This window comes from Microcebus murinus, chromosome 16 (genome assembly GCF_040939455.1).
Source record: "Microcebus murinus isolate Inina chromosome 16, M.murinus_Inina_mat1.0, whole genome shotgun sequence".
Lineage (NCBI taxonomy): Eukaryota > Metazoa > Chordata > Mammalia > Primates > Cheirogaleidae > Microcebus > Microcebus murinus.
The window spans coordinates 43,893,815-44,037,993 of NC_134119.1; the positions used below are offsets into that span (position 1 = coordinate 43,893,815).

The 144,179-nt window shown below is 36.6% G+C and overlaps 2 protein-coding genes across 2 annotated transcripts; one reads left to right on the plus strand and one right to left on the minus strand.

The window, feature by feature from the left end:
- The first annotated feature begins 8,298 nt into the window (after positions 1 to 8,298).
- XRN2 (5'-3' exoribonuclease 2) lies at positions 8,299 to 85,590 on the plus strand. The gene is made up of 30 exons (XM_012739218.3): positions 8,299 to 8,475; positions 23,056 to 23,183; positions 23,267 to 23,378; positions 24,971 to 25,082; positions 27,254 to 27,312; positions 27,390 to 27,479; positions 28,298 to 28,370; positions 28,506 to 28,556; positions 29,005 to 29,162; positions 30,520 to 30,594; positions 30,680 to 30,813; positions 30,902 to 30,959; positions 31,043 to 31,150; positions 36,989 to 37,033; positions 38,427 to 38,558; positions 41,870 to 41,988; positions 44,063 to 44,198; positions 46,249 to 46,356; positions 46,445 to 46,534; positions 47,177 to 47,249; positions 51,672 to 51,755; positions 52,906 to 53,003; positions 53,586 to 53,665; positions 54,948 to 55,004; positions 62,877 to 62,945; positions 63,028 to 63,159; positions 65,459 to 65,586; positions 77,865 to 77,928; positions 82,646 to 82,784; positions 85,034 to 85,590. Exons 1-30 carry the CDS (start codon positions 8,401 to 8,403, stop codon positions 85,097 to 85,099), a joined length of 2,853 nt encoding a protein of 950 aa, XP_012594672.1. The 5' UTR covers positions 8,299 to 8,400; the 3' UTR covers positions 85,100 to 85,590.
- Positions 85,591 to 91,186: 5,596 nt separating this feature from the next.
- Positions 91,187 to 93,235, minus strand: NKX2-4 (NK2 homeobox 4). Its single transcript, XM_012739217.3, has 2 exons — positions 92,664 to 93,235; positions 91,187 to 92,358 (listed from the first exon to the last, which is right to left on the minus strand). The coding sequence occupies exons 1-2, from the start codon at positions 93,106 to 93,108 to the stop codon at positions 91,739 to 91,741; spliced, it is 1,065 nt and encodes a 354-aa protein (XP_012594671.2). The 5' UTR covers positions 93,109 to 93,235; the 3' UTR covers positions 91,187 to 91,738.
- Positions 93,236 to 144,179: the final 50,944 nt, after the last annotated feature.

Consider the following 144,179-nt stretch of genomic DNA (forward strand, 5'->3'; position numbering starts at 1 on the left):
AATGTAAATCAGAATAGGTAACATATACATATATGTTTTTATTATGTTATTTTTTAATGTTCACAATTTTATTTTGATAAATGAAAAATCAGAAAAGTCATATCACAGCTGTTGGCTAAAGTTGCTGTGCGCGTTCATCTGTGGCTATCGACTATAGTCGACGCTAGTACCGAAGTGATTAATGTACACTTATTAAGGCCTTAGAAATGCATCTTTCCATTATCTACATTTCTATATTACATTTCTGTACCTATATTTCTGAGCAATGTTCTGAAGCTCAAAGAGGGTAGGACTGCATATAAACAAATATGTTTTGTGTATTTGCTCACCAATGTCATGCTCATTTGTACCTGTGAATTACACTTGGTGATAATGATAATGATTGCAGATTGTTTTAGGAAACAAGGAGCGTTTGCAACAAAATCAAAACTATACATTTGAAAAATTAGCTTTGGATGAGTTCTAGGAGGAGAAACTTGTAGATTCCATTTCTAGCTTTATGTTCTAAGACAGAGGTTCTCAAATGTTTTGGTCTCAGGACTCCTTTATACTCTTAAAAATCATTGAGGACTCCAAGGAGCTTTTGTTTCAGAAGATTTTATCTATCAATATTGACTATGTTAGAAATCAAACCTGAGAAAATTTTAAAATACTAATTCATTGATTCACTTAAAAATAACAATAAGAAACTTATAACATGCAACCATAGGCAATATTTCTGTAAAAATAACTATATTTTCCCAAAGAAAAAAATGAGTGAGAAGATTGGCATTATTTTACATTTTTGGAAATCTTTTCAATGGCTAGCTTGATAGATGACAATTGGATTGTCACATCTGCTTCTGATTCAATCTGTTGTGATACATCATGGCACAGAGACTCTGAAAAATTTCACCATACACTTACGAGACTAAAAAGGGTAATAATATCCTAATATTATTATGAAAATTGTTTTGACCTCATGGATGACCTAAATATCTCTAAGATCTATAGGGTCTCTGGACCACATTTTAAGAGCTACTGCTCTAAGAATTCAATTCAATAAAAATGTTTATTGAGAATCTACTAGACATCCACAAAATAAATAAAGACACATCCCTGCCTCCAAGGCACTCACAGTGTCTCCTTCTACACCTCTTAATTTCCAACCAAATCTTAACAATATTCAGGACTGTCATTCTATTTCCTCCCTGTCATCTTTGATGATTCCATTAGATAAAAAGATCTCTACTTTTTCTACATGTCTGTAGCAATTATTATCTATGCAGTCCACTTGGAATTTTAATGATATGCTGCAGTGGGGGACTTATTGTTGGTCCAACTGTGACTTAATTATTAATATTTCATATTTTGTGATTATATCTTGTTCTTGCTCCCAATGGGCTCTTTGAGGGCAATAACTTATTTTGCTTATGGTGCCCAAAATACATAGCAAAAGTTATGGATCTTAGATATTTAGTTATTTGATTTGCAACTAATGGAGTGTGGCAGAACGATGCCATGTGCTCATCAATCCTATTTCCTTTTCCAATTCTTGAGCACTCAGGAAGACTATATTTCCCAGTTTCCTCTCTGCAGTTGGGCTGGGGCCACGTGACTGGGTTAGGGCCAAGTGGATGTGAATAGAAGTAATATAAGCCACCACCAAGCCTGGCCCTTAAAATGTCCTGTACAGCCCTGCTGTTCTGTCTTCCCTTTTGGTAGTGACCGTGGTGGTCATGTGTTGAGCTGGCAGAAACATAGCATGAAAGCAGCAGGATCCCTGAGTCACCACAGGGAAGACAGCCCTGGAGAGGAGCCTGACACCACCCATGGTAAGCTAATGAGATTTCAGGGATTACTTGTTACTGCAGCAAAGCCTACCTTTTCCTGATGTATTAGAGGCAAGAGAATGTTCACATAGGAATTGGAAATAATGTAAGACATAATACCATGTGCAGATGAGTCAGGGAGTGATCTGGAAGGTGAGAGTGGGCAGCAGCCCTCTTTAAGCAAACAGTGTGGAACACAACAGATAACCATACAATGGCTAATGCTTCCTGTGCTTGCATGTTTGGGACTGTGCTCTGAGCATTGTATCATGGAATCTTCACAGAAACCCTATGAAGTCTATAATCTCCATTTTACAGATAAAGAAACTGAAGCTTAGAGAGGTCAAGCATCTTGCCAATGTATTAGTCAGGGTTCTCCCAAGAAATAAAACCAACAGAAAGTGAGAGAGAGATTTATTTTAAGAAATTGGCTCACAATTATAGAGGCTTGGTGAGTCTAAAATCTGATGTGGTAGGCCAGGCAGGCTGGAGGCCTAAGGAAGAGTAGCATCTGCTGGCAGAATCCACTCTTCTTCGGAGGTAGTCTTTGTTCTACGAAGGCTTTCAATTGATTAGATGAGGCCACCCACATGATGGAGGGTAATTTATTCAAAGTCCACCGATTTAAATGTTAATAACATCCAAAAAGCACCTTCACAGAAATATCTGGGATAATGTTTGAACAAATATCTGGGCACCATGGCCCAACCAAATTGACATACAAATTAACCACCACACCCAAGACCCCAGGACTAGACCCTGAGTGTCTCTGATTCCAAAGCAATAAAGCTCCCTAACAAGCTAAGGCTCATTTTAGATTTGAATTGAGCCCATGTCAGCAAATCCCTCAACTTCAATGGAAGGCAACATCATAAAGATGCGAACTAAAAGAAAATTTTAAGGCTGCCCCCGCCCCGAATGAATGGACCCCCTCTTGGTCAAGGGGATACTCTAAATCTGAGTTGCCAGCCTTGAGAAGAGAGGTCAGACAGGTCTCCTCATGCCTCCCTCCTTTCTTGGAGGATACCCTTTGCAACTCATTAATAGGTCTAAGGCTATACAAGACAAACCTGCAGGTCTTCAATTTACACAGCAAATATATGGCTTGTCTCTGATATCTTACTAGTTGATATCTTAGTCCTTTTTTTGTTGTTATAAAGTAATACTTGAGGCTGGGTAATTTTTCATAAGTGGTTTATTTGGCTTATGGTTCTGCAGGGTGTATAAGAAGCATGGTGCCAGTGTTTGTCTCTGGTGAGGGTCTCAATCTGCTTTCATCCATGATAGAAGGGGAAGAGAAGCTGGCATGTACAGAGATCACATGACAAAGGAGGAGGTGAGAGAAGGGGAAGGTACCAGACTCTTTTTAAACAACCAGCTCTCATGAGAACTAATAGAGTGAGAACTCATTACCATAAGCATAGCACCAAGCCATTCATAAGGGATCTGCCTTCATGACCCAAACATCTCCCACTAGGCTCCACCTCCAACTTTGGGGATCAAATTTCAACACAAAGTTTGGAGGGTCAAATATACACTAGACATAATAGTAAGTGGTTTCTACCCATAGATTTTTATACCTGTGAATCCCAGCTATAGGAGAAAGATCACCATATATCATATTCTGATTCAGAGCATATACAGCTCCTGGAGAACTCTGCCCCAGCCCTGCAGGGTATTACCACATAGCTGGCATTTTAATTTGAGTCTTCAAAAGGCCATTCCACTGTTCTATTGAGCCAGCTGTTTTAGGATGGTAGGGAACATGATAAGACCAATAAATTCTATGAGCATGGATGGACCCACTGCCATACTTCATTGCTGTGAAATGGGTTCCTTTATTAGAAGCAATGCTGTATGGAATACAGCTCTCACAAGAGAGGGTAGATGGTGGTGGATAAAGCATTCTGTAAGTCCATGGCTGGTAGTTTGGCAGAAGCACTTCATGCTGAGAAGGCAAATCCATATCCAAAGTGTCTATTCCATAGGAACAAAAAGGTGCCTCTTTTACAATGGAAGCAGTTCAATGTAATCAACCTGCCACCAGGTAGCTGGCTCATCACTCCAGGGAATGGTGCCATATTGGGGACTCAGTGATGGCCTCTGCTATTGGCAGATTGGGTACTCAGCAGTGGCTATAGCCAGGTCAGCCTTGCTGAGTGGAAGTCTATGTTGCTGAGTCCATGCTTAACCTCTATCCCTGCCACCATGGCCACTTCATTAATGAGACTATTGGACAATGACAGGGGTGGCTAGAGAAAGAGGCTGTTATCCACAGAATGGGTCATCTTATCCAGTTATTAAAATCCTCCTGTGCTGAGGTAACCCTTTTGTGGGGTTGACATGGGACACAAATGTTTACTTTTTCGCCCATTCAGAGAAGTCTAGCCACATGCCTCTTCCCTAGACTTCCTTTTTGCCAATTTTCTAATTGTGTTCCTTCCAAGTCCCTGACCATCCAGCCAAACCACTGGCCACAGCCTATGCATCAGTATATAATTACACATGTAGACATTTCTCCTTCCAATGCAAATGAATAACCAGGTACACTGCACAAAGTTTTGCCCACTGGGAGGCTTTTCCTTCACCACTGTCCTTCAGGGATATCCCAGAAAGGAGTTTTAGTGCTATAGTTCTCTCATTTTAGATGGTGCCTGCATATCATTCAGAACCATCTGTAGACCAGGCCTGAATTTTCTCTTTCACTACAGAAAAGCAAAGTAGGTCTGTCATTTCTAACTTACTGTGGCCTACCTTTCGGTCCATGTGTTAGCTAACCAACCATTGAATTCGAGCCCTTACTCCCGAGCAGCGACATTAAATGCAGAAATTCTGCTCAATGAGCCCTATCAATAAATTCAGCCTGATCCAATTTTATGTTTCTTCCACCTTTATCTCACACTTTTTATATTTATTCCCACACATATTCCCTGGATTTCTGGCTGTATAGATTAGAAAGCTCAAGTAGTTCTTTTGGATCACATTTTCTACCTAACCTTTAGGGACTACTAGGATTTGAGTCTAGTTACAGTTCTAGAAGTCAAGGAGTGATGGGGATGGGTCCTCAGGAAAATCAGCATTGCCTTGCAAGGCAACTGCCTTAGGGAGAGGTCATTACAGATTCCTCAGGCAAGGAAAGTTTAATCCCTAGGCAGGAATGGAGAGGCCACTTCTACTGGGGGTAGAGAGGCTGCTTCTACTGGCAAACAAGACTCATTAGAATTTAGGGGTTCAATATTCCCAGTACCATCAAGATCTTCCCATAGGTCCCCATTCCGACTTTTGCAATCCTATTCTTTTCCAATCAGTGCTCTCACTTGTAGGCACCCTCCAAGGCAAATAATTTGCATTATAATTCAGTCATTTACAGGATGAGATTCTGAGTTTGATTTTCAGCAGTCTCAGCCTGCAGTTATAGGAGATAAGGCAGACATAGAACATCAGACAGGTCACTGATGTTGTACTTGAGCTGGGAATCCCTGAGCTCATCCTTTTCTTTTCCCACTTTGTCCAGCAACATTAGAAGCAACCAGCCAATCCCATTATGCTCATTAGTTTTATAAATATGTTAGAAAGTATCAAACACATGGTCATCAGATCCATGCTTTTTTTTAAGTGTCTGCTTAGGAGTATCTTATGGTGATATTTTGTTATTTCTATTACCTGACCATGCCATGGACTATCACTGCTTTCTTAACTACTGTTAAGTCATTCATCTCTTTAATCATATTAGAGAGTCATTTTCAGAAACTCCAGAATCAATTCAGAAAATTCATCCTTGAGATTCTGTTCCACACCACCCCTAGTACCAGAATCTATAGTTGTCAGGGTTCTCCAGAGAAATAGAATCAACAGGATGTGTATATATAAAGAGACAGAGAGAAAGAAGTCTGTTATAAGGATTTTGAGTCATATATAGAGACTGGCAAATCCAAATCTTCAGTGTGGGCTACAGGTTCAAGACTCAGGAGGGTAGATAAAATCCAAAGGCAGTTGGCTGGAGAATTCCCTATTGGTTGGGAGTCAGTCTTTTTGTTCTGTTCAGGCCTTCAACTGATTAGATCAGGCCCACCAACATTATATAGGGCAATCTGCTTTGCTCTACTGATTAAAAATGTTAATCTCATTCCAAAATGCCCTCACAGAAACAACTAGAATAATGTTTGACCAAATATCTGGGCACTCCATGGTGCAGTCAAGTTGACACATAAAATTAACCATCACAACTACTATTTTAAATATATCAGGTTATTCACAATGAATTTTATAAGGATAAATAACAGGGAAAGGAAGATTTGATAATCCAGAGACAAAAAACTGTAGGCAAAAAAAATTCAAAGATTTTTTTTTCTATGATAATTACAATGTTAATGGGGCTTAACAATGAATTAATATTTATGGACAATCTAATATCTATATATTATATATTTTTCATGTTATTCTTCACATTAGTGTAATCCAGATATCAGCTGAGTGCCTTCCTCTGGCCCCTTGAGATCTAGGCAAAAATGTTTCAAAACCTAAGTTTTCAGCCTACAGAAGTCCAAAGTCTGGTTCATAGTCCTGCTAATTTCCAACGCTAATAAATTCTCTTCACCTCTACTGCTTCTTGAGTTCTGCTACATTGCCCAGCCCTATGGTTCCAGACCACAGTGACCCCAACATAAGACTAATTCTCTTCTTCAATTTCTACAAGAGAAACCCATACCAAGACTGAGTCTAACAGACTTTACTGTACACACTGGGCTGGGGAAGGCGTCACAACATTTAGTCTATAAGCTTCTGCCACCTTTCAAGTTTCTTCTCTTTTCTACCTTTCATCCTCCCCTTTTCTAAGTGCCCCAAACTCCAATTTTTGCAAAGTAATTTCACCACGAAGGTAAGTTAGCTGTGTACTCTCCAAATTTTGTTAGAGGTTTGTTGGGACTTTTTTTCCTTTTAAGGGATAGAAATTTAGCCCTAGCCAGCTTAGGGGCAAAAGGAAATTTTTTTGGCTCTTTGAATCAAAGGACAGACTTCCAACCAAACTGCAGGAAGAGAGAGATTTAGCTAAAACCAGGGACTTACACTTCTCTCATTGCAGTCTGGCAACAAGTCCTAATTCTTATCTTTCAGCTTTCACCTATTTGGGAAGGGCAGTCTTACATTCCTTATTGCTCAAATATAAAAAATGCTGGGTAAGGATTCTGAATGGCTTAATGCAGCCAGCTGCCTATCCTAGCACCAGCTGCCTATAGTGTGTATGTTCCTGTAAGAACACAGCACTTTCCAAGGAACCAATTACTTAATGAAGAGGAAGGGGAAATTTCCAGGTAAAAGCAATTTCACCATAGACATAATACTCTTGAATAGTTTTGGCTACCCTTAAGTAAAATATGGGATAACTACTTCCCTAATTTGCACACCAGCAGTTTAAACCAAGTGTCATTAGACCACAGAGGAGGGGGCAATAAATATTGCCTTCCCGACAGCAGGGAGAAATACTTTCATAGAGGCCTCTTGAGGTGAGCCTTTAGGATTGAGTGTGATTTGTCAAGCTAAGAGGGGATTCCAGGGAGAGAGACTTCCAGGCTTGAGCAAATGGCCATAAATACCTGCTCTTCCAGACTTCTCCTTTCACATGCTGAAAAAAAAAATCCATTTGATGCCATCAGAAAAAAAGGATAAAGTATCATGTTAAAACAAGCACAGATTAAATAATCTTTGCTCGAACTAAAACACAAACTTTGTGAATAAGCCACTTTAAAACACGCTACAATTTGGCTCTTTCATCTACTACACAAGAATCGTAACAGTACCCTCAGAAGGCTCAAGTGATTATTAAATGAGACAATTCCCTAGTCAACGCCCTAGCATATTATAAGCACTCAGTAAACGGAAAATATTAGCAATTATTTTATACTTATAAGTGTAGCCAGAAGGTTGTATTGAATGCTAAATGTCGGCTAGATTCCATTCTGTAAATATTTCAAGTAAGTTTTTATTGCAAACCAGCCGTTGTTCCTGTAAAATACTTTGAAATGCTCCGTTTGATAGTCCGGGTACATTCCATGGCACAAAACCGGGAGAAACTAGGAAATGGAAGTAACAAGTGAGTTCCGATGCTTTGATTCTCTCTAGAGAAACAGGCGAGAAAGGAAGGTAAAATAAGACATAAAACATGGTCTCCCTAATCAGAGATTAAACTGGCAAGACCTCCCCTCGGGGCCTGCAGAGCGCGGGGATTCGTGCCTGGGGAGCCTGAGGACTGGGGAAGACAGCGAAGGCGTCGTCCGGGAGGCCCCGCGGCGCAGAGGCGCTCGGTCTCGTGCTCCAGGTCTGGGACTACAGAGAGCAAGCAGAAGCTTTCACTACTTTTCCCGCGGCCCTACAGTGCCTCCGGCCAACAAACCAGCCAGGCCCTGCCCAGCGGCTCCTTTACCTAGCCGCGCCTCCTACCCAGCTTCCCCGGCGGCGGCGCCATGACATCACTTCCGGTCGTCGGCGCGCACGTGGGAGGAAGTGCCGGTACCAGCGGCCGCCGCTCCTACCTGTCTCTTCGGTTACGCTCTTCCGCTGGCCGGCCATCGCCTCCGGCTGTGCTGCAGCTATGGGAGTCCCGGCGTTTTTCCGCTGGCTCAGTCGCAAGTACCCGTCCATCATTGTCAACTGCGTGGAAGAGAAGGTGAGGAGGCGCCAGGCGGCCGCTACGCTGGGGCCGGGGGCCCCAGCGCGTCTAGGCCGCGGCCCTCGGGGCCAGCCGCCTGCCCCGGGGGAGCCTTGCCGGATCCCTGCCAGTCCCGCGGACAGCCGCAGCCCAACATGCGGTTGGACGCCGGTACTCGGATTCCGAGCCCTGGGGAGCGGCCTGGCCGGGGCGAGGGCTGAGCAGGGTCCACATTCGCGGAAGGCCAGCTCCTCCCTGCCCGCTTTTCCCCAGGACCGGAAGGCCCCGCCCACGGCTTTGTTTCCTCTCGAGACCGCGCATTTTGTGTCTCTGAAGAGGCTCCTAGGACGTTGAGCCATACCTGCCTGATCAGCTGAGTTAACTGATTAGGGATGTGCGGGTGCTGATTCCAGCCTTTAACAGCCTTGTGAAATAATCCTGGCGGCGAGCTTTTTGTTTACCATCCGTGCCTAAAAGGTTTTCTCCTAGCGTGCGACTTCATTTGTTACGCTTGTTGTATCTTATTCTGAAAGCAACATGTTAGAAGGTTCTAAGACGAAAAGGAAGTCTGATAAGTTCTCCCTTCTCTATGTGCCCCTACAGCTGGACAGCATGCTTGTTGAAATCAAGATTATCGGATGCACCTGTTAACAGTGCACTTTTTATTGTTAGTTAACATATAGGTAGACTTTTGGCCATTCTAGAGTTTTATTTTTTATCGTTTCTGTGCTTCCGTCCGAGTTCGATTTTGTACTCTTACTACAATTTCTGGACGGGCAAGGTTCAGGGGCACATCATGCCTCCCTCACGCCCTGGTTTTCGGAGGCAGTACTCGCCTGTCACGGTGAGTTTATTTCCTTTGTGTAGGTTGGTAAGATACTGAATTTTTACTTTCTTGGCTTCTATCCAGTGAGAAATCGAACCTTGTTTTGGTGACATTCTCAGTGTTTCATGTGTTTTTCTCAAAGGGAAACTGCTAAACTGAATATTTCTTTCCTTTATAAAACTTTTCTGTAATTTTATTGAACTTGCTCGTGGATTGTTTTAAAGGCTGAAACATTAAATAGGATTTTTTATTATTGTTATTTTTTATTATTTTATTATTGTGCAGATTCAGTTTATGTACTGTGATTCTGTTTCTGGGCTGTTTTTGTCTTTTTCCTGATGTTGCCTTTCTTTTTTCCACTTTATACTTTTCTCCACCCAGACACTATTTTTCAGTTATTCTGTCAAGTCCTCTTTCTTCTTGGAGACTACTTCTTGGGGTCTTCTTTATTTTTGTTGCAGTTACACCTAGTTATTCTCTAGGCTTGTTGGAAAGCTGCATCCTGAGATTTTTTTAAACAAATTTGTTTCTTCAGTGAGAGTTATTGTTTCCTGAATCATCATCCTTCTTGCCTTCAATCCTTCCTTAGTTTTTATTCTCAGTTGAATTTTTAAGAAATACTTTGTGGAATGTGAGTTTTCTGAGCCATTGTAGGCTCCAAAATATCCCCATTCTGCCATTATATACATGAATGATTATTAGTTAGGCATAGAATTTGAGGTTGAAAATTAGTTTTCCTCAAAACTTTGAAACCATTGGTCTTTTGTATTCTGTCATCTGGTATTGCTGATGACAGTTGAGTGTTAATGTGAATTACTTATTTAACCAGCACTTACGAAGCGCTTACTATGAACCAGGCACTATTTTAAGCACTTTACAGATATTATCTTGTTAGATACTCAAAACAACCACATGACTACTGCTGCTACTACATATTATTATTATTACTATTACTACTACTACTACTACTACAGATAAGAAGACTGAAACACAGAAGGGTTGAGTAACATAGTTAAGGTCACTCAGCTAACAAATGCTGTAGCCAATGTGGAAACCAGAAGGCCATGCTCTTAATTTTTATGCTCTTCTACTGCTTTCTTTCATTTATGTTGATCAGTTTTTCTTTCTGGATTTTTAAAAGATCTTTATCCTTGATAGTGTAAACTTTTCATAGTTACATACCTAGGTATAGATTTTATTTGAAATTTAAAAACATTTTGATCAGAACTTGGTTGACTCTTTGAGTCTAAGTCTTGTGTTCTTCAGTTTTAGGGAATGCTCTTTATTTCTTGGCGTTTTTCTCTTTCGTTTTCAAACTGTGGCTACCGGTCCTCCTAGACTGATTTATTTTTATTTTCTTTTTCCCCATTATTCTTGAGTGTTCTTTCTCCCTCCCACAACCCTTCCTCCTTTTGCAGCTTTATTGAGGAATACTTGACATAAAGTAAACAGCACGTATTTAAAATGCACAGTTTAATACAGTGTACACATCCATGAAACCATCACCACTACCACAACAATGAACATCACCTCCACCTCTAAAACATTCATTCTGTCCCTTTATAATTTCTCTCTACCATCCCCACCTGCCACCCATCCTTTGCCAACCACTGATTTGCTTTCTAACCCTATAGATACATTTTCATTTTCTACAGTTTGATATAAAGGAAATTATGTAATACATATTCATTTTTTTTACCTGGCTCAGTTACTTTTATTCCATGTAATTATTTCAAAATTTATCCAGGTTGTTACATGTATGTATCAATAGTTCATTTCTTTTTTTTGAGACAGAGTCAGAGTCTTGCTCTGTTGCCGGGGCTAGAGTGCTCTGTTGCCTGGGTGTCAGCCTAGCTCACAGCAGCCTCAAACTCTAGCTCAAGCAATCCTTCTGCCTCAGCCTCCCAAGTAGCTGGGACTACAGGCATGTGCCACCATGCCCGGCTAATTTTTTTTTCTATATATTTTTAGTTAGCCAATTAATTCTTTTAATTTTTTTAGTAGAGACGTGGTCTCGCTCTTGCTCTGGCTGGTTTTGAACTCCTGGCCTTGAGCAGTCCGCTCACCTTGGCCTCCCAGAGTGCTAGGATTACAGGCGTGAGCCACCACACCTGGCCCATTTCATTTTATTTTTGGATGGTATTCTAAGTTGTGGATACACTACATTTTGTTTATTTATTCACTTAATTGATGAACATTTGGATTGTTTCCAGCATTTTGGCTGTTACAGAAAACCTTCTATGAACATCTGTGAACAAGTCTTTGTATAGACATATGCTTTCATTTCTTTAGGGAAAAAGACCTAGGAAATGGTTAAATTGTATGGTAGGTGTGTGATTATTTAAAAAGAAAAGCTTACCAGACTGTTTTCCAAATTAGTTATACTATTTTACATTGGCACCAGCAGTGTATAAGAGTTACAGTTCTACTTCCTCACCAACATACTATATGGTTAGTCTTTTTAGTTTTAGATACTTAAATGTAGTGTTACCTTATTGTGGTTTTAACATGTGCACTTGATACAAATGATGTTGAGCGACTTTTCAGGTTCTTATTTGCTATCTGTATATATCATCTTGGGTGAGGCGTCTTTTCAGCTCTTTTGCCCATTTTTATTTTGGGTTGTTTGTCTAATTAAAATGTAGAGTTTATTACATATTCTAGATAGAAGTTCTTAGTTTGATATATCTTTTGCAAATATTTTCTTTTAATCTGTGGCTTGCCGTTTTACTTCTTAATAGTGTCTTAAAGAGCAAACATTTTGAATTTTTAATCAAGTCTGATTTATTTTCTTTCTTTTACATTTGTGCTTTTTGTGTGGTATTTAAAAAATCTTTGCCAAAGCCAAGCTCACTAAGCTCTTCTGTGTTTTCTTAGAGAAGTTTTATATTTTAATTCATCTTATGGTTTCTGTTTTTGGCCTTTTAATATGGTGCATTACATTGGTTTTTAAATGCTAAACCCACCTTACATTCCTTGGATAAACTCCACATGGTCATGTTGTATTATTTTTATGTACTGTTTAATTCAGTTTGCTAAAGTTTTCTTGAGGATTTTTACATCTGTGTTCATGGAAGATATTTGTAGCATCTTTGTAATGTCTTTGTCTAGTTTGGATGTTAGAATAATGTTGGCCTCAGATTGAGTTGCATGCCTTCTTTAGTTTTCTGGAAGAGTTTGTGTAGAATTGCTATTGTTTCTATTTTAAATATTCAGTAGAATATTACCAATGAAGCCATCTGGACCTGGAGTTTTGTGGGGAAGATTTTAAGCTATAAATTCAATCTCTTTAGTAGATATGGAACTACTTGGGTACTTCTCCTTCCTTTTCCCCTTCCCATTTCCTCTCCCTTCCCCTCTCTTCTCTTTTCCTTTTTCTCTCTTACCCAGGCTGAAGTGCAGTGGCGTGATCACAGCTCACTGCAACCTCACTCTTGGGCTCAAGCAGTCTCCCTGCCTCAGCCTCTCAAGTAGCTGGGACTATAGGTGTGCACCACTGTGCACAGCTAATTTCAATTATTTGTAGAGATGGGATCTCACTCTAGCTAAGGCTGGCTTGAACTCCTAGCCTCAAGGGATTCTTCTACCTCTGCCTCCCAGGGTGCTGGGGTTACAGGTGTGAGCCATTGTGCCTGGCTCCCCCTGTTTCTTTTTGGATGAGCTTTTGTAGTTTTATCTTTCACAGATTTTGTCCATTTCATTTAAGTCAAATTTGTTGTCATAAAGTTGCTTATAGTATTTTCTTATTAACTCTTTAATATTGTTAGAATCTGTAGTGATGTCACCTCTGTCATTCCTGATGCTTGTAATTTTGTCTTCTCTCTTTTGTTCCATTATCAGTCTGGCTAGATTGTTCTCAGGTAACTAGCTTTTTGTTTCATAAATGTTCTTTATTTTCCTGTTTTCTATTTCTTTGATTTCTGCTCTTATTTTTATTATTTCACACTTGAAAAGGATGTATATTTTGCTGTTGTTGGGTGTTCTGTAAATGTTATTAAGCTGATTGATAGGATATAGAAGACTTGAACAATACTTTTTTTTCTGTCTCCTTGTCATATCAGTTATAAATACGAGTGTTGAAATCTATTATTTTTGGATTTTTTCAGTTTCTGCTTTCAGTTCTATTGGATTTTGCTGCTTGCATTTTGAAGCTCTTTTATTAGGTACATAAATGCTTAGAATTATTCTCTTTTTGATGAATATATTTCTTTATCATTATGAAAAGACCTTCTTTATCCCTGGTAATATTCTTTACTCTGAAAATCTGCTCTATTTAATATTAAGATAGCCAGTTCTTTTGGCTCATGTTAGTATGGTATATCTTTTTACTTTTAGTCTATTTCCATGTTTATATTTAAAGTGGATTTTCTGTAGGCAGTTGGTTCTTGCCTTTTTATACAGTTTTACAATCTCTGCTCCCCTTTTTATTGTGGCAAAATATGCATAACATAAACTTTGCCATTTTAACTGTTTTTAAGTGTACAATCCAGTGGAACTAAGTACATTCATAATATTGTATAACCGTCATCACTGTCCATTTCCAGAACTTCTTTATCATCTGGAACAAAAACTCTACCTGTTAAACATTAACTCTCTGCCCGCATTCTTCTGTCGTTATGAATTTGCCTATTCTAGGTACCTCATATAAGTGGAATCATTTAATTGTCCTTTCTTGTCTGACCTATTTTAATACTTAGCATGATGTTTTTAGATGTTGTTGCATGTGTCAGAAATTCATTCCTTTTTAAGGCTGAATAATATTCCACAGTATGTATCATGTGTGTTACATTTTGTTTGGATACTTTTGCCTATTGTGAATAATGTTGCTAGGAATATTGTTGTACAAGTATCTCTTTTAGTCTCTGCTTTCAATTCTTTGGGGTATGTACCTACAGGTAGAATCAGTGAATTGGGCCAGTTAGAAGATTTATATTTAAAATGATTATTGATATGGCTAGGTTTAAATCTATCATCTTATTTCTTTTCAGTCTCATCTGTTCTTTGTTTCAGTTTTCCACTGCCTTTTGGATTGAGTACTTTTTTATGACTTCATTTTATTTCTTTTGTTGGCTTATTAACTACTCTTTATTGATTCAACCATCAACTTCTTCATGTCCTTTAACTGCTTGGCTTATACAGTCCCTCCATTTATCAGCCTTCTGACCTTGGGAAGTGACTTAAATGCCTCAATTCTGGAGAGCTGTAGCTTCTTGCACTTGTTAAAATAAAAGCTCTAGATAAATTTAACAGAGTTTAATTGAGCAAACAGTGCACCCATGGGGTAGTCCTCAGAACTAAGAAGAGATTCAGAGAGCTCTGCTCTACAAAGTGGGCAAGCAGCCTTTGTGGACAGGAAACAGAAGTGAGGTATGGAAACACCTCAGTTGGTTAAGTTTGGGCATTCACTTTATTTGAACATAGCCTGATCAGTTGGCAGGCAGCCTGTGATTGGCAGCTTGGCTGCTGTGATTGGCTGAGACTCGGCTTTTTGTTATAAAAGTATACTTCTCTAAGTTAGGCTCTCTGTTTATGTATTAGATTAGGTTGCAGTTGGTTAAGTGAGGTCTCAGTAGAAGGGACATCATCAGGCCAAATTCATTTTAATTTAACATGCCATACTGGACTTCCCCTATAGTCCTCACCTTTTGATCATCTCTGTATGAGTGCTGAAACCAGAAGGCAGGATCCCCTTGTTTGACCTCAGCTGGGAATGTGTGTGTTGGGCAACACAAATTTTTTGCTGCTCTGCATGTCTGTGAATAACTGAAAGTACTGCTAGTATTAATTTAGAGGTTGAAAATACATTGTATAATAGTAAGTAGGTGAGTTCACAAAACGGGATTGGTGAATAATGATCAGCTATAAGTGTACCTCATAGGGTAGTTCTGTGGATTACACATATTAATGCAAGTTAAATTCGTGGAACAGAAGCACTTGATAAATGACAACTATTATGAAAATTTGATTTCAGAATTTTACTTGGTAAATTAATTATTAGTAGTTTATATGTCTGAATAAAAATGGGGATGTTTTTGTGTCTAACTCTTGGTAACACTGCATAGGCAAGAATTGTACTCTTGATATTTTCATGTAAAGAAATGCAGGTTTCCTACACTGCTTCTTTTCTCATTCCCTTCTATTCTGTTTCATTAAGTAGTACTTTTGTGACAGGCGTTGCTCTAAGGGTTAGATAGAATAATAATGAACAAGGGGGACATTGGTCCTTGAACCCTGCTTTGTATCTTCTCCAGTATGATTTTTTTTTTTTTGAGCTGGTTGCTACATTGTTTAAACAGCTTTATTGAGGTATGATTTACACAACATACAATTTACCCTTTAGAGTAGCAGTCCCCAACTTTTTTGGCACTGTGGACTAGTTTCATGGAAGACAATTTTTCCATGGGCGGGGGCAATTCTGTGGTTTTTATTACATTCACAGATGTGTGCAGCCATCACCACAGTCAATTTTAGACCATTTTATTCACCTCAGGAAGAAACCTGTACTCTCTAACTATCATCCCTCTATCTGCTGTCCCCTCTTCTCCCAGTGCTAAGCAACCATTAATTTATTTCTGTCTATATAGATTTTCCTACTTTGGACTTTCCTGTGAGAAGAATCCTATTGTATGTTTCTGGCTGGCTTCTTTCACTTAGCATTGTGCTTTCATGTTGTAGCATGTATCAATACTTTATTATTTTTTTATGATGAAATTGTCATTGTGTGGGTACAGCACATTTTGTTTATCCATTTGTCTGTTGGTGAACATTTGAGTTGTTTTTATCTTCTGGCTATTAAAAATAATGGCTGTTTTAAAAATTCATGTACAAGTTTCTGTGTATACATGTTTTCATTTCTCTTGGGTACATACCTAGGAGTGGTATTGCTGGGTCATATGGTAACTCTGTGTTTAAGCATTTAAGTAACTGCCAAACTCTTCTCCAAAGTGGCTGCACTATTTTATAATACCACCAGCAATGTATAAGGGTTCTAATTTTTCCACATTCTTACAGTAAAGCAAGTTTGCTGTGTACCGGTTACCAACTTGTCTGAGTCTGGTATGACAACACCTGTTTACGATAAGTTATATGAAGAGGTTTTATTATTTACAGATAGGCAGTGAGGAACAACAGAAGCCTAGGCTTTATTGTGAGTCAGTTTCCTAAGGCTCAGGAAAGATGCCTGGGGCAGATGGAGTTACGAGTCTCAGTTGTAAGTCCCACATGCTATTGCAGCTGAGGAACCCCAAAGGCAGCCCAAGGTAGGCAATGTGATTCACTGGGCTAAAGCTTTGGAGCACATGCTTCTTTCAGGGGAGAGAGAAACAAAGCCCAGGCTATTCCAACATGTTCTTCCCTAACTCCAGGTGTTATTCTTACATTCCCTGGGAGAGACAAGAACAAGGCCTGGACACTTTCAGATAGTTCTTTTCTATTTCACGATATTGCATTCCATCACATTCTACAGTTATTCTTAAGAACTACAAGAAAGGATGGAGAACTGAGTTGTTCTAAGGATAGCCAGAGAACTGTCCTGCACTTGCTCACACCTGTTACTGCCTTTTTGGCTTTAGCCATCCTGGTGGGTGTGTGAAGTGGTATCTTACGTGGTTTTTATTTGCATTTTTCTGATAACTAATGATGTTGAACATCTTTGCATGTGCTTATTGGCCACTTGTGTATCTTTTTTAGAGAAATGTCTATTTAGACTTTTTACTTTTTAAATTAGGTTGTCTTTTTATTATTGAATTATAAGAGTTTTTAAATATATTCTGAATATATAAAACCCTTATTAAATATATGATTTGCATATATTTTCTCTCATTCTGTGAGTTATTTTTCCACTTTCTTGATGGTGTCTTTTGATGAATAAAAGTTTTAAATTTTATTTTAGAGACAGGGTTTCACTGTGTCACCCAGGCTGAAGTGCAGTGGTGCCATTGTAGTTCACTGCAGTCTCAAACTCCTGGGCTCAAGAGAGTCTCACCATGTTGTCCAGGCTGGTCTCCAACTCCTGGTCTCAAGTGATTCTCCTGCCTTGGCCTTCCAAAGTGCTGGGATTACAGGCATGAGCCACTATACCCGGCCTTGTAGTGAATTTATTTTATTACTTTTGAACTCTAATATTACCATTTGGTTCTTTTTTTTTTAATAATTTTTATCTCTGTTGATATTTCCTATTTGATATGAATTGTCATCGTATCTTCCTTTACTACTTTAATCATATTTTAATTCTGTGAGCATATTTATAGTGGCTATTTTAAAATCTCTTTCTGTTAAATCCAACATCTGGTCACTCTCACAGGTAGTTTCTGTTGCCAGCTTTTTTCCTACGATGAGTCATACTTTCTTGGCTTGTTTTTGTTTTGTATTGTTTTTTGCATGCTTGGCAATTATTTGTTGCAAACAGGACATTTTAGACAATATATTGTAGCAACTCTGGCTACTGGTCCTCACCCCCCCCAATTCCAGGGCTGCTTATTATGCAGTTGTTTATTTGTTTGTTGACTGACTGGCTAGATTATTTTAATGAAGTGTGTTTCTTCCCTATGTATTATTCCTCTGATGGTTTGAGGGAAGCAGTTTAGAGCATGCCCACAGCTACCCTGAGATGACAGTCATACAGGTAGGGCTCTCGCCCACTTTTTCCCTGAGCACACCCAGCAGTAAAACTCTACCACTTGGTCCCATTGCTTTATTATTTTCACCAGTGCCCTGGTATATAAATTCTTCTACAACTAGTCCAGTGGAATTGGGGCTTCTTCCAGGATTAGTTCTGAGGTTAGTGTTTGGTATTTGTGACAACCCCTGGAAGGGCTTCTCCCAGCTTTCTTATTCCCCAGTTATCTCCTGCAGACTATAATAACTGGCCTATATATAGTCTAGGCTGTATCTTCATTAGATCTGAGAGTCTCCTCTCAATTGATTTTCACCATGGCTTTTCACCGTTCTTGAGAGTGCCTTTAGGTTTAAAACTAAATTGTGTGCTTTTTTCCTTTCTTTTTTTTTGAACAACTAAAGACATGTAATGCCATGCACTTTTGCAAATGAAGTCAGTTCTAAAATTTTCATGGGTTTTCTTGATTAGGTTGCTGTTTGCCCTTAGGACCATTTTCAAGGGCCTGAAATGTTTTTGTTTTTAAAATAATTTTCACCAGTTTCACTGGAGAGCAGATAAGTGAAGCTTCTCACATTGTCATTTTGGAATCAGAGAAATGATTTTTCTCTGAAAATTTCTCTGAAATGATTTTATGTCTTGGAGAATGAGGATCAGTTTCACACATCTTTCATATTTTGTATCCTCTACAGTACTTGCTCTAGTTCTCAGCACAAATTGCTTTGAATACAGTGAAATTGCAATTAATCGGTCTAATGTACTGGTTAAGATACTAGCTCAGAGGTCATGGATTTAAATCCTAGTTCCTGAGCTTGGCAGTAGTGTGACTTTGGAAAAGCCATTTTAACCCCGCTAAACATTTGTGTTCTGCATTGTAGGTGGGATAGTCTAAACCTCACAAGGTGGTTGTGAGGATAGAATGGAATAATCCACATGTAAAAGTCCTTAGGACAGTGCTTGTCTCATTTTAGGTGTTCCATAAATGTTAGAGATAATTATTAGCCCTTGTTCACTAACATTGTACAAAAATGAAGACCTAACACATGTATTACTTGAAAAAAAACCTAATCGCCCACAAGTGTTCAAATGTCCTATTTGGCAACTACATCAAAACTTACAAGTCGAATTTTTAAGCCAAAATACTTTAATTTGAAGTTTTCATTAGCCTTTTGGTTATTTATCCCCAAAATATCACCCATATTTTGTATTTTTCTAGTTCCAAGCTGCTTCAAGGGAAATCCAAAACTGAGTTGTATAGTTTGGTATCTGACTTCCATCAGTGTGATGTTCTTATTACCCTGGAAGCTCAGACGTGATTGATGATTTTTCTAATGTTGCTATTAAATCCTATGTAGGTTTAAATGAAAATGTGTCTACTGACAGTAGTGGTTTCTGCTGACAGTAGTGGTTGATTACAGCAGTGGGTTGGAATGAAATTCATTTTAGGGATTTACTTCAAATCCCATGTAATGTGTTTATACACAGACATCATTGTTTATATATTTGTAATAGCTTTACTTATTTAAATACCTTTTTTGTCTTAATTAGCATTTTCATGCACAAATAGAATAATATCCCAACTGTCTATTGGGGATATGTGTGTCTCTTGCTCTTACCATGAAGTAGAGAGAGGAGTGGGCTTCCTACTAGGCAGAACTACCTTGACTGCCAGCCTTCTGGTAGGGGTGCTTTCTGGTCCCTTGGGGAATTTCTAGTCAGCCAGGGCACTGCACTGTCCTTCTAACCCAAGCTCTTATGTTCTCAGGGGATGCCTGTCTCAAGTTGCCTGGCCCACATGGGACCTGGTGGGGTGAGGGAAGAGGAGAGGGCAAAGGTTGATCCACCTGACTGTTTCTATGAGTGATACTGATGATTCATCCAGAACTGTCCCTTGAGCTCTCTCTCTGGTCAGGAGCCCTCTTGTGTTCATCCACCTTTGGCAGTGTGTCTCCTCTCACATGTTGTAGGTGCTGCACTCCATCTTCAGTCAGAAGTATTGGTTCCAAATACTTCAGGCATCCTTCATGATTTCTTAGCCACAGAAGGTTCTGCTTCTGGTTTTCCATCACAGCAATGCAATTGATTTTGTTTGTTTAGTCTTTTATATGGTCTTGGGGTAGAAAGGGAAGATGCAGTGTGTGCTCATTCTGTCATCTGGGGAATCCAAATGATAATGAAGAGTTATTATTTGAAATAAATTAGTTTTAGAGTTCAGAGTGGTTCTCCTTTTAGCTGCCCTTTGATTAAGGATCTCTCTTTCACCCAACAGTAGACACATTGGTATTGTATTTGACAAGGCTATTGAGGAGTGAGTTCCTTTGTTGATCATCAGAATCTTCTCTTGAAGAAAGGAATTCTAAATTTATATAGAAAATACGTTGAACCCATCTACAGTACTCTTGAGGGGAAAATACTTTTTTTTTTTATTGGGAATGCCTGGAGCTCTTTTTCTCAAAATTAGGACCCACCTATGCTACCTTCCCCAAAGTATATTTTTTTCTAGATAGTTGAAGTAAAAATGCTACACTCAATATGAAGAGCTGCAATATGCCTACTTCTGTGCTAAGCACTAGGGCATATAGCTGCTTTCACTCTACAAAGGCACATATGAGTTGCTATAGCTGAGATCATACGGACAACAAACCTAAAATATTTACTGTCTGCCATTTTATGGGGCACAAGAAATGAGTCTTGATTTTCCTGAGTGTGATGGCTGCATGGTACAGGAAGGTGTGGACTTTGGGGTGTTGGAGAGGTAACCAGATGGAGAGGTAGAGAGCCTCTTGCCTTCATAGAGTTTGTTGTTTTTGTTTGGGGGTTATCAAGTTATCTTCTATAGACCCTCCCCCCACCAAGAATTGACTTCCTGCTTTCCTTGCCACTTACCTCACTATGCACTGCTTCTAGTCAAGCCTCTCTTTGTTGATTCCCAGCATGTATGTGTACAACACTACTACTAATGTCTTCTCTGTTTCATATTAAATTCGTTTTGGTATCCTTTCCCTCCAATTATAAATACAAATTGAATTCCTGTTTCATTCCCTTGCTTTTCACTGTGTTATCATTGTGTATGTATCCATCCATGAATAGTAGCTAATGTTGTTTTATCTATTTCATAACTTTCTACAAGTGGTATGCCATATATGCTCTTTTGCAGCTTGTGTTTTTGGCTCAGGAGTGTATTTGTGACCATCCAGCTCTAGTTCTTTGAGTCTCATTTGTGCATGGCATTCCAGTAAATGGACATACCATAGTTTATTAATCCATTCTCTTCTTGATTGGCTTTTTACCTCCCAGTTAAGTTGATCTTTGATTTTTATTTATTTTTTAATAGCTTTATTGAGATATAATTTATATATCATGAAATTCACCTGCTTCACATGTATAATTCAGTACTTTTTATTATTTTTACAGAGTTGTACAACCATCACCATTATCTAATTTTAGAACATTTGATCACTCCCAAAAGCAATTGGCAGTTACTTCCATCTCCCTCATCCTTTCTCTATCCTCAGCTTGAAGCAACCATTTATCTATTTTCTGAATCTATAGTTTTGTCTGTTTTATTTCGTATAAATGGGATTGTACAGTGTGTGGTCTTTTGCAACTGGCTTCTTTTATTTAGCATAATATTTTTGAGCTACATGATGTAGCATGTATTAATATGTGATGGGCTTTTAAATTGTTTACAGTTTTTACTGTTGCAAGTGATACTTTGTATATGTCTGGGAAACTTATTTTTTAGGTGATTTTTACTATTAATAAATGTAAAAATTGGATCTCACATTCTTAATCTTTTGCTGAAGCTCTGGAAGAAAAAACAAAGGTAATATTATTTATAAAAATAAAATTGAGTACCTCTGGGAGTGAATAAGCCCTCACCTTTTGAAGACCTCACAGTGTAGCTAGATCAGGGTGATAAATTAATTATAAAAGTATGGAAATGCTATAAATGAATAAGCTTAATTCTAAGGAAATGCAGCAGGAGCAGTTAATTTCTTGGGAGATGTTTACAAAGTGTTATAAAGTTTATAAGTGTTATAGTGTGAATGACGTTTGATCTGAGTCTAGACCCTGGAAAATCAGTAAGATTTCAGGAAGTGAGTGTTGGCAGAGAGGAAGAAGAGATTCTGAGAGAAGCAGCGTTATGCAAAGGCATTGAGAGATGAAAGAGCATTTCCCAGGAACTTAGGAGAGATTGAGTGAGCTTCAACACTATTGGGCTTCAGCAGTATTGTGGCAGAACAGGAGACTAGTGAGAGTCCAGGCTCACTGGTCACCACTTGCTGTGGGAATCATTGGAAAAAATTAGGCAAGATTAAGACACAGACATATATATGTTCTACAAAGGGAACTCTGACAGTATAGAGGCTGGTCTGGAGACCAGGGAGTTTCTCTACAAAGGTTGTGATCTTTTAGGTGAGAGATGATAACCTGGTATTGTTCATGGTAGTGATAGTAAAAGGAGATGAAGTGGAGAGGCATTTTTTTAGATTGCATTGGCAGGACTTACTGATGTGGGTGAGGAAGGAAATCAATTTTTTTTTTTTTGAGGCAGAGTCTTGCTTTGTTGCCCAGGCTAGAGTGCCGTGGCATCAGCCTAGCTCACAGCAACCTCAAACTCCTGGGCTCAAGCAATCCTGTTGCCTCAGCCTCCTGAGGAGCTGGGACTACAGGCATGCGCCACCATGCCCGGTTAATTTTTTCTATATATATTAGTTGGCCAATTAATTTCTTTCTATTTATAGTAGAGAACGGGGTCTCGCTCTTGCTCAGACTGGCTTCAAACTCCTGACCTCGAGCAATCCGCCCGCCTCGGCCTCCCAGAGTGCTAGGATTACAGGTGTGAGCCACTGCGTCCAGCTGGAAATGAATTTTAATGTGACTCCCATGATTTCTCACTCGGACAATTGGATGATATCAAAATTTGATAAACATCTCCCACCTTGTCAAATTAACTTGTGATAGAAGCCATCTACTTTGTAAAGATGAAATATCTGCTTCAGTTTGCTTTATGGAATAAGATAACTTATTTTATAATTTAAAGGTTAAAGTGTTTTATTTCCAGTTCAGTGATGAAACACAGGTTCATACTGAGCCTAGGATCTGTCATTTTTAGACCTGAACAATCAAACTATTAATTATCACTTCCTCATAGCCAAAGGAATGCAGTGGTGTAAAGATTCCAGTTGATGCCAGTAAACCTAATCCCAATGATGTGGAGTTTGATAATCTATATTTGGATATGAATGGAATCATCCATCCCTGTACTCATCCTGAAGATAAGTACGTAACCTATTTTTGTCACTGATATCACAAATGACAGAGGAAATACTATGTTATATTACATTGTTTGCTTGTCATTATAGACCAGCACCAAAAAACGAAGATGAAATGATGGTTGCAATTTTTGAGTACATTGACAGACTTTTCAATATTGTAAGACCAAGACGACTTCTCTACATGGCAATAGATGGAGTGGTAAGTGCTAAGATAGTTCACTTAAAAGCTTCCATTTTGGTTTTTGCTGTGTTCCCAGTGTCTAGTTGACAGTGGTGGATTTAAGAATGAAAACTTCATACTTCATTTATTCATTCAAATGTTAGTTAGTGTCTGTTTGGTACCAGGTACTGTGAAATGCTGGGCATATTGGTGACTGCGCTCGTTTTTGAAGGGCTTACCATCAAAGGGAGGGAGATACAAATAAATGTGTGAGTTACTTATACGCTTTATAGGCACTAGATAACACATGCAAAGTGTTGAGGGATGAAGTCAGTGCTACTAAGGGAGTTTGGAGATAGGAGGTGACTTTTGCCGTATTTCTTTAATGATGATGAATAATTGGAGATTGATGGGTGGTGGTGGGGGATGCATGCCCTAAATTTATTTAGCCATTTGCAGTAGATTCTCTTTCTTTTAGGTTTAGTACATCCCCGTGGCTAATGAATGATTTTGAAAATCCAGAGAACTTTGAATCCAAAATTAATTTTTCTGTGAGGTTCTTTTTACTCATTGAAAAATCTCAGCTACCTGATAACTTGCTAAGTTGCAGTTAGACTGGAATAAAGAATAAAGAGAACAGGAATATGTCTTCTTTAGAGCATATTCCAATTTATATTCAGCTAAATTTTAATTTTACTCCAATGTGCCCTTACTACTAGATCAGATATAAAATATGTGCATGTTTGTATGTGTATGTATATGTGCATATGTATACACACATTTTTATGTGTAAATGTAGATCATAGAACTTGGTGCTTGGGAGGGCTACATTAGATGGTCTCATTTTACAGGAAAGGGAACTGTTTAAAGAGAATATAAGATAACTTATATTTACGTATACACAGGATATTCCAGAGTTCTTTCCAACCCCAAAATTCAGTTTAGTAACTTCTAGAATCTTATAGTCTAGTTCACTTTATTCAGGCTTATCCAGTCTTAAATTGCATTTGGTTAGAATGAATTTAAAAGTACTTTTGGTTAAAACATTGCTCCTTCTCTAACTGCTGTGCCTTATTGAAAAGACAGAGTGTTAATTATGAACCTTATTGTGGGAAATACAAAATAGAAGTGCATTGAGGTCCTGCAGGTCAAGAATAAGTACTTTTTCTGTTGCTTTCATGGGACATCATGAATCCCATTTGGAGACCATCCTTCCTTTTTATGTGTAGACATAAGGAAGGTCTTCCTAATCCTGGTTCTATGGTAACCACTCATCAAATGCTTACTGGATCTATAAATAAAGTGAGCATTTTTTTGGGGGGGTTGCTTTGAAGCAGGGGAACTGGCATTAGGCTGTGGGCCTTGCAAGATGAAGTGCTTCATAGGATTTTTGTCCTTTTGACACGTCACTCATTCACCTGATTGAACTTAGCTTTTAGGTTCTTGGTCCATGTTTAAGTTCTCAGAATCTGTTGTCTGTCATGAAACGGTTATTAGGCATATTATTAATACTTAACCTTTCTTCATTTTAACATACTACTTTTATAAGAATGGCTGATTCAAAATAAAGTACAGATTTATTTATGAATATTTTTATTAGTATTATATGAATATGAAATACATGTTTTCAGGCACCACGTGCTAAAATGAACCAGCAACGTTCGAGGCGGTTCAGAGCATCAAAAGAAGGAATGGAGGCAGCAGTCGAAAAGCAGCGAGTTAGGGAAGAAATACTGGCAAAAGGTAAAGAGTATTAAAGTTGGACTTTCAACAGACTGTATACAGCCAGGGAGGGGTAGCCATCTTTCTTTCTTTCTTTCCTTTCTTTCTTTCCTTTCTTTCTTTCTTTTCTTTCTTTTCTTTCTTTTTCTTTTTGAGAGAGTCTCACTCTGTCTCCTGGGCTAGAGTGCCATGGTGTCAGCCTGGCTCGTAGCAAATTCAAACTCCTGGGCTTAAGCAATCTTCCTGCCTCAGCCTCCTGAGTAGCTGGAACTACAGGCATGCGCCACCATGCCTGGCTAATTTTTTTTCTATTTTTACTAGAGACAGGGTCTTGCTCTTGCTTAGCCTGGTTTTGAACTCCTGACCTCAGGTGATCTACCTTGGTCTCCCAGAGTGCTAGGATTATAGGTGTGAGTCACAGTGCCTGGCCACATCTTTTTCTTACAAATAGATGAGATTTTAATTTAATGAGGATCCCAGAATATCCAAGGAAAATGTATGTTCACTGTTGAGGAGAAATAGTTCATGGAATCCTTCATTCGCATTAATAAGTTTGTTTGTTTTCAGACTCTACAGTAAAAGGGAAACTTGGGAATAAAAGGACAGGATGCTGATAGGGAGAGCAGACTGTCAGCCCCTCTCAGGGCGAGTGCAGCTAACTTTTATGTATCTGTAAAATGCTAACAGAAGTATAATAAGAGTGCTTCTTCTCTGTGGGGGCTGTCAGAAAGCTATAGTTCTGTAAACATTTACTTTAAATCAAGGCCGGGCGCGGTGGCTCACACCTGTAATACTAGCACTCTGGGAGGCTGAGGCGGTCGGATTGGGGTCACGGGTTCGAAACCACCCTGAGCAAGAGCCGAGACCCCATCTCTACTATAAATAGAATGAAATTAATTGGCCAACTAATATATATAGAAAAAAATTAGCAGGGCATGGTGGTGCATGCCTGTAGTCCCAGCTACTTGGGAGGCTGAGGCAGCAGGATTGCTTGATCCCAGGAGTTTGAGGTTGCTGTGAGGTAGGCTGACGCCACAACACTCACTACTCTAGCCTGGGTAACAAAGTGAGAACTCTGTCTCAAAAAAAAAAAAAAAAAGTAAATGAGTCTTAGTTTGTTTGCTTATTGCTTCTTGGAAACTCAGAAGTCTGTCTGGGGGAGGCCAGAGGTGATTTAATCCACATTTACAGGCTGTTGCCAAGACACTTACACATTTTGAATACAGGTTGATGGAGCAGACGCTGTGCTCAGGGTTCTCTTAATTTTGGGAGGTTGAGGGTGGGATGCAGTCATTTTGCAGTTCCCCAAAGCCTTGGAATTCGTAGTAGGTACGCAGGTAGGAGTTGACTATGTCTCATAGAGGAGAAAGGTTGGAGGATGCTGATGCCGACTGGGGCAGACTGGTCCTCTTCCACCACATCTGTGTGTGAGGTAGGCTATGGTTTAGCAGGGTGACTTATTTGGTGTTCTGCTGCATAAGATAATATAGTATAGAAAAGCCACAATTTATTGGCTCAAGATAATTGCACTTTGCAGTTGAAAAAAGGATGTCATAATGTGGTCAGCTCAGGCTTGTAATTACAATAAATATTAAGTTATTTTAATTTGCCAGAAGTGTGCAAGTAATAGCTACTTTAGCCACAGCTTGTAATTAAGACTCTAAAACCTGTTTGTATTTAGAATAGAATGTTTTGATTTAAAGGATTCTTTGTTTTTGAAGATATAAGAAAATATATGTTTTCTTGAGAAGCAGCTAATTTGTGATATAGAGGAAAATATAGGATTTCTATATTCCTCTACCTGATAATTTTGTTTCTTATCCTATAAGGGTGTGGTAAACTCAGCATTTTAATTTCATTTTTCTGAGGCACCTTTACCTTAAGAACTGTTATCAAAAATAAAACCCTTAACGTGTATGTGTTGCAGAGGAAGAACTTCATAATAATTTTTATATTTTTATGTAACAGTGTAGTATCTTTTGTGTACCATATCTTGTTTGACAGTCTTATTAAACCTTTATTTAAATTTGAAGGGAGGAATCTTTATATTCCAAAAGGGGAAACATTGTTCCTTGGGTGACAACACTTCTTTCTTTTGTACTTGAACTTTGTTATTGGTGGTGCCTGGCTTAATGTTGAGTAATTGACCTCACTTTTTATGGGGAGAATGAAACATTGCCTCTTTTCTCTAGGTGGCTATCTTCCTCCTGAAGAAATAAAAGAAAGATTTGACAGCAACTGTATTACACCAGTAAGTAGTCTCATACTTTTGCTAGCTATTCCTAACTCTTAAATGATAGGCTAATTTATTTCCTTCTGTCATTTTAGGGAACTGAGTTCATGGACAATCTTGCCAAATGCCTCCGCTATTACATAGCTGATCGTTTAAATAATGACCCTGGGTGGAAAAATTTGACAGTAAGTTTCACATTTTTGTACTTCAGAAAGATTAGGGTAATTATTTGAGGCTCTATTTTGATATGACTGATACTGTGTATCTTCCCCTCTTCGCCCCCTGCCCAAAATGCTAGTTGACTGTCAGAGGAAAGAAAAGCTGCCAGGGTTATTAGAAATGGGATGCCTTGCATGGTCAGGTTTTAGATGGCTGAATTTTCTCTCAAGGCCAATTTTATCCTCTTACCAACACTTGAAAGGCATACGATAGAATTCATAATTTAAATATATATATATATGCATATATATATATATACACACACAAGAAAGTTATTTTTAAATGGAGATTTCCATTAGATCTAAAAATATAGCAAGATCTATATTTATTAGTGAGCCTGCCTTTAAAGAATGTCCATGTTCTAATAAATATTCAAGTAAAATTTAAAGGAACTTTCATGTTTTTAAGCTTGTTTCCCTATTAGCTATGGTAAGTTATATTTAATCTATCTTTTATTGATTATTCTCAGAGCATTTATGGTTTGGTGCTTTGTCCTTGGGTGGTAGTGAAAATAATAGGATCTTGTGAACTGATCAGTTTTTTTCATGGCTAAATCTGACCCAGACATTTTATTCTTTTCCATTCTGTGTAATAAGTTAACCAATAAACTAGTTTTGGTGTTTAACCCACACACCCTTTATTCAGAAAATTTTCCTACTAGAAACACTATCTTAATATTAATAGAATTATCTTAGCTTTTCTTAAGATACTCAGTTCTTTTGATTTTTATGCCTATAGAAAATTGGGGATGAACTGAAAGTGTTAAAAAAACTTTTTTTAATAGGTTATTTTATCTGATGCTAGTGCTCCTGGTGAAGGAGAACATAAAATCATGGATTATATTAGAAGACAAAGAGGTAAACCTTATAAGTATTTTATTACATGGTCTATTAAGAAAACAGATAAGCCATATAGAAAATATTTGGTAAGATGTGATATTCTTGTGGTATGTAATATATTTATATAAAAATGTATATTTCTCCCCTCTTTAGCCCAGCCTAACCATGACCCAAATACTCATCATTGTTTATGTGGAGCAGATGGTAAGTTTCTTCTTTTGGATTAAATTGTAGCAGGTTGCCGAGTTGGGTTGTAGTTATGGATTATTCATGATTGCCTGGAAATTTTAAAATGCTTTGGTTATATTATGTTTGAGAGGGAACTAGTACTGAGTTGTTTAATCTGTGATCAATGATCACTTGTCTTTAATTTTTTTTTTTTTTTACATTTTTCAATCTTTTAATTTAATTGCTCATACCTTTGGAATAGAAAATTTCCCAAGTGTTTAATCCTGAGTGCTAGTCTGTGTTGTATGTCGACATATCTGGAGGACTTCTTGTTGACTGAGAACTGCTAGGAAATTTTAGGCTTTTGGGCATTTGTGTGTGCTCATTTGGGCTTTTCTTTGTGTTGGTGTCTGATAGTACTTTGTTTATGGTAAGGATCCTCTCAAAGTGCTCACTGTTTAGTGTTTTTCTCGTTGATTGATAGCTGATCTCATTATGCTTGGCCTGGCTACACATGAACCCAACTTTACCATTATTAGAGAAGAATTCAAACCAAACAAACCCAAACCATGTGGTCTTTGTAATCAGTTTGGACATGAGGTCAAGGATTGTGAAGGTTTGCCAAGAGAAAAGAAGGGAAAGGTAAGAACTTTGAGATGGTAGTTGCCTCATTTTTTTTTTTTTTTAAATTCTATTATTGTGGTAAAATTTGTAGCTCTAAATGTCCCATTTAAACTATTTTTAAGTGTATAATTAAATAGCATTATGTATATTCAAGTTGCCTCATTTTTAAAATGAATAAAGAAAAAATTATGCCTGATTAGCTTTTTTTTACCTGCTTGCTCTGTTGCCCCTCCCTCACAGAGATGTATCTTTTAAAGCACTTTAAAATAAACCTGCATTCAGAAGCATGCATACACTTGTTTTTCCTGCTCTGTTCTTTTTCTTTTTTGTTTTTGTTTTTATTTTTTCAGACCCGGTGAGCAGTCTCTGTACTTTTTCTAACATGGCCTGTATCTACATCAGGCTTAGCTCTTGTAGATAGGAAGGCCCATTGCATGTGATTTATTTGTAGAAGTTATTTGTTTCAAATGGTTACTCTTCTTAAAAGGAACTACGAGTCAAATTTATTAAAAACTTCTTGATACTTTTAAGTTACTCCCAGCTCCTATGTATTTTCAGGTTCACTTAGGTATATCCAGTCTCTTTTAAAGGTACTTCTGTCTTAAAAGAATATGGTGTTTCTATAAAAGACATTCTTGAATGAAAAAGGTAGATAAAAAATAAAATATGCTACATGATTTCAGATAAACAATACAATAAAGATAATGTACATGTATCTGCACATATATTCAGAGAGAAGAGGCTAGAGCAATATACATTAAAATATTGGTTGGGTGTAGATCAGGATGGGCTTTTGTTTTAATAATATGATGCCTCTTTAAAAGACATTGTTGATAGCAAGCACTAGGGTTAGACTAGCTTGGGTGGTGACAAGTGGAAAAAATATAAGATGGAAATATATGATTTCATATATGTAATACAATAAAGACAGCATACATGTACCTATGCACATAGGTTCATGAAGAAGAGGCTAGAGGCATATACATCAAAATACTAATATGGGCTGGGTATAGGTCAAGAGGCTGGCGAATTATAGACTTCCAGATTTGGCCCATGAGCTAAGGATAGTTTTTACATTTTTAAAGGATTGTAAAAACCAAAATAAAACATGAAAAAATGTTCAACAGAGACTGTATATGTCCCCCAAAGGCTATTTACTTTCTGGTTCTTTGCAGAAAATGTTTGCTGACATATGGGCTAGGTGTGATTGGGTTTAAAATAAAATTTTTATTTTGAAATGATTTGGTGAGTTTTTTCTAGTTAATGCTTACAATTTAGAAATGAACCTTTCTTTAGGAAAAGCATTAAAATTTGCTTGGTTGGAAAAAATTATAGGGTTTAGAATACACTTTAATTTTCATTTCCATTCTTGCAGCATGATGAACTTGCAGATAGTCTTCCTTGTGCAGAAGGAGAGTTTATCTTTATTCGTCTTAATGTTCTTCGTGAGGTATGTAGTAATAACCATTGGACTGGGCACTCTAAAGCAGGGTGCCTTTGATAGCTTTAATGGCAGCCTTCCTTTTTGGTTGTAGTATTTGGAAAGAGAACTTACCATGGCCAGCCTTCCGTTCACATTTGATGTCGAGAGGAGCATTGATGACTGGGTCTTCATGTGCTTTTTTGTGGGAAATGACTTCCTTCCTCACTTGCCATCATTAGAGATTAGGTATGTGTATTTGTGTCGTGTTTCAAAGCCTCCTTGACTTTACAGTGCCCGCTGGTCCTAACGCATAATGTTTGTCTCCTGGTGGCAGGGAAGGTGCAATTGACCGTTTGGTTAACATATACAAAAATGTGGTACACAAAACTGGGGTAAGTTCACTCTTGAATAATTTGAAAACACAAGTATTTGCTTTTATAAGAAGATCATTTTACATGTATTTTATCACTTACAGGGTTACCTTACAGAAAGTGGTTATGTCAATCTGCAAAGAGTACAGATGATCATGTTAGCAGTTGGTGAAGTTGAGGATAGCATTTTTAAAAAGAGAAAGGATGATGAGGTAAAGTGTTTCTATTGCAGTAGCTAAAATTGCTCCTGTCTCTAATAGGCTATGATGATCCTGTGATTGTACTTTAACCTCTTTGAGTGTGTTGTTATATCATTACGGTGTATCAACACTAATGTCGTCATGAGGAGTCAGTGCTTTGATTATTTCATAAAGGTTATGCTGTGTGGAACTATGTATTTCACACTCTTTGAGATGCACTATAACTTTTTTTCCTATCTTCTTAATCTTAGTAGGGTATAAATCCAAATAGCCATCTAATAAATAGGATATGAAAGAGGGTTCCAAGGCTAGAGACCAGGATTGAGCTAGTGGCTACCATGTTGTATAGGCAGGAAGATAAGTTAAGACCTAAGAACTCATATTCCAGGAGTAGAGTGTAGGAATTCTGGGTTGAATTGTATCAGCCAGGACCGAGGGTTGGGAGAATGTAGGATCTGGGGAGGGCTGCACCTCTTAAGTAAGAAATTGAAACATAAAAGAAAGAAATAACAAAGCACTTGAAAATTGTGTGTGATGGGTGAGTGCTTAGGTGAGAAGTCCTGGTTTCTGGCTTAGGGAATTGGGAATTAGGAGTTTTCTGGTGCCATTCCCTAAGGTAGCAAGCACTAGGTATGTAACGGGTTGGGGTGGGGTCTTGGTGGAAATGGAGTTTTCATTTTAGAGAGGTTGAGTTTGAGGGGCTACAAGGACACCTTAGAGGAGAAAAGTCCTTTAAGCAGTTGAGTGAGTGTATGAAAAGCTTGGGGCAGACGTCTTTTGAAAAGAGATTTGAGAACCATTAGCTAATAGGAGGCACTTGAAGCCATGAGTGTGAGCTTGAATTTCCTGGGAACTTGTGTACAGTGAAAGTGCCTCCAGCAGAAAACTAGGGAAGCATGGACATTTAAGGATAAAGAAGAGCTGCTTCTAGCTGTTGGTGCAGCCTGAGGGTCAGAAGTAGTCGGGGCTGGGAGGCTTATTGTGAGGGGTAGCAAGGGAGGCCCACAGTGAGTAAAATGAGATTAGAAACAAAGCTGCTTAGAAAGTGAGGGAAATCCTTTCAGAAACTGATTTTATAAAAAGTAATTGGGTATTTTAAGCAAATAACAGTATAATACTGCTACATTGCATCATGATCTCCCAGCAGATTAAAACATGTCATTGAATCTGACAAGATATTCTGTTTTCCTCAACTTTTGTATACTGAAGCTAGTGATCATCATTTTATGTTACATAGTGAGTTGACTGTAAGTCTTTTTTCCAAAAGCCTTCAGTACTTGGTACTCTTTTTCTACGATGGCAGAAGTTTTCACATGTAAAATTGAAGTTACAGAACTAGCTTTTGGGTGTCAATGTCTACTGAAATGGCTATTTTTAACTAAGTTTTCAGCAATTATGGTGGCTTCACTTGACCTGCTCCCATTTACACCTACCTAACAAACTGTAATATTTAGGTCATTAAATACGAAATGTCCGATTTCGAATCAAAAGTGTAGTTTATTATGTCTCAAACAAGAAGCAATACAATTAATCAAAGTATGTCCCTAACCTGTTGACACAGTTTTGCCGTCATAACAGTAGCTTGTTTATGCTAGCAGTGAATAAGCCTGGAGACTGAGTGGCGATGAAATCACAAAAGTCATTTTCCATAGCTGCTTGGTCCAAAGCCTGGAAGAAGTGGTAGTCGGTTGGTGCAAGGTCTGGTGAACACGGTGGATGACAGAGATTTTCCAAGTCCAGCTTTTGTAGTTTGAGCAGCATTGTTTGTGCAACATGTGGTCTAGCATTGTCTTGCAAGAGGATTGGCTGTCTCTATTGACTGATCTTGGCTGCTTAATCACAAGCATCCTCATCGTTTCATCCAACTGGTTGCAGTAGACATCCACTGTAATCAACTGACCAGGTTTCATGAAGCTGTAGTGGATAATACTAGCGCTGGACCACCAAACAGACACCATTAGCTTTTTTTGATGAATATTCTGTTTTGAATTGTGTTTTGGCACTTTATCCAGCCATTGTGCTGAACACTTGCAATTGTGAAAAAGAATCCATTTTTCATCACATGTAGCAATATGGTGTAGAAATGGTTTACCTTTATATTGTGACAGCAAAGAAAGGCAAGCTTCAAGACAGTTTCTCTTCTAATGCTTGTTTAATTCATGCGGCACCTGTCTTTCCAGCTTCTTTACCTAGCCGATTTGTTTTAGATGGTCCGGTATTGTTGCAACAGTAACGTCAAACCTTGCTGTCAATTCACAGGTAGGCTGAGATGGATTTGCTTCCACTACAGCTTTCAGTTCATCAGTATCCACCTGGGTCTCAGGTTGCCTGTATGGCTCATTTTCAAGATTAAAATCACCAGAACAGAACTTCCCAAACCATCGATGCGCTGTGTGTTCATTAGCCACATCCTGATATTTGAGCTGTCTGCACTGCATTGGTTTTAAGATGGAAGTCATATTGGAAAATAACAGATTTTTGACTTATCCTGGGTTTTGCAAGAATTGCTCTTAAAAAACAATTTGAAAGATAATCACAAGCTAAAATGTGTGTTTGAAACACTGAGGATGTACCTTCACAATAAAAATAAAACTAGAAGTGTCAAGGGGAGATATCAGAGATATCAAGTGTCAAACTTAGTACATAAGGAAGTCGGACATTTCATACTTAATAACCTAATACGTACTACCTCGAGTAAAAACCTTTCTAGAAGTTTTTTTTATGCGACTTTAGCAGTCTCTGTACCATTAAATATTGGTGATAAGTTGGCTATTAGAGGAGGAAGTATGGGATTTTATAGATACCATAGTATTGCAGACTTAATATGGTTTCCAGCTGACCCGGTGGAGAGGGCATTTTAAAGCTTTGAAGCTTTTTTGGTGTCCCTGGAGTCATATGATGTCCTTTAGCATGGTGGGACATCAGGGGAAACTCTAGAAATCCAATATGAAAGTTTCTGGGTCTATGTATTTTCAGATTTTCAAAGGAGCTCATAGCACCAAAAAGATTAGAGAAGAGTAAGGTCCACCCAGGTGGGCCTTCTGTTCTGCTTAAGTGTGACTGCCATACTTAGAAATAGGTATTTAATGGACTAGCAGAACAAATGGTAGAAAAAGAATATAATATTTGTTATTAGAATTGAGCACTTATGCCAGAAATGTGATGCTTTTTTTTAATGAGCTTCACTATTTGCTTTTTATCTTATAAATGTTGTTCATTTGTTCAGCCAATATTTGTTTAGTGTTTTTATGCCAGATAGTGTTCTGAATGCTAGTGATACAGCAACAAACAAACAAAACAGATAAAAATTCCTGCCCTGGCCTGTAATCCTAGCACCCTGGGAGGCCAAGGTGGGCAGATTGTTTGAGCTCAGGAGTTTGAGACCAGCCTGAGAGAGAGCAAGACCCTGTCTCTACTAAAAATACAAAGAAATTAATTGGCCAGCTAAAAATATATAGAAAAAAGTAGCTGGGCATGGTGGCACATGCTTGTAGTCCCAGCTACTCGGGAGGCTGAGGCAGAAGGATTGCTTGAGCCCAGGAGTTTGAGGTTGCTGTGAGCTAGGCTGACACCATGGCACTCTAGCCTGGGCAACAGAGTGAGACTCTGTCTCCAGAAAAAAAAATTCCTGCCCTTACAGAGCTTACATTCTCCTAGGGGAGCTGGACAATAAGTAAAGTAACTAAGTAAGTAAATCTTGTAACCTGTTAGAGAGTGTTAAGTGCCACAAAGAAAACTAAAGTAGGTAAGGAGGCATTTGGGAAGGTGGAGATGGAGTGTTCTAGAAGAGGTGACCAGAGAAGGCCTCACAGACAGATGACTTTGAGTAAAGACCTGAAGGATATGAGGGAGTACGCCATGCAGGGCTGTACAGAAACAGCATTTGAGACAGAAGGAATTACTAGTACCAAGGCTCTGGGGTAGGAGCATACCCAGGATATCCACAGAACAGCAAGGAGCCAGGATGGCAGGGGCCAAGAGTGAAGGAGTAGAAGAGAAAGTCAGAAAGAAGATGGAGAGCCCAGTCTCGTGGGACCCAATACGGTCATTATAAGGACTATAGCTTTTATTCTGCATCAAGATCTGATACATATTCTAAAAGGATCACTACAGCAGCCATGTTGAAACTAACTGTATGGAAGCAAAGGTCAAAGCAGTGAGCTCAATGAGGAGGCTTTTTTGTGATAATCCAAGGGAGCCTGGATGGTGGCCTTAGAGATGATAAGAGATGGTTGGATTCTGAACATATTTTGAAGGCAGAATCAGTGGGATTGGCTAATGGATTATATAGAGGGGCGAAAGAAGGAAAGGTGTCAACAGTAATTCCAGGGCATTTGTCCCAGTGACTGAAAAATGTTCTGAGCAGCCCTCATTAGAAAGACTGTGGTATGTGCAAAGATGAGATGGGGAAATTTCATTTTGGACTTGTTAAGTTTGAGATAGCAAGGTGGAGATGTTGAATGGGCAGAGGCCTGGTTAGGGAGTCATCAGCATGTAGATGGTGTTTAAAGCTGTGAGACTGGCTGATTACTCCTATGGGAGGAGAGAAGTGAAGAGGTCCAAGTGCTGGGCCCAGGGGAGCATAAACATGAAGTGGTTGGGGAGTTGAAGAGTGAAGGCACTTAGCAAGACGGAAGAAGGAGAACCAGGTGAATGTAGAGTTCTGGAAGCCAAGTGGAGAGACTGTAGTGATTCAAGGAGGAAAGAGTCATGGTCAGATAAGGACTGAAAATTGGCTAATGAATTTCATAATCTGTAGGTCATTGGTGATAAAGTTAAGTTTCATTAAAGATGGGGGCAGAGCTTGATTAAAGAAATCAGTAGTTTTCACGTCTTAGGAAGTTTTAAGGTAGTTTGTCACCTGGGTTCCACTTCATAGCAGCAAACTTATGTATCCAAGGTTCAGCTCCTTTCCCAGCAGAAAGCACCAATTTCAGATCTCATTAAGGTATTATGTTGCACTTGACAGGACTGAGTTGAAAGAGATAGAAATGCAACTACTAGAATGACCATCAGTATAATACCTGTTGGCCCCTGTTTTAGACCACAGCAGCAGCCATGGCCACCCTAGCTGTTGTTTCACTTCTTGATACTCAGGGAAACCTGGACTTGGGCATGGGAGGGCTTTGAATGGCCTAGAGTTAGTGGGAAGCAAGTACAACCCAAAATCCTGTCCAGTTGAAACCATAGCTATATGTTGAAAAAGAGTGGAAGGAAAGAATCTATGTGGACTGGACCTGTTCCCGTGAGTTAAATCAGGCCAGAGTAAGCGGTGAATTTCCTTCTTCCTTTTCCTTGGATTGTCTTTTTGGAAGCTGGAGTTGGGGTTAATGTTTGAACAGAGTCCTACTTCTCTCTTTTTCCTGTTATGCCATGCATGAGACAGTCAGGAACTGTCAAGCTCTTTTTATTTAGGTGAGAGTCTCATTAAATTGTCGTGTTGATTTTTGGAAAATCTATCATCTTAGTTATTAACTGTATTTAGCTAAAACTTAAGAATTACTGTTTCCTTATACTTATTTGTATCTTCTCAGTACTGACAGCCTATTTGCTCCAGGATAGAACCAAAGGTTTTTGTAATGGTTCTTGCATTTTCCTGAAATGATGTCAAAAACTATCTGAAAAAATTCAGAGCAATTAAATTGTATTTCAATTCAGTTTCTCTACCAAGCTGAAGTTCTTTTAAGCAACACTTTGAACATACATTCTGTTGCCTAGTTTAATCATGTACCTAGATTTCTGGGATCTTCCTTTATAATTTAAATTGTCTCCCGAATCATTCCTGGTAATGTTTAACTCTGACATTTTTGTGTAATTATTTGACAGAATATGTGGATTTTATACTTTTAGGACAGTTTTAGAAGACGACAGAAAGAAAAAAGAAAGAGAATGAAGGTGAGTTTTAATTAATTTCATGAGATTGGCAATAGCATAAGTTTATAATTTGTGAAGATGATATTCATTATAGAAGCTTTATTCCTTATCCATTCAGAGTTAGGGACATAATATCCACCCAGTTGCCGCTTTACCTGGATAAAGAATACTGGCGTTAATTTTAAAGAAGCTCTTTCAAAGCTCTGGAGTTTGGTGGGAAGGGGGCAGGAGGTGGGAGGCAGGTGGCACTTAGCTCTTTGAATTGTTTATAGCAATCTAGTATTGTTTTTATAATGAAAAGGCAACCCTTTGTATCCTCTTAAAAGTTACTCTGTTTCATTCCTCTGCCGTGGTCAGATTAACTTTCCTCCAACTCCACACTCTAAACTTTGTTGTTTGTCTGCTCCAAAATCACCACTGATTTCTTCATCCCCTCAGAATCCAGTTCTGTCTTAGTTTGGTGTTCAGTGCACACTGTGATCTGGTTGAATGCCAGCTATCCAGCTTATCCCCTGCTGTATTTTATATACACCGTATCCCTGCTGATGCAGTGTTGTCTTCATTTGGTACTGCCAAATGGATTTGGACTTCGCAACTCACTCATATCTTACCTTTTCCACAAGGCCTCCCTTGTTGGTCCATGATTGTCTTAACTCTCCTGCTTCCTGCCTGTGACATTTTTTTTCTTACTTAATTGCGTAATGCTTTATAGTCATTTGACTTCATTGGTTCTTGTTTTTCTTGTCTTCCCTACTGGATTTTCAAACCCGTGGAGTTTAGGGACTATCTTTTATTGTCATGTTTTGTTAGAATTAAATAATTCCAGGAAACAAGGGAGAAAAGTAGAGTTATTTTCTTGTTGCAGGTAGGTTTAAAACTACTTAGATTGGGAGGGGCAAATTTGATTTCTACTTATTTTCTTTCAGTCAATATCTATTTTTTCAGTCAGCCAAGACTATCACCTAACTGGAAACAAAGAGTTAATTTCTAGCAAGGTGAAGAGTAAATAAAAGTTGTATTTCCTAAGTCAAACTTGACTTATTTTTTTTTTTACTTTAATTGTTGTGTTATTTTTATTTGCCTGAAATTGTGTCTTAATTGTTTTCTGAAATTGTAAACAAACGATGGGTTAGCATAATGAGACTTGAATAGATTCTGTGTATCGGGACAGTGTATTTATTGTATATAGTTTTAAGGCAGGGCTATTAAGTATTACTGACTGTTGTTTATAGGGTGTAAGTTACCATCAAATCAAGGTGTTGACAGCCCTGTAATGTTAACAGAAATCCATTTGATCTTTTAGTGAGTTTAGTAGTTAAGTACTTACAGTAAGAACTCTATTCCATTGCCCTCCTTTCTAACTGTATTGTTGTGATTTAATTTTAATTTCTATATTCCTTTCCATTTATGTTAGAGAGATCAACCAGCTTTCACTCCTAGTGGAATATTAACTCCTCATGCCTTGAGTTCAAGAAATTCACCAGGTTCTCACGTAGCCAGTAATCCGAGACATGCAGCCTATGAAATGAGGATGCAGAATAATTCTGTAAGTGGCCTACTTTTATGTGACATTGAATAGTAGTGAAAATCAGATGCCTCTTGCAGGTGTGTGTGTGAATCTTATCACTTAGCCTGGAGTTGTTTTTGTTTTACAGTGTATCAATTTCTTTGCCTTAAAAATTTTTAACTCTGTTAAATTCATCTTTATCAGTATGAAAATATCTAAATCATGTGAAAGAAAAGTACGTGGGATAGTTGATGCACACAAATATCAGTATGAAAATATCTAAATCATGTGAAAGAAAAGTATGTGGGATAGTTGATGCACACAAATATAAAGATACAGCAAAGTGGCTGCAGTGTTTTTGTAATGCATTGCTTCCTTCTCCCCCAAAGAACAGGATGGTGGATGGTGCTAGAAAGCATGTTGGAGACATCCATATGTTTCACAGCTGGAGCAAGAGGGGAGGACAGCTTTTGCTCCCTTATTTACCCTTTCCTCCCAGGGGTCAGTTATAGGCATTTTGCAAAATAGATTTTCCTCAGGCATAACTCGCACTGTCCGATTCAGGCTTCGAATAGATGTGAATAAGTATTTTAAGCCCTCACTATGTAAACTCTGGTTGTTCCCCTACTTGGCGAACTTAGAAACACAGGATGGATTTGCTGTAGTTATATTGATTTGCCTCCATGGTATCCCTCCTTATTTGAACTTTGTAATCCAAATTGCAGAAGCAAATCCAGCAAGGCCGTACTCTGTCCACCACCTTCCTGTTATAGTGGCAACAGATGATGAGCTCTCAAAACACCTGATGTGGCAGTAGCAGGGGCAAGGGAATAGACCGTAAGGTAACAGTAGAGGAAGGAAAGCTATTATGGAAGGTTCAGTATTAGATGTACATTTTTGCTATCCAAGGAAATTGCATAAGCTTGGATATTTAGGGTTTTTTTATTCTAATAGTTTTCCTGTTTTATTGCGGGGCAACCCCATATGTGGAATTTTGCCATACCAGAAGACTGATTCAATTTGTATTCACATAATTCACAGCTAGGTGTTTTAGAGCCTTAGATTTGGAATTTGAAAGATTGAGATTTTGCATCTCCTGAGAGAAGCAGCCTGGGTTTCTGTTGTGTTTTTGTTCCATTTGATTTTGGTTTTCTTGTCTCACTAACAGAGTGGGATGTAGAGGGTCAGGGAAAGGGATTGCAATGAGACATCTGGGGAGAGCAGAAAAAGCTGATGCATATTATTCAAGATTATAGTGACTACAGTCCTTGTAGGGCAGAACTGAGAGTGACTGGTATTCTCAGATGCCCTGCTGATGATAGAATGCTTTTTTCTTATTTTGGGGAGCAGGTAAGTTTAAACTTTGCCAACTGTGGTTGCTTTGAGAAGGGTTCTAGTATTATATTCAGGCTCTGTAGAGCCACAGGACTAGACTGTTGATCAATAAAATTTGCCCTGGGAGTAGGAATGGGGAGATTGGTGATAGGTTGCTTATTTGATCCTGTCTTAACCTCTCTTGACACAATTATTTTTATATAGAATAACATGGAACTGGAGTCTGCATAGTGAGATTTTCACCTAGAATGTTCTGAAGCCAGATTACCTGTTTGTTTAAAGAGAACCATTAAAGTTACGGATTTTTGCCCATTTGTTTTTTTCTGAGTTGTTGGGCTCATTAGTAGTCTCCAGTACTTGTCTACTGATGTCAGTATTGTTAATGTTTTATTAAATAGCTTCTGTTTCCTGGTATATGTGGTTTTGAATTTTGTATTCTAAAATGTAGCTTTATTATATCTGAGGCCATTCTCAGTTTAGTAGAATTTGGTTGCGAACAGCTTTTAAAAAACATTTGCCTGAATGAATTTGTTTGAATCTAGTATATTCAGAAAAGAGTACTTTTGTTGGTAGAGGCAGAGCAACAGAGATTTACCATTAAATGGTGAATGGCTTCTTTTCCTTGAAAGTCTATTATTTTTGTCTTTTAATGATGGAGTTTATGTCTTGTTAGTCAAGAATCAATTTGGGAAAGGTTGCTTTGTACAGTTTGCTTTTTGTAAAATATACAACTTCTCTGGTACTTAGACAATAAGAATATCACCTTTATAATTTAAATGATTAGTAGAGGATTAAAAAAACAATAGTGATGACTTACTACAGGGTTAACCACCATGTGCCAGGCAGGCAGTATGCCAATAATGTTTCACATATGCTGTTTCTTTTAATTCTTGCAATAACTTGTAATGAAGTAGAACATTATCATCCCTATTTTAAGATTAGGCTCATGGAGTAAATTGCCACACAGCCAGTAAAGGTATAACTTGGTATTTCAATGCAGATCTGTCTGACTAAAAATACCTGCCTCATTTTTCAAGTACAACAGTGCCTTCCTATATTTATTTTTATTAGATTTTTAAAAAGTATTGTCTATACATGTTCATGAATAAAATTGACATATATTTTTAAAAGCTTTATGCGAAATATAATTTTTTACTTTTCTTGGCCTGTGGTGTGAACTAATTGCCTTCATGCCATGGATAGTGTAACTAATTATAGTATCATTAAAATAGCCTTCTGAGTTCTCAATATTAAAATAATTCAATTTACTCAAAATAGTTAATCCTGTGAATAACAGAAGGAAAACGTCACTGAAAGTGTTCCTGCCACTTACATTTTGGTGATTTATTCATTTAACTTAAATAACTAAAGTTGCAGAAGATTTTCTTTTAATGTTTTTATTAAATATTAAAATATTTTAGGGTCTGTTATATTAATTGAGTTAGGTACAAAGGGAAGATAATAACTGAATTTAAAGTGACATCCAAGTCTTTGAAATACTGTAATAAAAATCTGCATTTTCCTAAGTTGCTTAATAGAGTTTATTTGTATAGTGAATTTTAAAAGAGAACATATAAAATAATTTAACAGTTACCTGTCAGAGTCTCATTAAACTTGCTTTCTAAAGTGGTTGTACTAGATTGAACAGTACTGTTTAACGGCATTCTCAACAGCATTGACTATTTTATATATTACTGTTATATACATTGTTATTTTTTATGTATTTTTTAATATATGAAATTAAATTTTTCTTCAGAAACATTTTTTACACTACTAATTTTAATTTTTTTGAGTTTAAGCTTAGGAAGTTTGATACTTTATTTCTCTTTTTTGGGGGCGGGTATATGAAGTGGGACAATATCAGTCTCTGTACTTTCTAAATATATTTACCATATCTATTTAATAGCTTTAAAAAAATGTGTTACTGTGAAACATGGTAGGTATTGGTGGTTGGATGTACTTTCTTATGTAAAATGAATAATGAAATCCTTCTGTAATGTCATAATTGTCTACAGAGTCCTTCAATATCACCTAATACAAGTTTCACATCTGATGGTTCCCCATCTCCAATAGGAGGAATTAAGCGAAAAGCAGAAGACAGTGACAGTGAACCTGAGCCAGAGGATAACGTCAGGTGAAGCCAGTTTTTGGTAGCACTTTGTTAGCAAATTGCTGAAATAGATGCGGTCTAATTAATGCTATTTAGCTCAGAGCAGCAGTGCCTTCAGATGCTTGCCTGTGATCTTTTTATCCACCAGTAATTAATGTGGAGGGTTAGAATAGTCAGTAAATTCCAGTGAGATATGTAAGCTATAGCTGTTAAACTTAAGTATCCAGATTAGTATGCGTGCAGGTTTTCATCTTCCAAGCCACTTTTTCCTCTGAGACCAGGCACTAGATGGGCTAGACACGAGGTGTTTAGCTCACACTATGTGATCTGAATGTTACAATTTGGAGATTAAATTTTCAAGCTGCTTAAACCTACAAAGTTCAGTTATACTTGGACACTTAATATAGTTTGCTTTAATCTTCTCAATTGAAAAGGTTTTTCCTCAAAATGAAATATCCAAAAATCATTCTGTTAAGAGACTATATATATATTTTTTAAAAACCACAAACTTAGATACGCACAGTAACAATTGTATTTCATGACAGAGGAGTTTCCCTTTTGCTATATACTTAAAATTTATAATAGGAAACTTTGATTCTGTAGTTGATCCTGAAGTTCACGATCATTATGTAACAAGATTAACAGCCTCTCATGTAATTAAATCCAGATTTCAACCCTGGGCTCCAAATACAAAAGGCAACAATCTCAATAATTGTAGCTCATTAAGAATTCAGGAAAATCATGTATTTCAAAGGTAAAGAAGACAGTAGTTGCCTGCAGCTCATGCTTCCTTTATAGGACATGGAAAGTGTGTGGTTTGTGTTTATGATTGGAAACTTTGTGTAGCTACCATGATCAATACTAGTTTAATAGGTAGCATGATTTTAGTAATTTATTGTTTAGTCCTGGTGCTGAGAATAATCATAGCAGAAATGCTTCTACTAAGAAATGCTTGAGGTCTCTTAGCATTTGTTTCATTTATATTTTCTGTAATATAGTGATATTCCACATTATAGATAGAGGATTCTTCTCCTAATTATTGTTCTATGAATGTGTGTGTTTGTAGGGGGGATTAAAATTGGTATGGTATATTCTGAAACATGACTGCAATTATTTGTGAGATCTGGCACATGTGGAAAAGAGCCCTTAATGGAGAATCATCTTGATGTTCTTGGTCTGTCCTTTAATTTTTTTTAAAGTGTTCTTTGCCTTCTTCATGTTCGTTAAATAAAATGTTTAAATTTTTTAGAGAATGACAAATGAGTACTTAAAAACACATACACTTTGGGTGAAAATGTGGTTCTTCGCATTGTATTTGCAGTGATTAATGACAATTTAGTGGATTATTTGAGTTGCTTCTAGGCTTATCAGAACATATATACATGCATGCGTATATGTGTGTATATAGATATATAGAGATACAGATGTGTATCTCTTCTCTATGTATATCTCTCACCTTTCCTTAAGCCATCAACAGCTTTTAGCTGAAAGAAGGATAAGGTCCAAGCAAAGATAGAGAGAATAGCTGTATACAATTTCTGCCTAGTTTCTACATTATTCTTTTATAAGTGATTTTTCACATTTAAAAATATTAACCTATTCAAGTATGTTTTTAAAGTAATTTAGTTGACTTTCTTTGTATAGTTTGAATATATTTTAACAGACTGAGGAACTTGAACTGTATGAAATATCTTCAGTATTTGACTCTTAATGTAGTTTTAGAATTATACAATAAAATATGTAAAGCAGTATTAAAATTTGAGCAAATCAGTGTTTTGTATCTGTTTTAATAATTTTTTTTAAAAAAGTAGTTTTATAATGGCCTTACCAAAATCACTGTTTGTGTTTTTAATGTTTAACTATCTTTAAGTTGATAATAATGTTTTTAATGTTTAACTGTCTTTAAGTTGATAGTAGTTATCTGAAAGTAGACTTTTTATAAATAATTAAATGGATCTCTGTTAGCACTACTATTTAACTCATTCACATTTCCCCAGATATTAAATTAAATATAAATTGATTTGGGATATAAATTGGTAGACATTCCATTACTCAAAGTGCATTAATTCAACATAAACTGGCTTTGCCTGGTTTTTAGGTTATGGGAAGCTGGTTGGAAGCAGCGGTACTATAAGAACAAATTTGATGTTGATGCAGCTGATGAGAAATTCCGTCGTAAAGTTGTACAGTCTTATGTTGAAGGACTTTGCTGGGTTCTTCGATATTATTACCAGGTACAAAAGAATATTTTTCTCTAACTCTAGAGGTGATCTTTTAGAAAGAGCAATTTCTATAACAATATATATTATTATATATTATATATAATAACAATATATATTATACATATATATGTAATATATATAACAATATATATTATAACAATATATATTATTGAGCTGTATCCTGAAATAAAACCCAGACTTATGTTTAAAGCTTCCTGTTCAGAAATTCATAATATTTGTTCATAAAGACTCTGAAGCTCCTTAGGTATTAATATATAAACAAAGCTATGTTTGTTGTTAAAGGCTTTTTCAGCATCAAATAGTAGAGTTGACTGTACTTTGTCTTTAAAATGATTAAAGTGTTTTTTAATTGGAATTTAAAAATGACTGGATAGGCCGAGCGCAATGGCTCACGCCTGTAATCCTAGCACTCTGGGAGACCGAGGTGGGCGGTTTGCTCGAGGTCAGGAGTTCGAAACCAGCCTGAGCAATAGCGAGACCCCATCTCTACTATAAATAGAAAGAAATTAATTGGCCAACTAATATATATAGAAAAAATTAGCCGGGCATGGTGGCACATGCCTGTAGTCCAGCTGCTCGGGAGGCTGAGGCAGCAGGATTGCTTGAGCCCAGGAGTTTGAGGTTGTAAGATAGGCTGGTGCCATGGCACTCACTCTAGCCTGGGCAACAAAGCGGGACTCTGTCTCAAAAAAAAAAAAAGACTGGATAATTGATAATCACTAAATTACTGAACAAAGGACAAAGCCTAGAAAATACCAATAAGTATTTGAATGATACCATCTTCTCCATAATAGGGTGATGCTACATAAAGTTATTTTTTTAATTTATTTTTAATTATGGGTACGTAATAGTTGTGTACCTTTATGAGGGTATATGTGATGTTTGGTACAGGCATGCAGTGTGAATTAATCAAATCAGGATAATTGGGGTATCCACCACCGAAGGCATTTAACATTTCTTTGTGCCAGGAAAATTCCAGTTCCACTCTTTTAGTTATTTTAAAGTATACCCTAATTTATTGTTGATTCTAGTCACTTTGTTGTGCTGTCAAATATTGTTCATTCTATCTATATATTTGCACCCATTAGCCATCCTCACTTTATCTTTGCTTCTCTGCTACCCTTCCCAGCCTCCGGTGACCATCATTGTATTCTCTGTCTCCATGAGATCATTTGTTTTTAATATTTAAAATTGGAGTACTTTGAATCTGTACCTTTTGGTAACTGAGATGTCAGATTGTTGCAAGATTAGGGAGACATTTTGGGGATTGTATCACTGATAGTTAACATCTGGTTTTGTGCTCAGAGAGCAAACCAAGTTAAGTTTGGTATCACCTGGGGATAGATGGTGTTTGTCAGTAAGAAGAAAGTAACACAATGCACCAAGTATTGACTATAAAATATTTTATTTGCATATTTTACTCCTATCAAGATTTTAATTCACTAGGCATAGAGTGAGAACATGTCAGACATCTCTTTTCTTAGGTATATAACTTGCTTTTGTTTTCTTTTCCATGTGTTTACTCAAATATTTTTATAGTCAAGAGAATGTTATACGAAAATATAATAGTGAATTGTAAAATGAAACTTTCGGCAGTTTTACTGTCAACCATTGTTTAAGTAATGTCATTAACCACCTTCATGCTCAGTAAATGTTAGCTGCCAACTGCTTTTTGTTTTAGTTGATGATGGCAGCTCTAGATTTGGAAAGAACTGTCACCAAATATATTTTAAGGATAAAACTCTTCACCAAATTGTGTTTGTGGACATAAAGGCATTAACTATGTTTATTATATATGCTTTGGAGTATTATTTTAAGCCAAGGAGCCATTGATATGAAATAGAAAGTTCAGATTTAATCAAAATAATTTTTAGGGTTCATGGAAAAAAATCAATATATGGAATATATACCAGAAGTCTTATGTTTTATGAATAGAACATTATAGGGTAATAGTCTAATTTTTATTTCCTTTTTTCATTGTGTCCATCATTAACACAGGTTTTTGTTGTTTTTGTTTTGTTTGTTTTTCTAATGATTCTAGGGCTGTGCTTCCTGGAAGTGGTATTATCCATTCCATTATGCACCATTTGCTTCAGATTTTGAAGGTATTGCAGACATGCCATCTGATTTTGAGAAGGGTACAAAACCGGTAAGCTTAATTATTTGAAGTCATAAAATTTACAGAATTTTAGGTGGTAATAATTTTGGGCCTTTAACATTTTTTTTCTTTCGTGCAGTTTAAACCACTGGAACAACTTATGGGAGTTTTTCCAGCTGCAAGTGGTAACTTTCTACCTCCATCATGGCGGAAGCTCATGAGTGATCCCGTGAGTATTTTGAGTGTGTGGGTAATTGGATTTTTGTCATGTATTTTATTAACTTTATTCACAATCGATTTTGCATCTCATATTTAGAATAGTGAAGCACAGAAACAAAACTTTTGAGTTCTTCTGTATATTTTTCACTACATATTTTTTTTTTTCCTGCTTTCTTTGGCTATCAGTACCCTACCAGAAAATAAAATTCTTGTTTGGGAGTAGTTGTTATAACTGTCATTTTATTCTCAGCTTACTTGTGAGTCTATTTTTATTTGTTCCTGCCATGTATGGTGGCTACCAGAGCTCAGAAGACTGGCTTCCCTAACTTGTTTTGTATGCTAGTTAGAAAGAGTGAGACCCAGCTAGGAGGTTGCTATAGTAAATCAACTCTGCTTGTCTGAGGCCCACAGTTGTCAGTTCTAAAATCCTTATACAGTAATACCTTTTCTATTCATCTTTTAAAATAAAATTCTTAATTTTGTTTTAGTAGACTTGGGATGAATGATCTCGTATCTTAATAATATTTTTTTTAAAAGGAATGCACTTTGTTTCCTCATCAGGCCTGATAACTTGAATGAAAGTCATATTAAATTCTCTATAACAGAGACGTGTGACTTCTGTTTTGATTCTCGACTTTTCTCTCTGATACAGGATTCTAGTATAATTGACTTCTATCCTGAAGATTTTGCTATTGATTTGAATGGGAAGAAATATGCATGGCAAGGTAAAATTTAGACATTATTATAACCTTTTGGTAAAACTGTAAATCAACATGATTTAGGGGATGAAAGAATTCTGTAAACAGTAAATATTTTAAGAATTATATGTAAGGAAGCAGGGAAGAGGAAGAAAAAAAAGAATTATATGTGAAAAATTGATATTTCTTCAGCCAACCTGAGATTAGCAATGATTAATAGTAGTTTTAATAGTAACATGCTGATAAACAGTAAATTGGGTTGAAAAAAGGTGATAATTATATCTTTTGTCTCCTTTATGAGTAATTAATGGGACTTTGTTCTATTCATTCAGTAGCTCATTAACACCTTTTAAGGTTGCTGAGATACAGAACATGATAGTGTCCATGTATGTGGAGATTCACTGTACTCCATGGAAACTTTTGAAAAATATATTAGAAATTTTTATTTAGTTTAAGTAGTTTATATTGATCATTACCTATTATTTTTCATCCCTTCTATTAGCAGATTTTGTAGGAATGGCACTATAAAATTAGTACTAAATTTAAGGTACTATTCACCACCCAACTAATGTGTTGATGATTGAATGTAAAACACAATAAAGAAATCTCACACAATAAGCCAATTGTTGTTTCACACCAAACTCCACTTTCATTAAATCATTTTAACCTTTTCTTCCACCGTATACTTTTCTAGGATAATGAGCAGGTTTGGTAAAATCATGTTTTCACTTTTTCTTGATTATTTGCTGTGGGTGGAATGACCAGTAAAAAGACTCAAAGGGAATCTTGAGGCAAAAGGGCATAAATAATAATTCACAAATTGGAAAATTATTATTTTATGAGGTTTTAGGGTTGATTTTTGTTTCAGGTAGTAGCAGAAATTTTATATTACTATAATTGGAAGTACATTCCATTGATAGGGGTTATAGAATGTTGTGTGCTCTGTGGTCTTACGTTGTTATATGTAAATGGACCGGAGATTTCAAGTTGTTTTTCAGGGTGTTTTGTGGAGGATATTTTGATTAGAGAGGGAAGCAGCATAGGAAAATGGGGGATGGTAAAGTAAAAATAATAAGTAAATTATTTAATAAGGAGATACATTTAGGTGAGTGTCAAATTAATTAAATCCTTGTATGGGTTTATTAAATAAGTAAATAAATATGTAAACATGCAGATGACTTGCCAATTATATCATTGTATTATATATCATTTCTATCACCAACAAGGGAGAGTTATTTTCAGTAAAATTTAACTGTAGGGAAGAAGTAAGGCAATGTACAAATGTTCAGATTTCTCAACATTCATGCCAACATTTGTTGTTTTCTGTTTTATTTATTTTTTTTGTAGTAGCCATCCTAATGGGTGTGAAATGCTCTCTCATTGTGTTTTTGATTTGCATTTCCCTTAATGATTAGTGTGATATTGAGCATATTTTCACATACTTACTGGCCATTTCTATATCTTCTTTGGAGAAATGTCTGCTCAAGTGCTTTCCCTGATTTTGAATTGGGTGATTTGATTTTTTATTGTTGTTATATTGTAAGAGTTCTTCATATGTTCTAGACATTAATCCCTTATTGGATGTATGATTTGCATATGCTTTCTCCCATTCTGTGGGTTATCTTTTCAGTCTGTGATGATGTTCTTTGATGCACAAAAGTTTTTAATTTTTTTTTTTTTTGAGACAGAGTCTCGCTTTGTTGCCCAGGCTAGAGTGAGTGCCGTGGCGTCAGCCTAGCTCACAGCAACCTCAAACTCCTGGGCTCCAGTGATCCTTCTGCCTCAGCCTCCCGAGTAGCTGGGACTACAGGCATGTGCCACCATGCCCGGCTAATTTTTTTTTTTATATATATATCAGTTGGCCAATTAATTTCTTTCTATTTATAGTAGAGACGGGGTCTCGCTCTTGCTCAGGCTGGTTTTGAACTCCTGACCTTGAGCAATCCGCCCGCCTCGGCCTCCCAAGAGCTAGGCTTACAGGCGTGAGCCACAGCGCCCGGCCAAGTTTTTAATTTGAATAAAGACCAGTTTATGTTCTTTTGTTGTTGCCTGTGCCTTTCGTGTCATATCCAAGAAATCATTGCCAAATCCAGTGTCATGAATCTTTCCCCCTATATTTTCTTATAAAAGTTTTATAGTTTTAGCTCTTATATTTAGGTTTGTGATCCATTTTGAGTTAATTTTTGTATGTGGTATAAAGTATGGGTCCAACTTCATTCTTTTGCATGTGGATATTTAGTTTTCCTGGCACCATTTGTTGAAAAGGCCATCCTTTCTCCCATTGAATAGCGTTAGCAATCTTGTTGAAAATTAATGGAGTGTATATATAAGGGTTTATTTCTGGGCTCTCTATTCCATGTTTTAAAATTTTAATTACTATAGCTTTGTAGTAAATTTTAAAGTCGGAAATTTTGAGTCTTCCAACTTTATTCTTCTTCAAGATTGATTTGGCCATTTGGGGTCTCTTAGATTCCATATGAATTTTAAGATGGGTTTAAACTTTGAACTCTAATATTTTATATAAATACTTTTACTTACTAGGCTCAGTAGCAAGAACATACTTTCTTGAGGTAAAATTTAGTACAATTAGGAAATATAGTTATTTCCCCATACATGTTTTTAAAACTTAGTGAAAGTAATTATAATACTTAGTTAAGTTCTTCCCTGGGTTGAGTACAAAACTGTATCTAGGTACTTTTCCAACATTTTCTGAACATGTATACTTATCAACATTATGTATAATTTAATAGTAATATTATTTTTGTAAAATCTGCTTAGTACTATATAGATATATATATAGCATAGTAGTTTCAATTGCTATATAATTTGTATATAAATAGAGAATTTAAGTAATTTGATCAAAGTCACACAGTGGCAGCCAAGATCTAAACCCGGAGAGTCTGATTCTAGAGCTCACAGTTGAAATGACTGTTCACTTGAGTATCACCACTACTTGAGCTACTTCTGGGTGGTTGAGAGGATGAAATGAGATAATACATGTAACATAGTAAATGCTCAGAAAACAGCTGCTTTTTCATTTTTACCATCAGCTCACTCTCTAGCACTGTCTTATCTGGATGTAAGGCATTCCTTTCTACACTGGCCAGTAGGGCTGATTTTATTGCTTAGTAACTTTATTGCTGTCAGTAGCACTGCACATTGCTTACTGATTAGATTTAGCTTCTGTAGTTGATATTATAGGAAATGTTTTGTAGGTTATTTTAGATCTTAAATACAGGAGATAAAAAACAGAAGCTTAAATAAAATTATGTATATTGCCCATGTCCCCCTTTCCCCCTTGAGACAAAGCCTCAAGCATGACCATCCCCCAAACATCTCATTCATTGTATTTGTATATACCCATCCCCTCCTCCCCCCGAATTCAATTTCTTTTTAACAGAAAAAATTAAACATTCCACTGCCAAGGCCAAAGCATCACTTGAGGCCTTGAGTTCAAGATCAGCCTGAGCAACATAGACCCCCATCTCTACAAAAAATAGAAAAATTAGTTGGGTGTGGTGGTGCACGCCTATAGTACCAACTATTAGGGAAGCTGAGCAGGAGGACAACTTGAGCCCAGGAGTTCAAGGTTGCAATGAACTATGATGATGTCACTGTACTCTAGCCCAGGCAACAGTGAGACCCTGTTTCAAAAAAGAAAAAACTTTTTAAAAACTATATATAGCAGAACATATATATACTTCAATAATTTTGTATATTTTCCTAGTAATAGATGTTGTATTAGTGACATGCTGCTTTGAAAATTATGGATAGGGTCCAAATAAAACAATGTCCTTAATTCTGGCATACTCCAGAGGCTCATTTTCAGCCTCAGGTGAACAGACTCTGTTCTGTCTTCTGCCTCCAAGTTTATTTAATCAAGTCTAAAGATTTTTTGTTTATAAATTAATTGGTAGGCTTTAAAATATAAACTGTATTTGTTTAAAATATAAACAATAAACAATATTAACCTATTTATTCTAGTTGAACACAACTGAATATTTTAATTGAATGATCTCATTTTACAAAATAAATGTATTTTACAAAATACTAGAAAGATTACAGGCGTAGCTTGAGCCCCAGGGAGATTAACTGGCTTTCCTGAGGCCATCTTAGTAAGTAAGGTGAGAACATAGACTAATATTCATGTGGCCACTGATTCATATCATTTCATTTAAAAATTTTATCACCACAGAGTTAAGATTCAGAACATATGATTTTCTGTGTGAGCCATTTTAAAGATAGAAAATATGTAGAATTTTTTCTTCTACCACCATGTAGAAAATATTAGCACCTGAGTTTTGGCTAGATGAGACAACAGAGGTTAATTTCAAAATGTTTTCATATCAGCAAGGATGTTCTACTAAAAACATTTATTTGGACGAATGATAAGTTGGAATGTAGGTGATCCTAATAGTTGGGGTGGTTTGTGTGTGTTTGTTTTCCCAGGTGTTGCTCTGTTGCCATTTGTGGATGAGCGAAGGCTGCGAGCTGCCCTAGAAGAGGTATACCCAGACCTCACTCCAGAAGAGAGTAAGAATTTCACTTCCACTTGATCAACATGGATCTGTATAATATAGACTTTACATTTTATAACAAATGTTAACTTTGCTTCTTAATTTATTATCTTTAACTTGAGTTTTACTTAAATGTTTGTTAAATTTTTAAGAAAGCAGCACTTCATGAATATCCTTTGAATTTTTGATTATTATATGACAGTCACACACAAAAGTATTTTTGCCTGTTGGGAAGATTTTTATTCATTTTCTCCCATCTGCCATCTCCCCTTCTGTTCCCCTGCCCCCAAATAATAACAGCTTTACTTGCAAGTTTAGGGTGAAACAAATGCATGTGCCTTAGAGTGCTAATGTGAAATGTTATTTTGCATAAAAAATGGAATTTTGTAATTAATACCAATAGTGGTATTCAGACTGGCAAATTTTAAAACTGGGCTCTATTGAAAAATGTATTTAATGCCAGTATAAGAAGCCTGTAGAAACAATTTCTTTATCAACTATCTTTAGAATAAACTTTGTCATCAGATGATACAATTTGTGTTTCCTCAGGGAATGTTTTTATATTTTTTATACTAAGGAATTGAGTTCTTTATAAATGACCTTGCCTTTTTATCTTGCAGTATATTCAGATATCTTACAGTGATTTTTTATCCTGATAGTGGTTGATCTTTGATACCTATTGTCAAAATATTTTTTCTTCCATAGAGACAAATAATACATTTAGGTCTGTCACTTCTTAAAAATGCAAAAAACAAAACAAAACAAAAAAACAAAAAGCTTTTTAGATTGATATGTAATCGTTGTATATATTTTTGGGACGCATGTGATATTTTAATATCCATATATACTGTATAATGATCAAATCAGGGTAATCGAAATATCCATCACCTGATTTTTCTTCTGTTGGGAACATTATAATTCTTGTCCTCTAGTTATTTTGAAATATACAATAAGTTATTGTTAACTGTAATTTCCCTGGTATGCTGTCAAATATTACAACTTATTCCTTCTGTATACATATCACTTTTAAATTAGTTTTTGTAATTTTATAATTAAGTTTTAAAAACTTAGATGCTTTCCCATGTTTTACTCTCATAAAAATTGGTCTTGCACATATAAAAATTTTTTAATCTATAGATCTTATTCTTTTTTTATTTTCCCCCCAGCCAGAAGAAACAGCCTTGGAGGTGATGTCTTATTTGTGGGGAAACATCATCTACTCCACGACTTCGTTTTAGAGCTGTACCAAACAGGTTCTACAAAGGTATGGAATGCAGTTTGGTTAATTAAGAATGTATTTTTTTACATTGTGCTAAAGTATACATAATGTGAATTTACCATTGTAATCATTTTTAAGTGGCATTAATTATATTCATAGTGTTGTGCAACCATCACCATTATCCATTTCCAGAACTTTTTCATCTTTCCAAACAGAAATTCTGTAGCCTTTAAACAATATTAAACAGTATCTCTTCATTCTGCCCTCTCCCTGGCCTCTGGTAATTTCTCTTCCACTTTCTGTTTCTGTGAATTTGCTTGTCTTGGGTGCTTCATGTAAGTGGAATCATATCATACTTGTCATCTGTATCTGGATTATACTATAGTGTTTTCAGGGTTCATCCATGTTGTAGCATGTGTCAGAATTTTCATTCCTTTTTATGGCTGTTGTTCTACTTGTACATATATACTACATTTTGTTTATTCATTCATCTATTGATGGGCATTTGGGTTGTTTCCACCTTTTGGTTTTTATAAATAATGCTGTGAACATTGGTGTAAAAGTATCTGCTTAAGTCCCCATTTTCCGTTCTTTTGGGTATGTAATCAGGATTGCATTTTTCCACAGCCAGTAGATGTACCACCTGAACTATGTCATGGGATTCAAGGAAAGTTTTCTTTGGATGAAGAAGCCATTCTTCCAGATCAGTAAGTGTTCATTGTATATATTAATAATGGAGGCAACTGGAAGGAAGTTTAGTCAGCATTTTTTACTTATCATCTAAATGTTTATTTTCTAGTAATAGTGAGAAAATTATATTTAAAACAAAACAAAACCCTGCTAAGAAAGGCTTGGATTTATAGTCCAGCTCTCCATATATATATATATATATATATATATATATATAGTAGCTGTGTCACCTTGTGCTCTGGGTGTCCCTGAAACCTTTTCAGAGCATCCAGGAGGTCAAAACTATTTTCATAATAATACTGAGCTGTTATGATATTATTTGGTTTTCTCACTCTGTTCCTTTCTTCAGTGTACAGTGGAGTTTTCCAGAGGCTAATGTAGTGTGATATCTCGAGACACTGAATCAGAAGCAGAGAGAGAATCCAGCTATTATTAAGATAGATAACTAAGCCAGATATTAATGAGATTTTGTTTTAAAAATGTAAAACCATGACACTCCTTTCTCATTTATTTTTGATTATAAAAAATAGCTTTTTTATCAAACATTTATGTTAACATGTAATACATTACATGTTAGTATAGATAATAATAGTGTAGATAATGATAGTATCTTTAATTTAGAATTTTAAAAATTTCTTAGTCTTAATTTTTATAAGTAAATGTTGATAAATATAGCCAGTATAAACAAAAGCTCTTTGAGGTCCTCAGTAATTTTTAAGAGTGTAGAAGGGTTCTGAGACCAGAGTTTGAGAACAGCTGCTCAAGGGTATATATTCAGGAATGGAATTGCTGATCATAGATTAGGTGTGTCTTTTCTAGGTAATATCAGTTGGTTTTTCAAGGTGGTTACACTATGTTAAAATCCCAGTGGCAGTTTGTGAGAGAACTCATTGCTCTACATTCTGGCAAACCCTTGAGATTGTCTTGACTTTAATTTTTGTCAATGTGATAGATGCTTATTGGCATCTTGTGGTTTATAGTTGCATTTCTCTGATTATTAATGAGGTTGAATGTCTTATGGTTAATGGTTGACCATTTCATTTATGAAGGTTCCTGTTCTGCTTTTTTATTGGGTAATCTATTTTCCCCTCTTTTTGAATTTAGGCATTCTTTACAAATTCTTTTGTTTATGAGATAATAACAAGACAGGATCATTTTTTAAAGATATAAGTGATTATATTATTTTTGTCAGTGCATTCTAATGATTCTTCTTTTTTAAAGCCTAACATAATAACATCTTTCTTCCACTTACCTAAAAGGTTACAGTTTACATGTGGTTCTTCCCTTGTTTGCTTTTAGAGTAGTATCTTCTCCTGTTCCCATGTTACCAGATCTGACACAGAACACTGCAATCAGGTAAGTTTTCCAAAATTCATGGCATTCACCCAGAGCACAGCTCTGAACTTGCAAATAAATTTTAAAAGACCTCTGATTCACAAGGAAATTGCAGCTGTTAATCCAATGCTTTGAGATTGGAAGAGTCCCTGTGTTGCAGACCTCAGAGCAGAGCCTCTTGACTTTAAATTATGTATATTGTTAAGGTTGCTGATTTAACAAGCCTGCTTATCTGTTTTCTGGTTTCCCCTGACAACCTCTAATTCCTCCTGGATTAGGAAAGTGGGAGGTAGAGAGTAGGAGTTTCTAGTAGTTTGTTATGTAGGATCAAACAGAACTGTACACCCTGGAGTCTCACACAGCTTCACCGTATTATAAAAGACCACTTTAATTATGTTTATAGTCACAGTCCTGCAGAGTTTAAAACAAAAATATTTTGTAGTATATTTTAGTTAAGATGAGATAGAATGTATTTGTGAAAATTTTTATCAATAGCTATTCAAAACTTGAAGGACTAGTTTCTGCTATCTGGAAAACTTACTTATACCTCAGTTCTTCAGTGCTGACAGCCTTTTCTATTGAGTAAAAATAATGTAAAATGTAATGTGACTGTTAGGTTCAAAATCAACAAACTTACTCATTTATATAATCTAATGACTAATCTTGATGGCAGAGCTTAATTGCCATCTTTTCCAATCTAGGCAAGACTAAAGCAAATTCATCTCAGGTATTCAAAAATTTGGTAAAAGCCTGCTAATCCTGCATCTTCCTGTCCCACCCATTTTTATTTCTCCTCTTCTCATGAAATATTTTAGATTTTACTTAGATTTCTTATTGTGAAATATAAGCATATTTATTTCCTATCTTTAATGGATTTAGGTAGTAATTGATGACCATTCTAGCAGGACGTTTATTTAAAGAACTATTGTGAGTTCGGAAAATCTTCTTGGATTAGTTGCTTTCATTTATCATTACACATAATTTTTTAATCTTTACACGTAATTTGTCCTGACTCTTTGTCTTTGTGCTCTTTTGTTAAGGCTGGAGTATAGAATTGAAAGGCATGCTCCTAAGCCCATCACAAACAATCTGGCTCTGACAGATTCGATGTGGACACTGGGGTCTCTGGCTTACGTTGAAGCATTGGCGCTTCAGGCCAGTTAATTCCACAGCCCTCTCTTTGGATTGTCACATGTTTGCTTGTGTGCCTTAATTTGTTCTGCATATTTTCAAGAGTCTTCTTGCCTAGCTCTCTAGAAATAGTTAATTCTACTTAATTTTCTAATTAGGATAGAGAGGCTTGTTCAGAGGAGAGTTACAAAATTAATGGACAGATTCTGGAATTTTTATTTGGATGATGATGATGTTGGTTGGTTAGTTGTTTATTTCTGAGCCTGAATGAGCCTTTAGTATTTGGTACTATGCTAACAGGATTTTTAAATTTATAAAACAAATCCTAGATCTAGGACCATATTCAGATGTATGTTGAAACTAACTTCATAACGAAATTGATTTAATTGAGTTAATTTTCTAAAGATCCATGAAAGACCAAAGTTAACTTTATGTGAGATAATTTTCACTGTGTTCTCTGAGAAGTAATGTTGAAGCTGTGATCCAGTTTACTGTACTTTTTTGTGTGTTTTAGGGCTTGTTTTGCATCCCAGTGTTATATTTGTGTTATAAACAAAAATCTGAAAATGCAGGCTTAAGTGTCACTTGCCAGTTATTTCTATTTTGACTCCTAGCATTTTTTCCCCTTTCCTATTTGGATACATCTAGTATCCTATTACACATTGAAGAAGGTGTTTCCTCAGGTTGAGTTTAAGTTACTTCTTCTCATTGCATGCAGACTTATCTCTATTATACAAGTTATTGAAGTATCTTAAGTTCATAGAAGGACACTTAGAGAATACAATCAGCTCCGACCTAGGAGATCATTTTTTCCCAAATCTGTTTTCATAAATCATTCAGCTTATTAGTAGTTTAACTTTGAATAGAACAGAGCTATTTTCCTTAATTTTCCTCATCCTGCTGTTCTTCCACCATTATAGTTTGTCTAGACATGGTATTTTCCAAATAAATCTTTTTTAACTTTAAATATATAAAACCTTCTGCGTATGATTTTAAAATTATAGTAAAGTTATCTTCCAGGTTTATTCACATGGAGGGGTAGGTGTAAACACACACACATACACACTCTTACTTCTGCTTTTTCAAGGCCTTACATAATATGGCAGAGCTATAGCTCTGAACCTGAATCCTCAGGACCACCTCATACTCATCCCTTTAGTATCCTTTTGACCTCTCCTCCTTCCCATTGTTTAGGTTTAGAATGCTCTTCCCTTCTTTTTTTTTTTTTATTTTTTTACTTTTTTAAGACAGCGTCTCACTTTGTTGCTCAGGCTAGAGTGAGTGCCATGGCGTCAGCCTAGCTCACAGCAACCTCAGACTCCTGGGCTTAAACAATCCTACTGCCTCAGCCTCCCAAGTAGCTGGGACTATAGGCATGCGCCACCATGCCCAGCTATTTTTTTCTATAATTTTAGTTGGCCAATTAATTTCTTTCTATTTATAGTAGAGACAGGGTCTCGTTCTTGCTCAGGCTGGTTTCGAACTCCTGAGGTGGAGCAATCTGCCCGCCTCGGCCTCCCAGAGTGCTAGGATTACAGGCGTGAGCCACTGCGCCCGGCCTCCCTTCTTTTCTCTGCCTACCTCTGGCTTGCCCTTCAGTGCTTGTCTTCTAAAGCATAACTTATAATTTATATAATTTTTATGTAATTTTCAGCAGTAGCATTGTTAGGTTTTTCATTTTTCTCTCATAGCACTTAGCATAGTGCTAAAGCCTTACAAAAGATCAGTTGTTCATAGTGTTGGAACCAGTGTTTGCCAGAGTCTTCCAAGAGCCCAAACTTTTCAGAGAAGTGTTTCTTTAACTTTTGTATTCACTTTTGGATGAATCAGGCAAGTATAGAACATTTTATCTCTTTAAGATGTTTTAAAAAAAACATGAATATGTATGGAGATTTATTTTTAATGTAACCATACCTGCAGCATTTGTAAGGCTCTTGGTTGGCAAGCAGATAACTTGAAATCAGAAGGCTGAAGGAAGTGGAATATATGCATTAGACTTGATGGTGGAAAACTCTTGGGAGGGTTTAACTTTCACTGCCTGTATTACTTTATAGGACACTGAACTGGTAACCTCTTTGATAGAATGTCACAATCCTATAAATTCTGTAAGTGTTTTAAAATGTCAAGTGTATGAATCATGAAATTTGCCTGCAAGAGCAGTTTGCATTGGTATGCTGGTTTAACATTAATTGTGGAATGTATCAGGGAATCGTAGAGTAAAAATGAAACTTGATTGTTAGAGTTTTCCGCTTTCTTTGTGAAGTGTGCTAGCAATCTCTAACAATAATAGTACTTAAAATAGAATTTCTAAGGATGATTTTTAAAGTAGATTACATCCAAAAAAGATGTTGTACATTCCATTCCTTTTATTAAAAAATTTAATTATTATGGGTACATAATAGTTATATATCTTTATAGGGTGCATGTGATGTTTTGATACAGGCACACAGTGTGATTTAATCAATTCAGGGTAATTGGAATATCCATCACCTCAGGCATTTATCATTTTTTTGTGTTATGAATGTTCCAATTCCACTGTTTTGGTTACTTTAATGTATACCCTAACTTTTTTTGTTTTTGAGACCAAATCTCTGTTGCCTGGGCTAGAGTGCCGTGGCGTTAGCCTAGCTCACAACAGCTTCAAATTTGTGGGTTCAAGTGATCCTCCTGCCTCAACCTCCCAAGTAGCTGGGACTACAGATGTGTACCACCACATCCGGCTAATTTTTTCTATTTTTTAGTAAAGACAGGGTCTCGCTCTTGCTCAGGCAGATCTTGGACTCCTGACCTCAAGTGATCTTCCCGCCTCCCAGAATGCTAGGATTACATAGGCATGAGCCACTGCCCCTGGCCTGAAGTATACTCTAACTTATTGTTGATTATAGTCACTTTGTTGTTCTATCAAATATTGTTCATTCTGTGTAACTAACTATATTGTTGCACTCATTAGCCATCCACATCCCCTACTTCCCGCTACCTTTCCCAGCCTCTAGTAAATCATCATTTATTCTGTCTCCATGAGATTGTTTTTAATATTTAGCTCCCACATATGAGTGAGAACACTTGAGATTTGTCTTTCTGTGCTTAGCTTATTTCACTTAACATAAATGTTCTCCATCCAGTTCCATCTACGTTGTTGCAAATGAAGCATGACTTCATTCTTCCATTCCTTTTCTATTAAGACTTTGCTACAAGATTTTCTTCTTACCAATAGTGTGGAGAGTGCTACTTGTGATACAAATAAAAGTACTATTCAGTTTCCTTATTTTCAACCATGGTTAGGTTTAAATTTATTATTATTATTGTGCCCATCATGTGTTTATGAAGACATTCAGGTGATTAAAACAATTAGGGGGGGTAACCTATCAAGGAAGGGATCCATTATGCTCCTTGTGGGCGAGAGTTGGTCTGGGGCATAGAAGCTAATGCTGAATCAGTTAATACTGTTTTGCCTGTTTTGGGAAAAGTAAACAAAAATACTTCTGTTTACAGAATTAGATGAAACAATATAAATCTAAACACAATTCTCTTACCTTAGTTGGGCAGCCCGTTGAGTACGTAGGCTGTCATTGACTCATTTCTTCCCTGTACTTCTCAGAGGTTGAGGGTGCTTCTCTTCCTTATCTCAGTGTTACTTAATGCTTTCTCTCCCCAGATAAACCCTCCCTTTGTTTCTGATGGCGGAAATTTGCCAAAGGGTAATCTGTATTTTTTTCCTTCAGTGCTTTACCTATAAAAGTTTAAATTATATAAACCTGAAAACAATGAAGGACCTTCACAAATATAGATCTGTATAAAGTTACCCTTTGGGTCTTTGTTTACCTAATGGGTTCCTGTCTAGTCTATGTGTTTCACTTTTAGGAAGTTTGAGTTATGATGGTGTTACCATATTGTAAAAGTACATTTCTAAAAACATAATAGATCTTAGTATACATTTTTGATAGCAAATTAAGATACTAAAATATCTCAACCAATGGAAGCTTAACTCATTTTAGGAGAGAGTGTATCTTCAAATTGTTCTTAAAGATCCAAGGAGAAAGAATGCTTTAATCTTTGAAGTCATAATAGTGTCCTTGTCCTTTCAATGGGAACTTTTAAACTTATTTTTAGATATTCCTTTTCTGTCTCTTAATGGTTTGTAGTATACTGAGTATGCAGATCACTTTGTTGAGTATGGTTCTGAGGGGAGAAGTAGGGCAGATCTTGGAGATTGTTTTCTTATTGGCTTGGCAAATTTTTCCCTTTCAGAACATAAGCATGAATGATGGAATTTTTAAATCAATTTTATTAAGGAATAACTGACATATTGGTGACCTCTGCTCTCTTGCACACTGCTGCCAGGTTGTTCTTTCTGAAATGCATGTTTGATCACTTTTACTTCCTCGCTGACAACTTGCAGTGCCTTCCCATTGTAGTCAGACAAGCCCTCCATGGCCATAACCCAATTTAGCTGGCTTTTCTTACTGCCCCCTTTTGCTGCTCATATACTTTTTAATGTCATTCCATCCCTTTTCAGCTGGTTGCACAGGAGAATTCAACCTTGAGAACTTAAAGCATATGTTGTATGTAATGAATCAGTTTGTGTCCCAGGCTTCTAGTATGGTACCAGCTATGTATCTTCCCATGGGAGAATTGAGAATGTAGTCACTCAAATAATTTTTTTAAAGGGCTTTTTCCCCCAGATCCCCAATGAGAAGGGCTGCTCCAATTGATCTGAGCTATTCCTTGACCTGGGACCCCTTGCTATATCTTTGTTCATTTATTTCCCCTGCCATCCTGTAACCAGTCCCACCCTATCTTAAACCACAGCCTCTTGCATGGTATTTTTCTTGGTCCTCAGATGAAAGAATTCCCTTCTCCCTCCCCCATACACACATACCTTTAGTCCATACTGACAGACATTTGTGTGGAAGGCATGTGCACACACATGCTTTGACTTAACATCTTTTCTTTGTATTGTTGCATTTTCCACTTTCTTCATTATAAAACTCTGTTACCAAACACGTCTTTATTTCCCTTATTAGAAAGGGAGACAGGCTTGATACCTGGACAGTGTGTGCATGCCTAGTCCAACCATGATACCATGTATGCAGTGGACACTCAAACAATTTGGTAATCTGCTAAAGAGCCCTGCCGAAACAAAGATACCTGCTTTGAGACATCAACTCTTGCTTTATTACCAGTTTTCTCTCTTTATTTTGTATCCTCAATGCCTTAATTAGCCCAAATACTTACTGTCATTTCCTTTGTCACATCTTAAACCTTTATCACTGCCTGTCCTACCTTGCCCTGGCCTATGCCACCTTGCCCATGAGAGAACATTGGAGCTAAAGACAGTTGCCAGTGAAGAGTGAGTTGTAAGAGGAACCAATTGAATAAATGGAATATTCAGCTGTTCTTGGGCTCCTGGTATTTTTATTGTAAGTGAAGCTATTTTTGCATACTTAAAATATACAGTTAAATCCTACTGCATTGAAAGTTTCTACATAGCAGGTGAACTCTAGTTGTTAAAGTGGTAGTATTCAAAAAGAAAAAAGTTAGCTATCTAAAAACGTCAACCAGTTCAATAAAACATTTTTTAGTAAAACCTTTTTAACCGACTATTACTATAACCTGTAATCATTGGAGGAATTTTGGAAAATAAAAAAGAAGGAAAGATGATTGTACAGAAAAAATCACTGATAACGTTTTGATGAATATATGTCTAGTCTGTTGTGTGTATATGTATTTTCCATGTTGTTAAGTATTCTGTTACTAAATTTTGAAAAATATAATCTGAGGATTCCATTGTAAGGAAGAACCCCACTTTCTTTAACCAGTCCACTATTACTCATATACTTAGGTTTTACAGTCCTTCAATATTATGAATAATGATGTTATAAGCATCCTTAAGTATAAATCTGACATATAACTAGAGTCCCAGAAGAAGCTTTGCTGTGTCAGAAGAAATACTCTCGTGCTTACCTTTGGGATGGACACACAGACACGTACACAGTCCCCACCAGAAAAGAAGTTTCACACACACACACACTCAGTGTCTGTCTGTCTATCTGTCTGTCTCTCTCTCTTTCTCTTTCACACGTACACAGCCCCCACCAGAAAAGAAGTTTGATTCAGCTTATACTCAAAGTCTCAGCATATAGCTTTTAAAAATAGGCATTTGTGTAGTTGTCAAATTGTGACTATTTCATTATTTTAAAAATACACATTAGGAGAGCAGCAGGATACAGGGTTCCAATCCGAGAGTATTGTGTTTTGGGTCCCCCCCATAGGTTTATTAGCTATTTGTGCATATTTTTTGATTTTGTAAGTATTTCTATTAGTATTTGCATCCTTATTGCAATAAGAGCTAATCTGCCCTGATATGCTAGGGATCTCTGCCATGGACTGAACAAAATGAAAGACATTTTACCTTTATTTTTATTTTTTGTTGTAAACTTTTTCAACCTGTCTCCACTATCATATTGAAGTTTCTCAAGAGTTGGGGCAGTGTCTCTTATTTCTCTGTCATCACCTACAATTAGCCAGAACATGGCTTTTCCCACAGAGAAAGTTCCATGAAGGCTGTGTACCAGGAATTAGAGGTAGTTTGGTGAGGAAGATATTTAGCCATTTGGTTAAAACCATTGGCTAAAATAATGTTTGGAGAAGACTTTTGAATTTTAGTTATTCTGTTTAAACATGAAAAATACCTCAGTCTACATGATAATTAAGCCAGGCTAATATGATCAAATTATTAAATTGTTCATTGTTCTTTTCCAGTATTAATTTTAAAGACCCACAGTTTGCTGAAGATTACATTTTTAAAGCTGTGATGCTTCCTGGAGCAAGGTAACAACAATTAACTACCTGGGCTTATTTTATACTGAGGATGTTCATCGTATAACTAAGTATTGTATTTTCAAATGGTCAGAAAGCCAGCAGCAGTACTGAAACCCAGTGACTGGGAAAAATCCAGCAATGGACGCCAGTGGAAGCCCCAGCTTGGCTTTAACCGGGACCGGCGACCTGTCCACCTGGATCAGGCAGCCTTCAGGACTTTGGGGTGAGTTGTGGATTTCTGTCCCTTGTATATCTTGTTTTATCTGAATCATTCCAGAAAGCACATCAGTATTTATGCCACAGGGTTTGTTTTTTTTTTCTTTTTCTTTTTCTTTACCTTGTTAAAATACTGAGTTTATTTTACATGTATATTTTTGTCTGGCTACCAATTTCCATGTCTGCCTCCCACTACTACTATGTGCTGTCATAACATTCCATACATAGTTAAAACTAAGCAAAGAATAGAGTTCCATCTTTAAAAATTAGACAGATGTTTTGGAAAAAACATACATATGTGCCACAAATATTTAACAAACCATAAAATACAACTGTTTTGTAGATATTTTAATTACTTTGCTATTTTTCTAATTTTCTTCATTTTTAAAAAATTCACTTCTCTGTTTATAATTCTAGTATTTCTCTAAGGCTTTTAACTATATTACTGACAGTTATTTCAAAGAAATAAAAAATTCTCTTTACCTTCAAGAAAGTTTTAGCTGAATTAAAGTATTGACCAATATATTAGTATACAAACCCTCCACTTTATTTATTTATTTTTAAATCTCAGATACAGAACACTTAAATTTTTGCTTAATACTTGAACAGTGCATTTTGCTGTTACTGTGATTGTCTTTTAATATATTTTTGGTCATTCTTAATTCCTCTTCTATAAATTTTTGATTTCTGTCCTTTGCACTTATTAGCTATTGAATTGTCTTTTTCCTAGGTGTAGAAGAGACTATATATAGATAGAGGGACTTTGAAACAATAACAAGTAAAGCTGGTATAAAAAGAGCAACAAGCTGAGGGAAATATGTGTTAGGGTTCATAAATTAATAATGGTAGCTCATAAATAGATATTTCCAATTAATGGGAAAACCTTAAGATTCAAAAAGTGATTAAGGTAGAAGGTCATCAGCATGTAGTTTATACAGTGACTACTAAGTGGTACAGTGTGGCATTGTGGTTGTGGGCATGGGCTTTAGATCCATGAAATACCTGCATTGAAATACCTTTTTTTTTTTTTTTTTTTTTTTGGTGAAACAGAGTCTTGCTTTGTTGCCCAGGCTAGAGTGAGTGCCGTGGCATCAGCCTAGCTCACAGCAACCTCAAACTCCTGGGCTCAAGCAATCCTACTGTCTCAGCCTCCTAAGTAGCTGAGACTTCAGGCATGCACCACCATGCCCGGCTAATTTTATATATATATATATATATATATATATATATATATATATATATATATATATGTTGGCCAATTAATTTCTTTCTGTTTTTAGTAGAGACGGGGTCTCGCTCTTGCTCAGGCTGGTTTCGAACCCCTGGCCTCGAGCAATTCGCCCACCTCGGCCTCCCAGAGTGCTAGGATTGCAGGCTTGAGCCACCGTGCCTGGCCTGAAATACCTTTACCACTTAATATGTTTGTGAAAGTTATTGAAGCACTCTGGGCCTGAGATTTCTTATGTCTAAAGTGGAGACAATAATTAAACTCTTAAAATTATGATGTTGTTGTAAGAATTAAGTGAGCATTTAATGTCTGGTAAGTGCTTAGGATAGTTACTAAAGACTAAATATTAGCTATTATTGTTTTGGAAAGTCTTCAGTCTTAATAACAGTAAAAGAAATACAAATTTAAAATTGTCTTAAGATATCTTTTTGCATTATTTTAACTATTTGGGAAAGCAACATAGTATTTCCTGTAAATAGAATTCTGAGTTCTGAAGATACTCTTGATCCAAATTCTTCTTGGAATTTATCCTGGGGAGATAATTTTAGAAGAGCATAGTTATATGCCCAAATATTTCTAGTGTATTATAAGATGTAATACTAATGGTAAATGAGAGGAATGGCCTAGTGAAATATGAGACATCAACATAGTGAAATATTGTATAGATGTACATATTAGAATTATAAAGACCAAAGAAAGATACAGAGAAGTGTTTTGATATAATAAATTGAAAATAGCAAATATGGGGTAGTAATGTGTATAATAATAGTAATCACATAGGTCTCTGAAAAAACTGAAATATAATGCAAAAAAAGAGAAATAGACTCAGATTATTTTTGTATAATGTAAAAATGATAACCAGTTGAGAATCTTGGTGTGATAAATGAACATTTGCTGTTACCATTACCATTGTGTAGTTTGGAACTTAATAAGCCTTTTTGATTTGTGTTATTTTAATCAGATCTAGTAATAAAGATATGGCTGCAAGCATTGCTTAATTTGTATCAGCTGTGATGTGATGGATCTATCATTATATAATTTTGTGTGTGTGTGTTGGGGGGATCCTTTTATTTTATAGCCATGTCATGCCAAGAGGCTCAGGAACTGGTGTTTACAACAGTGCTGCACCACCACCTGCGACTTATCAGGGAAACTTATACAGGCCACTGTTAAGAGGACAAGCCCAGATTCCAAAACTTATGTCAAGTAAGTTTTTACTAATTGGTGTGTTTACATTATAAATTAAATATCACAACAAAAGTTGGTTTCTAATCTTCATTGATAAAAAGATTTGTTGTATGAGTGCAGACAATAGACTTTAAAACATAAGTTAGAAGAGTTATAAGAGAATACTTTATGTAAAGGCTTTTAAATTTTTTTTTATCTTGACTGTATATGGTTAACTGAGTAAGATTCCTTCACTTACAAATCTGTTTTTGAGTTAACACATGCAGAAAGATGTATGTGGAATTGACTGCAATTTATTCCACTGATGCAAGTATTTGGGCAGTAGATATGGAATTGTCACTACTTAGTTACTTGAAAGACAAAGATATCTTGTGTTGATCTAAATTGTATCTCAGTACTACCTAGGAGATAGCCAGGCATTGCTTTAGGTAGGAATATATACCTTTGACCTTGTCATGTGGGAGTGGGGAACCTGTGGCCTTCTGATTTCAAGATTGTTCTTTTTTAAGCACCAAAAGAGGCAAGAAAAACTTCATCTTTCTCTGCTACACCCCTTTTAATAAAAGGATTTGTTCTATAAAATTTGGATTCAGTCAAAAGGCTGCAGTTAAGGACTGATTGGGCCACAGTTTCCCCACCCCTCTGTGGGAAATGGAAAAACTAGTTGAATGTAAGAATTCATAGATTTTGCATTAATTTTAAACTGTATCCCCTTTAATGTTATTTTTGGGCTCCATGGCTGTGCCTGTTTACTAAGGAAGTGTAAGTCATGTGCCAAGTTCTCAAAACCATTATCTTCATGAAGCCTTTCCTTCTCCATTTCTGGTTGTCTGGTTGCTGCAAGGGCAGCATGGGGAAGAAGGAACAGTATGGCAGGATGCTAACATTTGTTAAATCTTGGTGTCGTATTATTAAAAAAGTTTTTTTCTGAATGTTTGAAGTATTTCATAAAAATTAAATTTCAAAAGGGAGGCAGAGAGAGCAGACAACTCTTAGAATTCTTTTTAAACCAAAGTTGTAGTTATTAAAGAAAATACCTGGTTAAAGTGGATAATTGTTGGAAAATGTTTATGCTGTGTGCCTAGCAATGTTTTAATGCAAATTAAGTTACCACTTTTTAGCCTGAAGCCCAGATTTCCTGGATATGGTACCCTAGAAGAAATGAGTTCTATTGGTCACGTTCTCTCAGGGCCCTCTGTTTTTAGTGTATTCACTCTCTTTCTCTCCCTGTGTCTGGCAGTGTGGCTTTGCTGTATGGCTTAATGAAATTGAATGGAGCTTTGTGAGACTCTCATGAAAACTATGGACTTCAGCAGTTTTATTCTATTTAGTGAGGCATGGAAGGGGTACAGAGTGTAATGAGCCTATGGGTATGCTTGTGGTACAGTGGTTAAATAGCTACTTCCCCTCAGATTCAGCCAATAATATTTCTGAGTATTTCCATATATTCAGTATCAAGTCATACCACGTACAACAGGAGAGTTTAATCACTTTGAAAGAGCATTCTGTGCCCTTTGATTTTACCAATAAATGGTCAACGCATATCTAGCTTATTTTTAAAGCCAGCTTTTTATTGACATATTCCTTATCAGTGGCTTTTTCTTATGGCTCTTTGCTGTAAACTTCCATCCATAATGGTATCACAGCTTCCAAATTGGAAAAAGAATTGAGAGGGAAAAGTGCTGGAGCTAGTGTAATTTCTGGATTAATTTAACCAGTATTACTCAAGATGATAGGAATTTCTGAGGTTATTGAGTAAACTTTCAGAGATTGGAAAAGAAGTTTGAATAGCAAAGGTAAAAGCATGTGCTCTCCATTAAACAGCTTCTTCCCATCCCATGTTTCCGAAGGCCCAGTCCCTGGGTGCACCACCACTGTAATTGATCCAGACGTTGCCTAGTTAGCTACTCAATTTCCTTTTTAAATCTTTTTTTTTCTTAAATTGATTTATTTTAAATTGATCAGTTATGTAGTTCCAGTTACTTGTGAGTCTGAGGCAGGAGGATTGCTTGAGCCCAGGAGTTGGAGGCTGCAGTGAGCTATTATGACACCACTGCACTCTAACCTGGGCAACAGAGTGAGACTCTGTCTCAAAAAAACAAAAACAAAACAAAACAAAAAACCACACGCACACGCAAAACAACAAAACAATACACATCAAAATAAATACATAACTGTGGAGATTAAAAGCTTGGTCATGGACTCCCCAAAATCAACTTGTATGATTTTTGGGAAATGTTCCCATAGGTCAGTGGTTCTTAACTTTTAGGGAACCATAGGCCCATAATCTGTAACAGTCATGGACCAACTCTCCAGAAAGTCACTCAGTGTGAGATTCATGTGAACCTAAGTACCCCTCTTGTGGCCTTCTACTTCCAGCCTACAGGACACTGCTCCAACAGTAAGAGAAAGAAAAACCAGAAAGTTCTTTTATTTATTAGCATCACACCAAAGGTAGAGAATTTCATGCCCTTAGGGACCTGCAATTCTATAGTTTTTGGCCTACCTTCTTTGGAAATAGACAACTCTTGTTTGTCACCATCTATGCATTTTATTTCAAATAGTGGAGTCCCCTGTCTACTTTTATTACTTTGAGTAAAAATCTCATTTGCCATTGTTGTAGCTATTATTAGATCTAATTTGTACTTACAGAGTACAAAATACTTTAAAAGAGCCTTTGATTCGAATCTATTCCAATTAAAGTATCTTTATTTCAATTACATCATTAAAAATTGGGAGATGTGTTTTGTGAAGTAGGGATTGATTTAGAGCAAGAAGTAGGTGGTCCTTTCTGCCTGGTGACTTGTAAATATTCAGTTACCTGAGGATTTGTGCTGGGACTGTAATGATATTTAACATCCTTTCAAAGGGGTGGGAGTAAGAAGAGTGAAAATGTTTATGAAAAAAAAATCAGCAAGAATGTGGTATTTAAATTGAGCCAACAGGGAGGAATTTGGGATATTCCAGGCTGTGAGAAAGTAACATACAAGGCAAGCAGTTGGGTGGTATTAAGCTTAGCATAACAGATTCAAAATTAGCCTGACAGCATAAACTGGAACAGATTATGAGGGTGGGGAGGCTGGTTTTTTTCATGTTTTTAGTGATGTTTGAAACATCTTTTAACCATAGTATGTTAATTGAATAAAATTTGGCCTGTAACAGTAAAACATAAAAAATAAACACCTGTAATTTCACAGGCCTCAAATAAGCAGTGTTTCTTTTTATTCATTTACGCAGTTTTTGAAAATTGAGTTACACATGTATTTTTACATATACCTTTTTTATATGTACATTTTATTGAAATGTAACATGTAAAGTACCAAATCATATGTGTACAATTTAATTTTTATGAAAGGAACATGCTTATTTATGTACTAATCAGATCAAGAAATAGAAATTTACCAGCCCCAGAAGCCCTTCATTGTGTCTTTTCCAGGTACTACCCCTACTCATTAAACGACACACTATTCTTACTGCAGTACCATATATTAGTTTTCCTTTTTTTTTTTTAAATTTATCTAATGGACTTTTACACTATTACCTTTTTAAAACTTGCCCTCTTTTGTTCAGTATTTTGTTTTTGGAATTTAATCATGTTGCTTGTAGCAATAATTCATCCATTCTTATAGTGTTCCACTGTATGGCTATGTCACCATTTATTTGCCCATCCCATAGGAGTAGCGTTTGGGTTGGTTTCCAGTTTGGGGTTGCTAGAGTAGTGCTGCTGTGAAATTCTTGTGTCTCTTGCTACTCAAATGTAAACATTTCTAATAGATATGTATCTGGGAGCAGAATTACAAGGTCATAGGATTGTGTGTATGTTCAGCCTTAGTGAATAAAAATGCCAGAAACATCTCTGAAATTACATTCAGTTTGTACCAGTTTGCATTCCTACAGCTGTGTAGGAGAGTTCTACTTGCTCCATATTCTTACCAACCTTTGGTATTGTCTTTGTTTTCACTTTTAAGCTATGCTAGATAGGGAGTAATATCTCACTGAGGTTCTAATTAGCATCTTTCTTGAGCATTTTTCTGTGCTTATTGACCATATATTCTTTTTTTGTGATGTGGTTTTTGAGTTTTGACCATTTTTCTATTGGATTGTCCATCTTTTTGTTTTGTAGGAATTCTGTTATATCCTGGTTATGGGGGGGAGTTGTATTGGAAATATCTTTTTTCACTTATTAGTTTGCCTTTTCACTCTTTTATTGGTGTCATAAGATGAATAGAGGTTTGTGCCAGCATTTGGGGAACATGAGTGAAGGGAATGTGGGAGTTCCTTGTACTCGTAACTTTTAAGTTTAAATCATCACAATAAAAAGTTAAGGACAAAAAGAATAATATCTATATCATTGATGTGTTTTTGTAAGTAATATTATCATTTTCTAATTGCTTGTTTGTATATGGAAATAAAGTTGATTTCTGGATATTTGTATCTGACAACCTTCGTAAATTCATTTATTCTAATGCTTTGTATGTTCTATTGGATATTTTACGTACACAATTATGTCATCTATAAATATTAACAATTTTATTTATTTTTCTAATCTTAATGCCTTTTGGTTTTTTGTGCTTTATTGTACTGGCTAGGACTTCATTTAATTAAGTAGAAATGATGATGATGATGGATATCCTCACTTCATTCTCAGTCTTTTTTTTTTTTTTTTTCTTGCTCATCACCTGGGCTAGAGTGCAGTGGCATCATCATAGCTCACTGCAACCTCAAACTCCTGAGCTCAGGAAATCCTCCTGCCTCAGCCTCCTGAGTTGCTGGCACATGCCACCATACCTGGCTAATTTTTCTGTTTTTTGTAGAGACAGGATCTTGCTCTTGCTCAGTCAGGCTGGTCTTGAACTCCTGGCCTCAAGCAATCCTCCCAGCTCAGCCTTTCAAAGTGCTAACTAAGGTTACAGGCCTGAGCACCCGCAGTTGGCCCCCAGTCAATCTTAAGGGAGAAACTTTTAATATTTCATCATTAAATATGATGCTTGCTGTAGTTTTTTTTTCTTTGCAGATAACCTTTGTCAGAAGGTAACCTGTTTCTATTCTATTCCTTCTATCTAGTAGGTATTGAATTTTAACAAATGCTTTTTCTCCATCGGTTGACGTCTAATGTGAGGTTGTTTTGTGAGGTTTTTTTGTGTGTGTGTGTCCATTCTTCTGTTAATGTAGTGAATTACACTGATTGCTTTTTCAAATGTTAAACCAATATGGCATTCCTGGAATAGCCTAATTTCTAGAATATATTATGCCTTTCATATGTCACTACTTTCTGTGTGTCAGTATATTGTGGCATTTTTAAAATCTGTGTATGGTGAGAGAGAGATTAGCTTAATTACATTTCTTTTTTTGCATGATCTTGGTTAGGGTTTTTCTGGCCTCATAAAACAATAACCCATTCTCTTATTGTAAGATGATTGTCATTTCTTTTTTTTTTTTTTTTTTTTGAGACAGAGTCTTACTCTGTTGCCTCGGGCTAGAGTGCCATGGTGTCAGCCTAGCTAACAGCAACCTCAAACTCCTGGGCTCGACAGTCCTTCTGCCTCAGCCTCCAGAGTAGTTGGGACTAGAAGCATGCCTCACCATAGCCAGCTAATTTCTTCTATATAGTTTTTAGTTGTCCAGCTAATTTCTTTTGATTTTTTAATAGATACAAGATCTCCCTCGTACTCAGGCTGGTCTTGAACTCCTGACCTCCAGTGATCCTCCCGCCTCGGCCTCCCAGAGTGCTAGGATTACAGGAGTGAGCCAGCCATGCCTGGCCTGTCATTTCTTAATCTTTAGAAGAATTAAGTGGTAGAGCCATTTGGGCTTAGAAGAGAGACCTTTATGAGAAGGTTTTTGTTTTTGTTTTTTGTTTTTTTTATTTTGGCATATTATGGGGTACAGATTTTATATGAGAAGGTTTTTAATTACAGACTCAAATTCTTTATATAGACTATTCAGATTTTTTTGTTACTTATGTTGGTTTTGATAAGTTCCCATTTTTCAGTAGGAATGTGTCCATTTATTCTAAAATTTCAAATTTTTTGCCAAAAATTATTCATAATATGCTCTAAAATATCTTTGTAATGACTATAAGCCTTTAAAATTAATTTACAGTATTGGCAATACAGTCACTTTTTTCTTGATTAGTGTTGCTAGAGCTTATTAAATTTGATCAGGTCCTCTCCCTTGCAGTTTAATTATCCTTTGCTGTATTGATTCCCACTGCCCCAGGTTTATTTGTTTTCTGTTTAATTGATTTCTGCATTTGTCTTCATTATTCCCATCTTATTAAATTAATATTCTTTTTCTAATTTTTTGAGATGGGGACTTAGGTAATTTTTTTTAATCTTTTATAATATATGCACTTTAGTGCTATACATTTCAATCTAATCACTTTAGCCAATCTAATCCCACAAAGTTTGGTATAATTTATTCATTATTTTTCAGTTCATAGTATTTTCTGATTTCCATTTTGTTTTATTGTGTACCTATGGATTATTTAGAAGTATATTGCTTAATTTTTAAACATATAGGGCTTTCCTGATAATCTTTTAAAAATATATTTCTTAACTACAGGCTAAATTTTTAGAAATGGTAATACTGTATCAAAAGGTATGCTGAATTTCTAGACTTTTGGATATTACAACTTAACCTCCAAATAAGAGTATACCAATTTACACTTCCTCCATTAGTACATAAGAACATCTAATATCCCACTCCCACCAATACCAGGTGTTATTTTTTAAAAGTTCTTGCTAATCTAATAAGAAGGAATAATGTATTTTTGTTTTAAGATATAATTCTTAAATAATTGCTGCTTTTATCATGTTTTTACTGACTAGTTTTTCTTTCATAAGTTGACTCTTCTTGTCCCTTGCTGATTTAATTTGGGTGCTAGTCTTTCTATGTATTTGTAAGTGATTTAAAAACCCTTCTTAAGCAGAAGAGTGAACCAGGTACATCTCCTTTTTAGAACCACAACTCTGTAAGTTGTTCTAGTTAGAGATGATGAAGGTCTGAACTAGTCTGTGGCAAAGTAAAGTCTGGGTAACTGAATGTGCAAAGTGATGGGGAGACGGAAAGAAGAATCAAGATGAGCCCTGTGTGTCCACTCTGGGCATCTGGAGTGCTAATGAGGCCTTTCACAGAATTTAGAAACCCCAGAGGGTGAAGGAATATGGAAGAATGTGAAGAGTGATTTTGTGGAGGGTGAAGTGCCTGAAAGACATTAGTTATCTACTGGGAGGTGGTAATATGAGTTGGGTACTTGCTCAAGAGAGAGAGAGGGGACATAGTTGGAGAGAGAAATTTGGGAACCATCTGCATATAAACCAGAAATGTAAAAGTTCAGAAAGGATTTTGATAGGTTAATAAATTTTAATTGTCCTTGGTTATAAGAGAACCTAGAAAAGCTTGGGTTGAGAGGTTGGACTTTTTTAGAAGACAAGCATGTCATTTTACAAATCATTCCCTGATACTTTTGTAAGAAATGTGTCAGATAAATAGCCTGATCTAGAATGGTCATTGAGGGATTATAAGTCTAGAACAATGGTGCCAATTGTCAAGAAAGAAAATCCCATGTTTTGTGATGTTTTCCCCAAAACTCTTTACACATGACTCAACGTGTGATTTATGATTTAGTTTTTATTTACTTTTAGTTTACTCTTGTTCAGACTGTTCTGGCATATGTATTTTGTGTTCTCTTGTGACTTTTAGATTTAATAGTTATGTAGAACTAGTCCTTGCTCACCTATCCAATCTATCGTTCATCTATCCACCCATATCTATATCTGGTTCTAATTTTTATCTGTGTCCTTTTTTTATTTATTTTTATCTGATCCTTTTTATATATATATAATGTTTTATTTATTTTTTGGATACCACATCTTTTGGGGTAGAATTATCCTTTCAAAAAGAGCAGGGATTCAAAAGTTTTAGCCAAGACATTTTCTTATTTTCTCTCCATAAGTCCTATGTTTGTCAAAGTGCTTACTTCCAAAGTGTGTGTGTGTATGTGTGTGTGTTATTTTTCCATCCTATCTTAGATATGTATAATGTCAGTTCTAAACTTTCAGAATGATGAGAATAGTTACCAAATCCGTAACCCTGCCTTCTTGAAGTCCTAAGTTTCTGAGCCTCCTGATTGAAAAGCACAAAAACCGGGGGTGGTTCTACTCTAGTCCTTCTGAAGTAAATTAACATGAAGTGTCACCTCAACCAGCAACACAAGTGCATGTGAAACCTGGAGATAACATGGTGTAGTAGAGAGTGGTTGAGAACACAGTCCCTGGCTTTCATTCTACCCCTTAATAACTTCATGACCTGAGGCAGGTCAGTGCCTCAGTGCCTTTGGTCAGTGCCCCAGTTTCCTCATATCTAATGGAAGGGAGAATATGAATACCATCTTAAAGAATATCCAGACTAAATGCATTTAAGTTGTTAAGTACTTAAAATGGTACCTTGCACATAGTACCATGAAAGTATTAAATAAGTCATAAAAGATCGGCTTTCCTTTTTATAAAAGTTTGAACTTTAAAATTTGACTAAAAAATTGTTTTAGTAAAATTGAGATTTAAACCATTTAATCAGTCTTCTAAAATGTTTTTAGTATCATAACTATTTTCTTCATGTAGAGCAAAATTACATTCAAGAAGGGCCATTTGGTCAAACTGCTCTCTGTCAAGTGTCTGCTGTAAATGTTTCTTATTGTTGTTGTTTGATTGTCTTTGATGTGTCAGTTTTTGGCTGATGAGTAATTGTCTGAGTACTGATAACTTGTTGGAGTCAAGTGCAGTCCTGAGTACTCTGTATGAATAAAGCATTTGGTTTCTGCAGCCCAGAGAACCTCATATGTGACTTCTCTTCATTCCAGTTGGTAAACTTGTCAATTAGCTGCATTTGAAAAGTGATTTTTGATTAGTGCAATCAGTAAACATGGGATCTTTTCTGTGATTGCCACGCTGATTAGGTAAATTGTCACTTGAGAAGCTATTGGCTTAGCTTGGTTTATGTGACCTTAGAGCTCTAGAAAAGGGATAAGTTTTTAAAGACCAAAGGAAAAAATTAACTGTCATTTTCCCTCTCTTTCCTATACCTTCTGAAGTGCAATTCACTATTTCAGAGGTTTTTTCCTCCCTCTCAAATGGATCTTCTGTTAGAGCCATACAAATGAATGATAATAAATTTGTTTTACTGTCTACTTCATTACTTATCAGCCAGGAAATATTTCTGCTTTATGAATACTTAAAGGCTATATATGTTACTCAGAGCTTAAAGGTAGCCTTGATGTTTTTCTTTGATCCTTTTTTTTTCCTTCGATTGAAATCTAGGAATGTTTTAATAATTACATTATATTTTTTTTAAGTTTTTAAAAAGTTTGCTTAAGTTTTAATTTTAAAAACTATAATTTTTGCATGTGTTGTTGAGTTTATGTGAAAAAAAGTATAGAGAGGGAAGTACCTGGTACACTGGAAGTAGAGGAATAGGAACTTATGCTGTTTTTGAGGCTCTTATAGGTATATAGGAAAACTATTAAAAAGCATTTATGCTTTTTAGCATAATATAAATGCTCCAGAAAAGCATTTATATTTAGTGAAGTTTACATTCTAGTTCTACTTAGGAATATGGCTGTGCTTAATCTAACATTTAGGATGTTTGAATCTAATGAATATGTATTACTGACTATGATGGCTTTCCCTCCATTTCTACTGGTTCTAGGAGAAAATATAGAAGCTTTTTTCCTGTCTTTATTTTTCATGAAACATTAAGATAAGTATTTCTGAAGTTTTCTCTTAATGTAGATGTGTATTTTTTTATTATTTTTTTTCAATTTAAAATTTATTAGGATCCAGTGTGGAAGCTTTCACAAGTGCCATTGTGAGTATAAATTCTGTGATTATACCATACACAAAGAGATATCATGGATTAAGTCTTAATGATAAGAAGGGCTGTGTTTCCGAGGTGACCACAGCAATCCTGGGACATGTGAAATACAGAGCTAGATAGGGATCTGACTGAAAATCCCTGAATTTCTTTTGAGATTTATTAGCTAATTTTGTATATGTAAAGGCACTAAAATCAAATGTACTTCTGGGAACATTTTAACTGATTCTCAGTACATTAATTTTTGTATTTGATCTGAATTCTGAATAGACCAATGAACTTCAAGTTTGACAAAGTAATGATCAGAAAAAGTGGCTTGCATGTTGATTTTACTTTTAGTAGATCACTTTCTTATAAGTGGTTAACTCAGTGAAAATCATGTAATATATTGAGGTCAATATATCATAAGTTTTCCACAGAAATAAACCATACAAATGAAATGATTGCCATTCTTGTAAGAGTTTCTGGTTTTTACCTCTTCAGAAAATTGTGGTTTTCTGGTAGTAAGGCCTAACTATAGTAGTTATTGAGATCTTACTCCGAGCCTAGAATAGGGAACTTTCTTCCTCTATTTTCTGTGGATTGTGTAGTGATTAGCTTCCTGTGTTTCCATTCAGATGTTGAACATGTGTTACATGTGTGATTGCCATGGAGAAGCCTCCACATCATTATTACTGTTTGACTGCTAGTAGTTTGGCTTTTAAGAGATAGAAAAGAGACTTAATTCAAATTGACCAGAGAAAACTACCTTTCTTTTGATTCAAAGTGGGATTCTGCCTGGAAGTAACAGCTGGTGAAGGGCTCCTGGCACCTTTCTGAGAGAGGCAGCTCCTGGGTTTGGCCGAGGGGAACTTTGTGCTGGCCATGGACTGAGGTGGGAGCAGGCTGTGGTAGCTGCAGGTGGCTGCTCCCCTTTGGGTAGTTTGCCGGCATTTAGAAAACTTTCTTCACTCTGGCCTTCTTGGACATGTTGAGATGGGAAGGCAGGCAGTGCAGAGGCAGCCAGTTGTGTCAGACTAGAGTCATTGTGAGCAGCCAGATACTTTACTTGTTTCATATTCTTTTTGTGGGGTTTTCAAGAGCATGGTTCTACTTTTTTCTTTTTCTATTTTTTTTTTTAAATAAATAACCAGATTATGGTTGGGGGGGGGCCTCCTAACCAGAGATAAGCTTTCATTTCTTCCTTTCTTTAAGAAAGTAATTTTGAAAAGCATGTTTCTAGTTTGTGTTTCTATTAAAATGTGAGCCTGAATACATTATGGTAAGCCTTGTTGTCCTTGGCTTCGGGAGTCTAGAGGAGGTTACTGTCCTCATACAGTAAACTCATTAGACAACTTCTGGAACCAGCTGTTTTAATTAGGTCAGAGCAGATCTTGCTGAATGACAGTGAGGTGACTGCCAGCTGCAGTTGGTTGATGTAGTTGATACCAACCTGCAGAGCTACTGAATGACCTGAGTGGGTGTGTTCTTCATCCCACTTACTGGTTAGTTTATTTAGAGGAGCAGCAGCCATTTAATTGTTTGTTCTGGTTAGATGTTGGTAGGTCAGCTTTGTGTTGGGGGAAGAGGTTTGACTATCAGAAAACAATGGAAAAGTGGGTGGTCCCTTCACTAACTTGTCTTCCTGGTTTGTGTTGGAGAGATTGTGTGCTCTCTATTTTATGTTATGACAGTTTACACATTTAGGAGGAAAATTTCAGGATTTCTATTCATTCAGTTTGTATTTATGGAAAAGACCCAAATAAATCCTTTCCTTTTGCATAGTGTTTAAAATAAAAAATTAAAAACTGTATATACCTTTATATACACAGACACACAGCGAGAGAAATATGTGTTTGATGGCCAAGGTTACTAAAGCTATGTTTTGTTATCAAAAGAAAAGTGATGGCCAGGCGTGGTGGCTCACGCCTGTAATCCTAGCACTCTGGGAGGCCGAGGCGGGCGGATTGCTCGAGGTCAGGTGTTTGAAACCAGCCTGAGCAAGAGTGAGACCCCGTCTCTACTAAAAATAGAAACGAATTAATTGACCAACTAAAAATATACATACAAAAAATTAGCCGGGCATGGTGGTGCATGCCTGTAGTCCCAGCTACTCGGGAGGCTGAGGCAGCAGGATCGCTTGAGCCCAGGAGCTTGAGGTTGCTGTGAGCTAGGCTGATGCCACAGCACTCTAGCCTGGGCAACAAAGTGAGACTCTGTCTCTTAAAAAAAAAAAAAAAAAAGTGATGAAACAAAGAATTTGCTGACCCTGTTGGTTACTTATCTTTTTCCATTTGTAGGTTATGTAATTATGATACTGGCTTATATGGTTTACATTCTACCTCAGAGGTTTTTCCCAAGAACTTTTAATTATAAAATATGCGGTCAGCTGAATATTGATTACTTTTTTAAATCTTCTGTTTCACCCTACCCTGTTTATTTTCCAGATATGAGGCCCCAGGATTCCTGGCGAGGTCCTCCTCCTCTTTTCCAGCCACAAAGATTTGACAGGTAATATTAAAGCATGACTTTTAAATATTTTCTCACATCAACATTTTGGGTTTATGGGCTTTTTAGAAACTGTAACCTCTATAGTTTGAAATATAATTTTTCCCACCAAGAACTCTTGCACTTGTCCTTTAGGAAAATATATAACTAATACTTTTGAATTAAAAGACTCGTGTTTATATACTTTCCTACTTTTCTTGGTTCTTGGCCCTTATTTTTTTTGATGCTTTTGAGATGACCTAAAAAATGCAACACAGCTTAAAACTATATTAGGTTTTGGTCAGACTAAACAAATTTCTTTTTAGAAGGGTTGTGCAGCTTAATGAGGCATAACTAATGGTGTTCCACTTTTATCATTTCTGTGCAGCAATGCAGCGTTAGTACAGACCAACCATTGATTCTTGCTACAAACCTCTTGAAGTCCTAATCAGCTTCTTTGGTACAACTTTTTCAGAGCTGACAAGCCTATTGTAGGGCAGTGTCACTGTAGGTCAGTAGTTATTAGTTGCCACTGAAAACAGTTTCTTTAACTACTTAAGACTGAACTGAATTAAATGCAGATCGGACTCAGAAGAGGATTATGGGATCTGCAGTCTAATAAGTACCATGGACTAGGAAGAATGTGACATGGTTTAATAACAAGGGATGTTTGACATGTGTTCCTTCATTGATAAGTTGTATGCCCCTTAGTCAGATGGAGTCTACACAACAAGACAGCTAGGCACGTTATGAATAATTATGTTAACATCTGTAGAATAATTTGTTAAAGGGCAGCTTTAAAATGTATCATTTCATGATGATTTTGCCAGCATCAGGAAATGCAAAAACAAATTGAGCCCCATCATAGTAAGGCTTCCTTTTTTGCTTTCCCAGTTCTAGTCTGTTTTATTTCCCTCTCCTCTGCCAAAAAGCAATTTCTAATCTGTTCACATCTGAAAAGAATAAAGTGTTTTATAAATGGAGTTATAAATGTTTTCCTCCCTTTAAGAAAACTTTAATTGTTTAGAAACTGCAAAGCTTCATTTCATGTTTTCTTCAAAAAAATTTTAAAAACTTTGTAATTCAGTATTTATTAATAGTATCAACTATCTAGTGGAAGTCCCATTAAATTTAGTATGACTGGCAATGTGTATGTATGTTTTGTTTTTAGTATACATGCTGAAAAAACATGCTATTTCATTACCCTCAAAATAGAACCCATATTATAACAAATTAAATGAGTAAGGTGTAAATTTGTCCTAAATTATATACTGGTTTTACCAGTCTTATTGCTCACTGTCTTTCCATATTGATAATAATTGCTAATGTTTATCGTCTGCTTACATAGTGTTAGCACTATGTTAACACACTTTTATAAACATGACTTCATTTATTCCTCCCAGCAAGCCATTGAAGAAGATGCTGTTATTTTTACATTTTTATAGATAAAGAAACTGAGGCACACAGAAGTTCAGTAGCTTACCTAGGGTCACTCTTTCGTGCCATTCTTTACCAAGTAACTTTTCACTGGAACAAAGCTCGTCAGAGTATTTACTCTGAGCATAATATAAAGCCATAAGGACTTCAAAGGAAGCAAAGGATCTGCTTCCACTTCTGAGACACTCTTTCTTCAGCCCCAACGGCTCTCCTTCCTTCTGTATACATTAAAAGTTTTCCTAAGAGCATCATCATTGTCCCTTCCCTTGCCCTGACATACACTGGATTTTGTTCTTATTCTACCCTAAGTACTGGTATTATTCTAACTGACTTTGCGAACCTAGTAGGTTAGAGACAAGTTTCGTGGGGGTGCTTTTTGGCTTACTTTAATTAGATATTTAAAATCATGCCTGAAAACAAAAGTTAAATGTGAGCATAGTGGAACTCTATTTTGTAAGTCATAAATTGTGGTCATTTAAGGAATGTACCATTTTATTCATAAGGAAAACTAAGTTTGAATTCAGCCATTGTAAATTTCCCCATTAGTATGTTAGCAGATAAATTATATCACTTGTTAGTCCAACCATTCAGACTTTACAAGATATAGAAGAGAAAGAAACTATTATGACTTAACTGAGATACCACTACTAGTAAGTAGTAGAATTCTTCCGAGAAGAAGGTTTTTATGATCCTCACTCAGTTCAGTACATTTCCACTGTACTATTTTGTTTGTGGAGAATCTTATTAGAAAAGAGAATGTTGAGGGTGTCTTTTTTTTTTTAAAGTTACACTCATTTCTTGAGTTACTTCCTGTTTTGAGATAGTGTTTATAATCCTTATATTCATTTGGTTTAAAAATATAACTGAAACGTCCCTCCCTTTTCCTCCCCACACAAAGACAGCCTAGTGTTAATACTAAGTGGAGATGTCCAGCATGGAGTTCCTTTCGTCACTTGAGTTCTGCCACATTGTCTGGGTTTTTCTGGCCAGTGGAGTCCTCTGATTTCAGGCCATATGCATAGTAGCCATTTAATTTTTAACTTATGAGTTATTTGAGTTAGTTACTCATGGAAAAGTCTTTAAAAAGTCTTCATTTGCCATATGTATAAATAAAAAATATCCAGATTGGTGATATTAATTATTAATACTTCACATTGCCAGTAACTTTTCAAAACATTAATTTGGAAACTTAATATTATTTCCATTCATGATGGCAGATGGCTGAAATAAGTTACCTTAGTTTATTAACTGCTAATTGTAAAAAGTTAAGATGTATCGACCTAAACATCTCCCTCCCAGATCTTAAAATGTATTTCCCTAGACAAATTTGAGTTTGTTTTTGCAAATTAGTATAATTAGTGTAGACATAAGATAAACTTGTGGAAAATTAAGGCCTTTCTACCATTAAAGATCAGAAGAGGGTAGTACATATAATTCTTATTTTGTTCTGTTTAATTATTAATGATTTTTGTCATAAAATTATCTTTGTCAAAAATATTATAAGTAATCCCTTCAGAAAAAGAACTGTGTGTTTTTGAACTGTGAATTTATTCCTAACCTATTTTTAGAACATAAAATATTTTTAATTATATTTATAATGTATATTATTCATGTCAGCGGTTTTTCCTAAAATTCAGTTGAGTGAATTTTATCATTATAAGACTAAAAAAAGAAAAATCGATTGGTTAATACAATGTGTGAGCTGCATTTTGGGCATGTGAGTTTTGCATTCATGGCCCAGTTGTGATGAACTGTTGATCACGGCACAAATCTTAGCCCCTCCCTCCTGCAGAGACCCGAAGAGACCATTCCTATCTCTACACACAGAGCTGTTCTTGCTAAAACAGATGAGGCGTTCTTGCTAAAATATATTTGTACTAATAATAAATTTGAAAAATAATTAAAAGCCCTAAACATATGCATTTTCTTTCCAAGACAGACTTAATTTTATTTTGAATTACTTACAGCAAATTATATTTTTAGAGCTATGGTTTCAGCCACCAACTGTAGAGAATAACTTTGGCCTTTCTAGAGTTCTTCAGAGAGCTGTTCTTCTCCTCTAGCCATCACACAAAAATAATTATCTTTGGTTTTTTTTGTTTTTAATAAAGATAAGGCAAACTCCGAGAGGAGAGTGGGGGATAGAGTGGATGGATTCAGACTTGAATAGCTGTGAGAAGAAGGTATTACCCAGTGAGCCCAACTTTAGGCTTTTTCCCCGGAAGACCTAGGAAGTGAAATTCTTACGCTACTATGGTTATAGACTAATAAACTAATACCAGCTAGTCAGCACTTTATTAAATTTACAGTTTTATCAAATTTTCCCAACATCTTCAATGACCCCAAAGCTTCTAATGTTAAAATACACTAGAACATTTTGCTTGTTTATTCTTTGTCGTGACTTCTATAAAATGGAAGTTGAAGAAGGTGCCTCACAGAGAAATGGTGATTGCCTTTAGAAGGCATATCTTTGCTACATTATGTGACAATTTTTAATTAAGTTATGAGTTAACACATTATACCTGTCACTTTGTGTCTGCAAAGTTAAAATAGGTACTTGAAGACAATTAAAACATTTCTTTCAACTAATAATCTGGGACAGCAAACTGGGTTATAATAGCTGTTGAATCTGTGTTCCCATGTAAACTGTACACCAAATGCCAGTCAGCCCATGCCAATTAGTGCTCATGTTGCTAGGTCACCGTGGTCAATTGAAAGCTGCATCAATAGAACTTGAAAAGGTTTCCTCCCAATCAGACCTTCTGACATATTGAGCAGAATAATGGATGGGAAAAAACAGCCAACTCCCCTACCCTGGATTCAAAATACTCAGCAGTAAGAATTCATTTGCAACCTGCAATTAACTAGAAAGAATGGATCCAAGAAGGAGCCTGGGCATTTTTGAAAATAAAGCCTCATTCTCCTGTCTTGTGCATGTTTACTCTTTGGATAGCATCTTAAATGTAGCCAACTTGGTGATCTTGGGTCCAAATCTTTAAGTGACTAAAAAGGAAATTTCACAATTTTTTGTTTGAAACCAAACAAAAATAATTTTTAACAACCAAAACATCTGACTAAATTGAGTGTACCTTTCATAATACATGTTGGTACTTCTTGAAACAGATTAGACTGTATTAGACTACACTGGATATAAGAGATATAAAGGCCATGCTGATACTATTATATATCCCATAGGATAGGCAAATTGAATTGTCCTAAAATTTGGAAATGATACCTGCTAGTTTTAGGCTTTGTGCTATATAATAGGCTTGGCTTCTAATGCAAACATGGTGCTTTTCCACAGAGGTGTTGGAGCTGAACCTCTGCTGCCATGGAACCGGATGCTCCAAACCCAAAATGCAGCCTTCCAGCCAAACCAGTATCAGATGATAGCGGGACCTGGTGGCTATCCACCCAGACGAGATGATCGTGGAGGAAGACAGGTAATATAGGATGGGCTATGGGATGAGAAGCATATTGCTCACTTTTTATTTAAACAAGCTACCTAGGAATCTGTATTTTCTTACCAACATTCTGGATAAGATACTGATAGAGCAGCCTAGCTGAACTTGGGTGTATCATTAAAAATGTGTGTAGGGTTAATATCTGCCTCACTGAATAGGTTTATACCTTGAAGATGATGAAGAATTTCCAGCTTAGAAACCCTTTTAATCATAGAAGTCAGTGATAATTACTCCAAATATGTTCAGTCACCAAAACATATTGTTTTTCCTTTAAGGATATTAGTTTTTAATAGAAACTAGATCCCACATAATAGGTGATAATTTTCTGGAAGCTGAAAGAAAGAATCTACCTTTTCAGCTGTTGTCTTTATTCATCTTATAAGTCTCCTGTCTTTGTAATTTTCCAAATACTGATATTTTTCTATTAAATGTAAACAGCTATATCATTGAATGAGTATCATAATTCCTAGACATTTAGTAGATATAAGCTTCATTTCCTTCTCTCCATAGTATCAGTTTTAGCAGCATTTAAGACTAAGATCTATTTGGCATAATTTCTTCCAGCAGTTTGACACTCTGGCCAGTATTTACCTGCTCTTTAATCGAATCCTTGCTAGAGAACAGATTGGAATGCTGTGATTCAGAGTGTGTGGTGTTTGTGGAGTTTGGCACCTGCAGTGATGTGAAGTGGTTTTAAAATTGCCTACCTGGTATTGCCTACAGGCCTTTTGCAGTGCTTTGCATATTAATTTGTGAGCTCTCTCTTCTGAAAGCTAAAGGAAATCTTCTTTTATACTTTTTTGATGTATTCTTACAAGTCTTCTGTCTACCTTACAGGAAAATAATCATCTTAATTGCAAATAGTCAATGCCTTTTGAGAGGATTTTTGTTACAGTTCACTTAAATCACTTCACAGTATTTTACTTTGAATTCTTTCAACCCAAGACTTCCAAAAATTATATCAGTAAATTGAGGCTGTGTATATTTTTAGAGTCTAGATGGTACTGGTTAAATAATGAGCATTTTTGAAATTAATCTATTCATAACCTGAAGAAACCTTGGACAAGGTTTAGTCTAGTCACTTCATTTTCCACGTCAGGGATGAAAACCCTGAAACCCCTTATAGTTTGGCTGCAGAGCTGGGGGTGGGTTGCCTAGACTGCTGCCCCAGTTCACCAGCTTTCTGCCTCCTTCAGAGGAGATCTTCCTTTTAAAGGAGCTCTCTCCTGTTATCTCTTAGAAGATATAAACCAATTGATAAATTTGAATTTTTTCAGGACTTTTTGGAAATACATTCCTTTTTTCTCAGTCTTTTTCACTGAGTTACTTTTTTTATTAGATCACAATTGTTGAAGCACAATTAAATTATAGAAGTTCATTATTAAAAACATAGAATCACGGTTTCATTGTATTTTTAGTTTATATGACTAAATTAGCCTACATTGTGGCTCATATTCATATTATAAATTAAAATATTGAAATGCTCTCAGCAGTGAAATGGGATCCATTTTAGAACCATGGAGGCCTAGAAAGGGAATTATGATGAAGAGATGTCACATTTATCTTTTGTTATATAGATCTGTTACTTGCAAGCATACTAGGGTATGTTATAAATGTCACCGCTAGTTGCTTATGTGATAATTTTAATATGTTACTTAATGCTCTATTATTTATTGCTAAACAAAAAACTTTTTAAATTAATTGATTCTTTGGCCTTAGCTGATTTATTATTAGCAAACTCTTCCCTTGGTTAAGCAAAGTGATTTTCTTAGTGTAGTATGTGTAAAGATGATGTGATAACCTTACCCAACAGTGTGACTTGAATTACTGGTAGCAGTGGTGAGAAAACTTAGAACCATTTTCTCTATCCATGCTGTTTACACAAAGCACTTAACTATAGTTCATTTGTGTACATTTTAGGGAATTTTTAAAGTATGGTTATTAAGGTTTCTTTGGTTAGTTTTCAATGATAACATTTGTGCTAGTCTCCAGCTTTGCAGCAAGCTTGTGTTAAAGCTCTGGATCAAAGCACCTGTTTTGTGGACTTTCCATGTGCCGTGCTTTCTTTTCTTTTTCCCCCCCAGGGTTTCAGCCATGGGAACCATGTGCCATACTTTTAAGACATACTCAGCTCCTTTATGATGTGTTGTTCCATAGAGATGTAAAATTAACTTACTTGCCAGGGATATTAATCTAGAAAATAAACTATTTCTTTTGTTTGTTTTCAGGGATATCCCAGAGAAGGAAGGAAATACCCCTTGCCACCACCCTCAGGAAGATACAGTTGGAATTAAGCTTTTGTAAAGCTTTCCCAAATCCTTTCATCCTTCTACAGTTTTATGCTATTTGTGGAAAGGAGATTTCTTTCTCAAGTAGTAGTTTTTAATAAAACTTACAGTACTTTGTGTATTTCTTTTAATTGTGTATATTTCTACTGATCTGATCTCACTGTTTATGTTGCTTTCCAAAGATGTGTGTTGCATAATACAGTGGATCTGAATTTATTATTGCTTGTAAAACACATTTGATCGAATAGAAGTACTGGTTTTTCATTATGGTTAAAAATCAAACCAGCTGTGGATTTCAAAACACAGTGTATTCTAGATCATCTAAGATCCATGCTGATTTTTAATGCGCAAGAATTAGGTATGCACTCTTGAGCTGGAACCCTCAGCAAACTAGAGTATATATTGTTCAGTATTTCTTTGGAAACATTTCATTAATGTACTTGTCCTATAGAAATTTCTGGACTTTAGTAAAAAAATAAAGTGAAACTTTAAAACTTTGGTCTCTTGTGTTCTTTTTTCTTTTATAGTACTTCAACTTTGAAAATCTTGACCAAACATGTTTTTTTAAATCTACTTTTGCAGAAAACAATTTCTACAATTAGATGTCAAAAGCAAGTCAATGAAGAAGTAGATTTTAAGAGGATATGATCAGCAAGACAATCCGACAGAAATTTACATGTTCTTGTTAACCATTTGGCTAACTATAAAATCCTTATGAGAATAAATTATATACATTTCTACAAAATTCATATATAGATTTGTGCTATAGTTCTACGGACTTGTTTTAAATCTTTAGGAAAAGTTGAAAAATTTAACTCCTAGCTAAACAGTCTGTGCTCCTTGGCATTTTTAAAAATTATTTCATAGTAGATTTCAATTTGTACTCATTTTTCCCTTGCTACTAAGCACACTATAATTCCTTAAATATGTTTGGAGTTCACATACAGTACTTAGATATGCAATTTTTATTTGATTGCCAAAACAAATTTGGACACACAGACTTGCTGCTTTGTTTCCATTTTCCATCTTAGCCTAAAATTGTAAGATATAAAGTTTCTCTTTGACCTTGTGACTTAGGATATTTTTGCTTTAATATTCAAATAAAGCACACTTGTTAATCTTGGTCTATGTGGGGAAAAAAGATCTCACCTTAATCTTGAATAGGAAGGTATTTTGAAGCTATTGAGTTCATTGCTAATGATGGGTGAATAAAGCAGGATCCTTTATTATTGAGACAAAGGGTCTCTTCATTAGGAATTACTCCACAACCATTACGTATCACTTGACATTCAAGTGATAATGCCTTCTATTAAATTTCTCTGTAAGTTTATCTTCTGAAATACTAAAAATGTATAATCATCTTTATATAAAGCACTGCATATTCCAAAGGAGCCCATAAATGTCTGTGTATAGCTTCATAGTTACCCAAAACCCACACTTCTACAACCTTTATATTTTTCTCAGACCTTTTTATTTTAAGCTATCATAAGACAATCTTTAAAATCCCCGTTTTTGGCTGTGTAAAACATTGGTTTGAAGACATCTAAGCAAAAGGCCTGGTGGAAGAAAATGATGAAATTTCCTCTGCAGTCTGCAGAACAGGTGGGTGTGCCCTGAAGGCACTGCCAGCCAGCTGATCCCTCCCTTCAGGCCCTGCTCTGTACCTTCACCCTTGCTTCCTCTCCTTCCTTATTCTTCCGTCTCTTTCTAACTTTTCCCTAGTTTGAATCTTCCAGAAAAATGCCCTGTTAATTTCAACAAGTAAAATCCTTTTTAGAACTTTGTTTACAGCCTTGAATATCAACTTAATCTTCAAATTTTGATGTAAGAATAAAGTCAGTGGGCCAATTTTAAGTAGTTAATTGTACTCAATTATATTTATGCAGCACATTTTTTTCAGGGTTTCATATTAAAGATTTTTTAAAAACTTAGAACCTGGAAACAGCCTGACTATTGTGGCACTAAGGGCCTGTAACGAGCAGTTGTCGTCCCTTTAAAGATCAAATGGGGTAATGTATATTAATGTGCAAAGCCGACTACAAATTGGTATTAGATTGCCATTTAACGTTACAAAGCCAAATTGAGCGTAATAACCGATAGGTTAACTTTCATACGATGACGATGACATGAGACGTCAGGAACCGGCCCGGTGGGGCTAGGGGTCTCGCGCTCCGCTTTTTAGCAGGGCGTCCTGGAGGCGGTGCGCGCCTGGACTGAACTGCAGGGCCCAGGGGTGCGGGGCTCAGCGACTTCGCAAGCGGGGGTGGGAGGATGGGAGCGGCGGGATGGTGCGGTGGGAACAGGCGGGTTGCTTCTCAAGGTCCTAGGTCCTTGGCCCAATTTCCTTCCCAGCAAGACTGGAAAGCGCTCGGCCCTCGGTGTACGGGGGACATGTGCCCGGCGCCCAGGTCTCCCTCGCGGCGGTACCCGCGATCGCCAGCCCGGGAGCCCAGCGAGCTGGCGGCGTGCGCAGGCTGGGCGCGGGAAAGCTCCGACCTCCGACCCTCTGGGTGGCATCATTTGTCCGGTTCCTGGATGTGGCGCTGCAGTTTCTCATCTTGCCCAGTTTCGTCTCAATTCCCTGTACAAATGCAAGCACTGCACCTGTAAGAAAATATTGGAAATGTTCTTCCTTCCATGGCTACTGTTTTAAGTTCGAAGCAGACTTCTGAATGTTACCGAATTGTTAGTTATGCTTAGGAATCTAACATCTAGTCATTCTCCAAAGAGTCACTTAAAGTCCCCATTCCCAGACTGCGGAGTGACTATCTAGCTGCGTCCCGCTCGTTTGACACCTCCCGCCTAGCGCAAAAGCGTCGTGGAGCCGAGATCCCGTCATTCTATTCCTGGTGATGAACCGCTCTGCTATGTCTAACCAGGAAAAGGGTCAACAAACGAATGAAATAATAAATGGCCCATTCTCTATGGACTTTTCCCTCCACTCAGGGTAAAGTGGCTTGTTTCCCAATGCCGTATTTACGGAAGGAGGGCCAAGAGAGAGAACATACTTTAAGTGGGAATAGAGCTATTACTCACTACTGCAAAATACTTTTGCACAGCTTAAATTTGGGCAATGTTAGTGGTTAAACTTTTATTAGAAGTCATCTAAACAATTACTGAAATAAGAGATTACATAGAAATTAAAAAACATAAAAGACATTCCATTTACTTGCAGGTAAACATTCTAAAGCAAAACCAAAAAACCTCTCCCGGAAACTTTCATTACCTCTAAACTTAAAAATAATAAAAACAAAAGTGATCTTGAAATCACAAAGTTATCTCAATACTTAACTGGAGAGAGCAAATTCTTCATGAGATGTGGATGCAGTTCCCAGTCTGGGCATCTTCTTTGAAACTTCCTCAGAGGCTCACCAATTCTCACTAGCAGTAACAGGCTACTTATGTTTTATAAAATGTATCCTATGTCCCTGTCTCTCTGGGTGTGGGGATGGCAAGTAACAGCATTTCAAAAATCTGGACTCAGTTGACATACACAGTGTTAATGTTATGTTAAACAGCTGGGAATACCATTTATGCTTTGAACTTCGTCTCAAATTTATGTTGTCGTCATATGATGCATTATTTTCTCTTAGGCACAAATTCATATTTAAAAATCCAGTTGATAGGTCTTTATATAACTATGGTTCACAACTTTATTCTAAAAGTCTTTCTAAATCATCAGTATTCAATTCAGTTAACAAAGCAAGTCTATGGAAGGTGCTTGCATTTAGTGAACAGGATTGAGTCTCTGATTTGCTTTAAACTGAAAGTAAACAGATGCTAGCAGAATAGCATTTGAACACAGCATCTGTGTTGGCAGAGGTCTGATTGACTACTTGCTCTGACCATTAGGTTTTAGTTCTAAGCAAAGCCTTAAATAGAAGACAACTGGGTTACACCCCCACTCTTCCATATACAAAACACCCTTCTTGTGTCCTTCAAAATTGCACACACTCTCGCATGCACACTTTAATCTACATCCCAACACAGATTACAGAAAAGTACCTGCAATCCCTGCCGTTCCTCTTTGCAACTTTGATTCTGGGTTTTGGTTTCCATGCCTCAATTGAAAAAGATAAGTTAGATTGTTGTAAAAACCCAAAACATGTAGGAAAATGTCATATCTACAAAGTTAGCCTTTCAGAAGCTGAGGTTTGCTGTGGTCTCTGCTAAACTTTGAGGGGGCTTTGTTCCACTCAGACCCTGCGCCAATCCTCCCTCTTGGTTGTGGAGACACTTATCCTCCTCTTCAGTTAATGAGTTTCACCTAGTCTGGCCGTTTGTGTTTTTATAAAAGATCTGCAAAGCACTAATTGCAAAAGAAGAAAAAAGATCTTGTTTTTGCATTAATCAGAAGGTGGAATTATATATTAAAACATTTTCTATTTTAATGTTTTAGGAATTAAACCTTTTCATAATTTCAGGATATGTATGCATAAATTCAGTAAGTCTCTGGATGTATAATGTTAAGTCCTCTGCAGTAATTACTTCTCACTTGGGTCTTTTACTACTTATAGGAATGCTGAAAGAAAAAACATATGCCTATACCAATATTTCAGAAAATATTATATGACATTTTTTAATGGTGACATTTTTTAAAGAGAGTTCACTTCTTCACTCATAGGGATTCTTTGTACCAGAAATAAATTATTGAGCAAAAAACTATCCATGAAGATTCATTTTCTTTAAATATATTACCTGGAGCCTTTAAGCTATAAGGTATTGTTTTTGTAAGTATAGGGCTGTAAAAAAAATTATTGCAAACTATATGGACTTTTAGAACATGTTAACATGTTTTATAAAAGTAAATTTTCAGAATTCTGGTACTATTATGAGGAAATCAAATCGACACAAACAAGCATTTTGAAATTTGATACATCAGTAATAATTTTGCTAGCTTGGTTAACATTTCTAAAGTCACTTCCATTAATATACAAAAACCCAAGTTGGGAGAATTTTCTGTAGATGTGTTGTACCATTTTCACACTAATTTGTTTGCTCAAATTATTTCTTCTTATATAAAAGTTTTGAAAATTAGATCTCATTTTCCAAAAAATGTATTCACAGTCTCTTGATAAAGGGTGATTCCCTTGCTTCCGTGGTGGTCCCCCTCCCCCTCCCCCACCCTTGTGAAAGGAACTGGACTTATTTCTTTAAAATTACTATATAAAATACAGTTTAGAGAAAGTGCAAGTTTAACTTCTAAAACACTTTTCTATGGATACACTTTGCACATTTAGAAAAATGCTGTAATAATTAAATGAAAAACAATGTTTCGGCCCCAAGCTATAATTCTAAAACCTCAAATGTAGAACTGTTTCGATGATTTGTAAATCATGCTTAATCCATGTTATTTAAGTTTCATTAATTTTATAAACTCATGTTTTCTTCAGCTTTTAGTATTTTTACTCCAATACCAGTTATTTAAATCATGAGTAAACTGAGCTGTGCTATCACATCATGCCAACTAGGGTAAAAAAAAAAAACCCCACAAAACCCTATACACTTAATGAAAAAGAAAAGACCACTTGACTTTTAGAAAAAAGTACTTAAGGTTCTTTTAAGTTATATTTAAATATCCATTTGAAACATAGGAAATATAAAGTGGCATATTAAAGAGTAAATACATTATTTATACAATAAAACACCAACAAAATCAGTGCAACTATTAAGTTCTGAATATGATGAAAAAATTATATTTTAGTTATCCTTTATATCTTGATCACAATTCAACAAATCACCTCTCTTGTTGATATGCTTTGAAATATAGGTTAATTGATGTCAGCTTTAGCCTTTTACTTGCTTGTTCTAGTACTTTATCAAGGTATTGAAATTCAGACAAGAAAATACCTCAAAAAGAGTAAATACCATGTCTACAGAAGGATGGGGTGTATTTATTTTATCAGTTGATTTTGGGTGACCAGACATCATATACAAAGATGTATACAACCCTTTTTTTCTTATGGTGAGCTGCCTCTTAGGGAGGAAAATCCTCTTTTAGGGTAATATACAAACACTCGGTTGCCAAATAGTGATCAAAACATTTTGAAATCAGCATTAAATTTAAAAAGTTATATAGATCCATATCATCAGTATTTTGATTGTTCCATTGCTCTATTACCTAAATGGCAATAATTCCTCTGCAATAATGTTGCTATGTATACGATCCACCTTGAGCTACGATTTACTTTACTTTCAATCAAACGTGATTAAAATTGCACTTCGAAAATTAATCTCCCGAGATAAATTCCATTTCAAAAAGGATTCATTATGAAATGAACGAAGCTGGGCTGATTTTTACGGCTACGAACACCAACAAACTTTGCAACTTTTAAAACTCTGAGAGCGGCGGTTAAGAACTCGGTGGAAGTGAACTCCGCCAGCTTTTCGCGTAGTTTGAGAACTTGTGGAAGGAGAAAACCACCACTTCAAAGCCTCCTGGTGTGACGTGACATTAGTCGGTCCCAGGGCTGTCGCCGTCCCCCACCCCCAGCGAAGACGCTCGGAGTCTGCCCCTCTCCGAGACCCGCTCGTTTTCCATCTCCGCACACAACACGCGTCCGCTTCCGCACGCACCCCTCATCCGCCTTGGCGTCCCGCAGACCCTCCGGCCAGGTGGGGGCCCGCCCCGGGGCGCCCGCGCCGTCACCACGTCCTGCCATAGAGCAGGTTCGCGCCCAGCACGCCGCCGCCGTAGTCCCCGGCGGACGCGTCCAGGCCCGCCAGGCCGCCCCCCGGGCCGTGCAGCGCGGGCGGGCTGGGGGACAGCTCCTCGAGCTCAGGCGCCGGCGTCGGGGCCGGCGGCTGCGGGCCGGCCTGGCCGGGCGTCGGCGTGCTGGCGCCGTTCTGGCACGGCTTGCCGTCCTTGACCAGCACCGGCACGGCCACGCGGCGCGGCGACGCGGGCGGCGGCGGCGGGCCCAGGCCGCCCTCCTGCTGCAGCTGCTGCGCCGCCTTGTCCTTCGCCTGCCGCTTCATCTTGTAGCGGTGGTTCTGGAACCAGATCTTGACCTGCGTGGGCGTCAGGTGGATCATGCTGGCCAGGTGCTCGCGCTCCGGCGCCGACAGGTACTTCTGCTGCTTGAAGCGCCGCTCCAGCTCGTAGACCTGCGCCTGCGAGAAGAGCACGCGGCGCTTCCTTCGCGGCGCCGCCGCCGCCGCCGCCGCGTGCAGCGGCGCCAGCGACTTGGCGGCGTCCGCGATGCCCGTCAGCGAGCCCATGCCGGCCACGTTCACGCCCGTCGACGGCCCCATGAACCTGGAGACTGGGGAGGGGCCCGGGGGAGGCTGGTGAGCTCTGGGCCCGCCCGCCGTCCCTCTTCACGCCACGCGGCCGCGACGCCGCCCGGGCCGGGCTGCATCCCAGGGCGCCCCGCGCCCCCTGGCCCAGCACCCCCCGCGCCCTCGCGGAGCCCCAGGCCCCCGGCGCGCGCGGCCCCAGCCGGGTCCCAGGCCCCTGGCGCGCGAGGGCCCGGAGACTCCCCCAGCCCGCCCGCTCCCGGGCTGTGGCGGGAAGCGCCCGCCCGCGCCGCCCGCCCGCCCTCCGCCCCGCGCGGCCGGCCCCGCTCACTTGACGAGTAGCGCGGGTCCGCGTTGGCGCCGTACCAGCCGGCGGCCGCGCCGCCCCGCATGCCGTCCGTGTAGGCGGGCAGCTCGCCCACGTTGCCCAGGCCGCCGTTGCAGTAGCCGCCCATGGCGCCGTGCGGGAACTGCGAGACGCCGGGCGGCATGTGGTAGGTGGCGGCCGCCGCCGCCGCCGCCGCTGCCGCCGCCGCCGCCGCCGCGTTGTGGCCCGCCATGGCGTGAGGCGGCTGCACGCCCGCCACGGACGCCGCCTGCGCTGAGGGGCCCGGCGGCGGCGCGCGGTAGGCGGCGGCGGCCGCGGCCCCCAGGGACGCCCCCAGGCCGGGCGGCGCGCCGTCCATGGCGCCGCCGAACTTCTTGTAGGTCTCCTCGATGGGGCTCAGGATGTCGGACACGGAGAAGGGCGTCGTGTGCTTTGGGCTCAACGACATGGCTCGGCGGGCGGCCAGGTAGGGGGGCCCGGGGCGGGCGCGGGCGGGACTCGGCGGCCACTGGTCGCCGCCACCTCGGCCGCGGCGGCAGCGCCTGTGACGAGTAGCCGGCGGCTCGGCGAGCCCCCGAGCTGCGGGATCGGGGTTATTTTAGTCCGGCGCCAGGTTTACGACAGACTCGGGGGGCGGAGCAACATCCCAAACGAGCAAACAATGATCATTGACATCTTTTTCTCTCGCCCCCTCTCCCTATAGTGGAGGCAAAAAGGTAGAAGGGGCAGTTGGGTGTTTCATGAAAAGATCACCCCCCTTTGCTTTCTCCATCCTTCGCGCCTTTATCCGCGGCAGTTGCCCCAGCCCTCGAACACCAGAAATAGAAACTCAGAGGCTGGCGTCGAGGCTAGACGTGAAGGACTCCCTGCTTGTCCCCATCCAGACCCCAGTTTTCCTAAAGTGACTTCCTAGCAGAGTGCGGTATAATGGGGGAGGGGATCGTGCTGCTAAGTTTTGGAGGGGGTAGTTTGCAAGGCACGCCTTGTCCTCTCCAGCTACCAGCCCCTCACTCGCTCCATCATCTAAAGTGTTAAAAAAAAAAAAAAAAGGCTCTTGGGTCCCACCATAAGAGCACATAAAGAGAAGAGGTACAATGACCGTCCTCTGCCATTGTAGGGCTCCCTAATTTATGCATCTTTAGACCCTTAAGCATCACTTTGTGGGCAACCAAACGGGCACTTCCAAATTAGCTCAAAGTATCCAAATCCAAAGAAGAGAGAAAACACACATACAGACACTGACAAATTCACAGATGCTAACTTGTAAGTATTCTGATTTTACTCTGCAGGGATGGAGATTGAACAAGGAAAGGGGGTACGTTTTTTATTTGCTAAAATGTTTCATGTTCAATTTGCACCTGTAAAGTTTTTTACTGCTTTCTTTCCCTTTGTTCTCATTCTTTTCCCTCTGCCCACCCCACCCCCCGTAAATATAGAAATATCTGATTTAGGATTTATTCTCCTATCACTTCCATGGTTAAAAAGAAGAGAAAGAAAAAAAATTCCTGAAATTCCAAATATTTCTACTTGTTTCTAATGGTTCTTTTCGATGTTGTTGGAAAATATAACCTGTTCAAGGAATATGAAAATGGATGCAGAAATCAGGTTAAGATGATAATTTCTCTTGAACATTACTAAACCATAGACAAATTGATTTTAAAAAACTTTGTGATCCTTTGACTTGCAAATTTACCTGCTGCATGGTAAAGAAGAACGTAGAGATTATGAACTCTCTACCAAATGCTGAACAAGACAAAGAAGAATAAGACAAAAGAAGTGTGCAAAGCATGTTTACTAAATTTTGAAAACAATCTTGCAGGAAAAAAAAATCATAGGGAAACAAAGATACAATTTTTAAGTTTTCCTAGAGACAAGCCAGAGAAAGAGAACTATGGAGATTGTTTTCTTAAGCAAGATATTATTGTGGTTCTTTTAAAATAAAAAGGAAGAAAAGGATGTATAAAAACAATTTAAGTTTAACATGACAGCACATGTCTTGAAGGCAAGAACAGTGTTACTGATTCCTTTTTCTTTTTGGTTTCAGCCCTTTGGTGGCAATGTCCTTCATGGTTTTGATCTTATTGTCTTAATCATTGTCTTGTTCATTTCAGTGTAGTTTTGCAAAGAATCTGCCCTCCCCTAGAAGGGGAGGAAAAAGCCATATGGTCACCTATGGGAAAAAAGTGACTACTAGCCCAGTGTTTAGAGTAATATACTGAAAGAACAAAATGCAAGGTTACATGAATTATTTATAGACATCAGTTATTGACTTAGCAAGATTAGTATTGCTACAATTTTAACATGATGCTACTTTTACAGGTCTTTCCTGAACTTGAAACACTTGGGCTAGGTCTTCATCCTTACCTGCACTGGAATTGCCTACTTATTTTTTATTAATTAATGGTACACAAAGAACATTTATGTATGTATTTAAGCAGTTGCCGGGATCCTTCTGAAAACTACAGTTTGGTTTTTAAGTTTTTGGTTTAGTTTAAATTGTGTTGTTTGCTTGTATTTATTAGCTTAAATAAAAAATAGTAGAAAGTCATTTCAAACTTTTCCTAGAAACAACAAGGTAAGTAAAAAACAGTTGTTATAACATCTGAGAATATAAAGGTCACTTGTGAATCATTATGTTTTATTTTTCAAATTCAAACATATTTAATAAATGCAATCATTATTATAATCTTCATGTTGATTAATTGTCCAAATTGAAAAAGTGTTTACAATTATAATTTTTCCCAGATGATTATTTTCTCTATTTTCAGGCTATACATTTTATCTCATGTAGTTTTCTTTATAATTTTGATATGGAATTTACATCAAGTGGTTATATTCTAATTTGTTGCTTATTTTGTTTTTCAACCATGTCGGATCCTGTTACAAGTGCATTTACATCTGGAATGCTTCCATCTTTAAATAAAAAGAAAAGCACTTTATCATAGCTGAAGATTCTCTACAGAGAGTCACTGACTGCTTAGGAAGTTGATAAGCTAAATAGTATCTTCACTGGAGGTGAACAGTTCTGAGGGAAAAAAAAATCTACAGTCTTCAACATTTCTCCCTATCAATTAATTGTGTCTCACTCTAGAACTTATCTATCTTTATGCTGGAAATGCTATTTGGATATGTGGCGATGATTCTGAAAATAGAGGTAGTCTGAAGGATATATGTGTACATTTATACACAGACACAAATTAAAACAATCCAGGTGATATTCCATTGAAGATCTTTATTAATTCCATTTCATCTGATCATTGTCTGCCTAAATTATGTGTGGAAATTTATACTTAGCAGATTCTTGAAAACTATTGGCTAAATTGGATTTCACAGGAAATTTATTTCTCAGGAATATTTTCTCATTTTGTTTTTGTTTTTTTAAAAAACAATACTAGCACTGGGGGAGGGGGAAAACACATACTACCAAAGGGAATACAGTGAAAAGAGATGGCTCTCGTTCTCCTATCCTCCAGTTCTTCTCCTCAGAGGCACTTGGTGTTACCTATTTGTTCTGGGGTAGTCTATACATCCTGGAAACATACAACCATTTTATAAATAAGGGATAGCCTGATCTATGTGATTTGGTACCTTGCTTTTTTCATAGCTCTTGTAGTTTCACACAACACACTTGACACTGAAAACTTAGTAAGATAGGCTGTGGCAGATACAGAAATTTTTTCTAGACAAAAAAATTCAGTAGGATCTCTTGGCTTTCTGACAAAAATGTGGTATTTATTGAAAATCTCTGATGTGTTAGTTAACCTTAGGGCCCAAAATATTTGGCAAAAAAGTTCTGAAGAAGGAGCCTTCCCCAGAGTTGGGAATGGCTGTTGTCAGACAGAAGTTCAGCAAAAGGGGCCTGGGAGGAGTTCAGAAACTTCTGACATATGCACTTTGAAGTGGGGTTCCAGCCAATACTTAGAAGGAAATTTTGTTTTTTTAGGTGGCAAATGGATTTCCAATGGGTCCTGAATTTCCTCATCAAGACAAACTGTGTTTGAAAATATAACTTTCTGCTTCACACTCAAGAACATAAATGCCTTTTAGAAATGAGACATTTGCTGAATTTGTGATTAATTTAAAATAGTTGAGAAATAATTTGATTAACAAAATTCTCATATTGTGAAAGCAGCTTAAAAATATCATCTTTGCAATTGGGAAGGGATAAGACATGTGTCAAGGACATTAGTATTTTGTAGTAAATTTTGAGGTTATAAAGAGGAAAACAGAACTACCATGGAGACGAAACATGAAATTCATTTTAATTATTTTAATTTTTTTTGCTAAATTCACCAGTTTCTGAAATGTGGCTCATTTCTTTTTAGTCCCCCTTAGGTCTTTTTGTTTTAAATATTCATTTCAATTATTTTAAGTTTCTGATGGTAATTTTATACTTGTATTTATATGACTTTGTTATTCTATGTGACACAGTATTCCTTTCATATTTTCTTTAAAAATGTAAACTCCTTGCAGTGTAACTACTTTTAAAAAAATCTTGTCACCCTGAGATTCAGAATTTTAGATTGAAAATCATTTTCTGTTTCCTGACTAATGATTATTGTGACCAGTGAATATATTTTAAATTAACACAATTATTAGTACAATGTAAGAATGAATGGTAAGTATTAAAGATGTTATTGTTGTCTAAATCATAATAATGAAGTCCAATGAAATGATTCCTCTTCTCCAAAAAAAAAAAAAGAAAAAAAAAGAAAAGAAAACCAAACCAAAACAAGTAACCTCCCCTTCTGGGGCCAACCTGTAGCACTCGTTTTTATAGTCATTGTAGAGAATACATTAGGTTATAATAGGCTAATTGAAATAAGAAAATTATCCAGTATGTCCCAATTCTCTCAACATAGGATTATGAGCTTGAATAAGATATTTAAAATTTTCTGTTTTAAAAATTATTTTTTGAAGTAATACATGATACAGAAAAATTGAATACAATTTTTATTTCTGAATAACAACTTTACTTTTATATCTTGCTTATATAGAGAGTTTAAAACATTTAGAATCTAATGGCATTTCCACTGAACTATATCTTTGATTTTTTTACATTTTTTGAATGTCATTAAGTAGCTCTTATAGAAGAAAAAAGAATGCTTTGAATTTTGAAAAAAACCATATTTCTATTGATTATTTTGTGTGAGGAATTATTCTCAATGTTCTGCCATATCTCTATACATAAGTAGAATGAATGCATATAGCTTTTAAAAATATGCATTTTTATAACTATCTTCTCACATGCTGTCAAGTTTTCCAAATCTAAGAGGTTCAGTGAATTTAATGTCAAGTCTCTTTCTCTCCTGTAAGTCTCATTAAAGATGTAACACTTTACATTTATAAATTAATTTGTAATTATCAAGAAAAGCATTAGTTTTTATACTTGAGTTAAGTAATTGAGTTATTTTGTTGCCATTACTTACCTGAAGGAGAACTCCAATTTTGATATTTTAGTAAATTGACTATTAGGTTGTTACATTTGGATGAAGTTTTACTATGTACATTTTAGAGGAAACAACTATGACAATATAATATCTAGGGAATAATTTGCCCAATTTTATTCTTTTTGTTTTATGTGCTACTAATGTTGAGGAGATATTTGACAGATATTTATTTGTATGTATCTGTCTGAATTCTAGGTTGAGAACTGTGCTTAAAAGGAAGCCAGTGTTCACCTCATAAATCAATAACAGTTTTCCTAGATTTTAAGCAATTATTAGTTCAATAATTTAGATTAAAAAGCTTAATATAAAAGAATTTTATTAATCTATTTTATTCATACAATGAGTATCACAAGGAGAACCTGAATGATAAAAGTTGCCTACTAAAATTTCCTTAAAAACAAAACCTAATAAAATGAGTCTTAAATCACAAAAAATCTGTCAGATAGACTTGAAAATTACTAATTATTGCCCCAAAATATCCAGTTTGTGAAATAAACTAATCATGGGATCAGACTTTTTAGTAAATCTAGTAGTGTTTATTATAAAGTTTTTGAAAATGAAGTATTAAATATAAAAGGCAATTTGATCTTGTCATTGTACAGGGAATTATGTAGGGGTAATACTGAAAAGGTGACTCAAACTGTTTTTCTGCTTTTAGAAATCACAGAAATTTCACAAAATGCCACAAACCACAAGCCTTTGGAGTTCAACCAAAATACCAAGCCAGAGAAATGAGAACTGCTTGAGAAAATTAGTGCCAGCTTAAATGAAAGTAACTTATCATTGGTACACAGTATGTCTTTAAAAATGTATGATTAATAGAAGAAAAATATAACATTTAGTAGGTATAATTGTTGTTTAAGTACTCTGCTCATGAAAAAAAAGTTATATGGCATAAAGAGATTATTTGGTCATAGATCTTAAATGAACAAATCAGAGCTTCTATTCTCATGTCAAAAGGAAAAATGGAGAATGTTTTGTATAACTTCACAGGTAATTATGAATATAGGTAAAAACACTCATGAAAATCAAACACTTTTCGTGCCCAAGAAAGTCAAATCACAAATTGTCCTTAGTTTTCTGTGTACAGATTGTCCCATTTCCATGTATTCAAGCAAGCTGTATCTCTCTCATGTACATATTTTGACATAGAAACTCAGGAGGAATAACATGAAGCAAAAAATAAAAAATGATACATTTATTCTTCCACCTTGATTTATGAAAAATATGAAGCAATTTATAAAAATATTTGTGTACTTTAAACATTTGGTAATAATCAGGATCTTAGAGTAAGAAGTAAAGATATGGGTGAAAAAAACATCAACTAAACAGGCTATAAAGCCCACCAAGTTACTATAGTTGAACCTCAAACTTGGCTCTAAGCTTCTTAATGGTCTATTGAAAAGCCAGTTACATTTTCCTTTTTTTAGGAAAAACATGCCCCACTCCCACTTGGATTCCTCAAGGAGGGAAGCATTTCCTAACACTTAGCTCTAAAATATTTCTAACAGTCAGCTTTAAAGAAATTTCTCATGGGTGCTTCATAGAGGGAGCACTGAATATAAAATTCTTAGTAGTTCTATACCAGATGAAGTTATTATTTCATAGGTTTGGCTTGTTATAGTGGCCATTCCTAAAATATTTGAGACCTCAAGACCAAAATCAGGTCATTTAAGGACTCTAAGGGATGGGAGCAAAATAATATGGTCCAGGGTTGTAGATTTCTGATAGCCCAGGAATGAACTTTATACTTTTCAAAGAAGACTTTATAAAAACCACAACATTGTTTGATAGTTAGTTATTATTAATACAAAGTCCTTATACTGAAGCTAAATATGTCACCATAATTTGCAGGTAACGATCCTAGTTCAGTCCTTGGATTCTAAACTATAAGTCTAGCTTATGCCCACATGGCTCTCTAAATATGAGGGAATATTGTATTATTACCATAGTATCCTTATGTTTTCTCCTTTTCATGCTAAAAATCCCACAGAACAAAAAAGATCTGGAATGAACATATACAATTATTTTAACTAAAAATTTATGAAGTGAGTACTATATGCTTAATAGTGTTCTGAATGCTTTAGAAAACTGGGGAAGGAACCTCTCTGATATTAGAGAGAGGAAAGTTACTCCTGACATCCATATAATGACCTTGAATAGTATTTTAAAAATACATATATTAATTAAGTACATATAAGTAATACATGTGTTACATTTATGTGTTATTTTATATGTGTACATATGTATATGTTTATATATGCATAAGAATATATAGACTGTATATATTTGTCTCAAAGAAAAAATATATATTTGTCCAAAAGAAAATATAGATCAAGTTCTAAACAATTGACTTACTAATAAACTTTTCAGAACACATCCCATTCATAGAGATAAGGCAAAAATTCTGATAATTACTAATATTTGTTAGTCTCCTACTAACATGCTGGGTACATTCATGAGCTTCATGTGTCGATCTCATAAAATAGGTACAGTATAAAAGAATGTAAAGAGTGATCACTGGGCTCAAGTGATCAACATTAACAGTTAATTCAAATAAAAAAATATTCTAAATAGGAGTGGAAAGGAGATCTCAAAGATAGTTATTTATGGCTGCTTTCGTGAATCTCTGTAAGATCGAAAGATTAGGATTTTTGCTACCTGTAAGTAGCTGTGGTCAAGAAGACTATTCTTACGTTGCCTGGTGATTTCCTGGCTATCTAGATAACGTTTACCAACTTACTATTCATCTGGATATTTGTTTTGTATACATTTCCTTTATCAGGACAGCAGAAAGTTTGGAAGTTTCAAGTAGCTATAAGTAGAGTTAATGGAGCAAGGATAAAAGGTGTTTCTTTCCTATAGGTATTACAGTGATAAAATAATTTTCTTAGAAGAATTAATATAATTTCTCAAGTTATAGTATATTACAGGTATTTTATTTGTAGATCCTTGGCATTGATTATTGATATTAACTAGATATTATTAAAATTACTGAAGTGATAAATAGAAGCTTGTTGAAAAACAATTCAAATAATATAGAAATATATAGAAAACAATGATGTCCAATAGAAATACAATGTCAGCTATATATGTAATTAAATTTTCTAGTAGCTACATTAAACAAAGTAAAAAGAAACCAGAAGATTAAAAATATATTTTATTTAACCCAATATTTCCAAAAATATTTTGGAAAACATTCCAAAATATTCATTTTTATATACTACATAATCAACATAAATTTTTTTTTTTTTTTGAGACAGAGTCTTGCTCTGTCACCCTGGGTAGAGTGCAGTGGTGTCATCATAGATCACTGCAACCTCAAACTCCTGGGCTCAAGTGATCCTCTTGCCTCAGCCTCTGGAGTAGCTGGGACTACAGGCACGTGCAACAGTGCCCGACTAATTTTTCTATTTTTAGTAGAGACTGGGTTCGCTGTTGCTCAGGTTGGTCCAAACTCCTGGTCCCAAGCTATCCTACACCTCGGCCTCCCAAAGTGCTAGGATTACAGGTGTGAGCCACCACTCTAGGCTGGTGTTTACACTTTTAAATGGTTGAAAAAATTAAATGAATAATAATATTTTGTGACATGTCAACATCCTATGAAATTCAAATTTTGGTGCTCATAAATAAACTTTTATTAAATACAGCCACACTCCATTTGTGGCTGCTTTTATGATATAGCAGCATAGTTGAGTAGTTGAAAAAGAAACTGTATGGGCCGGGCATGGTGGCTCATGCCTGTAATCCTAGCACTCTGGGAGGCCGAGGTAGGTGGATTGCTCAAGGTTAGGAGTTTGAAACCAGGTCTGAGCAAGAGTGAGACCCCATCTCTACTAAAAACAGAAAGAAATTAATTGGCCAGGTAAAAAAAAAAAATATATATATATATATAAATTAGCTGGACATGGTGGCGCATGCCTGTGGTTCCAGCTACTTAGGAAACTGAGGCAGTAGGATTTCTTGAGCCCAGGAGTTTGAGGTTGCTGTGAGCTAGGCTGATGCCACGGCCCTCTAGCCCAGGCAACAGAGTGAGACTCTGACTAAAAAAAAACAAAGAAAGAAACTGTATGGCCCACAAGCCTAAAATATTTAATCACTGGCCCTTTTACAAAAATGTTGATCAAGTAGAGTAAAAGGGAAAGTCACCTTTGCACATACCCAATCCCATACCTGTCTCCAGAAGTAGTCACTATTAAGGGGTTTTTTTTGGTGTGTTTTTCAAGATTTTTCTGTATACATCCTATATGTTCTAAAAGTCTGTGTGTATACACACACAAACACATACATATTCTATAGTTCTGTTTATGTATCTAGAACATATATTCACACTTCTTAATATAATGGTATCATTACATAAATATTCTGTGATTTCCTTTCTTAACTATATTTTATATCAATTTCCACATCGTATATCCCATATCTATGCTCATTGTGAGTACAAATAAGTGTTTTTATGGCAGTGTACATAGATCTTCATCTTTTTAGTGATTATATTACATTCCATAATATAGTTTTACTGTAAGTTATTTAACCAGACCCCTATTCATGAGTTTAGGTTTGTTCTCTCTTTTCTTCTCTTTCTCTCATTCTATTGTTCTTTTCTTCCTTTCTTCATTTCTATTATTAACAGTGCCACAGTGAAGATACATGCAAATCTTTGTGTACTGGTACAAAAATTTCTGCAAGGTAGATTTCTAGAAGTAAAATTGGATAAGATGGTAAGTTTATCATGCATTTTGGTAGAGATTACCAAATTGCCCTCCAAAAAGACTCTCAAGTTAGATGCTGGCAGTTATGACTTTTCTCCCTACATCTCTCACCAATATTAGATAATATTTAAAAATTATTTTTACTATGTTCAGTACTACATAAGTACTTTAGTATTTCTTTAATATTACTCTATTAACAAAAATACTATTTCTCACTTAAAAAAACAAAAAGAAAAGAAAATTAACCAAAAATTATATAAATTATGAAGGGAAAGTTCCCCAAAATAACACCCAGAAATAACACTATTAAATAAGTATTCAAGCTAAAAATTTAATCTAAACCCTAATACATTTTCATTTTCATCCTTGTTACTTTTCTTTAAGAGGAGTGCGATATAGTAAAACAATTATGCTTTAGAATTAGATAGACTTCAGTTGAACCCTACTCTACCAAACTGTTACTTAATCCTTATGAATCTCAGTTTTCTGATCTGTAAAAGGTTTGATTAAATAGGTTTAAGTAATAGATGAAATCACCTATCATAGCACTTCTATAAAATGTTTGCTTTATTTATTTCTTCCTTTCATCACTCCTTTTTTTATGTCCCAAAAGTATATTCTTTTTTTATTTTTCTTTTTAGTTAACACATAATAACTGGACCTATTTATGAGATACAGAGTGATATTTCAATACACAATGTGTATACAATGTGTAATGGTCAAAGGTAATTAGCATATCCATCACCTCAAACATCATTTCTTTGTGTTGGAAACATTCAAAATTCTCTCTTCTAGCTTTTTGAAAATATCCGATAAATTATTGTTAACCCTCCTCACCCTACAGTGCTATAGAGTACTAGAACTTATTCTTCCTATCTAGATGTAATTTTACATCTGTTAACCAGCCTCTTCCTATCCTCCTCTCCGTATCCCCTTCCCAGGCTCTAAAAACCACAATTCTACTCCGCTTCTATGAGTGCAACTTTTAAGCTGCCACATATGAGTGAGAACATGTGGCATTTGTTTTTCTCTTTGCCCATTTTTTATTTGGGTTATTACAGCAGTCCCCAACCTTTTTGGCACCAGGGACCAGTTTCAGGGAAGACAATTTTCCCATGGATGGAGGTGGGAGGGGTGGCGGTTGTGGGGGAGGGGCATGGGGGCCAGAGAGGTGGAGCTCAGGCAGCCTGGTTCCTAATAGGCCAAGCACTGCAGGGTTATTAGATTTTTTGCTGTTGAGTTCCTTGTGTTAATATATTCTGGATATTAGTCCCTTGTCCAATGTATAGTTTGCAAATATTTTCTCCCATTCTACAGATTGTCTTTTCACTCTGTTGATTGTTTCCTTTGCTATGCAGAAGCTTTTTAATTTGATACTATTTCTGTTTTTGTTGCCTATGCTTTTGAAGTCTTACCCATAAAATTTTTGCCTAGACCAATATCCTGAAGAGTGTCTTCTATGTTTTCTTCTAGTAGTTTTATTCTTTGGGGTCTTACATTTAAGTCTTTAATTCATTTGAGTTAATTTTTTTTATATATATGGTGTGAGATAGGGGTCTAGTTTCCTCCTTCTACATATGGATATCCAGTTTTCCCAGCACCATTTATTAAAGAAAGTATCCCTTCCCCAATGTATGTCCTAGGTATTGAAAATCAGTTGGCTGTAAATATTTGGATTTATTTCTGGGTTCTCTATTCTGTTCCATTGGCCTATATGTCTGTTTTTATACCAATGCTGTTTTGGTTATTGTAGCTTTGTAGTATATTTTGAAGTCAGGTAGTGTGATGGCTCCAGCTTTGTTCTTGCTCAGTATTACTTTGAATATTTGGGATCTTTTGTGGTTCCATACAACTTTTAAGATTTTTTTTCTCTATTTCTGTGAAGAATGTCATTGGTATTTTGATAGAGATTGCATTGAATCTGTATATTTTGAGTAGTATGGTCATTTTAATGATATTAATTTTTCCAACCCATGAACATGGGATGTCTTTCCACATTCTTTGTGTGTGTCCTCTTCAGTTTCTTTCATCGGTGTTTTGTAGTTTTCATGGTTGAGATCTTTCATTTTCTTGCTTAAATTTTTTATTCCTAAGTATTTTTTGTAGCTATTGTAAATGGAATTATTTTCTTGATTTCTTTTTCAGCTAGTTCATTATCGATGTATAGAAACACTACTATTTTTGTTTGTTGATTTTTGTATCTTGCAACTTTACTTAATTCATTTATCAGTTATAAAGAGTTTTTTGATAGACTCTGTAGGTTTTTCTATATATAAGATCATGTCTGCAAAGAGGGACAATTTGACTTCCTCATTTGCAATTTAAATACTCTTTATTTCTTTCTCTTGCCTTATTGCTCTGGCTAGGACTTCCAGTACAGTGTTGGATATGATTGGTGAAAGTGGGCATTCTTGTCTGGTTCCAGTTCTTAGAGGAAAAGCTTTCAGCTTTTCCCTGTTCAGTCTGATATTAACTGTGGATTGGGTTTGTTGTATATGGCCTTTATTGTGTTCAGTATTTTCCTTCTATACCTAATTTGTTGAAAGTTGTTTTTGGTTGTGATGGGATGTTGCATTTTATCAAGTGTTTTTTCTGCATCTATTGAGATGATCATATGGTTTTTGTCCTCCATTCTGTTAGTGTGATGTATCATATTTATTGATACGTATATGTTGTATCATCCTTGTGTCTCTGGGATAAATTCCACTTAATCATAATGTATTACCTTTTTAGGGTGCTGTTTGATTCAATTCACTAATATTTTGTTGACGATTTTTGATGATCTGTGTTCATCAGGGATATTGGCCTGTAGTTTTCTTTTATTGTTGTGTCCTTGTCTGGTTTTGGTATTAGGGTAATGCTGGCCTTGTGGAATCAATTAGAAAGAATTACCCCTCTTCAGTTTCAGAAGAATTGGCTATTCTTTAAAGATTTGAAGAATAGCTTTGATGGATATATAGTCTTGGCTGGCATTTTTTTTTTTTCTTTCAGCACTTTGTATATACCATCCCCATTTTCTCCTGACTGGTAAAGTCTCTGCTTAAAAATCTGATGTTAGTCTTATGGAGATTCCTTTGTATGTGACTTGACACTTCTCTCGTGCTGTTTGTAGAATTCTCTTTTTGTCTTTGATTATTGACAGTTAAATTATAATGTGACTTAGAGAGGACCTTTTTAGATTGAATCTATTTGAAGATATTTGAGCTTTATGCATCTGGATGTCTATTTCTCCCAAGAAACTTGGGAATTTTTCAGCTATTATTTCATTAAATAGATTTTCTATACCTTTTCCCATCTCCTGGAACTCTTCAAATGTGATTTTTTTTTTTTTTTTTTTTTTTTGCTTAATGGTATTTCATACGTCATATAGGCTTGCCTCATTCTTTTTTCTTTTTCTTTTTCTGTCTGCCTGAATTATTTCAAAAGACCTGTCTTCAAGTTGAGATATTCTTTTGCTGCTTGATATAGTCTATTGTTGAAGCTCTTGATTGTATTTTTGTTGCATTCATTTATTTCATTTTATTTCATTAAATTATTCAGTTTTAAGGTTTCTGTGTGGTTATTATTATTTTTGAGACAGGGTCTTGCTCTTTTGTGCCAGCTAGAGTGCAGTGATGTCATCATAGCTCACTGCAACCTCAAACTCCTGGGCTCAAGGGATGCCTCAGCCTCACAAGTAGCTGGTACTACAGGCATACACCATCACATATGGCTAATATTTTTCTTTCTTTCTTTCTTTTTTGTAGAAAAAATACTTCTTGCTCATACTGGTCTTAAACTCCCAACTTCAGCCTTCCAAAGTGCTAGGATTATAGGCATGAGCCACTGTGGCCTGGCCTTCTATTTGGTTATTTTTTATTATATCTATCTCTTTGTTGAATTTATCATTCAGATCATGAATTGTTTTCCTGATTTCTTTGTATTATCTATCTATGTTCTCTTGTGTTTCACCACATGTCCTTAAGATCATTACTTTAAATTTCTTTTCAGGTATATCATACATTTCATTTTCTCTGGGGTTTGTTATTGGAGAATTATTGTGTTCCTTTCATGGTATCATGTTTCCTTGCCTTTTCATGTTTCTTTTGTCTTTATGTTGATATATGGGCATTTGGTGTCACTGTCTCTTCTTCTAATTTTATGGAGTAGCTTTCATAGGGAAAGACTTTTTCTTGTAGATATCTATAGTGTCAGGTATGATGCTTTGGCTTTGATTCTGGGTAGACATGGTAGTGTAGTCTCCATATGATTCCATATGATTTCTTCAGCTGTAATCAATGTCAGCAGTGTCTGCAAGTCCCTTAGTGGCTTAGGCTGTGGTTGTTTGTAGAGAGTGTGGGATAATTTTGCCATGGTCATGGACATTGGATAGGCTGGGCCTTGGACCCCATGGTGGCACATGTGGGCAGGTGGTAGCCTTGTCACTGGAGGGGTCAGATGCATCAGTGGTGGTGGTGGTGGGTCCCAGGTGGGCAGTGCTCACAGGTGTCAGCAGTGGAGGTGGCAGGCCCTGGGTGAGCTGGTTCCTGGGCCCCTGGGCAGTGCTTGTAGGCAGGGGTAGCCCCATTCCTCAGATAAACAGGGTCACTGGTGATGGCAGCAGTGGGCTCCAGGTGGGCTGATCCCTGGGCCCCTAGACAGTGCTCTTGGGCACATCACTAACTTTTTTTCTTAATGAGGTCTAGAAAAGGACATATTTTGTAAAATACCATGTTTTATTGCAGAGGTTGGTGACCAACATGTTAAAGGAGATAGCCAAGAAGTATTGATAGCATATCAATGGATCTAGACCTGCAGAGAGAAAGATTTATTCCTTTGAGGGCTGAGTCTATTCACCATCCCACAACACCTCTCTTCCACTTAACCTCCTGTTGTCACATGACTTTCTATAGCCAAAATTTTGAATAATATTATCCCCCCTGTTGGGAAAACATGAATCTTCTGGCATAAAGGAAGTACCTCTCCCTTTCTTTGTGGAAGAAAATCAACTGGATAATCCTGGAATCAATAAAATAGAAACATTTTCTTTCTCTTTTTTTCTTTTTGAGACAGAGCCTCACTCTGTTGCCCAGGCTAGAGTGCCATGGCGTCAGCCTTTCTCACAGCAACCTCAAACTCCTTGGCTTGAGTGATCCTTCTGTCTCAACCTCCCTAGTAGCTGGGACTATAGGCATGCGCCACCATGCCTGGATAATTTTTTCTATATGTTTTTAGTTGGCTAATAAATTTCTTTCTATTTTTAGTAGAGACGGGTCTCCCTATTGCTCAGGCTGGTTTCGAACTCCTGACCTTGAGCGATCTTCCTGCCTTGGCCTCCCAGAGTGCTAGGATTATAGGCGTGAGCCACCATGCCCAGCTCTACTATTTTTTTTAAACTAACAACTGCAGAATCTGTGTCTAGAGATGGAATGGCTTTTAGCCCTTGGAAGAAACACCTATAAGAGTATGTGCTGCTGTATCCACTCATTCCTTCATCTAATAAGCATTTGTGGATTGCCCATGACAGGCCAAGCATTGTGCTATAGATAAGAAGAAAAAGATAGGACAGGCTCTATCCTCAATGAAGCCCCCCTTGTAGGAGCAAGGAGCAAGGAAGGAGAGAGAGATAAATGAACCAACATTTACAATTTATTTTTAAAAGTGCTATGGTACTTATGCATGAGGGGCTATGGAAGTACAGAGAAGTATTCCTTAACTTAGTCTGCAAACTTACTTCTGAGGGAAGTGGGTTGTAGAGGATCAAGGGAGGTGACCTAGCTAAAGTAACATTATGTGAAAGAGCTGGATTCTGATGTCAGTTCTGGTACTAGCTAGGAATATCCAATTGGGCATGTGACTTGACCTCTCTCAGTTGGTTTCCACACATGTAGAATGGGCATGGACTCGGTTCTGGAATACACTTCAGATTTGAGTCCATAGAAATTCAAAATTCCTGTTACATAAAATATGTCACAAGCAAGGTCAAAAGACATATGACTGGGAAAATGTGTGCAACATATATACAAAGGATTAATATATCTACTATAAAAGTGCCTTCAAAAGCTAGGCATGATGGCATGCCTGTAGTCTCTGCTATTTAGGAGGCAGAGGCAGGAAGATGGCTTGAGCCCAGGAGTTCAAGGCCAGTCTGGGCAACATAGTGAGATCTTGTCTCTTAAAAAAAAAATGCTCCTTCAAACAAGCCAGCCGAGAATGGACAATTTAAAATAAATAAATACAATACAATGCAGTACAAATGACTAATGATCACCTGAAAAAAATGCTCATTCCCCATACCTAGCAGTATTAGGGACTGGCAAATAGCTATGAGAAGCCATTCCAGGAAGATTACATTATATCCAGAATTGGAGAATATAGGACTACAAGGGCACAATGTTGATGAGAGTGAAGTGATATAGCTTTTTCTTTTGTCTGCAGATGTTAAATGTACATCCCCTTTGATCTATCAAATCCATCCCCAGGAAGGTATCCTGCACAAATACTCTCTCCCTCATAGCACTTACCACCCGTGTTGATCATTTAAATATTTGACTCCAATCTCTTCTTCTTTGCGTGGTTTCTGATAAACAGTCCACTATAATCTTTGTACTTGTTCTTCTGTAGTGAGGTGTTTCCCCCTCCCAGCTTCTTTTGAGATTTTTTTCTTTGTCTTTGATTTCCTGCAGTTTGAATATATGTCTAGGTGTAGATTTTAAAATATTTATCCTGCTGGTGTTCTCTGAGCTTTATGGATCTTTAGTTTGGTGTCATTAATTTTGAAACAATCTTAGCCATTATTAATTCAAATATTTCTTCTGCTCTGTTCTGTCTTTCTTCTCCCTCTAATATTCCCATTATGTCTACATTGTGCCCTTTGATTTTGTCCCACAGTTCTTGGATGCTCTGTTTTTTTTTTTTTTTTTTTTTTTTTTTTTTTTTTTTTGCAATCACACAAGAGGAGGTTTATTTTCTGGCTAGCCAGGGTCCAAGCCCCAGAGCACCAACACAGTGGCCACTCTCACAGGCAAGGACCCTTGGATGCTCTGTTGTTTTTTCATTCTTTTTCTCTTTGCATTTCAGTTTGAGAAGTTTTTGTTGACGTCTCTCGAAAATGGTTTTGATTTATAGCATTTTATTTTGATTCTTTCTTAGTTTCTGTCTCTCTGTTTACCCAAGTGTTCTTGCATGTTGTCTGTTTTTTCCCATTAGAGCCCTTAACATATCAATCATAATTATTTAAAAGTCCTTGTCTAATCATCCTCCATATTCCTTGTCTAATACATCCCCAGATATCTGTGCTATATCTAAGTCTGGTTCTGATATTTGTTTTGCCTCTTCAGACTAGGCTTTTTCTTGCCTTTTAACATGACTTTGTAATTTTTTATTGAAAAACAACCATCATGTATCAGGTCATAGGAACTGAGGTAAACAGGCTTTAGTGTGAGGTTTGTTTGTTTGTATGTATCTGGCTAGGAGTTGGCCTGTGTTTAAAGTTTGCTGTAGCTGTAGGTGCCAGAGGCTTCACATTTCTCAAATGTCCTTGCTTTTGTTTCTCCTATTGTTCTGGAACTTCTTTAAGAACTTTTCCTTAAATGTAGTCTGCATCTTACAACTCTTTCAGCTATGATTCACTGCTGTTATACTGGTGCCCTGTTGGTGTAGTGGTAATGTGTGTGGGAGTTCTACCTTATAATAATATAGAATTCTTAATTTTATAATTAAGATTGAGTTCTATAATCTTATGATTTTATGATTATAGAACTCTTAAATGATCATGTTTATAAATCATGTTTGTGATTATAGAACTCTTACTCTAATGATGAAATCTCAGTCTTTTAGTGGGCTTGTGTTCTTGGAAGTGATTAAATCTTTACAAGTATTTATTTTCTCCCCCATCATTTGGGTGAGTCAGGAAAGCTAACTGGGGTTGGAGTTAGAGAAGTGTCCTTCCTGTAGGTGGGGTAAGTCTCTGGCAAAGTGCTTCCCCCTGGAGAGTGAGCATTTGTAGGGGAATGCTCTGGGTGCATTTTACAGTGGTCACTTCCCCCTTCCCCTGCCAGAGCCTTGAAGGGGCTCTTTCCTGGCTTTTTACTGCAAGAACCTGATGGGGTTCCTAGAGGTAAAACCCATGAAAATGTGGGCCCTCCCTAAGGATACAGTCCCCAGGAATATCTCTTATACTATTCCACTTTGGCCTCCAGGAATTCATCACATTCGCTATTTAACTGTTCCTTTCAGTTTAAGGTTCTAGCATTTTTGCTCCAGGTCAGCAGATGTTGGCTGTGACTCTCTGGATTCACCTGCCTCTCCAGACTGCAAGTTGTCTTTTAAATCTCCCAAAGGAGAAAAAGTCCACTTCTCTTCCAAATTTTTGTCTAAATAGAGTTTAAATCCAGTTATCCATTTGTAATGGTGATGGCCTTTGAGGAAGCTAATGTGGTGTCCTGAGCTGCAGTTCAGGTTTGCAGGTGAGGCTGAAGCATGGAGCTCCTTTACAGCAGGGATTATGTACAAGTGACCAGTTCAACAGCCCGTAGCCATTAGCCATGCTCCAAATGAGACCTTGGTGGCCAAGTGTGCTTTTCTGTGTAGTGCTAGGCTGGAGGGACATTGCTCACATTGTGTGTATGAGACAAGAAAGAGAATATGCCTTATACATAGGCTCCCATGAAGCCTGCTTTCTTCTTCTGCAGGTTTTGTGCAGGGAAGAGACAGGCCCAAGGGTCTTATCATTTATCTACATTGCTGGGAAACCGCTGTGTGCAGCAAGCTTTCTGAAAATACAGAGCTTTTGTGCGGTGTGGCTACTTCCTATTGCTTTTGTAGTAAAGGCTTTATTGTTAATGATGAAAGAGGGAAATAACTTGCCTGATTGTTTTACAGCTTACTATTTTATTTTTAAGAAACATTCATGTTCCCAAAGGTTGAAAAATAAACCAAGTCTTTTAAAAGTTGTTTTCAAGGGCTTAGGAATATTTTGAGGCAATAATGTTTCTGAATTTTAGATAATTCATGGTTCCCAAATTTTATATAATTCAGTATTTTCTTTATTCTAATCAATCCAGGATGTATTTGTGAATATATTTTTATGTTCCAGATACTACTTATATTGACTTCAATATACTTATTAAAGAGCTGAGCACCCAAAATTTGGGTTTTTGCCCAGGTAACATTTGATGACTAGTGGTAGAGTTCTTGTAGATTTTATGTAAAGTGATCCTTTCTTAACACTTGTACTTTTGAAAAATTTTACATTAAGATATACTTTACATACATTAAAATTCACCTTTTTAGTGTTCAGTTCAATGAGTTTTGACAAATGTATACAGTCATGTAACTGCTACCACAATCAATATATAGGATATTTCCATTAACTCAAAAAATTCACCTGTGCCCTTTTCTAGGTATTTTAAAGTTTTAAATTTTATTCTTAAGTATATGGCCCATTTTGGGTCAATTTTTGTATAAAGTATGAGGAAATGTGGATCTAGCTTCTTTTCTTTCCCTCCCTTTCTCCTTCCCTTCCTTTCTTCCTTCTTTTGCAAATGGATGTCCAATTCTAACACCATTTGTTGAATTGCCTTTTTGCCTCTGTTGAAAATCAATTGACTGTATATGTGGACATCTAAAATTTCTGAGCTCTGTCTTTTATTTCATTGATCTGTGTGTCTATGAATCTCACAAATTTTAAATTCATTAGTGTGGTTAAGACCTAACATTTACTGTCATCACTGTTTCACTACTTACTTAAGCTGTGACATACCAAAAAAAGTACAAAGCAAAGTTCTCTCTATATATATTTTTGATTTTTTAAAATGCCTGAGGCAAGTGTAACTCATTGACATTTATATCTCAGAACTAAAATATAGAGATTACATTTGGATCAACACCTTCAGTACTTACATCCTGAAACTAATTATGTTTCCAGTATAATGAAATGAAATGAAAATGTTAACATGTTTAAACCTGTCATGTGTGAAAATATTTCAGATATCACAATGAAACCATTTATGCCATCCTTGTCACAGGTTGTCTCTGGTCCCATAATTACTTTCTAGTTTCTAGAAAATCTGTTTCAATATTTAAAATATTCAAGAGTAAAACATTACTGAGAAAAATAGGTATGTTTCTTTCCCTGAACTCCTAGTACAAATCTTTTTGTTTTTGTCTAACTTCATCTTGTGTGGCCTGAGTTTGAGTTGCAGAGTGTGCAGCAAGATTGGGGTACCCCAGCTTCTCCCTTGTCTATATCCAAAGCAAGATTTCTTTGGGTCCTTTGACAAGAGGTATATTACACCAGGTATTTTGTTTCTAAAGTTCTCTCTCTCTCTCTCTCTCTCTCTCTCTCTCTCCCTCTCCCTCTCCCTCTCCCTCTCCCTCTCCCTCTCCCTCTCCCTCTCCCTCTCCCTCTCCCTCTCCCTCTCCCTCTCCCTCTCCCTCTCCCTCTCCCTCTCCCTCTCCCTCTCCCTCTCCCTCTCCCTCTCCCTCTCCCTCTCCCTCCCTCCCTCCCTCCCTCCCCAAGCCCATATTTAGCTACAGGTAGATTTGTCCCTGTTGGTTTGGTAGTGGTGGTACAGGGAGTGAGGGATGGAGCACCAACCACGAAAAGCTATGCTCTTCCTTCCTACATTCAGAGTCTGGAATTCTAAACTAGTCACTCCTGGGCATGGCTGTGTAAGGAAGAGGAATGAAAGGGGTCCCTGATCTATTCTGTTCAATTCTCCAGTGGCTCTTATTCTCAAACTATCATTGGGTGGCTTTCTGTGGCCTTGGGAATGTCACCTCTGCCCTTGACACTGGGTAAACATGGCCACTCACAGACTGCAGCTGCCGTCTGCTCTGCACCATGCATAGGGCTCACCACCAGATTCCAAAAAGTTGGAGCTGGGCTTGAGATAGGAACGTTCACTGCCACTGCTGAGGGTCATACCAGGTTGCCTTTATTACACTGTGGTGTTTCCTGTATGCTAAAACCCTGGGCCCCTCTGTTCCAATTGACAGCTTGTGGGGTGTGCCTCTGAAGAGACTCTGTCCCAACACTCTTTGAAGACTCACAGGAGGCAAGTCATGCCCTTTTCTTAATGTCATTTCCCTCCTTCCATGAAAAAGTGAGTAGTCTTTCTTATCACCCACTCTGCCTAGGTCAGAGCATAACTCATTAAGCCAGTCTTGGGGGTTTACAGAGTTCCTCAGCACTTTTGTAACACTCCCTACTCCTCACCCCACCCCTGTGCTACAACAGACCCTTCATCTCCCTTTTCTTTAAGATATTGTAGCCAGGAATAACTAGTTGGGTGGAGCTAAGTGAAATGTGTTCTAAGCCTCTTGATTCAGCCACCCACCCTCTTTGTGCTTATGGTACCTTATTTATAGGGACTCCTATAATTAGAGGACATCCTTCTGTCCTCTTAGGGTTCAACCCTTGGGGCAGAAGCTAGTGGGGGTCAGAGGAGAAGCTGATTTCACTTGCAGGCTCCAAATCTCAGTCCTCTAGAGGGCACCTGTGCAAATGACAGCAGGGCATTTAATCATGCCTGCCCTTGCACTCTTTCCCAAGACATGATTGCCAGAGTCAGCCATTTAAAAATATGATATGTAGTCTTCTAGATTCTTTTGTGCCTGCCTGCTTTTCTTTCTTTCTTTCTTTCTTTCTTTCTTTCTTTCTTTCTTTCTTTCTTTCTTTCTTTCTTTCTTTCTTTCTTTCTTTCTTTCTTTCTTTCTTTCTTTCTTTCTTTCTTCTTACATAGACTGTAGGCTTCTTTGTTTACATACCTCTATGTTGATGGCATTTTCCATGTTCCCAGCTGCATGAAATTTCATTTTATTAATATAATTATAGCATGGTTTACTTCACCAGACCTTATTGACTGATGTTCATCTTGATCCCACTTTTCAGATATTGTGAAAGCAGTCCCATGGACTTCAGTGTATGTACATCTTTGTGCACCTGAACAATGATTTCCTTAGAAGTGGAATTGATGGAGTTTCTATTTTGATGCATACTACCTTTAGAAAAGTGGCACAATTTATGCTCTCACCAGCAGTATATATATGAGTCACCTTTTCCCTACACTCTTACCAGCATTGGGCTTTAGCCTGCTTTTTCATCTATCTCAGACCGTATTCAATACTAGTGGAAAACATGGTATTTTATTGTTTCAGTTTTCATCTCTTTAATTATTCATGAGGTTGAGCATCATTTCATATACTTAATAGTCATTTGGATTTTTTCTGTGAATTGCCTGTTCATGTCTTTTTTCTACTATATTGCTTACAAATATGTTAACTACTCTTTATCATGCATATATATTATGGACATTTCTCCTAGTTTGTTGTTTGTCTCTTAATTTTGATTCTGTCTTTTGCTAAGTGGACTTGAAAATGTACTTTAAAATTTTTATGCTGTCAAATTTGTTGGTACTTTCCTTTTTGGCTTCTGGTTTTTCACTCTTTTCCCATTCAAATCTTATAAAAATATTTAGATGTACTTATTACTCCAAATGATTTTGAAAAATCTTCTAAGCATGGAGAATTTGTCTTGTGATGAGAATGGTTATTGTAAATGACTTCCCATGCTGAATGGTGGAATGGAGAAGGAAAATATGAAGTCAGTTTTTGACAGATCTAGTGAAATAGAATCTTATAAACACTCTAGATATTGGGTATAACCAAGAGCCCAGTTTGATGACATTGATTGTGTCTACACAATTGCTTACACAATTGCTTCAAATGTTTTATAAGTAAATGAGAGGTAGAACCTGTGATTCCTTTGTCATTAAATTGAACAAACCTTTTGTTTCCAGCCTTGACCAAATCTATACTAGCTGTATAATTTTAAGCCATTGATCAATTGGCCTAGATTTTTCTGTGTAAAGGGAAGGAAGCCTGGCTAAGCAATATGTTATTAATTACTATTGTTGTCATTCTGAGAAACAGAATGGACATCCTCTCAAAATTTGTTTTGGATGTTGAGATGATGATACTACACACACATTGAGAAGGTAAGAAAAGATATATTATGTAAGTAATTGAGGTGTCTGGGGAGAGCAGAGCAGGTGCTCCTAGCAGGTATGAAATGGCTTGAGAGAGCCAGGAAAGGACCCTGACTAGGGATTTTACTGGGGTTGTGACTAGGGCTAGGGAGAGGGTTCCTGTGTGCAGGCAGGGCTTACATGGTGGGAATCTTCCCCCAGAGCCAAAGGAAAGAGCCCCTAGGCTTTTTAATCAGTTTGCCCAGATGTGGGGCAAAGGGGCAGAGGAAGGGTGAGGTTCAAAAGCAGATAGCAGTCAGACATCAAAAAACGGAGCTAGACTCCTTGTTATAATCACCGGTTACTGAGCAGTTATGTTTACATATCCTTAGGCTTCTTCAGGTCCTGAGAAGTGGGAGCATTGGTATATGGAAGAGTTCACTCCCCTAAAATGCTAGATTATAACCAAAGGCATTTATATAATTGCTACTAGCCAGAGACAACCAACAAAACACCTTTAAAAAACCAAAATATTTGGATTAGGAACTCCAAATAATCATGATGTGGGAGTTCGGGAGTTCACCACATCCAACCTGAGGCACCGGGATGGCCCAGACATTTATGTTGGGACAGATTTTAAATGGCTTCCTCAACCACATTACGTACATTGACCTTATACTCCTCTAGCGATAATGCCTCAGTCCTCTGAGTTTTTCCATTACTTGGTGATTTAGTTACTAATGTCCTATGAATCAGATGTCAGTAATGCATTTACTTCCAGAATGCTGAGTATCAATGCTTGGGCAAACTCTGGCTATTTTCCTTTGTGAAAATTCTATTCGTTGATATGTGATTTTCTCATTTCCTCCTGAAATCATTCCATCATTGTCAGTAATTTCATTTTCTCTCTTTAGGCAGTTACTGCTCTTGACTGCTTGCTTTTCAGATTTTCTGTCTTTCTTGGTAACCACTTTCAACAGTACAAACTGACATAGTAGAGAATTTATTTCTTAGGTATGCCTGCCTTTGTTGAGAGTGTAAATGGCCATTTGATTTCAGTAGGTTCTTCGACTTACATTAGTTACATGGATCTTTGTGACCATATTTAGTTCTGAAATAAATTGGGCTTCATGTTCAATACCATTTTCAAGGCCTGAATGGTTGGCAAACTGAAGAATCAAATATTACTCATTTTTCACCATTTAATGCTATGTGATTAATTTTTGCATTCTGTAAAAAGCTTGTCATATACCAGGCTCCTGAATCATAAATTCCATTTGTAGTTATTCGTTTTTAAAGGCTTAATATTATGTTCTTTTGTTTTTATCCTATTAGATCTTTTTTGATCTTTTGATCCATGCATCCTATATAGGTTTTTATTGTATGTACAAATAGTTTGCTTTCTTTTTCAAGGCATTACTCAATTGCCTTTCACTGCAGAAATCCTTTTTATTCCATTTCTCTGCTTGTCAGAATTCCAAACCATAAATTTCTGAGCCATCAATAGGAATTTCACGCTTACATCAAGTTCATGGAGTTAAGAGATTTCTCTGCTAGACATATTTGGCAAAAATAAAAACTGTTAATATAGAAACCTCAAAAATTAAAAATAGGAAAGTAACAATGCTTGATCTCACTTTCCTGGAAAATGTTGGACAAATTTTCACTTAAAATAGGGGCAGTAATCTAATCATAAGAGTGATGTTGGCTCCTTGTATGTAAAACTAGAAACTCAGTAGTAAAATGCAAAGAGATTGTACTCTCAGCATTAACATGGATTAGATTTGCTTATTAAGTCAAATGGAATTAAATCAGTGAGCTCTGAACTTGGAAAAATTTCAGCAAGCACTGTATAATTCTGACAGAACCTACATTATAATATGACCAAATGTAATCATTCTAATCAAAATTACATTCAACATATTGACATATCAATTATTGAAAGAGAACTATATCTTGTTTCCTATAAAAACAAACATAAGTATGATGATGAAATGCCATTGAAGTATAATCATGATGTTATCATAGTTTCCCAAGAAAAGGTATCTAAATATTAAGCTTTAATCACCCTCTTGGCACTGTGGGTAGCATGTCAGTCTCATAAAATGTTAAACTTTAATACAAATTTGATGACCCTCCAACATTACTTTTTTTTTTTTTTTTTTTTTTTTGAGACAGAGTCTCACTCTGTTGCCCAGGCTAGAGTGCCATGGCATCAGCCTAGCTCACAGCAACCTCAGTCTCTTGGGCTCAAGCGATCCTTCTGTCTCAGCCTCCTGAGTACCTGGGACTACAGGCATGCACCACCATGCCTGGCTAATTTTTTCTATATATATTTTTAGTTGGCCAATTAATTTCTTCTATTTTTAGTAGAAACGGCGTCTCACTCTTGCTCAGGCTGATTTTGAACTCCTGACCTTGAGTGATCCTCCCACCTCGGCCTCCCAGAGTGCTAGGATTACAGGCGTGAGCCACCGCACCTGGCCCAACGTTACTTTTTAATGTTCTGGTTTATGCCTAAATTAATAAGGTAGTATGGCAACATCAAATATTGTTATCTCATTCACCATTAGAAGGTTCCTATTATCCTTCAAGAAGTCTGAATAAATCATGGAGCCATGTCCAGAGGCTGCTATATTAGTGAATAATTACATATTCCCCTTGGTTGATGACTTAGATTTCAGTATGTGATTGCATGGTACCTTAAGGCATTTGGGAAAGCCAGAATTAGAAGTGGTATGATGTTTGTATGTTTCTAGTACATAGAATCCATACTAAGGATTCTATAACTTTATGATAGTTAATTTTATGTGTCAACTTGGGTAGACACGGTGCCCAGTTGTTTGGTAAAATGCCAGTCTAGGTATTACTGTAAAAGTATTGTTTAGATGTGATTAACATTTAAATAAGTAAACACTGAGTTAAGCATTCTGACTCTCTAGAATGTGAGTGGGCCTCCTCCAATCAGCTGGAGGTCTTAAGAGAAAAGAGTGGGGTCACCAGAGGAGGAAGTCTGCCTCAAGCCTGCTCTGCAGATCTGCAGATTTCATACTTGCCAGCTCCCCAAAGCATGAGTCAATTCGTGTGTGTGTGTATATATATATATTTAGACATGGGTTCTTGCTCTGTTACCCAGGCTGAAGTGCAGTGGCAAGATTATAGTTCACTGCAGCTTTCAACTCCTGAGCTCAAGGGATTTTCCTGCCTCAGCTTCCCAAGTAGCTGGGTCAAATTTTTCTGCCACCATGCTGGGATAACTATTTTTCTTATTTTTTGTAGATATGGGGTCTTGCAATATTGCTCAGGCTAGTCTCAAACTTCTGGCCTCAAATAGTCCTACCAACTTGGCCTCCCAAAGTGCTAGGATTCCAGGTGTAAGCCACCATGCCTTCCCAGCATTTATATTTATTTTTAGAAACAGGGTCTCACTCTGTAACCCAGACTGGAGTGCAGTGACGTGATCATAGCTCACTGTAACCTCCAAATCCCAGGCTCAAGTGATCATCCTGGCTCAGCCTTCTAAAGTAACTAGGATTATAGGCATGCGCCACCATGTCCAGAAAACATTTTAAATTTTTTGTAGAGATGAAACCTCACTATATTTCTTTCCTGGCTGATCTTGAACTCCTGGGCTCAAGTGATCCTCCTGAGTCCTCAGCCTCCCAGAGTACCGGGATTACAGGCATGGGGCATGGTGTGCGGCCCGGCATTTATTTCTAAAGGTAAAATCAGGTTAATCTAGAAGGGGAAAGAAGTCACAGAATGGTTATATGGTCTAAAGTTCATGTGTGGAAGTAAGAAGAGGCACTTGTGTTCTCATTGGTAGAGACAGTGGTGATAGTGTTACAGGTCAAATAGGCTCAGAGAGCACCAACTGATGTGTTATCCTCCTACTGTCATTCCCATCTATTCCTGCTTGGTTGCCAGTTGGTGGAACCATATAGGAACCCCTAAAACATGTGGCTTCATGTAATCTCTCCTTAGGGTTTTGGTCATTCAGTTGTATATGCTATCAATATTTATTAAGCACCTGATATATGCCAGGGCTTGTTAGCAGCTGATATTATGCAATATGAGTAAAATCCAGTTTCTGCCCCCCCACCCCCCAGATAAATTATGTTCTAGTTTAGAATACAGCATGACAAATACTGGAACACAGATTTGTAAAAATGAACCATGAGAATAACATCCTTTCCCCGCTTCTTTGCATTGCCTCCTGTCACAAATCAAATGTTTATAAAGGCTTGAGTCTCTTTCTGAATTCTGTTCTATTCCATTAATCTGTTTGTCTTTCTATGTACCAATACCACACTGTCTTATTTTCTGTGACTTTACAATAAGTTTTGATACTTGATTAAATCCTTCCACTTTTTTCTGCTTCAAGATTATCTTTGCTATTCTTGTCTCTCTATATTTTCATACAAATTTTGGAATCACTTTGTCAGTTTCTAAAAAAAATTGCTTTTTGAGATTTTATTTGGATCTGAATTGATTCTATAGATCAATTTGGAAGAATTGAGTTATTTATTTATGATATTGAGTTTTCTAATCCATAAACGTGTTCTGTCTCTTCATTTGTTTAGCCTCTCAATAATGTTTTAGAGGTTACTATGTAAAGATCTTAAATATAACATATTTTGTTAGATTTATTTCTAGCAATATGATTTTTAAAATATTATTGTATAGCTATATTTAAAAATTTTTATTTCCTAATGGTTGCTGTTATATAGAAATATAGTTGTATGGAAATACTTAAATCCAGCTAATTTGCTAAATTCACTAATAATTTATTTGTAGATTCTTTTGAATTTTTTATACACACAGTCATACTATTTGTGAATAAGGACAATTTTAATTCTTCCCTTTCAGTCCTTATAATACTTCATGACAAAGCTTTGAATATGAACTAGGCTAGTTCAATATTCAAAAATCAATTATGTAATTAACTTATCATATCAACAAATGAAAGAAGAAAAAGCATATGATTACCCCCAATAAATGCAGAAAGAACTTGACATAATTCAATATTCATTCATGATAAAAACTCTCAGAAAACTAGGACTAGAAGGGAACTTCCTCAACCTGACAAAGCATATGTACAAAAACCCTGCCACTAACATAAAACTTAATAAAAGACTGCATGCTTTCCCCCGATGTTGGGAAAGAGGCAAGGAAGTCCACTTACTACACCTATCCAATATTGTACTGAACATCCTGGCCAGTGTAATAAAGCAAGAAAAAGAAATAAAAGCCTTATTGCTTGGAAAGGAAGAAACAAAACTGTATCTCTTTGCAAATGACATTAATTGTGTAAAAAATCTCAGCAAATCTTCAAAAACACTACTGGAACTAATTAGCAAGGTACTAGGATAAAAGGTTGATATAAAAATATAATTATATTTCAATATACTAACAATGAATGATTGGAAATAAAAAATTTTTAAAGGTATCATTTACAATAGCACCCAAAAATTAGATATTTAAATATAAACCTAACAAAATATGTGCAGGATCTATATGCCTAAAACTACAAAACACTGATGAATTAAATAAAAAAATCTAAATAAATACAGAGATAGATCATATCACGTTCACTGGAGGACTCAGTATTGCTAAGATGTCAGTTCTCCTCCAATCGATTAAACACAATCTCAATCAAAACATCAGCAGGGATTTTTGTAGAAATCGACACACTAATTCTAAAAATTTAAGAGGAAAAGCAAAGGATCTAGAATAGCGAAAATCATTTTTGGAAAAATAAAAAAAAGAACAAATTTGGACATCACACTTCCTGATTTCAAGACTTACTCTAAAGCTATAGTAATGAAGACAATGTGATGCTAGTGAAAAGGCAGACATATAGATCAGTGGAATAGAATAGAAAGTCCAGAAATAAACCCACACATATATTGTCAATTAAAGGTACAAAGGCAATTCAATGGAGAAAGGATAATTGTTTTCAACAAATGGTGCTAGAACAAATGGACAACCATATGCAATAAAATGAACTTTGATCCATATCTTGCACTCTACACAAAAATTAATACAAAATAGATCATAGACCTACATAAATGTAAAACCTAAAACTATAAAACTTTTAGAAAAAAAATGCAGGAGAAAATTTTTGTGATCTTAGGTTAGGCAAAGATTTCTTAAATATGTATGATTTATAAAAGAAAAATGTTAGTAAATGGTCAAAAAATGGAAACAACACAAATATCCCTCAACTGTGGTACAGCTGTACAATGGAATACATGCAACCACATGGATTTCAAATGTATTATACTAAGTGAAAGAAGCTAGCCTCAAAAGTCTATATCCTGTATGATTCCATTATCTATATAACATTCTGGAAAAGGCAACAGTCTAGTGACAGACAACAGACCAATGGTAAGATTGGGGAAATGGTTTGACCAGAAAGCAGTAGAATGAGGGAATTTGGAAGAGAGGATAATGGAACTGTTTCGTATCATTATGGTTACATGACCGTGTACATTTGTCAAAACCATAGTACACTTACAAAGGGCAAATTAGACTACTATATGTAAATTATACTTTAATTTTTAAAAAACTATTACAAAAGGATAAATTAAAGTAGAATTGCTAAGTCAACTGGTATGCATATTTTTTATTCGAATGCCAAACTGCCTTTCAGGAAGATAGTCCAGTTTGCATTCTCTTTCCCAATCCTTGCAGGAGACTGCTGGGTAGCAATGGGATTTTCAATCATTTTAGTCTTTGCCAAACTCTCTGAGAAGTAAAAAATGGTATCTGGATATTTATTTTCATTTAAAAAATTTTAAATGAAGTCAAACATCTTTTACATGCTAATTAATTATGAGTAGTCTTTATGTTTCCAAATTGTTTGTGGTTTTTGTTTCTATTAAAATATTTTTTCATTTTTTTTCTTTTTAATTTATAAGCACCTTTTATTTGTTAGGAATAGTCATTTTCTTTCTGCCATTTGACTTTAGTTTTATTATTTTGAACTCTGCTTTAAAATTTTTACTGACTAGTTATTTTATAACTTTTATGAATATTACTTTCAGTACATTATAGAAAATATGCTGTCAAGGTAATTAAGTATTATCTGTAACCTAATATTTAATCAAATTTTATAAATGTTCCCTGGATGCTGGATAAAAAGGTAAGTTTTGTTATTAAAGAGCTTGATATATATCATTTAAAGTACCAACCTTTGTATTATTCAGATAGATTTCAATACTTCTGACTTGGATTAGAGGAAGCATATCAGAATAATCTTGGGAATTTATGCTCAATTCACTTCTCTAACATACATTACCATTCTGATCCAATGGTCCTCATGAGATTCTGACTCCTCTCCTTGTTAAGAACACCACTACTATAGCCCTGGTTACTATAGTAGGTATTAGCTGCTAATAGCTCAGCGTTAAATCCCTCCCCAGTTGTCTTTGGAAGGGTTAAGCCCCCTACCTGGGGGCAGTCTGCATCCAATGACTGGTTGATAAATACAGAAATACAAAGGTCTACCCTCCTTGCTTCAGTGGGGACAATTTTTTGAAGGGCCTTGTCAGTTGCAGAGCTCCCTGCAGGATTGGTGAAGGCCTTTGTTGTGACTGCAACTATGCTTCAAGTTCTCCTCATGCCAATCCTGTTTTCATCATTTCCTTACAGGTGTTATTCCTGAGATAACTCCCAATACACCTCTTGCACTCAACTTCTGTCTCAGGGTCTATTTCCAGGGAAGCTGACCTATAATAGTTACTTTTTGTTTATTTTATCTGTCAGAGATAGAGGGAGAGTCACTAAAAGATTCTTTCCTTCTGCTGCCCTGCTCATTTGAAAATATAGTAATTTTATTCTTCTAAATGCACAATATAAATATATAGCTTTTGTATGTTTTGATGCAATTCTATTCATAAGTTACAGGTTCATGAAACTAATTTATTTTGAATTGTATTCTTTTATTTGCTCTGATACTCTTTGCACCTTTAATGTTTTGCCCTAAATTCTAATCTGTTTGATGTTAGCATTGTACCCCTACTTTTTCATTTTTGGAATCTTTCTGATAAATATTGGCCTGATCTTTTGGCCTTTTTGATACTGCATTGTTATAATTGAATAGAGAAATTTGTCTTTTAATGTATTTTAATTATTATAATAAATTATAATTATTATAATTGGTATATCTTATCTTGCTTCTGTGATCTTCTTTTGTGTTTTCTGGTTTTTGTACTTTTTTTCTTTTGCCTTTTATAGATAGTTCTGTGTGTGTGCACTATGTGTGTTTTGCATTTGTCTTTAATGATTAAAAAGGCATATATGCTGTTTTGAATATTGCTAATGATTACCTTTCAGTTTTCCACAAATAATATTTAGTCCTTATTTCTATAATCTTCAGAAACAGAGGGAAACATCATATAATAAAATCTCTTCTGTTAAGCAAGAGATTTGGCATAATTTTATTCCTCTCTCTCCTTGTCCCCTTTTTATGTTTTTATGTTACTGAGTTTTAGATCCAAATAATTGATACACTTTTACATTTTATTATAATTTTTTGAAGGATGGTGGTCTAATTTTACTTGCATTATGGTTTTTCTAAAATTTCAAGTAAAACTTTTTCTCATTTCCTTTTATTGCGGTAAAATATATATAACATTTTTTACATTTAATTTTGGCTTTATATCCAAGTATTTTGAATTCTATTTCTATTTTTTTTTATAGTGCAGACTATGAGTCTACTCCAATGTACCATCACCTCCTTCTCTCTCTCTCTCCTTTATTTTCTCTCTCACTTTTCCTCCCTCTTTTCTTTTCCTTAGCCAAAGGTGAATTTACATGTCTGTCTGACAAGGGACAGCAACATCATTGCTCAGCTTTTCTTCAGCAAAAGTTTAAAGGATTAGATATATGATTTTAAAAAAAAAGAAAAAGTATATCATATAATGTAATATTCTGATTGGTTGGCAGATTATAAATATTATACATTTTTCTTTGAGAGTGCTCAGTGTTGTTTCACACCATTGATGCTGGAAAACTAGCTTCAAACGGGTCTAGAATGCATTGTGTAAAATTCCAAGGGGCCTAGAGTCATTCAATAGACATACTCAATTTCAACAAAACAGTCCACTGGGATTTTGGTTGGCATTATGCTGTACCTGTACATCAGTTTACAGAGAATTATCATCTTGACAATATAGAGTTTTGCAATTCATGATCATTATTTAGGTCTTCTTTAATTTCTACCGGTAATGTTTTAGGAGTTTCAATGTATATGTATTACATGTATTTAAATTTATCTCTATTATTTTATAGTTTTGTTGCTATTGTAAATGATATATTTTTAATTTAATTCTTGGATTGTTTATTGTTAGTATATAGAAATACAGTTGACTTCTAGGTATTTATCTTGTATGCTGTGACCTTCTAAATTCATTTATTAGTACTAATGGTTTTCTGTAGATGTCTTTGGAATTTTTTATATATATGATCTTACTACAAATACAGTGTTATTTCTTCCTTTTCAATCTGTCTTTTTTTTTCTCCATTTTCTTGTCTTATAGTAAAGATAAGGACCTCTAGCCCAGTTTTGAATAGAAGTGATGAAAAAAAAAATCCTTGCTTTCTTCCTAATCTTAGGGGGAAAGCATTTGGTCTTTCACTATTAAGTATTATGTTAGCTATATGTTTTTCCTGCTGGTACCCTTTATCAGTTTGAGGAAGTTTTCTTCTATTTCTAGGTTTCTAAGAGTTTTTAACCTTGAACAAATGTTGAATTTTGTCAAATACTTTCTGACAATATATGGTTTTCTCCTCTTTTCTGCTCATATGGTGAATTATTTTAAAAATATTAAGCCACTCTTGCCTTATTGGGATAAACCTTAGTTATGATGCATTTTTTAAATAAAATAATGGATCTCATAAATTTTAATGGATTTTTACATCTATGATCCACTTCTCTATTTTTGAGTTCTAATTTCCCCCCCTTGTGTCTAGCTCTACTGCAGTACATTTTCTAATGTTTCTTTTTTAAGGTATATATATATTTTTAAAAAACATAATACTATTATGAGATATGAAAGTAATAATATATAATAAAATATCCAGTTAGTGTTCATACATGACTATGCATATATCTTCTCTATATAAATGGAAGTATACTCTATGTGCTTATTTTTACTTTGCTTTTTTATTTGCAGTATATCCTGGAGATCACTCTGTACGTACAGATATATTTCCCAATCTTTTTAAACAGCTTAAACAGTCCTCTTTTGTATGGATGTGCCAAATTTATTCAACTAGTTCCGTACTGATAGAAATTTAAGTTGTTTTCTGATCTTTTGCTATTACAAATGATAGTGCAGTGCATAACATGTATCATTTCTGGTTTTGCCCATATATATTTGGAATAGATTCTTAGAAATGGGATTGTTGGGTCAAAGGGTAACTGCATATATAATTTTGCTACATGCTCCCAAATTTTCTTCCAATGGGGTTGTGCTATTTTTCATTCTCACCATCAATGTATGAGAAAGACTTGCAAACAGAGTGTTACCATCCTTTGTAATTTTTGCCAATCTGATATATGAGAAATAGTATTTCAGTATTGTTTTAATTCGTATTTTTCTTATTGTAAGTGAGGTTGAGCATCTTTTTATATGGTTAAGAACCATTTGAATTTCTTTTTCTGAAATTTTCTGTTCATTTTCCTCGTCCATTTTTCTAAAAGGTTATTATTGGCTTTTTTCTTCTCTATGTCTAGAAGCTCTTTATCTATAGGATATCAACCCTGTATCTTTTTTTTTTTTTTTTTTTTGAGACAGAGTCTCGCTTTGTTGCCCAGGCTAGAGTGAGTGCCGTGGCGTCAGCCTAGCTCACAGCAACCTCAAACTCCTGGGCTCGAGTGATCCTTCTGCCTCAGCCTCCCGGGTAGCTGGGACTACAGGCATGTGCCACCATGCCCGGCTAATTTTTTATATATATATCAGTTGGCCAATTAATTTCTTTCTATTTATAGTAGAGACGGGGTCTCGCTCTTGCTCAGGCTGGTTTCGAACTCCTGACCTTGAGCAATCCGCCCGCCTCGGCCTCCCAAGAGCTAGGATTACAGGCGTGAGCCACAGCGCCCGGCCAACCCTGTATCTTGATGTAAATACCAGTTTCTCATTTGTCTTTTTTCTTTGCAAATGATATTTTTGACATATAAAACTTTTTTTTATTTTTAGATAATTAATATCTTTCCCTTATTTCTGGATTTTTAACTCATAACCTCACTAGCAGGTTGTAGAAATATTCACCTGTTCATTCTAGTATTTATATATTTCATGCATATTTTGATCCATTTAGAATTTATTCTGATGCATAGTGTGAGGAATAAATCCAATTTGAACTTTTTCTATATGACTATCTAGTTGTCCTAACATCTCATACCTCTTTTCTACTAAGGCAGCTAAGGTGCTGCCTTTATCATACACTAAATTTCAATATGTTGGTTCTATATTTGTGTTCTTATATGTGTCTTTTTAAAGAAGAGTATATGGATGGCACATTTGAGGCCTCTGTATAATAACTCTGTGTTGCCTTTATACATCGTACTTAGCTTGTTATAAATTTTTTTGGCTCATTCCTCCACCACCCCATTCCCTTAGACTGTAGATACTCAAGACTGGCATTAGCATTGCAGAGAAGTCTAGGGACAGGCTGATTTGGGGCACTTTTTGGATAACCATTTTTTATGCCTGAGATATTTTAGGATTTTTTTTGTCGCTATACTTATAGTATAAAATTATTGTTAAGTTTTACCTAGATGTGGTTTCCTTTTGATTGATTCTTTTTATATGTTATTTTTCTAGTATTTTTTCAGCTTTGGAAAGTTATTTCTCAGTATCTTTGGCTGTTTTGTTTTTTTAAATCAGTCTTCTCTCTCTTTCAGAAGCACCAGTTTCCCACGTTTTCTTCTCAGTCTCTTTCTTCCATTTCTGTTAAACCTTGTTCTTCCTTCTTTGCTATTCTTCTTATCCTTTTAATTTGCATATTAGGAAAACTTCTTCAATTTGTCCCTTATACCTCCAATTTGATTTTTAACATCATTTGTTCAACATCTGTGCTCTCACTTGTGAATTTTAATGATTGCATTTTAAATTTCCTTATAATTATCCTTTGTTTAATCTGTGTATAATGGGCATTAGAGTCAGACAGACAGACAAACCTGGGTTCAGATCATGACTCTGACACTTATAGCTGTTTTCACATTGGGCAAGTTATTTTACTTCTTGAACTGTTAACTGCCTATGTTATAATACAGATATAATAATATTATCTTTTCTGGTGGTTTTTAGGGGTAGGCAGATAATGTTTACACTGTACCTGGCATATAGTAACTGCTCAATACCTAATAGCTATTAAGACTTTATTCTATGCTGTCTTTTGAGCTCTTCCGGTTACCTTTTTATTTCAGCCTATTACTTCCTTATGGATTTCTTTTTCTTTTTCTTTTTCTTTTTTCTTTTTTTTTTTTTTGAGACAGAGTCTTACTCTCTTGCCTAGGTTAGAGTGCCATGGCGTTAGCCTAGCTCACAGCAACCTCAAACCCCTGGGCTCAAGCAATCCTCCTGCCTCAGCCTCCCAGGTAGCTGTGACTACAGGCACGTGCCACCGTGCCCGGCTCACTTTTTCTATATATATTTTTAGTTGGCTAATTAATTTCTTTCTATTTTTAGTAGACACAGGGGTCTCACTCTTGCTCAGGCTGGTCTTGAACTCCTGAGCTCAAGCAATCCACCTGCCTCAGCCTCCCAGAGTGCTAGGATTATATGTGTGAGCCACCACGCCCGGCCATTCCTTATAGATTTCTGATACCATTGCTAAAGGTCATATCTTCCTGCACAATGTTGAAGGTACCAAAATATTACTAAAATTTTCTTTCATATTTACATTATGTCATTTACAGAGAAAGAATTTTCCTCTGGGTTATATATATAGTTTTTGTTCTCCTATTTAGTGGTATTTTTTTCATAGGCCCCATGTAGGTTTGTATATCCTTTACTTGTGGTTGAACAAGGTAAAATATGTTCTGATTTGATGTTCTGAAGCAGATAGAATATGAGCCTTGCCTAAGCTTGGCTCCTGGTCACCTGTGTAATGGTAGGATTCCTTCTGATTGACATGAATAGTTCTCAGCCCACATCTAAGTTGTGGAAGCTTTCTACTAGTGCCCTTTTGCTCTAGTGAAGTAGTGTCCCCTTTGCCCTACAGTTTCTCTGTAACTATGAATTAATATGTATATAGGAAAAAAAGAAAAACCATGACTTGTAGAAACCATTATTACTAAGATTCTGCCAATCACCCTTCCCATCTAACACGTTGGGGAATTTTACCTCCCAGTTGCCATTCACCACTGCTATCCTTTCCCCAGTACCTGCTTCCTCTGCCACATTTTTTGAAGGTATTTTTCTAAAAATTTTCTTTTTGTTTGTTTTTTGATTTTTGTTTTGTTTATGAGACGGGATCTTGCTCTGTCACTCAGGCTGGAGTGTAGTGGTGCCAACCTAGCTCACTGAAGCCTCAAACTCTTGGGTTCGAGTGATCCTCCTGCCTCAGTCTCCTGAGTACCTGGGACTATAGGTGCGTGCCACCACACCTGGCTAATTTTTAAAAGAGTTTTTGTAGAGATGGGGTCTTGCTCTTGCTCAGGCTGTCCTTAATCTCCTGGCCTCAAGCAGTCCTCCCACCTCAGCCTCCCGAAGTGAGGATTACAGGCATGAGCCACCACACCCAGGAATTATTGTTATATGAGCAAACTCACTTTAGCTTTTCTGTAAATGGATAAACAATATCCATACAATGGAATATCACTCCTCAATAAAAAGCAATGGCAGGTTGGGTGCAGTGTATATGTGTATGCATGTTTATGTGCATAAGTAAATATATAGATATGTATATATATGTGGGGGGGTATTTGTATGTTTGTGTATACATATGTGTATGTACATGCATGTATTTTCTAGCTCTTTTTCCTACAAGGACCAAGGAGTCAAAGACACCCCAGTAGCAATGAGCACATCTAGAGCCTACATCTTGGTCCTAGTAATATTTCCCATTAAAAGGAAAAGTACCAGGGCTTCTTGGAGAAATGGCTGATTCCAGGGCTGGGGCAGGGTAAGTACAAGATGGGCCTACAATATCTTGTTATACCTGTGAGTAAGGAAATGCTCAAATAAATGATCAGGCATGTCAGAAGGACATAGGAACCACCCTTAAATAGTTCCCACTGGCCACCTCTAGGACAATGTGAAGATCAAAATAACTAGTCTAGTAATGAATTGAAAAAAATCATACGAATTAATGAATTCCTACTGATAATAAACGAACTAATAAAAGAGGAAAATGAAGTTCTCTTGCTTACAGTAGAATGCTGAGTGTTAAATGAAGAGAGAGTGCTGGATTTGGAAAATCATCATCCTTCAACCATTATGATAAAGATGAGTTCAGGCAACAGTCACTGATGGGTGCTAAGTCTAGGGGGAAATGTTGATGAGGAGCAGTATATTTGTATGGTCTTAAAGTGTCTCCTCACAGACTGCTTTTTAGTTAGTATGAGAAAATTAAACCTCAGTAATTATTCAGTGGAGAAATTTGGCAACACCCTGCCCAGGTGATCAGAATTAACAGCACCCATGAGGCAGATAAACGTTGTATACCTTCAGATGTAATACCCTGAAAAAGACATGGCATCACCTCTGCAGTATTCCAGCTGAATATTTTCAGAGTATTCTCATTCTTACAGTCATTAGAATATTCTCATTCTAATCCCTAGTAAAGACAAACACAAAATGAGGAGTTTTATTTAAAAGGAGGAGCTACTTCTAGAGGAAACCAAACCAAAACATCTGTGCTTAATGGCACTTACTGTCGAGTGAGGGAGACACATCATCGCATGGTCGCGTAATTAAGCTCATGTTAGGCATCATTAAACTTCTGTTTGTAATTGGATATACTTCTTTTAGATGCTGGGGCAGACATTTTATTTTGGAAATGGCTCGTGCATTGCTTAGAGGATTCATTTTTTTAAATGAAGCACTTACATGTCAAATATGAGAAGTAGAAAGAACATTTACATGAACTTTAGGAAGATAGTATTAAATAAAGGTGAATCCAAAAAGAAATAGCTTCTACCTTCTTCAATTTTTGAATTCTAAAGAAGACAGACCAAATACAAACATATACAAGGAGGTTGTGGATTTCTACCTAATTACTGCATAGCTTTTATGCTTAGAAACCAACTAAAAATGGTAGTTGCTTACACAATCAGATGCTTGACAATAATCCCAGGAAAATTACCCTTATCTTTCCTTTATAATAAATTCCAGGAACAATCAGGTCAATGGAGAATCTTGGGTGCTGCTGAGAACTACCAATTTAGTGGCAATCACTGAAATTGTGCTGCATTACAGCTGTCTTTGAGGACATACAAACAAACCAATATGTAAATAACCCTCTTTCTTTTTCTCATTTCATCTTTGGTTTTCTTTTTCTATGTTAATCAAACTCAATGTTATTGAAGACAATATGGCATAGAAAACTAAATCTGATCTTTTTCTCAGGTGGTTATTATTTTACAATTATCTGGCAAAATAACAGCCAATATTTAGTCAGTTTCCATATGTGAGACATTGTTTTTCTGCATTATTTACAATACATGGAAGCCTACTTAGCAAACATGAATAAATATAATACATTCAGCAATCAAAAATTGCAACATGATTGCCTGGTACTAAATAAGATGAGCTAGGGTTGTGAAATAGGCTTTTATGGGAAGACTGTTCTAAAATTAGAGTGATGATGTATGAAGTTTTCTTCATAGAGTCAATATAAAGTGGAAAAAGACACAAAAGGCTGCTTCTAACTGCCTAGAATGACCACAGACAAGTCTGCTCACCTCTCTGAATCTGAATTTTCTCATCTGCAATTTGAAGGGTTTCTATCTGTGCTCAATGAGGTCTCAGGAAGAGCTTAAAGTTAATGCCTGTGTAGCCCACAGGGTCATACCCAAGACAGAGCACAGCTCACCTGGGAGGACTGGAGAGTGGGGACAAAAGAACAGATGAAAGTCTTTGAAGAGAATTGAATGGTTTCCTCTAGCATCCTTGTCAGTGTGACCCCCACCTCTTCCAGGTCAGGTTCTAGAAAAGAGGGCAGGAAAGAGGAAGTTGAGATGCTATCAGGATAGTGCTGGATCCCCAACAGGACTTAGGGCAGGGCAGAGGTAAGAAACAAAGTGGAAGCCAAGGCTTTATGCCTGGAGCCAAAAATGAGCAGCAGAAAAAGGAGTGAAGAGCTGTAATTGGGCTACCAATATAGGCACTTCAAAACAAGATCAGCAAGGCTGTGGAAACAGCCCAAGTGCCCATCAATTCAAGAATGGATTAATAAAATGTGGTATATGTATACCATGGAGTACTATTCAGCTCTAAGAAACAATGGTGATATAGCACATCTTATATTTTCCTGGTTAGAGCTGGAACCCATATTACTAAGTGAAGTATCCCAAGAATGGAAAAACAAACACCAGATATATTCTCCAGCAAATTGGTATTAACTGAGTAGCACCTAAGTGGACACATAGGTACTACAGTAATAGGGTATTGGGGAGGGGGGTGGGGGGGCGGGTATATACATACATAACGAGTGATAGGCGCATCATCTGAGGGATGGTCACGCTGGAGACTCAGACTTGTGGGGGGAGGGGGGAAGGGCATTTATTGAAACTTTAAAATCTGTACCCCCATAATATGCCGAAATAAAAAAATAAAAATAAAAAAAAAAACAAGATCAGCAGATTCTGTTAGTGACGACTCAGGGCAACTGGCATAATTGCAGCATGCAGAAATGAAAGTCCTTTTAAACATTTGTTGACAACCTATCATGTGCTTGAGAAATCAAAAATGTGTCATACATAGGCTTACTTTCTAGGAGTTTAAAATTTGGAGGGAGAGACAGGTACGCACACCACCAACTGGGCTATTCTTTAGTTTGCAGATAGCACTAAAATGAGTTCAAATCAAGTGCTGTGAGAGCACAGAGAATTAAATCTGGAAGGAAAGATAAGGCAAAACTTTATAATGGAAGTGATATTTAATGTGGCCTTGAAAGGAGTTCAAGACAAGCCTGAGCAATATAGTGAGACTCTGCCTCTGCAAAAAATAAAAATAAAAATAAAAATTAGCCGGACATGCTGGCATATACCTATAGTCCCAGCTACTCAGAGGGCTGAGGCAGGAGGATCACTTCGGCCTAGGAGTTTGAAGCTGCAGTGGGCTATGACTGTGCCACTGCACTCCAGTCTGGGTGACAGAGTAAGACCCCATCTATATATATATGAAATGAAATAAAATAATAAAAAGGGCCTTGAGAGATGAGTAGGATCATCAGGTGGAGAGCTGGGGAAGGGAAGAGAGAACAGCATGTGAAGAAGAGTAAGGGAACGAGACAACATGATAAGATGTGTTGGGCATCCAGTGAGAAGCTGAGTGTAGCTGGAGAATGGGGAGCACAATAATTGTGCTGGGGTGCAGTGGTGGGATAGAGCCAGAAGATGGGCTGCCCCTAGATAAGAAAGGGCTTTGACTGTCATGCTAAGGGACTTGGGGCACAATCCAATAACAGGCTAGGTTGTATCATTAATATCAGCCACTTGAGCAGGTCACTAGCTAGCCATGTCCAGTCCCTGTTAGAGCCCAAGAGTAGAGGAGAGGGTGGGGTGGCATCAGGAGAATGAGGAAGGAAAAGAGAGGAGTTACTGTTCTTATAATTCTGAGCTAGAATGAGTGGTTAGGAATTTTAGTAATTGAGATATGGATGACAGAAGGAGATGGTTTGAAGGGAGAGAGATGATACTGGAATTTTGGTAAAGTTGGGCACATCCATGGGAAGCTTACCATTAGGCTATTGATAATGTGGTTCTGGAACTTGGGAGAGCCAGGGCTGGATTTAACTACTTGGGAGAAAGCATTGGAATGGATGAGATGCCTAGGAAGAGAATGGTGAATGGAAAGAAAAGAAAGTGAAGATGCATCTTGGGAGACAACCACCTGATGGGAAGTCAGTGAACATACGAGGAAAGATGAGAAAATTGGGGCAAAAAAAGAGAGCAAGTTGTGCTGTGAAACCCATAGCAAGTTAATATTTTACAGAGGAGTGGCTCAAAGCTCAAAGCCAGTCATAATGGTTAAGAAATAAAAAGTGATTGAAACTTTAGTCACCCATGAATGAGGAAGTGGCATCAGTGAGCATAGGAAGATGAGATTGTGGGAGAGGAGAGAAACAAGTTGTTGGCTTTAGGTGAAGCTAAGGAATACTTTTTTTTTTTTTTGAGTCTTCAATGGTACAGATACCTTTTTAGTCAGATATAATTTCAAACTTTCAGAAAAGTCACAAAATTGTACAAAGAGTTCCCATGTGCTCAGATTTACTAGTCACCATTTCTTAACATTTTGCCTTTGTGTCAGTCTCTCTTACTTTTGTTTTTTGAACCATTTGAGTTGCTGACATCATACCCCCTTTTCCTCTAAATATTTCAGAATATATTTCTTAAGAACAAGTACATTCTTTTCCTGACAGTACAGTTATCAGATTAGAAATTTCACAGTACTATTATCTAATCTATATTCTCTATTCAAATTTCAGCAATTGTTGCCAAAATATCCTTAATAGCTGTTTTTCCCCATTCTAGATCCAAACCTAGATCATGGGTTTTGTTTATATATCATGTCTCTTTGGTCTCCTTGAATCTGGAACATTTCCTTTCTTGTCTGTCATGATGTTAACATTTTTTTTTTTGAGGAGTACAGGCTGGTTATTCTGTATCATATTCCTCAATGCAGATTTGATCAAGCTTACTAATTGTTGAGGGAATTCTCTAGAATTGACCGTGTGTCCTTCTCAAGGCATCATATCAGGAGGCACTTGATGTTGTTTAGCTCCCTTATTGGGGACATGAATTTAGATTATTTGGTAAAGGGGCATCTTTAAAGTAGCTGCCAGCCACTTTAAAGTAGCTATTTTCTCTGTGTAATTAGTAAGTAATTTGTGGGAAGATACTTTGAGACCATATAAATATCCTATTCCTCATTAGACAATCACCTCCTAGTTTTAGTATCTATTAATGATTTTTGCCTGAATCAATCATTACAGGATGGTTATAAAATGGTGATTTTTTTCTTAAAAAATGTGTTCCTCTACATTTATTAGTTGGTTTATTACTATAAGGAAGAGCTCTCCTTATTTGTTTATTTATTTATTTTATTTTTTCTATTTCAAAAGGATGTAGGAAACTTGTATTTGCTACTGGATGGATGGAATGAAAGATCCAAATGAAATGAAAAGGGGAAAGTAGAGAATATAAGGGATATTGAGGCAACCAAGTCTAGAGAAGGGTACATCAAGAGTACAGATGGAGGGGTTGGCCCTGAACAGGTGTGGGCACTATGCAGTCTGCAACAAGGAAGAAGGGAAGGTAGTTGACTGCAGAGGGAAGTTTAGGGAACTCAGACCTGATGTCCCTCATTGCTTTACATGAAGCATGTGGTAATGTCAGTCACATATGTGCCTGGTCCTATGGAGATGAAACTCATAATTCCTGCCTTTGGGTGGCTAGTGAGATGAACAATAACAACTAACTTTAGTACCAAATACTGTAGTGAGTGCTAGGTATATAGTTCCACAATCCCTCTGGAAGCCTTGAGGCAGATATGCTATGGAATTCAGAATTTAAGGCAATATGCTACATATACCATATTTTATATAATTCCCCAGTGGGATATAGGGCAGCATGCAGTAATCAAACCCAGTTTTGATTTCTAAAAGTGAAGCCAATATTTCTACAATGAAGTGTGAATATCCATACTTGACTACACATAGTCTCATATATTCTCCAGATAAACAGCAACTTCATAGACAAAAATGGGAAAAAAAAAAAGAAACCTTTTATCTTTGGCCTTTTTAACCATCTCATACAAACCAACTACTTATGGTACAGCTAAGTGCATACACAAAAAAAGTTACTGGAATGCTCAGAACAAGATTGTTTTTTTGTTGTTGTTTTTGCTTTTTTTACAAATATTTTTTTCTCCTTTGAGATTATAATGAACATGGTCACACCACAAGTAAAGTCAGAAGTAGGACAGAGAACACTCCGAAGGCTGGTTTGGTCATCCAAGATCATTAAAAATGGCTGACCCCTAACAATATGTACAAAAGTATAAAATGTAAGTAAAAAATACAAACAAATTTTCTTTTTAAAGGACTTTTAAGAAAAAAAGCAGGGCCTTGGAAGTTTTGGTTCTTTTTTTCCTCCCCTGTTGCAAATTCCTGTGGTTTTGGTTGGGTGGTGGAGAGTACGTGTCATTAGCGGGTGGCTTTTATATTCTCTACTTTCCCCTTTTCATTTCATTTGGATCTTTCATTCCATCCATCCAGAAGCAAATTCAAGTTCAAATTAAGTTAGGCCACCAAAAAGTTTGCATCAAAATTTTAAAAAGTTTTTGTTTTCAGAGCATTTTACACTTCTGAGCTGTGAATAAAGTTATGTGGCTCTGTAGAAACAGGCCTATGAAAGCAAGTACTTGCAACTCAAGTAGTCAAAGAAGGCTTTACAAAGGAGATGGCACCTGAGCAGGGTCTTGAAGAAAGTGTAGGCTTTCATTTAGCAGAAAATGGGGATCAGAGGTAGAATAGGGGAGAGGACATTCCCATAGAGGGAAGAAATGGAGCAAAGGTACAGAAACAGGGAAGTGTCTGGGTAATTATTGGTAATCCTGGATTACTGGACCATAGCGCTTGTGGGAGGGATGGCAGGAGGCTGAGCTAGCAATGGAGATTGGAACCTCAACACTAAGAACTTTGAATATTGTTCTCAAGGTTTGAAACATTATCCTGCCATCAGTGGAAAGTGGCATGGTAACATCTCTGCTTGTGGAAAGTGGAACCTGGACTGATTGAGTTCTTGCTCTGTGTCAGTGCGGAGGGTTGATTGGAGTAGGGGAGACTGAGACAAGGCAGCAGTTGGTGTCATAGAGGAGAAAGCTGATGTGAGCTGGTACAAGCTCAGCCATGGGGAGGATGGAGATTTTGGAACAAAGCATGGATAGTTTTGAGAGCCAAAGTAAAATCAATGGGACTTGATGAATAGTTGTAAGAGTGGGTGGAGGACAGGGAGATTCAAAGATTGATTCCTGGCTGAAACTGGAGAACATAAAGCAGGTGAGGATAATGATGCATGATGAAGATTAAGGGCTCAGGGACCCATCCTGGACTTATAGCCCAGCTACCATTTCCTATAGCAAATAACTTAACCTTCTTGTCTGCAAATGAAGATAATAATAGCATCTTCCTAAAAGGATAATAGTATTCTTAATGAGATAATCCATACAAATACTAATCACAGGGCTTGACACATAGGAAATAGTATAAATATTTGTGAATCTTGATAGTTTTGATGAAGACATTGAGTGTGCCAGAGACCCCAAGAAAGTGTTTTAATTTTGGTATTGTTTATAGATTAATTTGTAGTTATAAGGTCAGGAAAGCTATAGTCCCTTGAGGAGGACCTATAGTCCTTTCTGCCTTTGGTGTTCCTACAGATAAGAGACAGTTTCTCATTCTTATTTCTTTGAATATTTACTATCTCTGGTTTCTTCTCAAAAATTTATGCAAAGTAAAATAAAAACCTGTTGATGTTTTTCAAGTATGATAATAGAGAAATAATCTGTTTCCTGGCCTTAAGATAACATATATACTCTATTCTATCTATAATGTGTACTTTAAAAAAAGCTACTCATTACCAAAACACTGCCATTAACTAGAAAAAAAATTGTAAAAGTTACTAGGAGGGTGGGAGCTGTAAGTTGAAGGTGTAGCGAAAGAAAAAGAACTGCTCATGAATAGAATTTTGTCAAGGTGAAATTCAGAAAACTAGTCACAGATATTTAAAATGGTATTGATCAATATGACAAATGCTGAAAGATGATTTGGAATTTCAATCTGGTTGGAGAGCTGCCTGTCAATTAAGCTTTCACAAGAAGCCCCATGTGGCTCAGCCTCTTTAAAATTCTTCAAAAGAATTACTTAGTCTCCTGGGTGAAAAATATATCATCGGACTCCTGCCTGTCAAGCAGTGTCCAGCTCTCCAGAGCTTCAGTCAAATGGCTTGATGCTCAGCCGTCTCTGAAGCAGAGATGGGATCGAGTCTTTGTGAGCATCCTTCAGAAAGCATTTGCTGCAGGGAAACTGGAAAGTTGATACAGAGGTTGATCATGGTGTGTCTGAAGTGGAACTTAAGCAAACTGTTGAAAATCTCCAAAAACTGCTGACCACAATCAAGTATTTAATCAGGAAAGAGTTGCAGTTTTCTAAGACTGAAGGTAGAAAATTCAAGTGCAGATTGAGAGACATGCAGGAAAATGTCTGTGGCAATTAATCTCCATATATATTAAGTTATGTAAACTTATAAACATTTGAGATTGAAAACTAGTGTTATTTATAAAACACTTTCTCTTATGTACCATGTTGATTGTATTATTTTTACAAATCTCATATCATGTTTAGTAAAGTGTTCTGCATTTGGAAAGTTTTCTGATATAAAGGACTGATAGCATATTTTCTAGACTTAAAAGATGTTTGAGAAGATAATTTTTTTATTTTAAAATGCAATTCATTTACTTACTTTATAAATAAAGTAGTGGTGACACTAACATATTCAATATTAACAAATCAAATATGTGCATCTGCAATTCTCCAAGAATGAGATGAGGTAATTGTCTAAATCTGAGAGAAAAGGAGTCATCCTGAAACAAAATCATTTTGGGTATTACCCATACAGCAAAATAATAGCAAACATATATATATAGTGTTATATTTTCATGTGGATCCTTGCATTATGGATAAAATGTATTCTTCAGTGGATTTAAAATTAGGGAGTCAAATTAACTCAAATTTGTCTCAGCCAACCCAAATAAAGCAAAATCCAAATGTGTTTGAAACTATTTGACATAGAAATTATTACCAGGGACCCAAGACATTAGGAGAAAAGCTATATTCAGTAAGTACTCTGAACACTTAATTTTTTCACATTCTGCATAGATACATCCATATTGAACTAGAATAATCATTACTAAGTTAAATAGTTTGTTTTACTAAGCTATGTTTACTTAGGAATAGTTAAAGTAAGACCTGTACTAATGATCCAGTTCAAACAAGCAGCACTCTCTTTTCTTTTTCTTTTATCTTAATATCCATGTAATTTTTCTTTTGGTCTTACATTTGTTTCTTCATTATATTTTGCCTGTCTAAATAGACCCTAAAAGAGGCAATTAATTGAAAAAATTGGAGTTAATGTAGAAATACACACATGGATACAAGACAGGAAACTAAATCAACTGATCCTTTTGAGAGTTTGAAGACAATTCATAGAACATCAAATTTGAAAATGTTGCAAGTAATAGGATTAGCACACTTAATTTTTAAAGTCAATCTAATCTTACCAAGCAATACCAGCAATAAAATATAAAAGAAACCTTTATTAAATGAAGACACTTGTGGTTCTGGGAAGGATGGCTAAATTGGGTAATGGAACCCAATTCTTCTCAAATTAGCAGAATAGATAGCCTCCAAACAAATTATACAGAAAACAATATTTGATAAGAAAAGCATCTCAGATCAATAGTTAAAAGATGAATAACTTAGGCCGGGCACGGTGGCTCACACCTGTAACCCTAGCACTCTGGGAGGCCAAGGTGGGCAGATTGCTTGAGGTCAGGAGTTCGAAACCAGCCTGAGCAAGAGCGAGACCCCTTCTCTACTATAAATAGAAATAAATCAATTGGCCAACTAATATATACAGTAAAAAATTAGCTGGGCATGGTGGCACATGCCTGTAGTCCCAGCTACTCGGGAGGCTGAGGCAGCAGGATTGCTTGAGCCCAGGAGTTTGAGGTTGCTGTGAACTAGGCTGACGCCACGGCACTCACTCTAGCCTGAACAACAAAGCAAGACTCTAGCTCATAGAGATAGAGTCTCTTATAAATAAATAAATAAATAAATAAATAAATAAATAAATAGAGTCTGTTATAAATCAATAATAATTAAAAAAATGGATAACTTAATAAATATTTTAAGAAAGTTGGCAAGCTATATTTGGGGGAAAGGATAGATTTTCCTTTTCTGCCAAAATACTATGTAAATTTCAGATGAATTTAGGATTAAATGTAAAAACATTGAGTAATATTTGGAAAACATTTTGATAAACATTTAACTGCTCTCTGAAAGAGGAGAAACTTTCTAAGCATAAAACTAATGAAAGTAATCACAAAGAAATCAAAGATAAGCATTTTTGAGTTTATAAACTCTTATCTCTATGCTTAAAACATCACAAATACTAAAAAGTAAACAAAGGATATGAAAATTAAGAACTTCCAAATATGATGGTTTAAATTAGAAAGAATTCATATACCAGAATGCCTATAGACACATGGATAAAGAACAAGAATAGGTAATTTTGAAAAACAAACATAAATGGCAAATAGATGTCTGAAAAATCCAGACTCATATGTAATGAAAGAAATGTCAATTAAAACAGCAATGAGTTATCATTTTACTTATGAAATTAGAAGATTGGAAATTGATGATGCTCCTAAGGATGTATTGAGACTGGGGCTTTCATCATGGCTGGTTGAGAGTGTGAATTGATATAACCAACCTGGGAAAGGATTTGGCAGTGTGTACCATGAGTAGAAAAATGTTTACAGCCTTTGACCTGGTAATTCCTCTTCTAGGAATGCATATTGAAAATAAACAGAAATGCAGTCAGAAGCATGGAGTTGTTCACAGTAGTATTAATTGTTTTCACATCAAGTGTCATTATTTAGTTGATTTGTGTTTCACCATATATCAAAGTTTTAAAAATTGAAATGATAATAGTTTACAAACTTCACAACCTTTCACATAGTGCCAGTTAACATTTAAAAGTGAGTTTCTATGTGCCTCACTTCATACTTCTTTGAATTCAGTTCAGTCAGTTAAGAATATAAGGTCTGTTTAAATCTAGGCTGAAAATTCTTCTTCTAATCAAAGACAAAAGCATACCCAGGTATCAGTTTTAATAAACAACAGGTTTTTAAAAATACTTAATGAAATTTAAGCGTACATAGGATTTCATTGTGATTCATTTTTAAAAAGTTATGTTTCCTTTTTCCCACTTACTTTGGGTTTAACCATGAATGGGGGAAGGTATGAGAGGAGAATAAATACTCCAGCCCCTTTTCCCTCCTGCTTCCTCATCTTCCAACTAGAAGCCAGAAGGCACAGGAGCTCAGATCATGTGGCACAGAGAGGCCAGGCTCCCTGGACACAGAGCAGAGCAAGGTAGAGAAGGGTGGGAAATGGGGAAGGGCACACAGAGAATAACCAGCAGGAAGATGAAGGACAATTACTGCCTATTCCTATGGACACACAGTTACTGTTCCTTTCTGCCCGGCTGCACAGGCTCAACTATGTTTCTGACCATTCATGGCAGAAAGACAGTCTTTTTGTCAGTGACCTCAAGTCGCCTCTCTTTTCCCCTCCATTGGAAAGAAACCCATGTGTCTGCCACAAAAGAGACCCCACTAATCTTTGAGAAGAAAGTGCTAATCCATAGTGCTTAAGGGAGTAAGGTCTGCGACCTAGCCAAGCCTTAAAAACTCTCACCAATTCTTCTGGCACAACATGCGAAAGAAGGAAAAAAAAAAAAAAAACTCTCACCAAAGTAGCTCATTAGTGAGTCTTAGGTGGCTTCAAGCCTTAGGTGGCTTGAAAAATTCCCATCAGAAAGAACAAATAACATGCAACTACTAATCAATACTTGTTCCCAGTCCTAGAAATAACTGAAAGTTGTATTTAACATAACGTCACAGTAGTGGTGGAAAACAGAAAAAGATCAAAGGTAATTAGTGATAGATTACATTTTTCCAAACATGGTCATGATATCTCTCTTCCTGTGTGCTTTTGCATGTGATCTTGACATTCCTCCTACCCAGAGGTGAGGTGTGTGTGTGTGTGTGTGTGTGTGTGTGTGTGTGTGTGTATTTATCCTTCCATTGAACCTTGATGGATATTTGTGTATTTGTGATTCAACCAGTAGAGACAGTGTAAGAGATGTCATATGATGTCTGAGAGGTCATAAAAATGCCACACACTTCTACTTTGTTCTCTTGGAGAGAACGAAGCCTCCATGCTGTGAGGAACCCCAAGCAGCCTGTGGAGAGGTCCCTGTGGAGAGGAGACAAGGCCCCTGGCCCACAGCTCCAGGTGAGCTCCTAGCTAATAACCGCTACCAAGCCACCAGCCCTGTGAATGAGCCGTCTAAGAACAGATCCCCAGCATTCAGTTGCACCTTCCTGCCTGAGGCCACATGGAGCAGAGATGACGGGTCCCTATCAAACCCAACACATATTCTGAGCAAAATAAATAATTGTTATTGTTTTAAGCTGTCACATTTGAAATGGTTTATATGCAGCAATAGTAACTGGAATAATGATGAGTGCTTGACAGATGGAAGGCAAGTGAAAATGACTGAAGGAAGAAACTGTAGCCCAAGATGTTCATAGGGGACACTTACTACATAGTGAGTGCACTCGGGCACTGAGGCCTGGGCAGGACTGCTTGGGTTTAGAACTGGAGATAGCCAGGCAGATCTGCCCCTGGTTCTGTGAGGTATCAGGCAGCACAGCAGAAGGAAGGGAACAATGAAAATAATTAAAAGCAAAAAAGAAAACAAAAACTTTGGGAGAGTAATTCAATGAAATTCAAAGTTGGTTCTTTGAAATATTAATAAAATAGAGTTGTAATCAAGAGACAAAGGGAAGATCTGTTACAAACGAGGAAAGGCATATAATTACAGATGCAGAGAACATGAGTTCTAAGACAATGTTATAGGCAATTTTATACCAATAAATTAAAAAAACTATAAATGAAGTAAATATTTTCTATAAAATAGGTGGAAAGTTGAGTATATTCCTATCACCCTGTATCTCAGACTTTATAGGAAATACAGGCAATAGAGAAACAACTTTAAAAAATATCAGCAAAGAAATAATCAGACAGATACACAGTATCTGCAACATGTCAACAGTTGGAAAAGAAAGGGGCGAAGATTGTTCTAAATAAAGGGCATAAATTAAGTGAGGTGACGTTTGTGAAAATCCCTATGACCTTATGCAGAAGGCAACCCAAAGGAAGTGTTGACTCTGTTTTTGAATCCTGATTTGAACAAACCAACTGTGGAAACAAAATTTTGAAACAACAGGGGACATAGATTATGAACTGATCACTGAATAACAGAGCTAGCTGGCCCTGAAGTGAGGGAAGTGAGGTGCCTTGGGCTGTGAACTGTAAGGAGATGCTCACTCTCAGGTGCTGACCCTGCACCAGCACAGTCCAGACAGCGATGTGCCTTTGTATTATTTTGAGCTCTTCAGGAGTTGATTCAAGGAAGTAAAGTATTATTTTGAACACTTTAAGAGTAAATTCCCAGAAGTAAAGTTTTTGGACACAATGTTTGAAATCTTTTAATTCTTGATGAAATTGCCATATTTCTTTCCAAAATGATCATACCAGCTGAGCATGGTGGTGTACATCTGTAGTGCCAGCAACTCAGGAGGTTGAAGCAGGAGGATTGCTTGAGGTCAGGAGTTTGAGACTGCAGTAAGCTATGATCATACATGTGAATAGCCACTGCACTCAAGCCTGGGCAACATAGCAAGATACTGTCTCAAAACAAATTTTTAAAACACGTGCAATTTAAAAATTTTTAAAACATGTTATACCAATGTGCAATTGCTCCAGATAGAACCTTCTTTTTATGATCTTATGAAAATCTCCTTTTATTTACTGAGAAAATGTTAGAAGCCATTAATGTGATGATATGCATGATAACTTCCCCAAAGGTGCTTCAAAATAAAACTGGAATGCATACATATTTTTAGAGAGAAGAAAAGGTAGAGAAATATGGTTTAGGATTATCACAGGTATTTGTGTGTGTGTGTGGGGGGGGTGTCGTATAGAGAATTGGGACTTACCGTACCTACCAAACGACTAATCTTTTGCCTGAAAAACAGGCTGAACTGACCAGATGGTGAGTGGGATGAAATCACTTTCCTACCATTATGTGCAAGATTTCTAACTCTTTGTCACCCACTCTCTTCCTCTTAGGCAAGAAGTCAATGGGGATGCTTGCTTGCAAATGACAGGAGGCAAAACCCCTTCTCCACCCTAATTTCTCATCGCTCGCTCAGTACCTATTCATTTAGACTTTTGTTTTTAATATGTGTATTTTCCCTTGGCAAAACCATAATGTCTTTTTTTTTTTTTTTGTCTTTTCACTGTAATCATGAT

Coding starts and splice junctions, on each gene's coding strand:
- XRN2 (XM_012739218.3), top strand. CDS start 8,401: ATGGGAGTCCCGGCGTTTTTCCGCTGGCTCAGTCGCAAGTACCCGTCC. Junction 8,476..23,055: donor TCAACTGCGTGGAAGAGAAG/GTGAGGAGGCGC, acceptor ACTTCCTCATAG/CCAAAGGAATGCAGTGGTGT. Junction 46,535..47,176: donor GGAAGCTCATGAGTGATCCC/GTGAGTATTTTG, acceptor TCTCTGATACAG/GATTCTAGTATAATTGACTT.
- NKX2-4 (XM_012739217.3), bottom strand. CDS start 93,108: ATGTCGTTGAGCCCAAAGCACACGACGCCCTTCTCCGTGTCCGACATC. Junction 92,359..92,663: donor GGACCCGCGCTACTCGTCAA/GTGAGCGGGGCC, acceptor GCCCCTCCCCAG/TCTCCAGGTTCATGGGGCCG.